This window comes from Microcebus murinus, chromosome 2 (assembly GCF_040939455.1).
Source record: "Microcebus murinus isolate Inina chromosome 2, M.murinus_Inina_mat1.0, whole genome shotgun sequence".
Classification (NCBI taxonomy): Eukaryota; Metazoa; Chordata; class Mammalia; order Primates; family Cheirogaleidae; genus Microcebus; species Microcebus murinus.
Window position 1 is genome coordinate 87,564,829 of NC_134105.1, and position 122,324 is coordinate 87,687,152.

The 122,324-nt window shown below is 40.4% G+C and overlaps 2 protein-coding genes and 1 long non-coding RNA gene across 5 annotated transcripts; 2 read left to right on the forward strand and 1 right to left on the reverse strand.

Moving 5' to 3' along the window:
• Positions 1-15,343: 15,343 nt before the first annotated feature.
• Positions 15,344-87,618, forward strand: EEIG2 (EEIG family member 2). The gene is made up of 11 exons (XM_075999926.1): positions 15,344-15,553; positions 54,455-54,575; positions 59,642-59,671; positions 65,656-65,772; positions 71,435-71,481; positions 77,511-77,614; positions 82,384-82,479; positions 82,611-82,800; positions 82,904-83,031; positions 83,790-83,859; positions 84,508-87,618. Exons 1-11 carry the CDS (start codon positions 15,414-15,416, stop codon positions 84,548-84,550), a joined length of 1,086 nt encoding a protein of 361 aa, XP_075856041.1. The 5' UTR covers positions 15,344-15,413; the 3' UTR covers positions 84,551-87,618.
• A 3,302-nt stretch (positions 87,619-90,920) lies between these two features.
• Positions 90,921-96,791, forward strand: LOC142868934 (uncharacterized). Its single transcript, XR_012917797.1, has 3 exons — positions 90,921-91,480; positions 91,612-91,732; positions 95,332-96,791. It is a non-coding gene; the product is annotated as an uncharacterized LOC142868934 (long non-coding RNA).
• Positions 96,792-100,564: 3,773 nt separating this feature from the next.
• Positions 100,565-115,091, reverse strand: HENMT1 (HEN methyltransferase 1). 3 transcript variants are annotated; one of them, XM_012751710.3, is made up of 8 exons: positions 114,645-115,091; positions 113,644-113,739; positions 111,859-111,972; positions 109,841-109,956; positions 108,721-108,855; positions 103,345-103,524; positions 102,180-102,357; positions 100,565-101,443 (listed from the first exon to the last, which is right to left on the reverse strand). In XM_012751710.3, exons 2-8 carry the CDS (start codon positions 113,662-113,664, stop codon positions 100,760-100,762), a joined length of 1,428 nt encoding a protein of 475 aa, XP_012607164.2. In that variant the 5' UTR covers positions 113,665-113,739; positions 114,645-115,091; the 3' UTR covers positions 100,565-100,759. The 3 variants fall into 3 exon arrangements, with proteins under 3 accessions (XP_012607164.2, XP_012607167.2, XP_075856042.1); XM_012751713.3 differs by lacking the exon at positions 103,345-103,524; XM_075999927.1 differs by lacking the exons at positions 103,345-103,524; positions 114,645-115,091 and having other exon boundaries at positions 113,644-114,096.
• Between the last annotated feature and the right edge of the window lie 7,233 nt (positions 115,092-122,324).

Sequence of the window (122,324 nt, forward strand, 5' to 3'; positions counted from 1 at the left end):
GGCCAACTAATATATATTTAGAAAAAATTAGCCGGGCATGGTGGCGCATGCCTGTAGTCCCAGCTATTGGGGAGGCTGAGGCAGTAGGATCGCTTGAGTCCAGGAGATTGAGGTTGCTGTGAGCTAGGCTGACTCCACGGCACTCACTCTAGCCTGGGCAACAAAGTGAGACTCTGTCTCAAAAAAAATAAATAAATAAAGACTGTCTTACCTACCAACATGGAAGCTTCATGAGTGCAGGAATTTTGTTTGCCTTGTCCTTTGCTGTTTCTTGAGTGCATAGCAGGTGGGTGCCAATGAGTGGAAACTCAATATGTATTTGTTGAATAAATTAATGGATTCTAAACAAGTGAGCATGAAGCCTTCCAAGTTTGACTGGATTACAATTATGAACCTCATTTAAGAAACCCTGATCTAGGGGAGGGTTGGGAGAGTTGCTTAAGCTCCCTGTGCCTCTGTTTCTTCATTTTTGAAAGAAAATGAAAGAATAATATCATCTGTTTCATTGAGTAGTGTGAAGTACTGTGAAGTTGAAATAAATGAATACATGAAGTACTTAGATTAGAACAATGCCTACCTAGTACATGATGGGTACTTAATAAATGTTTGCTGATATTGTTATTACAGAAATCCAGATTTTCAGGGTTTAAATTGAGGAGGTAAAGGGACATTTTTCACATTATAAAGAAATTTTGAAAATCATAACCAATAAATATGTATTAGGATTTACAAAACAGCCTTAACTGCATGAGAGAAAAGAAGTAGCAGAGAAACTTAAAATGAAAGTCTCAAATTTTAATTGGCAGAGGCCAATTAAAAATCAATCAAAGATAAAGGAATTCTGAAAATATAATGTAGCTAATCAGATGTGATCCACAACTGAAAATATCAGTTCATGTACAACTTTTCAGGAACACATCCACAGGATAAATCAAACCACATCTGTATTCTTCAATACCAAATGCCACTCTCACCAGCAAAGACAGCTGGGGCTCCTTCCTCCTGCCTTGCCCCTTCTACACCACATAATCACTATGTCCCTCTCTTACTAGCAACTTCTATCTTGGAGACAGCAGCATGGTTCTTGCTCTGGCCCAGGTTTATCGTATTAGTGCAAGGTCAATATATTTGGCCGCAAGAAAAAGGGTTCCACAAATGAAGATGCTTGATTAGCTAAGATATAGGTTAAGAAATCAATTCTGCACTAAAAATAAAGCCAATAGTTGAAGCAAAACACTGGATAACTCTGATAAAACTTTGCTTTTAATTCAGTTGTTTGTACATTTACTTTGGCCTCTTTTCCTGCATGTCACTGGGAAAAAAAATTTTTTTGTTGTTTTCTTTATCATCTACTATTATTGTTCTGTTTTTTTTTTTGTTTGTTTATTTTGCTTCATATTAAAACTATCAGAGTGAGATTATACTACAATCTTCTTTGGCCACGTTGATTTACCAAGCATGTAGTAGTCTTTCTGTTCCCACATAGCAACCTCCCATCTTTTCTTAGTATTTTGAAGCAAGCCAAAAAGAGGAAATGATACTGGGTGTCTGAACATGCCTTAAGTCTAGACCCTCTTCTCTGTCAAACAAACTAACAAACCCAAAATAACTTTTTATAAAGATAGCTCTTAAGATTTAAAGGAGAATTAGAAATTAGTAAAGTTAAATATGGCATTATAAGTATCATACTGAATAGGCCTACTGCATATTCCCACTACAATTCTTTCCAGATTGAAAATGAGAAACCATAGATGTTGAGTATCTATGCTTAAGACATTTTTTGTTATAGATGGACTCACTTGTTGCAACAGATCTTCTCTATCCACCTATGGAGAAAGTACTCTAATAAAACAATCATTAACCCCCTAAAAATATATCTTAACCAATTCTACTAAAACCTGAGTATTCCTTAGAAAGATTGAATAAATAAAGATTATGCCTTCAAACTGAGAAATTATTATTTCATTTCATGTCAGTAACGTGGACTATTTATTTTAAATATATTAACCACATCAGATTTAATCTAGAAAGCCCCTCAAAGAGCATGTAAGCTAAAAGCATAAATCAAGTCCATCCATTGATGGAAACTTTTTGTTGTTGCTGTTGTTAGTGGTAAAGATCTTTTGTGCTATTTTAAGAATCTCCTTGGCTAAATAGAGTTCGAATACAATAAGGAAATCTATATACCTTAGACACTTGGCTAACCAGGAAGGTCAGGTTAAGGGTATAAGAAACATTTCTCCAGCTCATCAGTCTGAGAACATAAATATACTTAAGTAATAAAGGAAACAACATTGAATTTAAGTAACCTGGACACTCAGATTATTATCATAGTGCAAAAATTAAAGATGTCTCCTAGTTGCACTTTACATTTTCATCACTAGCATCAAAGTGAATTTATATGTATTTCCAGAAAGTGGTGTAAACATTTTTCCTTGCAGAGCATATTTTCTATATCAGTCTAAATCTGTTTTTCCTCCTGCATTCTTTAAATTTGCTTAAAGTACTACCATCCTCTCTGTCACAGAGATTTATAATACTGGAGTCATTTTTTACTTCTTCTTCCCCCGATTCCATTAGTATGTGCAGTAGGTTGCCAGGTCCTTTTTTTTTTTAATTTTTTCACATTTTTTTTACTTTATTTTCATTTTTTTATTTTCTTTTTTTATTTTTTGATCCCATTTTTTAAGTGTATGCCAGGTCCTCTTGATTCTAGCTTTACAATAACCTCCCATGAGTCCCTTTCTGCCTAATCCCCTGCTAGTATTCTAATTCAGAGCGTCATAACCTATGGCCTGCACTGCTGTAATAGCTAGCCTTTAACTGGTCCCTGCCTTTAGCCTCTTCCCACCCTCAAAGTATCTTAAATTCTCCTGCCAAATTAATTTCCTAATGAATTACTCTGATTTTTTCATTCCCTTGTTCAAATGTCTTACAATCTATAAAATAAAGTCTAAACTCCCCAGCCCAGCATTTAAAACCTGGATCTGGAAACAATCCATGTTTTCAGTCTGTTTTTCCTCTACTTTTTCACAGCTGGTTTTCCCTTTGTTTTAAATCAGATTCTTCTCCTCCCTAACTTGGAGCTTTCCTGCCTCGGAAATGGCCTTTCCTTCCTTCTCTGCCTTTGTAGATCCTATACTTCCTGTAAGGATCAAGGTCTAGCTCAATGCCACATCCTCCACAAAGCCATTTCTTAATGTCTCATCTGGAAGTGATTGCTTCCTCCTCTGAAGTATTCTGGAGGTCATTATGTAAATACATCTTTTTTCGACTTTCTTCTATTTCTTATTTTTCCCTACCATTAACTCCTGGAGAAGATCCAACTCTTATTTACTTTTGTATTCTCTAAGTGAATAGCACAGTAACATTTGCATACTGGCCATCTAAATAGATAATAGTTGAAGAAATAAATACGTATATATCCAATAAATAAGGCAACATCACATTAGTTTTATGATCTAATGCATAGAAAAATACTGGACTTGATACCATAGCTAGACACCAGCAAAAAAGAAAAAAGTACATTGAAAGGGAATGTAGGTAACAATATAAAAGAATCTTTTCTAAGAAATCTCTCCTCAAAATATTTATTCTAACCAATATATTCAGTTGCAAAGCTTGTGTGTAGTTTTTAATGGATAAACATGCTTAATTCTTCCATTTCCACTTTCTTTATTAACACTAGGCAATGCTGCTGATTTGGCTCTAGGTAGTTGGAATAACATTTGAAACAACATCAATTCTAAATATGGCCAAAATGAACCCAGCACCTGGTAATTCATTTCCTGAAAATGACAGTTAAAGTCTGTTTCAGTACAAACCTTTGAGATCGCCTTTCAGACATCATCAGATTCATTTTTTTCATGTGTGCGTAGCAAAGTACTTTATATAGAGAAACACTAAACATTGAATCAACCAATCAATCAACAAAATAAAGAGCGCTGATAGTACTTGTTAGCTACTATCTGAGTGGTAATCTGGTACCAAGCAATAGAGCCGATAAAGAGCTGGACAGAAAATAGGTGCTCAGTAAATATTTGTTGAGTTTTATTCATATAATTTTAGAGCTGGAGAAGGCCTTAGAGATGCTACACCTTAGAGAGCCTGACTTCTTTGGGGAGAATACAGCTTTTAACACAGGCTCATGATTTCATTAGCAATAACAGTCCCTCAAAAAATGAATATAATTTTAGAGCTGGAGAGGGCCTTAGAGATGTTATTGTTCCTTTCTCTGTGAGTACACGGTATTTTTTGAATATGCTTATTAAAGCACATGTATCAGCAAGTACTTCATTTTCTCCATGCTAATTCCTTGAGGGCAAAGACATTGTGGTGACCCACCTTCCCCATGGAGCCCGATGGTTGGCAGATTGTAGGCACTCGAATGAGTGAGTGAGAGTCTATACGTCTGCTATCCAATATGGTAGCCATTAGCCACATGTGGCTATTTAAATTAATTACAATTAAATAAAATTTGAAATTCAGTTCCTTAGTCACGCCAGCCACATTTCAAGGGTTCAATCACCACATGTGGCTAGTGACTACCTTATTGGACAAAGTAGAGCATATTTCCATCATTGCAAAAAGTTCTATGGGACAGTGCTGGTCTAGCCTATTTCTCTCATTTTGCAGAACAGAATGAGCTTTGGGAAGTTGTCACTTGCTCAAAATCAAACTATCAGAAGCAGAACTGGGATTAAAACTGGGAACTCCTAAATCAATATGCATTGTTGTTAAGTCATACCTCTGATTCATTTCAGAGTTCTGATCAAATGTAGCATTAACTTAGAGCTCCAAAGATATTGTGGGAAACATGTTCTGTGTTTTATGATTGTCATAGAAGATATTTTATCCTTGTATTTTAATTGATCAATGTGCATGTTTTATATAATACAATATATTTAACAGGTAAAAAAATGTACCTGGAAGTTCTGAAACTTTGGTGTATAAGGAGAAATAATATTTATTTTAAAAATGCTTTCCAGATGTCTAGCTAAACAAAATGTTATAGTATTCTGGTTTTGTGCCAATTTAATTAGCAAATGCATAGAATAGGTTCTGGTTGAATGGGCACTTTTTGCTTTGGTTTCTTTAATGCATTCCTCTTTGGTTTACTAATTTGTGAAATTTATTTGTATCTAAATCAACAATTATTATTGTTTTGCAGAAAACAAAAGTGATTTTTTTTATTAGAAAAGGAGCTTTTTTTTTTTTTTTTTTTTTTTTTTTAGAGACAAGGTCTCTCTCTGTCACCCAGGCTGGAATAGAGTGGCCTGATCCCGATCACAGCTCCCTGCAACCTTGATCTACTGGGTTCAAGTGATCCTCCCATCTCAGCCTCCCAAGTAACTGGGACCACAGGCCTGTGCCACAATGCCTGGCTAATTTTTTAATTTTTTGTAGAGATGGAGTCTCGCTGTGTTGCCCAAGCTAGTCTTGATCTCCTGGCCTCAAGCAATCCTCCTGCCTTGGTCTCCCAGAGTGCTGGGATTACAGATATAAACCACTGTGCCTGGCTCAAAGGCCGTATTTTAATACATCACCAGATATGAGAATGCATACCAAAGAACTGTAAGAAATTGATCTTAAAAAAGAAAAAAGTTTTATCCTGGATAGAGCTGGAGCCCATTCTACTAAGTGAAGTATCACAAGAATGGATAAACAAGCACCACATGTACTGACCATCAAATTGGTATTAATTGATCAAGACTTACGTGCACATATAGTAGTAACATTCATCGGCTGTCGGGCGGGGGCGGGGGAAGGGGATGGGTATATTCACACCTAATGGGTGCGCACTGTCTGGAGGATGGACATGTTTGAAGCTCTGACTCGGGCCGGGCAAAGATGATATATGTAACCTAAACATTTGTACCTCCATAATAGGCTGAAATAAAAATTTTTTTTTAAAAAGCATGATAATAGAAAACATGATATACCACACCTCTAAGGAGCCTGCAAGCAGACTAATTGGAAATATACACACACTTCCTATCAATTCCACATATGTACAGGGTATATAAGCAAAGTAAATCAACAAATTATTAAGATTTGTTCAATGTGGAATTTAAAGTTGGTTGGGTTTGAATACTTAAAAGATTTTCTCAGCTTTTTTAGAGAGCATTAGTATTTTCTAAAATGCTCTCAGAGAAAGAGCCTGATTTTCTACAACTTGCATAATGTATTTGTTAATGAAATTAGTATTTGTTATCTCTGGCAAGAGAAATGCAGCTGTGCCCAACAGGACAGGCATAGTTATAGAGAGGTGAGGGAGAGATCATTGCCAATAGCCTCCCTAACATTAGACTCCGAAGGAGGCAGGGAAAGGAGGATCACATCAGAGTTTAAGGATCCTCACAGGCTATCACTCTAGGGCATTTAGGGCTATCACAGTTACTTAGCTAAAGAGCACATCTTGGCTGGGCGCGGTGGCTCACGCCTGTAATCCTAGCACTCTGGGAGGCCGAGGCGGGAGGATTGCTCGAGGTCAGGAGTTCAAAACCAGCCTGAGCAAGAGTGAGACCCCGTCTCTACTATATAGAAAGAAATTAATCAGCCAACTAATATATATAGAAAAAATTAGCAGGGCATGGTGGCGCATGCCTATAGTCCCAGCTACTTGGGAGGCTGAGGCAGTAGGATTGCTTGAGCCCAGGAGTTTGAGGTTGCTGTGAGCTAGGCTGATGCCACGGCACTCACTCTAGCCTGGGCAACAAATAGAGACTCTGTCTCAAAAACATAAAAAATTAAAAAAAATTAAAAAAATTAAAAAAATAAAGAGCACATCTTGATCCACTCTAGTTATGTCCTGACTGAAAAGAAGTTATTGAATAAACATTGTAGGATTCTTAACCAGGGGTTATTTTGTCTTCTGGGAGATATTAAGCAGTGTCTGGAGACATTTTTGATTGACACATCTAGGAGTGAGGGGGATGCTACTGGCACCTAGTGAGTAGAGGCCAGGGAGGCTGCTAAACATTGTGCAATACACAGGACAGCCCACACACAAAGAATTGTCTGTTCCAATGTTTCAGTATTGCCAAGGGTGAGAAACTCTACTGTGACCTGTGAACTAATAAGATATCTTCCCCTGCTCACACCCAATATTTAATGATGGAGCAAATTATTACAGTAAATACTTCCACTTGGAAAAGAGGAAAAGGGAGACACTGCCCTACAACAAAAATGAAATTCTGCAGAGAGGCACTGTCATGGCCCTGAACTGGCAGGGCAGGATGCTCCCAGGCTATACCCTGTTTCCAGTCCCTGCAAGGAATCCCCTTTTCCATTGTCCTCTATAGTCACTGGCTCTGCCTACTGGAAGTTTTTCTTGTAAGCCCACATTCAAAGTGAGTGAGTGTTGAGGAACATTCTCTTCTTTGGGGAGAATACAGCTTTTAACACAGGCTCTGTGTTAAATTTCTTTAGCAATACAGCCCCTCAAAACTGAAGAGCCTTCTGATCTATCTGCTTCCAGTCAGTTCCATATGCCAGTAACACTAAGGTTTCCTGGAGATAATTCTCAATCCTGATTTATTTCTTTGCTTCGTCGCCCCTATGCCTCTCCTCACCTCAATGTAAGGTGGCTACTGTGAGGCATCAGACTTAAATGTGAAGGTCATACCCTAAATATTATCTTTGCTTTATGGCCAAGTCTTAGTGGGCCCTTGTTGCTCAAAAGGTTTTTCAATCTTATTTCCTATTCTTTGAAGTATAGAGCAGTTAATTTTTCCAACCCCTTGAGGCTCCAAAGTTCTGTACTCTCTCTATTCCTTTTTATTTATGCTTGCAAACCACTAATTATTATATGAGCTTGTGTCGTGTTTCTATCAATAATCACTTGCTAAATGCAGCCAGTAAATATAACCTATTAGCATTCCATCTTCCAACTTCTTCTAGAGCTATCGGGTTTATAGGCACCTTATTTTCCTTCCAAATTATCGTAGGTATGGGGTCAATAGTAAAGCTTCCCTCTGCCTTCTGAAGGTTCACTGAAATGACTGACAATAGATTAACAGGAGAAAAGGCGTACAAATTTATTAGCATGCACACGGACAAGGGAGTCCTGCAATATGAGACTCAAAGAAGAGCCAGATGGCCAAGGCTTAAGCATCCTCCTCACAGGGAAGAAGGAAATGAAGAATGTAGGCAATTTTGAGTAGTAAATGATTTTCAGGGGATTTGAATGAATCCAGAGAGTAGATAATAGTTTGTGAATTATTCTCTTTGGAAGCTGAATGGGACAAGTTACAGGTAGGTATGGGGCAGAACAGCCCTGCAAACAAAGGTTGTCTTATTATGCAGTTGGAGTTTCCCAGGTAATCTCTCAGAGCTGCTGTCAGAAGAATAGGTGAAAAATCTATCTGGGCAGTGACAGATTTTAGTCTTTTCTCTTCGCCAGTGGTTAATCTTTCCTGATTATTTAATGAGATTCCTAGGGAGAGAGTCTTAAGACAATGGCATTTCTTTTGGAAGAAGTTTTCTTCTCAGTCAAATAAAGGAACTTCCAGAGAGAGCCCAGAGAAAAAAAGAGATTAGAAAGTTCTTGGTTCTGAGGTAGATTCTACGACCTTCCCATTCCTTAAATCCAAAAGTATTCAGCTTACTAAAGCACCATCTTTGGGGTATCATTCTCTGAGCCCCAACACAGGCAACTGTTTTACCAAATTTCTTGCCATGGGTCCATTTTTCAGCTTCCAGTAATAGAAGTCGACTTGATGTCGACTACCTGCCTGACTAGTTTGAGGTTTTTATAAGAGCATCCTGCTTCTGTAATCATTTTTGTGTTAGTTAGGGTAAAGCTAGCTGTGTGGCAAAAATACCTCAAAAGGTCAGAATGAAAGTTTGTTTCTTGCTCACAAAACAGTTCAGTGTAAGTGTTCCTGGCTTACCCTTTACCACAGGATCACCTAGGGATCCAGGATTATGGAGGCTCTGTCATCTTCAACATGTAACTTCCAAAATTTCCCTCGGCATTAAAATCTGACCAGCAGATTCCAAGTGAAAGGAGGATCATGTGCGGGAGATTTCTATGGGCTAGTCCTGGAATTGGTTCCTTCACTTCTGTTCACATTCCACTCACCAATGGGGTTTAAGTAAATGTAGGGTGTGTACCTTCCAGGGAGTGTTTTTGAAGGGAGGGAGCATGCCTTTCTTCCATCTTCTTGTTGACTGAAATGAAGAAATACTATAAATGATGACTAGATTTGGACTCTGCTCCCAGTACAAAAAAAAAAAGAAGAAAGAAGGAAGGAAGGAAGGAAGGAAGGAAGGAAGGAAGGAAGGAAGGAAGGAAGGAAGGAAGGAAGGAAGGAAGGAAGGAAGGAAGGAAGGAAGGAAGGAAGGAGAGAGAGAAAGAAAGAGAGAGAGAGAAAGAAAGAGAGAAAGAGAGAAAGAGAGAAAGAAAGAAAGAAAGAAAGAAAGAAAGAAAGAAAGAAAGAAAGAAAGAAAGAAAGAAAGAAAGAAAGAAAGAGGAAGGAAGGAAGGAAGGAAGGAAGGAAGGAAGGAAGGAAGGAAGGAAGGAAGGAAAGGAAAGAAAGAAAGGAAAGAAAGAAAGAAAGAAAGAAAGAAAGAAAGAAAGAAAGAAAGAAAGAAAGAAAGAAAGAAAGAAAGAAAGAAAGAAAGAAAGAAAGAAAGAAAGAAAGAAAGAGTGGCTGGAGCTTCAGCAGTAGTCCAGTAGTCATCTTAAACCATGGGGTGAAAACCACATATTAAGGGTGATGGAGCAACAGAGGTTGAGTCTCTGATGCTCATGGAGCTCCCATACCAGCTCTGGATTGCTTACCCTCTGACTTTAAATAAAAAAGAAATGAGCTCTTGTCATATTTAAGCCACTATTATTTTGAGTTTTCTTTTATTAGCAGCTGAACCTGATTTTAACTTACATTATTATTCTTAATTGTTTGGTATGGTTACTTTTTCTTCTGCTCATCCTCTCCTCTTTTACTGGGGATCTCTACTACTCTCTTCTCATAGTAGAGGGTACTGTAAGAACTTACTGCCGGCCAGGAACAGTGGCTCACGCCTGTAATCCTAGCACTCTGGGAGGCCGAGGCAGGAGGATAGCTCGAGGTCAGGAGTTTGAGACCAGCCTGAGCAATAGCAAGACCCGGTCTCTACTAAAAATAGAAAGAAATTAGATGAGCAACTAAAAATATATAGGAAAAAATTAGCCGGGCATGGTGGCTCATGCCTGTAGTCCCAGCTACTGGGAGGCTGAGGCAGTAGGATTGCTTGAACCCAGGAGTTTGAGGTTGCTGTGAGCTAAGCTGATGCCATGGCACTCTACCCTGGGCAACAGAGTGAGACTCTGTTTCCAAAAACAAAACAAAACAAAAAAGAAGAACTTATTGTCAAATCTCTGGCAGCAGGTAGTCTTAGCACATGTCTAGCAGCTCTGTTGTTTTACCTGAGAGGTAAAACACTCAGGATTGGTCTATAAATCCAGATCATTTCAAGAAGTATTTATTGAATATCTGGCTACTAGGTACTGGGCCAGATAGAAAAGATATGAAGATAATTAGCAAACCACCCCTGCCTTTGAGAAACTTGCATTATAGGCAGTGGAGTAGACGCTTAGAGCTGCTACCTCAACTTCCATTCCACCATCCTCCTATTTAAAGAAGTTGGAAAGCTGAACATTACATTTCTCTGACTCTCTTGCCACTCAATTTCTGGGTGCAAATAAGGAGAGCCAAATACAGGTACTTATGAAAAAACAGGTGCAAGTGAAATGGAGGCTATCTTCCTGCTGCTATGTCACTTGAAAGCAAAGTGTGATGACATGTATGTGGCATTCAGACTCCTCATAGTTTTCAGGGGCATGAGAGCCAGCAGTGGTGGCAGCAGCAGTAGCAGTGTCCTATTGTCAGCTTCCCAGTCCAGCTACATTATATATATTTTTTTTATTTCGGCATATTATGGGGGTACAGATTTTAAGGTTTCAATAAATGCCCTTTCCCCTCCTCCTCCCACAAGTCTGAGTTTCCAGCATGACCATCCCCCAGATGGTGCACATGTCACTCATTATATATGCATATACCCGCCCCCCGCCCCCCTCCCCCCTACCCAATACCCTATTACTGTAGTACCTATGTGTCCACTTAGGTGCTACTCAGTTAATACCAGTTTGCTGGTGAATATATGTGGTGCTTGTTTTTCCCTACATTATATTTTTGTCAAAATAAGCTACCATGATGTTGTAGTAACAAGCAGTCCCCAAGATCTCAGTGGCTTACTACAATAAAACTTTCTCATGGACAAAATATTCACAGCAGGTGTGGGCAATTGCTCTCCAGATGCTGACTCAGATCTGGGCTGCTTCAATCTTGTGGCTACTACATCTTAACTCAAAGTCTCCTCCATGACTATTGTAGCAGGGAAGAGAGATTCCAGAAAACTGTTCAAAGGCTTTTTACTGTCTCATTCTGGAAGTGACACATTACTTCTTCTCACATGTTATTGGCTAAAACGCGTCACCAGGCCCCACTTAACTGCAAGGGGATTGAGAAATCAGGACCAGATATCAGTGACCACTAGTAACGTTTACCACATGTGATGTGACTTTGAATTCAACAGTCTGCTGACTTCTACCCCTCCAGCCCTTCCAAGGACTTCAGAAGCACCGAATTGCCTGGATGAAATCCCTTTGTTTTTGAAATATCTAGAGTGGTTTCAGCTTCGTGCAGTGAACCCTGACTGAATCAGTGTGTGCTGGTAACTTTCCGTCCCTTTACCTCTATCCATTCTCCACCCTTCAGTGCCCTACTTTGTGCCCGACTCTGTCCTCTATGAACTATATCTCCCAGGCTCCTTTGCCCTCTGTCTTGGGTTGGTTTTGAATCATGGGAGGCATCAGCAGGAGATCAGAAAGTAGGAGGTGAGAGAAATCAGGATATTATCTGCTCTCCCTTTCAACCTCCCACCAGACTGTGGGTCCCTGGCCCTGCCCCCAACTCTGTAAAGAGTCCTTTCATTAAACTTTCCTCATTTAAAAACTTTTGAGTATGACATCTGTTTCCTGCCTTGACCCTGACTCATACAAGATGTTTAATTATCAAACCATGAATGTAAAAAAAAGAGTAGCAGGCTGTCTCCCACCTTCCAGTTTTACTACAGCTGGAGTTCTTTACAAAATGCAAATCTGAATATATCATTCCTCTGCTTTAAAACTTAAGTGGCTCCCTGTTATACCCTTGTCACCACACCCCACTCTCAGTTGCAGCCAGACAGAACTAATTTCAGTTCCCTCTGCAACATGGTCTTTCTTCCTCTGAGCCTTTCCACACACACTGCCTTCTTCCTGGAAATTGCTCCCCACCCCCCACCTTCATCTTTCAGGCCTCAGCTTAAATGTCACTTACCCAAGAAAGCCTTCCATAACCTACTCAGCCTGGTTAGATGTCATTATATTCTCCCACAGCAGCCTCTATTCCCCATCATATATAACCAGCACTCAGTGTTTCATTGTACTGCACCTGCCTGCTGCCTTCTCTGTGTCCTCCAACAGACTGTATCTCAGATCTATAGGAACTATTAAGGTTCATGGCACATAATAGGCATTCAATAAATATTGGATAGTCCTGAATATTATTGAAAATGCTTGAACCCTCCTCCTCAGGCTACCCTCCTCTTTCTTTTCATTCACTGACAAAAATCAGAAAAAATAATTTTTATTTTTTATTTTTTATTATTTTTTTTTTGAGGCAAAGACCTCACTGGCAAGAAAAAATAATTTTTAGTCACCTAAAAATTATTAGTCATTACAGCCTTCCATTCGCTTCTAGATCATTTTAATGTTACTTCACCACTATCTTTTACGGATACTTCTCTTGCCAAGATCACCAAAGACCTCCTAGATCTTCAATTCAGTAGCTTCTTTCTAGTCCTGAACCTCTGGGATTGCTCTGTAACACTTTCCAGAAACTCTGTCCTCAGCCCTCCATGGATCATGGACCTCTTTCTCTCTTTTTCTAACATTTTAATTGTTCTCTTGCTTATCTATGTTTTCCTCCTTTCATTTGTAAGCCTTATATGTCTTATTCTTTTGTGTCTCTAGTCCCCAGCATAATGCCTGGCACACAGTAAGTCAATAACAATGACTGTTCAATGATTAAAATGCTCTCTCTTGGCTTCCAGGCTGTCTCTCTTTCCTAATCTTCTCTTCCTCTGATTGCTCCTTCGCAGGGGTCTTCACAATCTCTTTCTCCATCTACCCATGAAATACTCTTCGGAGTAATTCATTCTTATCTATCTTTTGGACTTCAGCCATCAACAAATACCCCAGTTCCCAAATGCACATTTTCAATTCTTAATGCATATTTCATGAGCTAAGGCTGCCCCTCTCTCCCTAAATGTATTGCAAGCAGTTCAAAGACTCATTATCTCTTCCATTCCCAACCTGGCCTCTTCCTGCTTCCAACGTGCAATCAATGGAATCATCGATTCAGTTGTTCAATCATCCATCCAGTTGTTCAAACTACAAACCAGGAAGTGCCCTAACTCTTCCCACTATCTTTGACTCCCGTCCTGAAGGGCAGCAAGCTCCATCCACTACCAAATCCCTATCCCTAAACTTCTAAACCCTGCCTCTGGGTCTTTATTCTCCTATTTCTTTCACCTGGAACACCTCCCGCCCTCCTCCCCCATTTTGTGGCAAACTCTCTTCATTCTTTGAAATACAGAAAATTTGTTAACCTCAAGTAATTGCTTCCTCCTCTAAGTTCTACTTAGCTTGATGCTAGGTTTTGTTTTGTTTTGTTTTGAGACAGAGTCTCACTCTGTTGCCTGGGTTAGAGTGCCGTGGCATCAGCCTCGCTCACAGCAACCTGAAACTCCTGGGCTCAAGCGATCCTCCTGCCTCAGCCTCCCGAGTAGCTGGGACTACAGGTATGCGCCACCATGCCCGGCTCATTTTTTCTATATATTTTTAGTTGGCCAATTAATTTGTTTCTATTTTTAGTAGAGACGGGGTCGCGCTCTTGCTCAGGCTGGTCTCGAACTCCTGACCCTGAGCAATACCGCCCACCTCGGCCTCCCAGAGTGCTAGGATTACAGGTGTGAGCCACCACACCCGGCCTATGTTTTTTTCTAAATGACATCTAAACATGTCTCCCTCACTAGATTGTAAAATTCTTGAGGGCAGCTATTGTTTTTGGATCACTGGGTCTAGCCAGTGACTAACCTTTTAGGCAATTAAAAAAATATTTTTATGTGAATGAATGAATACATAGGTAAACTGGAAAAGATAATTTTTTTTCTATTTCACACTTTCAGAGATTACCTCAAGAGAACTTTTGAGTTAAAAGGACAATAACTCAGTTTAAAAAGACCAACAATATGTAACCAAGTCGACAACATATATTGTAACAGCATATACATGCTTATGGAAGGCAGGTCATTGTTTTTCATCCAGGGAGATATTTTTAAAGCCTACCCTGCAGAATTTGATTTTAAGCATTTCAGTTCTCAGTAGGGACAGGCCAATTTTAAAAGGGAAGGTATGTTATCTTAACTCCTTCTGTCTATCTTTTGTGCTGGGTAACAGGAGTTAGATAAGGCATAAACAAGAGAAAACGCCGGCAGCAGGACAGTGTGTGGGCGCTTGGTAGGCCCTCAACACAGCCTTTTCCTTTTTCCTACCTCACCTTCGTCTTATATTTGAAGGCTCGTGAATTTTAGAGCACTTAAAGGAAATTTTAGTTTTAGAATTTAAATTTGACCAAAACAACGTCGTGGAGATTCTGACTGGCCCCTATTAACCCATGACTCTCAAACCCAAAGGAAAGAAATCCCTAGTGGGGGAGGGGGAAAAAGGAGGCGGTGCAAAAACCCGAAAAGGAAGGCGGAGAGGAAGCTGCAGAAGGAAGCCTTTCTCGTTGGGTTTGTCTTTTTTTAACCCCGGAGAGGCGTGACGTGCTAACTGCCGTCGCGGGTTAGTTTCCCCAGAGAGGCGCCCGCCCGCCGCGAATTTCCCCGCCGCCCCTCCGGCTTCCGCCCTGCGGTGCGCTGCTGGCCAGCGGCCGCTGGGGGCGCCCGGAGCCCCGAGGCGGCTGCGGCGGCCGTTCTCCGAGCCGAGCCTCTCCCGGCTCTCTGACGGGCGGCGGCGGCGGCGGCGGCGGCGACGGCGAGCTGCGCACCAAGAGGGCGCCCACCCGCAGGGCGAGCTGCAGCACGACCGCTCCCCGCGGGCGGCCGGGGTCCGCGCCGCAGCCGCCGCCGAGCTCTGGCCCGAGCTGCCGCGAGAGGCGGCGGCGGCGGCGGCCCCGGCCCCGGCCGGCCCGCGGCGCCCCCCGGCCGCGCCCCCGCGCGCCGCTCGCGGCCCCGGCCATGGGGCTGGGCGGATCCGGGGCTCGGCCGAGCTGAGGCTGCGGCGCCCGCCCGCGCGCCCCGCTCGCAGGCGCCTGGCTCTCATGATGATGAAGAAAAAGAAGTTTAAGTTTAAGGTGGACTTCGAGCTCGAGGAGCTCTCCTCGGTGCCCTTCGTCAATGGGGTCCTCTTCTGCAAGATGCGGCTGCTGGACGGCGGCAGCTTCACGGCCGAGTCCTCCAGGTAACTCGCCCTCCGCGCCGCCCGCTGCTCGCCAGCCGCCGGGCCCCGCCTGCGCCGCCGGGGCGTGCTTGCCGGGCAGCATCTCTTCCCTCGGCCCGCTTGCTCCAGCAGGGCGGCCAGCCTGTGAGCTCGCCTTTCTCTAGGGACGCGTTTGACACCGGTTGGGAATTTATCGATCTGCAAAGCGTTTCGCAAAAGGGTTCATCTCGGCTGGCTTTGGCTCTTGCGCACCTAACTCCAGATGGTCCCCGGTATCTGCTCTCTCCTCTCGAATTGTCTAGGAATGGGGACGAAGGCCAGAGGGAGAGATTGCTGCTTCTGGTTTCTCTTAAGACATTTTCATATCTGGGAAATGCACGGTGGAACTTGAGCTGTTCCACCCAAACTGCTTGGGTTCCGAGAGCGCCCGTTCTGAACTGAAACCTGTGCTTAGCGTAACTCCTTCTCCCTTGTGGGTTGCGCGGGGACTTGGACGCCTAGTCTGAGGCTGGGGTGGGCCTGGTCAGTTTTGACTTGAGTCAAGTGTTCCTGGCAGACGAGTCAACAGTCCATGCCACATCACAGGGCTGCGTCTCGAGTTACTCGCTAGTAGTCAGTGAATTACCCGTCTTGAAGTGGCCACTAGTGGGTCTCTGCATGGGGGACTTAGAACCAGAGGGGAGCCCAGGCCCTGCCCACGTTTTGAAGTAAGCCCCTGGGAACTTCCAGGGAGAGGCTTTAGCAGGTTATGCTGGGTGTGGCAGTGCTCCTTGAGCAATTCCAAAGCTATTCACAGGTTGACAGATTACGCTAAGGTGTTTTTGTTTTCAAGAAAATAGAAAAGAATTTTTTAAATAAACTTTTGGATTCCTGAGATCAAGGAGAAGGGTTAATGGTTATGTTTGTTTTGCCTCTTTATATGCTAGTCATAGACTTTATATTTGCCCTAAAAATATTCAGCTTTCCTTTTATTCGTCACCCCATTAATAATGTAAAGGAAATAATGTCAATGGGTTGGGGAATTGGGGCCAGAAGATTGTCCATTGTGGTAATATTGAAGCCTATGGAAGCCAGAAAATGCCCAGTTGGCTCAACCAAAGGATATGTAAAGCACTATTGATTCTCGAAATTAAAAAATAGTCCGCTGAGGGTAGTTTTTAAAATTAAACTGTGATGACACATCTATAGCTATTCAGCTAATTAATTGTACTACAATAATTTTTTACACATTGCCCTATAAGAGAACAGCGTAACCTAGAATGGTGCAAAATATATTAGACTGGCTCTTAAGATACTGAAAAGCCAAAGCCAACTCGTGAATGTCCTGTAGGTGCAGGTGCCAGTGCTACCCTGAGGCCTAGACTGGTTTGCTGCAGGGATCCACCCCCATGGCGGGCAGTTAGACGTGCTCTCCTGAGCCAGTGGTGACACCTGGTGGTGAGGGCGCTTGTCTACTACCTGCTTTTTCAGAATATCGATTTGGCTTACCTTCTCACAAATCAGTTATTCTGTCCTTGCAGGCAGTTATTTATTCAGCAAACATGTGCCGGCTGGGCCTTTTAAACATATTATCTTTTGAATTTTCACAGCAAGTCTATGAGATAAGGGTCCCTCTTTTGTGGGTAAATAAACTGAGGCTCCTAAAGCATAATAATTTTCCCAAACTGGTAAGTGCAATGCCAAGATGTTGATACAAGTCTGTCCGACTTCAAACAGGCTTATGCCTGGAAAAAGCTGTGTGCAGTACAGAAGAGTTTCTGAGTAGGGAGCTTCCTAATGGTTTTAGCAAGCAAGGGATATAATTCGATTTGTATTCTGCAGGACTTGGAAGTGAAAAAGTTGAATATCCTGGGTTGCACTTAACCCCTCTGTTTCAATTAAAATCTTACTTTAGTCAAGACAAATAAGGTAAAGGGCAGTGCTCTGTATTGTCAAACAAAAAAGCCACATAGTTTAAGAGAAATGATTCATAATAAAGAGCCTGTGCCTTTGAAGTTAGGTAGAGATAGTTGGCATAAAGCTAAGTAAGAGCAAGGGTTTGGAATGAGGCGAGTCCAAGCTAAAATCCCAGTTCCACTGTGGTAGAACTGGATGGGTTACTTGGCCTCTCAAAGCTTCCATCTGTAATGTAGGAACCATCACTGACATATCAGGTTGTTGTGAGGATTTAGTAGGATGATGTATGTAAAACAGCAAATAGTGTTTTGGCACCAAGAGGCAGGGAACTTGTCCTAGAATGCCCTTTTGCTTTAGATACTGTACTTAATTCCTTTCTCCTGACAACCACAAAAGTGTTGGTTTAAGAAAGATAGCTCATTTTGCAAGAAATGAGCTATCTCCAGAAAAAGAACTGGAAATACCCAAAGAAGTGAATTACTTCAAAATTACATAACTTTTAATTAGGGGGTACCAATCTAGGCAGTATATCTCTAATTAAATGCTAGATTTTAATTTTGTTTAAGTCACTTTATGTGCCTGTTATAAATAAGGTATGGTTAACCCTGTAACATTTCTTCCATAAAAATACGAAATGAATTACATAGAAAAGAGGTAACAGGCCCAGGACTGCTATGCTCAGAAAGGCCTGCTTACAAGGTTGGCCTTTGGCTGCCATGTGGGAATTTGAATGATAAATGCTTCCAAATATGATATAAAACTTTACCTAAATAATAAGAGTGGCTCACTGTTCCTAGACTGTACAAACTGTGGTTTATGCTAAACACCTTCTGAAAATCTGAAATTTTGGCCCATGCTCAGCAGAGAATGCCTATATGACCAGCCCTAGTAAAAACCTTGGGCGCTGGGTTTCTAAGAAGTTTCCCTGGTAGACAATACATGTTATCCAATTTGATGCTGGAGAAATTAAATGTGTGCTGATTGTGTTTTGTATCCTCTTGCTGTAATAAATCTTAGCCATGAGGATAATTATATGCTGAGTCCTGTGGGTTCTCCTAATAAATCAGCAAAGCTGGGTGTGGCCTTGAAGACCACCCCTCCCCAATGCATGAACCTATATAAAATAATATTCATTTTGTTAGAGACAAGCCTTAGAGGTACATAGAAATTTATATACATATATATGGCAATATATATGGCTATATACATATATATTTGGCTTTGTACAAAAATTAAACATGCAGATCATTTGTTGTTCACCAAATATTAATTGGGCCTTTACCAGGTTTCTACCTGTTTGGAGCTGTGAGAAGTACAACAAATATAAGGGTCCACAAGGAAATTACATCTATTTAATGAAATTAGATCATAGATATATAATTACTTGACAGTAGGAGACAGTATGACTAGTGCTTAATCAGTAGATCGACAATATGTGAGTGTTGTTGAAATTCGAAAGGAAAAGTGTTTATTTACAGTTGTAATGGTTACTGAAAACCATAATGGTTATTGAAAACCATATTAGCATTTTAGTTGAGTGTACTGGGAACATGAATTTGCATTGACAAGAAAGGGTGGGAAGACAGCTTGAGCAAGTCATTAATAGGAATTGGTGATAGATTGCAAAGAGTTCACACTGAGCAGAAGCAGAAGATAAGATTAGAAGAAGGCTTTGAAGGCTATTATAAAGAGTTTACTTTCCACTGCTCATAGTATAAAATTTAATCAAAGATTCTTCAGCTGAGCTGTAATGTGATTAAAGTGGTATTTAAGCAGGCTAGCAGGCTGATGCTATTTGGATTCAAGTGGGGATAGATTAGAGATGGGGAGACAAATTAGGAGGCTGTTAAACCCAGGCAGGAGCAAATGAGAACCTGAACTCTGAGGACATTTGCTCCTGTGTAAGTGACTGATAAATGATAATGCTATGGCAGATAACTTTGATGCCATTATGGAAATGAGAAAGTCCAAAAAAGCCTTTGTTTTGTTTGAGGGGAATATTGTATATGTTGGTAGAGGATATGAAGAGTTAAGTTGTAAGCTTGGCATAAGGTGACAATGGGCCTGATAAGCAGTTGAAGACATTTACTGTGGTATGTGGATTTCTTATTAATAGATTTCCATCTGTTGGAGCCATATAAGCCTGCTTACTGAACTTCCCACTTAGAATCTCTTTATACTGTTTTGCCCTTTTAAAGATTATTAGTGAAAATTGATTTTAGAAGGATCCAGTTTTTCCTGGGAGGGCTTATTCAGTAATGAGGTTAGAAAAAAATATTATAAAAAGACTAAGATGTGTTTATTTGTAATAAATGTTATTCAGGTGGTTAAGGTAAATGGTCAGATGTTACATACCATAATTAATAAAACATTCAGGAAATATATTGTACATTTATAGTGGTCTACTCAAGTGAAGCCAAATTGTTATCTAATAAAATACAGTCTTTTTTTTTTTTTTTTTTGAGACAGAGTCTCACTTTGTTGTCCAGGCTAGAGTGAGTGCCATGGTGTCAGCCTAGCTCACAGCAACCTCAATGTCCTGGGCTCAAGCAATCCTGCTGCCTCAGCCTGCCGAGTAGCTGGGACTACAGGCATGCGCCACCATGCCCAGCTCATTTTTTCTATATATATTAGTTGGCCAATTAATTTCTTTCTATTTATAGTAGAGACGGGGTCTTGCTCTTGCTCAGGCTGGTTTCGAACTCCTGACCTCGAGCAATCCTCCCGCCTCGGCCTCCCAGAGTGCTAGGATTACAGGTGTGAGCCACCGCGCCCGACCTAAAATACAGTCTTGTATGACTTAAGGATGGAGATATGTTCTGAGAAATGCATCATTAGGTGATTACGTCATTGTGTGATCATAGAGTGTACTTGTACAACCCTAGATGGTAAGGCCTACCATATGCTTAGGCTATATGGTGTAGCCCAGGGGTGGGGAACCTTTTCCTGTTGGAAGGCCGCGTTAATTTAGCTGTAATTGAATAAGGCCGCATTCAAGAAACTTAAATTAGATTTACTTAAAAATGCACATTATTAGCCGGGCGCGGTGGCTCACGCCTGTAATCCTAGCACTCTGGGAGGCTGAGGCGGGCGGATTGCTCGAGGTCAGGAGTTCGAAACCAGCCTGAGCAAGAGCAAGACCCCGTCTCTACTATAAATAGAAAGAAATTAATTGGCCAACTAATGTATATATATATAAAATTAGCCGGGCATGGTGGTGCATGCCTGTAGTCCCAGCTACTCGGGAGGCTGAGGCAGCAGGATTGCTTGAGCCCAGGAGTTTGAGGTTGCTGTGAGCTAGGCTGACGCCAGGGCACTCACTCTAGCCTGGGCAACAAGCGAGACTCTGTCTCAAAAAAAAAAAAAAAAAAAAAAAAAAAAATGCACATTATTTTGTAAAAACCTAACTATCAATACTGTGTGCTTAATAATTTCAAAAATTATTTGTTAATTTTAAAGGTAACTAACCTTTTAATGACTTTGAGTCTGCTTTTTTTTTGGAAAGCATTTGAATATTTGGTTACAGCATGGAGGTCTGCAATTCCAGTTGATCCTCTAGATGGGTGTCAGTCATTTGTGACCTTAAGGGCATCTTGATTTGGGTTAAGTAGGAGAACGTAGATTTGCAGCAATAAGTGGTTGAAAAACAAGAAAGCATTTTTTGGGTATGTTGCTGAAGGCATGGGTATTCTGCATTTTTCCATATTTCAATTGGATCTTTCTTAACATCAGACAATGACTTTAAAATGTCATCTACTGAGAACTCAATTAGTTCCATCTGTAGTTTTTTTAGGTGCCTTGGTGATAACAAGTAGGTGAGGCTGAAATGCTAATCTGAATGTGATGTCATGATTCTCAAAGTCAGTGAACCTTTCATTGTATTGTCCAATTAATAGGCCTATAACAGCTGCATATTCTTCTCATCAATGACCTTTGCTAACTGGGGAAAATCTCATCTGAAGTTTCCTTTTGAAGAAGTAGTGTTTTGAAAAAAGATAGCTTTTTTCAAAATGCTTGGATTTTTGCCACATACGACTTAGTTTTACCTTGCAAAGAAATATTCAAGTCGTTTTGATTGGACATGATACCACACAGAAGTGCTGCATTCCTATAGAAATCCTCTTTCCATAATTCACATTGCTGATTCTGTTCTTCATAAAATTTAACTGTTCTCACAGAAATAAAATTTTGGCTAACACCTGTCCCTGCAATAGCCAATACCCTTTAGAATGATATGGCAAATCCACACTTAATACATCATAGTTCAACTTTAGCATGTTATGAAACTGACAATGCTGTGTTGCATTTTTACAAATATAGTTAACAATACTTATAACTTGTTGCAAAATGTCACATAAAATAGCTTTAGAACAGAGATTTTGCTGGTGCAAGGTACAAGGAAAAGAAATGAGAGCATCTGGATCTGTTTAATACTTTTTAAAATCTGTGCAATAAATCTTTCATGTTTTCCTATTATGGAAGGTGTACTATCTATACATATACTCAGTAAATTTACCAAAGTCAGTCCAGCTTCACAACATTTATCTTGAAAGTTGTTGAAGATATCGATTCCTCAGGTTCTGTTCACAAGAGAACCCAAAGTAAGTAACTCCTTGTAGGAAAGAAAATCTTCTGTTAGGACCTGAATAAAGTATAAAACCTATGCCAAGTTAGTAGTATCAGTTCATCCAAAGCAATTGAATACTATATATTTTCCTTTTGAACTATTGCAGAAGTTGTTCTGTTAAGTTGAAGGTTATAATGCTGCCAATCAATTATGGTTCTCCTTGAAAGAGACAGTTTGTACTTTGAAATGTTATCCCGGTCCAAGTATCCTACAACTTTGACAGTGCATTTTTTCACAATTTCTTCATCACTGAATGGCTTCCCTTTTATCCTGAGTATATAAGCTACTTTATAAGTTGCTTCAGTGGCATCATTTCCAGGTCTTATTGTGCTTGAAAGAATTCTCTTTGTTTTTGCTTTTCATTTTTTAATTTCTGCAGTACCTTTCACACCTTTCCCTCTAATTTAAAATATCTGTTATCTTTATGAGTGTTATAATGCTGATGAGCATTGAATTTCTTTAATGTTGATAATTGCAGTATCACAAAGCAATCAAATCATCTTATCTTTAGCAGAAACAAGATAATATTGCAATTTCCAGTCCTCATTTAAAATCTGTTTTCTTCCTTCAGCATCCTCTTGGTCTTTGACATCATGAGCTGTTAAGCAGATAGAATTTAGAAATACTGTCTAGCCGCGCAGCTATTCACAAATTCCACTTCAAACAGAAACACAGTGCACTGCTGATAAAAGCTGATAACAGACTGGCGTACTCCACCTCCACAAACTCTTGTCAACCAGCCTTGCCACAATAGCAGTGCCAGTCTGGCGAGGGAAGTTAGGACTAACTCATGAGGGTAAGCACCCGTCAGTTTAGCCCTTATGGCTTGCTTACTAATGTTCTGATTGTGCCGGTCAATCTGGGAGGTTTATTTATTTCATTGAAACTTATTTTATTCTTTGGTACTTTAAATATGTTAATTTTAAAAATAAAAATATAAAAGACAAACAAAAATATGTGAATAGAAATAAAAGGATTTGTTCTGTAAAATTTGGGTTCAGTCAAAAGGTTGTACTTAAGGACCTAGAAGGCCACCTAGAAGGTTCCCCACCCCTGGTATAGCTTGTTGCTCCAACAACTGCCCATTGTATATGCAATCCCTCATGACCAGAAGACCTTTCAAAAAGATAGACTATTGTTTAAATCTTTTCAGAGATTTGTAATAGCATTAAATCACTTCTGAAATTATTAAGACTATCAGAACAGGTTTAATTGTGGTCTACTTAAATGAATAATAGCAAGAAATATTTTTCTGTATTTTTTTTTCAGATTCCTCAGTTTTTCTTATTTTGTTCATCTTTTTTGTGCTGTTAGCTAAATAATTTTATAAGTTTCACATGAGCCTGTGACAAAAACACATGTGAATTCGGGTGTGTCCAGGAAGCTAATGTGAGCACATCTGTGTTTTGGATCTTTTACTTAGTAAATAAGCAGAAAGGATTTCATTTGGGGGGTGGGGTGAGATAGTACATCTTTATGTTTTCAAGATTTTCACTGCACATTGTGTACTTCTTTTTATCTTTTTCTCATTGCCAAAGTATTATAAATGATTCATGTGAAAAACTTAGAAAATAGAAAGGCAAAAAGAACTGAACAAAAATTATGCGGGGCACAGTGCCTCATGCCTGGAATCCCAGCACTTTTGGAGGCTGAGGATCCCTTGAGACCAGGATTTTGAGATCAGCCTGGTCAACATAACAAGGCCACATCTCTACAAAAAAATGAAGAAATTAGCCAGGTGTGGTAGCATGTACCTATAGTCGTAGCTACTTGGGTAGCTACTTGGCTGAGGCAAGAGAATCACTTGAGCCCAAGAGTTCCAGGCTGCAGTGAGCTATGGTCATGCCCCCTGCACTCCAGACTGGGCAACAGAGCAAGATCTTGTCTCTTAAAAAACAATTGCTAGTGCACAAACCACCTAGAAATAAACACTGTTACAAATATTTTGGTATATAGGAGCCTTTATTGATCCATACAACATACATACACACCCATCCACCCCCACACAATTATCACTTATCTTTTTTAAACCAAAATGAGATCATGCTATACTTAATACTTATTTTCACTCAATATATCTTCCCATAATCATGAAGTATTCAATTACAAAATTATTTTTAATAGATGCATATCATTGTATTATATGGATTTCTTTGATTTATTGAACTAAGCCACTTTTCAAAGTCTTTCTTCTTTCCTATTCTTATTAATACTTTTATAAATAAACTACAGTCAGCATCCTATAGCCAAATTTAGGGTACATCCATTATTATGTATTTAGGATTAACACATACAAATGGAATTACTAAGTTGCAGATTTTTAGGGACTTTGATTTTTATCACCAACTTGCCCTTCAGTGCATCAAATTGATTTAATATGAAAAATCACTAACAAGTAGCAAATATCAAAAATAACCAGCATTAGAAAATGCTGTTTGGGCCAGCATGGTGGCTCACGCCTGTCATCCTAGCACTCTGGGAGGCCGAGGCAGGCAGATCGTTTGAGCTCAGGAATTCGAGCTTAAGCAAGAGCAAGAGCAGCCTGAGCAAGAGCAAGACCCCGTCTCTACTAAAAATAGAAAGAAATTAGCCAAACAACTAAAAATAGAAAAAGAATTAGCCAGACATGGTGGCGCGTGCCTGTAGTCCCAGCTACCCGGGAGGCTGAGGCAAGAGGATCCCTTAAGCCCAGAAGTTTGAGGTTGCTGTGAGCTAAGCTGATGCCATGGCACTCTAACTCGGGCAAGAGAGTGAGACTTTGTCTCAAAAAAAAAAAAAAAAAATGCTGTTTGACCATACAGCACAGAATTCTTTATTCTCTGGCTCCAGCAATCTCACTTCTGGGTATATATCCAGAGAAATTGAAATCAGTATGTTGCAGAGATATCTGTACTCTCAATTCATAGCAGCATTATTCACAATAGCCAAGAACACAACCTAAGTGTCCATAAGTGGATGAACGGATAAAGAAAATGTAGTATATAAAATGTAATGCTATTCAGCCTTAAAAAAGAAGGAAATCCTGTCATTTGCAACCACATGGATGAACCTGAAGGACATTATGCTAAGTGAAATAAGCCAGACATAAAAAGACAAATACTGCATGATCCCAGTTATATGTGGAATATTAGAAAGGTATATTCGTAGAAGCAGAGAATAGAATTCCGGCTGGGGGGGAAGGGGGTGGTGGGGAGCGGGGATGGGGAAATACTGGTCAAAGGGTACAAAGTTTCAGTTAGGATGAGTAAATTCAGGAGATCTGCTGTACAACATGGTGACTATAGTTACTAATAGTGTATACTTGAAAATTCCTAAGAGAGTAGATCCTTCAACAAAAAATAAGCCTGTAGCTGAGTGTGGTAGCCTGAGCCTGTAGTCCCAGCAACTCATGAAGCTGAGGCAGGGAGATCCCATGAGCCCAGGAGTTCAATTCCAGCCTGGGCAACATAGTGAGACCCTGTCTCTATTAAAGGAAAAAAGTATGTTAATTGATCGGTATGTTAATTAGCTTGGTTTAACTATTTCACAATGTATGCATATATCAAAACATCACCTTGTACGCCATAAATATATACAATTTTTATTTGTCAACTATATCTTAATATAGATAAATAAAGAAAAATTTAAAAAGTAAAATACAATTCTGTATACCCTGACCAGAAATGGGGTCATCAATTCACATTATTATAATAGCTGTAATAATAGTAGCCAGACTTTACATGAGCACTTTCCCAGTGCACCATGAACTTTTCTAAACCTTTACATTTAATCTTCAAAATAATTTTATGAGGAAGGTACTGTTATTGCATCAGTACTATTACAGTTATCATTACCCTTATTACTCTCATTTTATACCTGGGAAATAAGAGCATAAAGAGATGCTGAAAGTTACTCAGCTAGTAAGTGGCAAAGCTAGGAGGCACTCTGGCTCTCACGACCAATTTAATCAATAAACTCTACTGTCTTTCAGGCTTTATGTAGTATGCTTTCTCATTTTTATGTTTTAGAAAAATAGTAGGTAAATATATATATATATATATATATATATATTATAACTTTTTCTGAATACCAGTCTTAGAAAACTTGTTCCAATATGTGATACCATTAAACAAGTTATTAGACCTAGCCTCTTTAGATTTGTCTAAGGCAATTGTATATGAAAGATAAGAAACTCATGTATATACTTACTTTTTTTTTCCAAGGTGTAGCTTTCCAATACTAAGTCTGCAAAATTTAGTCACATTACAGGATAGTTATATCCTGTAAAATTATTGTTAATGTCATTTTATACCAGTAAGTTAATATTCATTGTATCACTAAGCCTTGCACAGTAGGCATTTTATAAATATTTAGTGAAAGAATGCAGGTATTTAGAGAAAGGATCTATTATAGCTTTGCTCTGTGTATTTGACAAATACACAGAGATCTCCAAATTAAATGTATGAGGAAATATGGAGAAATATATGCTATCCTATGTACATAGCTTATAAAGATTTATGCTTAGTTTGGAGTGTCCACCTTTGAGGGATATTATCAAATAGAGATCCACGGAGGATATTGGGATTCTGAGGCATCTTGAATTATGTTACTAACAGGATACTGGGATTAGTCTCAAGAGAGAAGATGATGGGGCTGGGCCCAGTGGCTCACACCTAGAATCCCAGCACTTTGGGAGGCCCAGGTGAGGATCGCTTGAGGCCAGGAGTTCAAGACCTGCCTGGGCAAAATAGCAAGACCCTGTCTCTACAAAAAGAGAGAGAAAGAGGGAGAATATGATCTTAAAATACTAAAAAATTAACTTGTATATAGGTATACTTTACATTCCTAGTTTTATTGAATTTTTATAAAACTCCTTTAATAGGAGTGGGAAACTATCGTTACCTTCTTTTGGGTTAGGATATATGTCAAGTGCTATAACACAGATACTTTTTTAAGTAACAGGTGGCTTAAACAAGATGTAATTTTATTTCTCTCTCATAGAAACTCCAAGTTGGAGTGGTAGCTCCGCCCTATCAAGTTGTCAGGGGCCTGGACTCTTTTTATCTTGTTGTTCTCAGGGTATTGTTCTCATCCACAGAGACTAACTTGGCTCACCCCACATCCGAATTCCAGCCACTGGGAAGGAGGAAAGGGGAAAGGGAGGTCACTTCTGCTCACAGTCCATTGACCAGAATTTAAGCACAATGCCACCTCCAGTGCAAGGAAGGTTGAGAAATGTAGCCTTTGTTGGGTGTCCGTGTTAAAAAATTCAATAATGATAAAGGGAGGGGAGAACAGATATCAGGGGACAATTAGCCTCTGCCACACCTCTCTTTTAGAGATGAGAACGTTGACCCTTAGAAAATAATTTGTTCAAGGTCACACATCAATTAATGAAAGCTATTTGAAAGACTATCCTATGAAGCTGTGGTCCCCAACCTTCAGGCCATGGGCTGGTCCACAGCCTGATAGGAATTGGGCCTTGCTTCACTGCCTGAGCTCTGAGGTGGGTGTACTAGAAGATTCTTAAGGCTCTTTCTAACTCCAGGATTCTATGGTTAAGCTTTCAGTTTTATCTCTTGCTACTTTTCCTAAACCTTTCATTTTAGCTAGGACTGGTCACTTATACTAGCCAAATGTGCATGCATGTCTGTCTTTGATATTCTTTCCTTTTCCTACCTCTTCTTCACCCACCTCTTCTTCTTAGTTGATCCAAATTGCAACCATTCCTTAAGATCTAGATCAAATGTCATAAGTTTCACCCATACCTGTCCCAACCTATAATCCACCTACAACTTCTCTCCAACTTACTATACATACTGTGTCCTTAATAAATGTTGGTTATTTATTGAATGAATGAAAATTTTCCTCACCATCCCACTATGATTTCACCTCTCATTCAATTCTTAAAAGTTCTTGTTTTTACCAGTCATTTCACACCAAATTTGTTCTTTTAATTGCCTTTATGAAAACTTACCATGCAGTATAAAGTTTGCAGTAATAAAAATAAATCCAGGAAAAGTAGAATGGAGAAAGTGTTTGGGGATGTAGGGGAAAGTCACAGAAGTGTCTTGGAAGAAAATTCCCTAGCAAGGTTTTTTGAAAAGTCTAGCTGCAGGAGAAATAATGATAGAAGAAACAGTATACACAGTGGCATGGAACAGCATGATGTGCTCAGGGTACTATGAGTATAGTGGTATATTACTGCTGCCACATAAAGACAGAGACAGGGAGTGGTCATTTCAGTGAGTCTAGAATTGCTTCTGCCTGTAGTCCAGGGAGCCAGAAGTAGGGGAGTGACTTATGCAAAGTTAGCGGGTTGGCTTAGGGCTAGAATAGAGAATTCTCATCAGATGACCTTAGCTTTCTCAATAGCAACCAAGAAAGGTAGAGTAAAGGACATGAGAATAATGATACAAGATTAGAAAATCTTCCACAAGGAATGGGAGAGGAAGTTGACCAAAGACAAGTCTAAAAGGGCCAACTGAGATTTGAAAACATGAATTTTAGTGATGGCAATATATATGTTCATGCAGTTTTCTCTAGCAGTGCACATAGGTTAGGTATGGGAGGAAACAGATGGTAGGATCGATTCAGGTTTAGAAATTTATAGGTATGTGGAAAGGCCAAGGAGGCAAGGGAGTTAAGTGTTGTTGAGAAGGAATTTAATTAAGCAGTCATGGGGTCGAGATTGCATAAGGAGAAAAACCTGGCCAGAAAGATGAATCAGGAAAATATAGAATGATTAGAAGATGAAGACCTCTGTGATATCAAAGGAAGGTATGTATGGAAGGAATGACGCTGGACAGAGTTGGGATGGGAGGTAGGGTTTGTGCTCAGAGAGTGGGATATTAATGCTTGAGATTACTTCAGTAGAGCAGTCTAGAAAGTTGGCAAGGGTGTGGGTTTTGTAGAAATGGTGTGAAAAATGGTTGGTGCAAAGAACTCTGAGTCTAGAGTGTTAGGTTGTTTGCGTGGCATTAATATAGCCAGTATGAGTGTTGGGGTGAAGAGAGAAAGATTACAAAACAGGTACTTCCCTGTGACCTCAGCCAGGAGGGGAAGAACATGATATAGCCAGATGTCATGTGCCTCATGCTTTTAAGCCTTAAGCTTGACAATAGAAGAGTCACAGCCTGCAGGTGACAATGAGGAGTTAGGAAAGCTCTGGTCCTGCCTCCTGGATTGTGGAAGATAAGGGTGGAAAACAAAGATCACCTGCCCTGTAGGAGTACAATGCAAGTAGTATCCTCATAAGATAGCCAGGTTCCAGTTAGGCAATGAGTGGAGCGTTAATGCGAAGAGATTGAGAATGTTAGAGTTTATTTAACCGTAGAATAAGGTTTCAGGTGTTACAATAGGATAAGCTGGGAAAGAGAATAGCAACAGGAGAATGAAACAGAGTGAGGAAGGATGGAATAGCAGGACAGAACAGGCTGGAGGGAGAGAGGTAGCAGGCCTTTCATTCTAGCCTTTTCCTATGCATTATAGGACTTAAGATTTAAGTCCTGGACTTAAGATTTCCAGTATGGATATGAAATAATTTTGTGTTATATCTAAGACCTGGGTGATATAAGGCAGTTTCTCCAGCTGCTCCTTCTATGAGTGCAAGAATGAGGTCACATTTGGTCTTGCCATCCACTTCTTAGGAGGTCTTGCCTCCTATTGTCTGTGTCTTTCTCTCTGTCTCACACCCCTCCACCCTCAGCCTCACCAATCTTTTAACTCTCATTTCAGAGGATGAACTATTCTTTGTCCTGTTCCTCGCCATTTCCCTGTATCTTTGATCTCATCCCCATCTAACTTCTCTCTCTCTCTCTCTCTCTCTCTCTCTCTCTCTCTCTCTCTCTCTCTCTCTCTCTCTCTCTCTCTCTCTCGGTTTGTTTGTTTGTTTGTTTGTTTGTTTTTAAGACAGAGTCTTGCTCTGATGCTGGGGCTAGAGTGCAGTGGCTTCATCATAGTTCACTGCAACCTCCAATCCTGGGCTCAAGAAATCCTCTTGCCTCAGCATCCCAAGTAGCTGGGACTACAGGTGCACGCCACCATGTCAGGCTGATTTTTCTATTTTTTGTAGTGTCTCAGTCTCACTCTTGCAGAGGCTGGCTTGGAACTCCTGACCTTAAGCAGTCCTCCCCCCTGAGCCTCCCAGAGTGCTAAGATTGCAAGCTTGAGCCACCACACCAGCCTTTCCCTCTCTTTCTATACAATTCTGATGGCAAACCTCATGAAATAATAATCTACATTTCCTCTCTGAAGCACTCCTCCTCTCCCCTCAATCCTGTATTCTGATTTCAACCCCTCCACGCAACTAAAACTGTCTTTGCTGGTACCTTCAGTCATCTCTAATTGCTGTATCTAGTCAATACTTTCTCATTTGTACCTTGTGCTCTTTTTAAAACTCTCTTTTTAATTACCTGTTTCTTCAAACTTGACTATCTTGGCTTCTATAACTTGCTTCTCTGATCCTTCCCTAAATTCTCTGAGAGCACCACTTCTGCCCATCTTTTTTTTTTTTTTTTTCTACCAGATTTTATTTTTAGAGCAAAATTAAGTGGAAAGTACAGAGAGTTCCCAAGCCCCCACATCCCCCACGATCAACATCCTGTACCACAGTGGTACTTTTGTTACAATGGAGAAATTACACTGACACATTTTTACCACCTGTAGTTCATAGTTTGCATTAGGGTTCATTCTGAGAGTTGTATATTTTATGGGTTTTGACAAATGTGTAATGACATGTATCCACCATCCTAGTATCCTACAGAATAGTTTCACTGCCCTAAAATCCTCAGTGCTCTGCCTGTTTGTTTGTCTCTCTCTCTCTCTCCTCTAACTGCTGATCTTTCTACTGTCTCCATAGTTTTACCAAACTAATATGATTTAGTGAAATATAGACATATAGGCTTTTATAGTAATTTGTTTTTATTTAGCAGTTTTAGGAAAGTCCCTCTGTCATATGATAACTATTTAATATCTAAGGAATTGCCAGGTAGTTTTTAGAAAAGGCTGTACTATAAAATGCTTTCTTGATGAAGATTGATGTACAACTCTTTAACACATTGACTGCCACACCAGAAAAAAAAATTTTTTCCTTGGGGCCACAGTTTTTCTATTTTATTACGAAATTCTATTTTATTACGAAAATAGAATTAACTTGAAATTCAATTAACTTGAAAAACAAAATGATCCTTTCTAATTTAATGAAAACTTTGGTATTTTTTATTGTTTTCTGTACATGAGTCATATGCAACTTGACAATTCTCGTGGCTTCCAAGGTTAAGGGACATGTGAGTTACATATGCTTCATGAGGGCCCAGGCTCAAAATTATCATGAGTTAAGTTACCATGAGTTAAATACAACTCACACAGCACTTAATACATTAATATGGCTTTTGTTTTTGTTTGTTTGAGACAGAGTCTTGTTCTGTTGCCCAGGCTAGAGTGAGTGCTGTGGCATCAGCCCAGCTCACAGCAACCTCAAACTCCTGGGCTCAAGCAATCCTGCTGCCTCAGCCTCCCGAGTAGCTGGGATTACAGGCATGCACCACCATGCCTGGCTAATTTTTTCTATTTATATTTTTAGTTGTCCAGCTAATTTCTTTCTTTCTTTCTTTTTTTTTAGTAGAGATGGGGTCTCACTCTTGCTCAGGCTGGTCTTGGAACTCCTGAGCTCAAACGATCCACCCGCCTCGGCCTCCTAGAGTGCTAGGATTATAGGCATGAGCCACGGGATTACAGGCATGCGCCACCATGCCTGGCTAAATTTTTTCTATATATATTAGTTGGCCAATTAAATTCTTTCTATTTATAGTAGAGACAGGGTCTCACTCTTGCTCAGGCTGGTTTCGAACTCCTGACCTCGAGCAATCCGCCCACCTCGGCCTCCCAAAGTGCTAGGATTATAGGCGTGAGCCACCGCGCCCGGCCTAAAATAGTTTTTTAACAATAAACACAAGTCAAAACTTTATTAGAGTCACAAATCTGACATTATATCATCCCATTCTCCCCTTACTAGTTAAATCCTACTAGTCCTTCAGAGCTTAGCTCATGTGCCATTTCTTCTAAGGATTTTTCCCTAATTTCTCAGCCAGAATTAATTGCTCTTTTCCTTGTTTGAACTTTGAAAGATTAGTAGGATTTAACCAGAAAGGACAGTTACCATATGACTCTGCAATTCCATTTTTACATGGAATGAAATTCTATACTCAAAAGAATATATAATGTCCATGCATAAACTTGTGCGTGAATTTTCATAGCAGCATAATCATAATAGCCAAAAAGTTGAAACAACACAATGGCCATCAGCTGATGAATGGATAAATAAAATGTGGTGTGTCCATAGAATGGAATATTGTTTGGTAGTGAAAAGAAATGAAGTACTGATAAATGCTACAGCATGGATGAAACTTGAAAACATCATGCTAAGTAGAGAAGGCAGTCACAAAAGACAACATATTATATGATTCAATTTATATGAACTGTCTTGAATAAGCAAAATCTATAGATACAGAAAGTAGACTAATGGTTACCTGAGGCTGAGGGATTGGAGGGAAATGGGAAGTGACTGCCAATGAGTATGAGGTTTCTTTTAGAGGTGATGAAAATGTTCTAAAATTGGTTGTGGTGGTTTTACACATTGAATATACTAAAAACCATTGAATTGGACACTTTAAATGGGTAGATTATATGTGAGTTATAGCTCAATAAAGCTGTTTTTAGGAAAGTGTTTTCTGACAGAATTCCACTAAGCCTATCTAATTCCTGGGCAAATCTGTTCTTTCATTTAACAAATACTTGTTGGGTCTACTATGTGCTAGGCACTATAGGAATAGCTCATTTTAATGTGCCTTGGTTCATCGCATTGTGCAGATGTTTTTTTGTGTGTGTTTTTTTTTTTTACAAATTTAAGCGTTGTGACAACCCTAATTTAAGCAAATCTATCAGTGCCATTTTTCAACAGCATGTGCTCACTTAGTGTTTCTGTGTCACATTTTGGTAATTTTCACCTATGTCAAACTTTTCCATTATATCTGTTATGGTGCTCTATGATCAATGGTCTCTGACATTACTATTATAATGGTTTTGGAGTGCTGTGAACCGTGACCATACAAGATGGCAAACTTCATTGATAAACGTTGCATATCTTCTAACTGCTCCATCAACCAGCTGTTTCCCATCTCCTCCTCTAGCCTCGGGCCTCCCTATTCCCTGAGATACAACAGTATTGAAATTAATTAGGCCAGTTAATAACCCTACAGTCGCCTCTAAGTGTTTAAGTGAAAGGAAGAGTCATAAGTCTCTCACTTTAAATCAAAAGCTAGAAATGATTAAGCTTAGTGAGGAAAGCATCTTGAAAGCCAAAATGGACCAAAACCTAGGCCTCTTGTACCACACAGTTAGCCAAGTTGTTGAATGCAAAGGAAAAGTTCTAGAAGGAATTAAAAGTGCTACTCCAGTGAACATGTGGATGAGAAGAAAGAGAACAGAGAACAGCTTATTGCTGAGATGGAGGAAATTTTGGAGAGTCAAGATCAAACCAGTAACAACATTCCCTTAAGCCAAAGCCTAATCCAGAGCAAGGCCCTAACTTTTCAGTTCTGTGATTGCTGAGAGAGGCGAGGAAGCTTCAGAAGAAAAGTTTGAAGCTAGCAGAGGTTGATTCATGAAGATTAAGGAAAGAAACCATGTCCATAACCTAAAAGTGCAAGGTGAAGCGGCAAGTGCTGATGGAGAAGCTGCAGCATATTATCCAGAAGATCTAGCTAAAATAATTAACGGAGGTGGCTACACTAAACAACAGATTTTCAGTAGAGGCCAAATAGCCTTCTATTGGAAGAAGATGGCATCTAGGACTTTCATAGCTAGAGAGGATAAGTAAATGCTTGGCTTCAAAGCTTTAAAAGACAGGCTGACACTCTTGTTAGGGGATAATGCAGCTATTGACTTTCAGTTGAAGCCAAAACTCATTTACCATTTCAAAAATCGTAGGGCCCTTAAGAATTATGCTACATCTACTCTGCCTGTGCTCTATGACTGGAACAACAAAGCCTGGATGACAACACATCTGTTTAAAGTGTGGTTTACCAAATATTTTAAGCCCACTCCTGAGACTTACTGCTTAGAAAGAAAGATTCCTTTTAAAATACTACTGCTCATTGACAATGCACCTAGTCACCAAAGAGCTCTGATAAAGATGGAGGAGGAGGTTAATGTTGTTGTCATGCTGATAATACAATGTCCATTCTGCAGCCCATGGATCAAGGAGTAATTTTGACTTTCAAGTCCTGTTATTTAACAAATACATTTTGTAAGGCTATAGCTGCCATAGATAGCAATTCCTCTGATGTATCTGGGCAAAGTCAATTGAAAATCTTCTGGAAAGGATTCACCACTCTAGATGCCATTAAGAACATTCATGATTCATGGGAGGAGGCCAAAATATCAGCATTAACAAGAGTTTGGAAGAAGTTGATTCCAGCTCTCATGATGACTTTGAGGGGTTCAAGATTTCAGTGGAGGAAGCAACTGCAGAATGTGATGGAAATAGCAAGAGAACTAAAATTGTAAGTGGAGCCCAAAGATATGACTGAATTGCTGCAATCTCATAATAAAATTTGAATGAATGAATTGTTCCTTATAGATGAGCAAAGAAAGTCTTACCACTTTCTTAAGATGGAAACTACTTGTGAGGAAGATGTTGTGAACATTGTTGAAATGACAAAAAAGAATTTAGAATAATATATAAACTTAGTTGATAAAGCAGCGGCAGGGTTTGAGAGGATTGACTCCAATTTTGAAAGAAGTTCTGTGGGTAAAATGCTATCAAGCAGTATTGCATGCTACAGAGAAGTTATTCGTGAAAGGAAGAGTCAAACAATGTGGCAAACTTCATTATAGTCTTATTTTAAGAAATTGCCACAGCCACCGAACCTTCAGCAACCGCCACCCTGATGAGTCAGCAGCCACCAACATCAAAGTAAGACCTTCTACCAGCAGAAAGATTATGACTCATTGACGACTCAGATGATCATTGGCATTTTTAGCAATAAAGTATTTTTAAGGTACATACGTTATGTTTTTTAGACACAATGCTATTGCACATTTAATAGACTGCAATATAGTGAAACATAACTTTTATATGCCCTGAGAAACCCAAAAATTTGTGTGATTCGCTTTATTGTGATATTTGGTTTATCTTGGTAGTCTGGAACCAAACCTGCAATATCTATATCTATATTGAGCTATAACTATTTTCTAGGCAATTGAACTATTTTCATTTCTCTTCACTTCAATTTTTTATATTATTAAATTTATTTATTTGGCATTTATTCTCTTGTCTGCACAAACTGTAAAGATTATAATATCTGGCCTGTCGTAGTTGCTTGCACCTATATTCCCAACACTTTGGGAGGCTAAGGCAGGAGGATCACTTGAGGCCAGGAGTTCGAAACCAGCCTGGATAACAGAGCAAGACCCTGTCTCAATAAATAAATAGGATCTATCCTAAATTGCATTAGTCTGCCAAAATCTGCATAGTCACTATTATTTTTATTAAATTAAAATTTCAGGATCAGATTTTACATACCTAAATTCTGTTAAGAATTCTTAATTTTTTCAAACCAATTTCTCATGGTCATTCATATAAAAAAGAATAGAGAGATTTATAAAAAGATTTAAAAATAAAAATTATATATATAAAAAAGAATTCTTAATTTTTGTGGCAATTTATAGTCAAGAGCAAACATCATCATGTATTTCTTTGTTTATTTGTTTTTGAGACAGAGTCTCTCTTGCTCTGTCGCCCAGGCTGGAGTATCCTGACACTATTTAATAGTTCACTGTAGCCTCCAACTCACGGGCACAAGCAGTCCTCCTGCCTCAGTTTCCCAAATAGCTGGTACTACAGGCATGCACCACTATGCCCAGCTAATTTTCTTTTTTTAGTGATGGGGTCTCACTATGTTGCCTAGGCTGGTCTTGAACTCCTGGCCTCAAGTGATCCTCCTGTCTCCGCCTCCCAAAGTGCAGGGCTTACAGGTGTGAGGCACTGTGCCCTGCTCTTGTGTCATTTTAGCCAGTGAGTTTTATGTTTATTATTGCTCCCAATAATGTTCATTATGGATTGGACAAAAGACAGAATTTTCTTAGCTAATCCAAGAGAGAATTTTAAACATTGTCTTAAAGCTCTGTATTAGGGTTTGGGGAGAAAATATCTTTAGGGTTGAAATGTCCTGCTTTGGGGACAGACAGGATGAGCACATGGACAAAACCATAAAAGTATACGTTGTAGAGAAGAGGTGGCTAGGGAGGGAACACAACAGAGAATGCCTGGGGGATGATGTAGTGAAGGACAAGACTGGAAAGGTGCATTGGGGCCAGAATTTGGCAGGCGTTGGATGCCCTCACATGAAGATTGGATTTTATTCTGTAAGCAATGTGATCTTGAGCCCCATTTTTCCCAATTCTAAAATTAATACAAGATCAATATAGAAAATTTGGAAAATACATAAAATTACAAAGAAAAAAATGTTACCCATCAGAGGTAATCACGGGTAACATTTTGGAATATAGCTTTCCAGTTTCTTCCAGTTTGTCTTTTGCAAAATTGAAACCAAATTACATACACAATTTTTTATCCTGCTTTTTTTGTTTTTCTGCTCATTGTAATACAAGTATTATATTTTCTGTGGTATTAGAAACTTTAGTATATGTTATTTTGATAATGCCATACATAATAGTCTTTCACTAATAGAGTGTAAATTAAGTAACAGTTCTTCTGTTTTGAATATTACTGTTGTTTCCAATATATTCCCTTTATTCCTGATACCTTTGAACATTTGAATGTGACGGTACAAGCAAGGTCTGTGATGATGTGTGGTAGGTGGCTGAGAGTTTATGTCTGAAACTGAGCAGAGTAGTCAGGATTGCAGACCTAGATTTTAAAATATCCATATCAACAAGATAACAAAGTCAGGGATGGCATACAGAACAAAATGCAAGGGTGAGAGGAGAGACCCTTGGTAGAAAAAGACCTGATTGAGGAAAATCAGACCACAACATTATAGAGGAGTGTGATATCACAGAAGCTAACTGGGGAAAGAGCTTTAGAGGAGAGGGTATTCAGTTCTGCCATAGTATGGTGAGTGGGCCTGAGAGCTGCTCTCTTTTTTGACAATCAGCAGGTGAAGTGGAGAGAGAAATTTCATAGAAGTCGTAGGAGCAGGTTTCAAGGGGCTAGGGAGCGAGCAGGTGGTGCAGCAGCAAAAGTGTGGAGTGTACTTCTTTGGGGAGGTTTGTTAATCAAGAGAAAAGTGGAATTAAGTAAAGAGGGAAGACAGGAACAAACAAATTTTATTTTATGTGTTTATTTTTAGGATAGGAACTGGAACATGACTATAGGCTGGAACAAAGGAATAGTGTAAGAGAAAATAGAAATACAAATATTAAAAAAGCAAACTGATGATTGAAAGTCTATCTACTATTTTAAAATTTTTTCTGTCTTAAAACTTGATTACCAATTTCAGAACAAATTCTCAGACTTTTTCTAATCAAATGATATTTCCAAGCATTGTGGCTTAGAAACTGGCTTATGCCCAAGACTTATTTTATCCTAATGAAATGAGGAACTGCCCATAGTATTGATTTTGGACTTTGCATGTTTGCTTTGTTTTATTTAAGTGAATCATCACTAGCATAGCATTAGAATAAACTCATTTAGTGATATTTTCTTTCTAGTTAAAATTTTATATATTTCCTTGTTCACAGACTGTAACTATATTTCAGTAGCAGTTTGGGGAATTCTATAGTGCTGGTGTCATAACATAAAGTTATTAATATTTTATATTCTATTATTACCTTTTTGAAGCCAGTTTAGGGTCCTAGAAGCTTTTGTATTTTTTAAAATATCACCTCTGTATACCATTCTAGGTATTTCAGTCATTCCTTATGGTTAAGGAATGACTTCCAGAAATCTTGCATAAATATCTTACTTGGACAGTCCTGTAGACACCATTATTTCCTTTGTATACAAGGCAGAAAACAGTTTTAGAAATAACAGCCTGTGAAAGTGGTTAGAAAAGATTGTTCATCGTCCTTGCAAAAAAAGATAATTGGTTTCAAAATTTTGCTTTAGGCTAAATTAATAAAGAACCTTTCATAAGCAACCATAAATTACCTTTATAATTTCTATTAATAGAAAGATTAACTTAATCATCAAGCTAGTAATACAGATAATATGCATTTGTAATTATATACAGTTGAGAACTGCAAACTCTTTCATTATACTAATAATGTATAAGCCTTCCTGAAGCAACCAGGAACTCAGGTAAATATTAGCATTTACCATTTCCTGATTTGAGAAACTGTAAATTAATACCAACAGGTAGTAAGAGTGAATTTGAGAGCTATTTTTGCTAAGGTAACTCGTGTAAACCCTAGCTGCCACGTAACTCTCTGTGGTATTGTATTGCCTTCAGAGAAACACCAATCCAGCTTTCAGAATAATTAAACTATTTTTAAATGTTTATTACAATTTCTCTAACTCACCTACCGTCTCCCTCTGGGGTTTCCTTCTATGTGAGGAGTGGTGTCAGACAGGTCAAATAATGCAATGTGATGCATGAACATGAAGTTTATTTACATTGACCGGGATCAGTGACAGCAGGTCTGTGTCACTCAAGAAAAATCCCAATGTGTATGCTCAATACAGTTCAGTCTTTTTCTATACAACCTCCTTGTAATCTCTTCCTCTCACTGATGCATAGATCCCTTCCAATCTGCTCCTCCAGCCTTCCTTCAAAATAGAGCTAGCTAGACTGTGTTGCTGTGCGTCTGATCATAATTTACTTCCTCTGCATGAGTGTTCATCATCGTAATACCATATTATAAGGATAACCAGAATAGAGCCTCCACAGTACAGTTTATAATATGCTTTGTGCTGTTTTGTCATGTTCCAACTATGTCCTTGGCTTATTTTACCCTTGATCTCAAGAATTCTGTAATCTTCTCCTTATCAATGTCTCCAAGTATGTCTTGGTGACCTGTACATGTTTTTTTTTTTAATTCACTACTTAATATCCCTGTATCAGAAAACCCTGATAAATGTTCCTCTTCTGATATTATAGATTTTCCTTTTGATAATTATACTTGTGAAAATACCAATGGAGGATTACTTTTATAATACATAGCAAAATTTCATTAAACTTCTGTTTCCCTTGATGTCAGTATCTTTCTGAGTCTAAAATTCATCACCTTTTCTTTATATTACGTGAGTGAGATTGGACAGTAGGAAAGGGGTAGGAAGCATCTGGAGGGCATCCTAAAGGGAGGGAACATCTTGAAGGCAGACATGCGGGTGCATAGTGCCAAGGTAGAGAACAGTGGATAATTTAGTTTAGTGAAGAGTCATTGAATTATAGTAGATTAGTGATGAATCAGAGGGGATCAAATCTGAGAGGTCAAGGGCAGAAGATGGAGGGTTGAATGCTTAGCTTAAGAGTTTGGCAATTAGTCTGTATAAAATAAGGAGCCATAAATTTCTTGATCTGGAAACTGAGTGGATTTGTGATTGATAAACTGTTTACAGCTATTCTTTTCCCATGTCTTTTTAGAATATTCAGAAAGGACAAAAAAGTCCTTTTGTTGAAAAGTAAAGTATTTTAAAAGAACAAGTAACCTACTGACTTGGTTTCTTGCCTTTTCTTGATTCTTAAAATGTAACTTTTTATTCATTTTTCATGTTCTCATACATTTCTTCAAGTATCTTATTTAGAAGGGGAACCTGGGTGACAGTTTTTTGCTTTGTTTTCTTTTGGGTTTTTTGCCTCTCTAAGAGATAACTTTCTTTTTTCCTTCATACACAGTACCTAGTTAGGGCCAGCTATAGAATCCATAGTTCACATCAACTAATGTTCCATAAAGTTATTTCCTTATCCCTTTGTTTTTAAGAGTTATAGAGAACATGCTTTCATTCCTATGTGCATATCTGAATTTGTCAATAAACTTTATTTTTTAGAGCAGTCTTGGCGTCACAGCAAAATTGAGCAGAAGGTACAGAAATGTCTCGTGTTCCCCCCACCCCCACATACACACAGCGTCCTGCATTGTTAACATCCCTCATCAAAGTGGTACGTTTATTATAGTCAGTGAACCTGCATTGATACAGCATCATCCATCACCCAAAGTGCATAGTTTACATGAGGGTTCACAGTTGGTGTTGTACATTCTATGGGCTTTACAAGTGTACAATGACATGCATTCATCATTATAGTATGATACAGAACAGTTTCACTGTTCTAAAAATCCTTTGTGCTCCACCTGCTCATCCCTCCCTCCCCCAACTGATCCTTTTACTATCTGCATAGTAAATTTTCCAGAATGCTATAGTTCATAAGCTGACTTTAATTTCCTATATCCTTGCAGGATTTTTACCTTATTGACATTGGGAAGTTTTATGTAGTTTTCATTAAATTTTCCCAGACTATGATGTGTATTCTCAAATTTACAGTATTAGCTATTTCCTAATAGCTAACAGTATTAGCTATTAATCCTTTCTAGATTAATCTAGAAATGATTTTTTCCTATTCATTTTTATTATGTCTTCTGCATCTGTATTGTTCTTTCTAGGAAGTGGAGGAGTGATGGTATGTGGAATTTGTGTAGTTACAGCAAAATATATTAATTTTCTTAAATGAGTTTGACTTTTTTAGATTTCACATATAAGTGAGATTGTGTAGCATATTTGTTTTTCTGTGTCTGCATTATTTCACCTAGCATAATGTCCTCAAGGTTCATGCATGTTACCACAAATGGCAGGATTTCCTTTTTTTTTTACGGCTGAATAATATTTCATTGTATAAATATATACATCACACATCAGCTGATGGACACCTATGTTTCCACATTTTGGCTATTGTGAATAATACTAAAATGAACATGGGGGGTGCAGATACCTCTTTGAACTACTGATTTCATTTTCTTTGGATATATACCTAGAAGTGGAAGTGCTAGATCATATGGTGGATCTATTCTTATTTATTTTATTTTATTTATATTTTTAGAGTTGGGTTCTTGCTCTGTTGCCCAGGCTGATGTGCAGTGGTGTGATCTTACCTCACTGTAGCCTCAAACTCCTGGGGTCAAGTGATCCTGTCACATCAGCCTCCTGAGTAGCAGGGAATACAGGCGTGCACCACTACACCCAGCTATTTTTTTTTTTTTTTTTTTTTTTTTAGAAACAGAGTCTTGCTATGTTGCTCAGGCTGGTCTTGAACTCCTGACCTCAAGCTGTCCTCCACCTTGGCCTCCCAAAGTGCTGGGATTACAGGCATAAGCCACTGCGCCAGCCTCTATTATTAATTTTCGAGGAACGTCCATACTGTTTTCCACAATGGCTGTACCAATTTACATTCTTACCAACAGTGTACAAGGGTTCCCTTTTCTCCATACCCTCACCAACACTTGTTACCTTTTTGTCTTTTTGGTAATAGCCAGTTTAACTGACCTAAGGTGTTATCTCATTGTGGTTTTGATTTGCATTTATCTGATGATTAATGATGTTGAGCCCCTCCTCATATACCTGTTGGCCTTTTGTATGTCTTTTTTATTGTAAATTGACAGTTTATAATTGTATAAATTTATGAATACATTGTGGAATAATTAAATCAAGCTAGTTAACGTATCTATCACCTCAAATGCTTAAAGTTTTTTGTGGTGAGAACATTTGAAATTTATTTTGTTAGTGTATGTCTTCTTTTGAGAAATATTTATTCAGGTCCTTAGTCCATTTTTTAATTGGGTTATTTGGGGTTTTTTTTTTTCCTATTGAGTTATTTGAGTTCCTTATATCTTTTAGATATTAACCTATCATTAGATATATGGTTTATAAATATTTTCTCCCCTTCTGTAGGAACATGCTTTTTTTTTAATGAAATTTCTCATTAGGACATCTGTCAGTCACTGAATAAAAGTCTTTCTTACATGAAGCTATGAAGACTTTTTATATAAATACAACAGGTTATAAACAAGCGAGTATTCAACAAAGATTTATTTGGGCCCTGTTGTGTGCCAAATTAATGCTGTGGTTTTTGTACGAAATTTCTCATTTCAACAGTTGTGGGCCGTGAACAGTTGTCTGCTGACAAACTTGCCTTCACCAGAGCTCACTGTTTCCTTTTTCCCTCCTCATGATGGAAGAGGAACCTCTTCTTCTGTCCCAGGCCAGTCCCTCCAGCTATCTATCATCCGATCCCGCCCTCTCTGACATTCTCGGGGTCGGATCTCCTCTGGCACCATTATTTATGCGCTCTCAAATCTTCAACTCCTCCTCTGCAGTAAAAGGTGGGATGGAAGCCAGATTACTTTGGGGAGTGGAGACGGAGAACACAGACAGCTCATTTCAAGTATTTTAGTAATAAAGTGGAGAAAATCAGGATGGCGGCCAGATGGACATGCGGCATAAAGGGAAGATTTCATCTTAGCATGCAAGCAGAGACTTCAGCATGCTTTAGTGCTGATAGGAAAGAACCAGTGTTATCAGTGACTTCTTTGTTGCCAAATCCAGTGGAATTCTTTTTAGTCTTTATCTTACCTGACCTCTGTGCCACATTTGATATTGTCGAGCAATTCTTTCTTTAAAATATCACCCCTTGGTTTTGGGAATAACATAATCTCCTTTGCTTCTCCCTCTGTTGGCATTTTCATCTCCTTTGCCTGCCTCCCTTCTTCTTCTCTACCCTAAGTGTTTGTGTTCCCTGGAGTTCCAGACTCTGCCATCTTCCCTTCCTCCTCTGCCCACTGTCCCTGAATGGCCTCATCCATTCCACAGCTTCATGGCCATTTACATGCTGAGACCTTTTACATTTCCATTTCAGCCTTGGCGTTTTCTTTGAGTTCTAGGTCTATATATCTATCTGCCTCGTAGATATTTCCAAGTGAGGGACTCACAGGCTCCTCAACTTCAAAATGTACAAAATTGGGTTATCATTTCCCTCACTCTCATCCCCACTAGCAAAATGAATGAATGAAAAACTAAGTAAATAAATTTAAAGAGCAAAATCTCACGTCCAGTTTTTCCCAATGAATAATTTTTCTGTCCACCATTTATTCAAGCCAAAACTATCTCTGGAATGTGAGAGATTTATTTATCCTTAGTGTTGTAACTTAGAGTCACAATTTTATAAGTATAACTTATCCTCAATCTTAAAATATTTGTTTTTGTCTCCGTTTCCAAAGGTGGCTTTTTTCTCAAGAATCTGTATCTTTTTAAAAAATAAAAATCTTCATTAATATTGAAGAGGAAAATTCTCTACTTATAAATTTACCATTATTTTACTCTGGTGGGCGCATTTAGGTGGACTTAGTACTACACATATCTTGATAATAACAACTTCTAACACTTATTATTGAGATAAACAGTAAGCCAGGCACTGTTATAAACACTGTGTGTGATAATTCATTTGGTTTCCCAGAACTCTCATGAGGAATAGGTACTGTTTCCATCCCTGTTTCACAGAGAAGAAAATGGAAATGCAGACAGGTTAGGGAACATGTCCATTCTGACAGTTGGCACGTAGCAGAGGCCAGATTGGAACTCAAGCAGCCCTACTCTGGATATAAGCCCTTAACCTCCTTGCAGTACTATCTGGCAAACTGCTTGTATTCTAGCCCTTAACCCCCATGCAATACTATCTGGAAAACAGCTTGCATTCTAGCCCTTAACCCCCACGCAATACTATCTGGCAAACTGCTTGCATTCTAGCCCTTAACCCCCATGCAATACTATCTGGCAAACAGCTTGCATTCTTCATAGCAGTTTCTTATCACTGTTTTTTAAAAAGTTAAAAAAAAAAAAAAAGGCCGGGCATGGTGGCTCACACCTGTAATCCTAGCACTCTGGGAGGCTGAGGCGGGCGGATTGCTTGAGGTCGGGAGTTCAAAACCAGGCTGAGTGAGACCCCGTCTCTACCAAAAATAGAAAGAAATTAATTGACCAACTAAAAGTATATATACAAAAAATTAGCGGGGCATGGTGGTGCATGCCTGTAGTCCCAGCTACTCGGGAGGCTGAGGCAGGAGGATCGCTTGAGCCCAGGAGTTTGAGGTTGCTGTGAGCTAGGCTGATGCCACGGAACTCACTCTAGCCTGGGCAACAAAAGTGAGACTCTGTCTCAAAAAAAAAAAAAAAAAACCACTTTGTTGGCCTGGTGCAGTGGCTCACGCCTGTAATCCTAGCACTCTGGGCAGGCGGATCTTTTGAGCTCAGGAGTTCAAGACCAGTCTGAGCAAGAGTGAGACCCTGTCTATACTAAAAAATAGAAAAAAATTAGCTGGGCATGGTGGCACATGCCTGTAGTCCCAGCTACTTGAGAGGCTGAGGCAGGAGGATGGCTTGAACTCAGGAGTTTGAGGTTGCTGTGAACTAGGCTGACACCACGGCACTCTAGCCCAGGCAACAGAGTGAGACTCTGTCTCAAAAAAAAACAACACTTTGAATTACCAATGCATAGCCTAATTTTAAATGTGTACCCACATTATACATATGCAAGTTATTCCAAGGATAAGGAGAATACAGTTTGCTGCTACAGTAACTAAATAGTCACAAAAAAATGGATCCATAGTTTTCATTTTATTTTATATTTATTTTTTAAAGACTTTCCATTTCAAAATATTACGGGGGTACAAATGTTTTTGGCTACATGGGTCGCTTTAGTAATGTTTGAGTCATGGCTGTGTCCATCACCCAGATAGTGTTCACTATACCTGTTAGGTAGCTTTTTGCCCATCCCCTTCTCCCCACTCCCGCCTTGATTTCCACTGTGCACATGTTTGCTCACTGGACAGTTGCAAAAAGAAAAAAATACCATTGAGAGAGAGAAAATATGAGTTATACAGTGGAAGATGTTTGCAATAGACATACACATATTTGACAAAGAATTCATATCCAGAATACATTAGGAACTCTTACAAAAATCAGTAATAAATAAGACAGCCAACAAAAATGAATAAAATGATTTTAATTGTTAATTCTTAAAAGAGGGTACCCCAGTGTCCAAATAACATGAAAGAATGTTCAGTATCATTAGTCACATAGGAACTACACATTAGAACCACAATGACATTTTATCACATACCTATCGGAGCAACTGAAAATTTAAAACCAACCCTACTAACTGTTGGCAAAGATACGGAGCAAGGGAACTCATATATAGCCCTCAGGAGTGTAAATTGGTACAGTTACTTTAGAAAATGGTTTAGTTATATCTATAAAGCTAATCGTGTGCATACTTCATGAGCCATCAATTCAATTTCTAGTTACATAACCCCCCCAAATGCATACTACATTCATCGAAAGACATGTAGAGCATAGACTAGATCAATAAATTACAGTAGTTCATACAACGGAAAACCAGACAGCAATGAAACCAACTGCTTCACACAATAAGGATGAATCTCACAAATATAAGATCAAGAAGATGAACCCAACACTAAAGATTATATACTGTAGGATTCCACTTATGTAAATTTAAAAAAGGAAAAATGCATGTCGGTAGAAATCAAAACAATGCTTGGTTCCACTTGGTAGAGACTTAGAAGAAGGATAAAGATAGCTTGTGGGTTGTGGTCAGTGTTCTGTATCTTGATCTGGGTATGATTACAAGAGTTTCTTTCATTTGTAAAAATTCACCAAACTGCTTATGATTTGTTCACTTCTCTGTGTGAATATTATTCATTAATTAGAAGGCTTTTCTTTCTTTTCTTTTTTTTTTTTTTCTTCAGACAGTCTCGCCCTGTGGCCAGGGCTAGAGTGCCATAGCGTCCACCTAGCTCACAGCAACCTCAAACTCCTGGGCTCAAGCAATCCTTCTGCCTCTGCCTCCTGAGTAGCTGGGACTACAGGCATGCGCCACCATGCCCAGCTAATTTTTTCTATTTTTGGTAGAGATGGGGTCTTGCTCTTGTTCAGGCTGGTCTTGAACTCTTGAGCTCAAACGATCTGCCCAGGCCTCCCAAAGTGCTAGGATTACAGACAAGAAGGTTTTTTAAAAAATAACATTGTTAATATTACTTCCAGTGCTAAATAGCATTGACGTAAATTGGTCTTTAAAATATCAAAGATGAAAATAGGCCGGGCGCGGTGGCTCACGCCTGTAATCCTAGCTCTCTGGGAGGCCGAGGCGGGCGGATTGCTCGAGGTCGGGAGTTCAAAACCAGCCTGAGCAAGAGCGAGACCCCGTCTCTACTATAAATAGAAAGAAACTAATTGGCCAACTGATATATATAGAAAAAATTAGCCGGGCATGGTGGCGCATGCCTGTAGTCCCAGCTACTTGGGAGGCTGAGACAGAAGGATCGCTTGAGCCCAGGAGTCTGAGGTTGCTGTGAGCTAGGCTGACGCCACGGCACTCACTCTAGCCTGGGCAACAAAGCGAGACTCTGTCTCAAAAAAAAAAAAAAAAAAAAAAAAAAAAAAAAAAAAAGATGAAAATAAATTTTACTAAAAATAAATATTTTAATAACCCTTTAAATTTTTTTTTATTTTTAAAGAATTTTCTGAATAAACATGTTTGAAATAGAGAAAAAAACTTTCTAGATTTTCTTTGACTCATTTGAAGCATAAACAATAGCCATAGCAACATTATCGTCTTCTGAGTCTTCTGCTTATTTTATGTCACTTTCAGCAGCTTTATCATTTCATCTTAGACATACTTGGCTTTCCACACAGCATCCACACAAATCCTGTTCTGTTGCTTTGTTTCTTGAAAGTGGTTAAACAACTATATAAAACTCATAGGAAATTAATGACTCACATAACGGAAAGCATTTACAAATGTGACTTTTGTCTCAGTTGCCAAGTACTCTGAGTTTGTTCCCATGGTAACCCATCAGTATAACAAACTGTCACAAACTAGCTTTGCCACTTTTTTTTTTTGTTATTTGTTTAGTTTGAACAGCTTTCTGACTGCTCTGTGTGTGTATGTGTATAAACCAAAGATTATCATAAAAATTCTGAGTAATAGCCTAAATGCACAAACAAAACCGTTTTTATTTAGAGAGATTGGTTAAGAATTCAAAGCTGCTATTTTGATGTTGTAAAACTGAAAAGATTTACATTAACATATCTATTTCTACTTCAGTTCCTATGAAGAGAGCACATTAAAAAAAAAAAAAAAACCCTTCTATCTGAGCCCATTAGAAAGGAAAAAAAGGACATAGTTAGCAATTTTTTAAGACTATACATTTTTTTAAGAGACAAGGTCTCACTCTGTTGCCCAGGCTGGAGTGCAGTAGTGTGATCCTAGTTCACTGTAACCTTAAATTCCTGAAGCCTATACATTTTAAAAATTCATCTACAATATTTGTTCATATATAACCATAGGAGAGTCTGCCAGAAACAAGACAGGGAAATAGGATATTAGGATATTCCCCTGTCTCCGGGGATGAAGACTGAGGGAATGAAGGAGGAAGCCGACTCAGCCAGCTCTTCCCACCCCCTTCCCCGGGTGACAGTGCTCTGGGACAGGGAAGGAAGGACACTGGGAAGGGAACCAAGGCAGACCTGGTTATGTGGGACACCCGGCTTTCACCTGAGGCTGAACTGGGGAAAGATTTCTAGAGGAGGTAATGACTAAGCTAAATGAGTTAGAATTAAACTGGTGAATGTGGGGAGAGAAGGGGAAGTAGATGGCACAAGGGAAAGAAAGCATCATGACGAAGGCTTATGAGTGAGAAATGGTGTGACATAGACAAGTTTGTTTGGGAACAACAAATAGTACGAGACAAAACTAAAGACAGGCAGCGGCTTACTCATGGAGATACCCTGTTAAGGAGGTTGGACCAGATCCTATGAGATACGGGGAAGCAGTGAAGGATTTTAAACAGAGGAATGACACTTTTATAATTTAAAAGGAGCTCTCTGGTAGTAATAACGAAGGTTGCTTTGAGCAAGGACTGTTATGGGGGCTGTCGTCATATTTCACGGGAAGAGATATTGGAAGTCTGAATGAGGGTAATAATCCTAGACCCAGTAACAGACTTGATTTAGGAATAGTTAGGAAGTAAAGCAGGCAAAGATTGGCAGAGCTGGGAGCAGTCATGTATAGTGTTGTCCCAAAATAAGTGACTGGGGCAAAAATCTCAGTCAATGGAGGTTTATTAAACCAAAGTTGAAGACACACCTGGGAAAAACATGTCTATTTCTACTTCAGATGTAGGAGTGCCTGTTTTTCCAAAGGGGAATTTGAAAGTTTCAGCATTTAAGGTATACAGAAAGAAAAAAAGGCAGGGGAGGGTGATAGGGAGACAAAATAGTTACATTCTTCTGCGACCCAGGAAAATCTACATTTTACATAAGATAGGAATGTTAGAAGATAAAAAGGGAGTGACGGGAAGCATCAATTATATAGATTTCCCTGGGTAGGTAGAAGAATATCTGATTCTGTCTTGTCCCTTCTTCACCTGTGAAGATAAACTTGTAATTCGTTATTAGTATAAAATTGAGCAGACTTTAGATTTAGGGGCTATACTAGCCTACAGACCTAAAGCTACAGTTTGCCTGTCCTTGCTTATGGGAGGCCAGCAAGGAATTTCTCTACTGATCTGTGGGGCCAGTTCTTCACAGGTTTCTGAGGCCTTTATTTTTTCTTTTGCATAAGGAGTTGGTGGGGCAGGGTCCTGAGAGTTTTATTTTCTTATTACGGTAGCCCATGCATTCAGTCATGGTCAGTTATTCATTCAGTCAACAAATATTTATTGTTTATTGTGATTGGCAGACTGTTGTTCATAGTGTTATGCTGAACGCTTTGTTTTCTGCCTTCATCATTTCTGGGTTTCTTCTCCAGTAAAGATTCTTTGTTATGCACCTCATGAGGTGATTAATAGAGAAGTATGCTCTTCTCAGCTCTAGTTCATCCCGACCTGATCTCCCGTCAGGGATTGTGAGATGTTTTACTCACATAAGAACCTGTTTCAGAGTCCTAGCACATATGTCAGTCTGCTGCTTGGGAGGGCAGTATTCATGTGTTTGGAAAGAGTCTTTATCCACTGGAAGTGGACCTGAGTTTATCTGTGGCTTCATTGGGTTGGGCTCTACAGGTCATGAAAAATGCATACCCTAGGTTCCAGAGTGTTCTATCCATGCAGTAGTCTTAAGCGAGGGAAGCAGGGCTCTGGGATTCCTGGAGCACCTATCACAGCTTTGACTATTTGGGGATAGTCAGACCTAGTCTGTGTCAGCTACGTATGACAAAAACCAATAAGCATTTTAAATAATGAGATTTACGAAATTTAGAGGGAGATAGTCCAGAGTGACATGTTTACTGGGGACCCATCTTCCTTCTATCTGTGCATCACCGTCACGCAGCTTTTCCTGAAGGTAGCCTCATGGTCCAAGATGGCTGTTGACACTCTAACCATCATCATGACAGTTTTCCAGGCAGAGGAAGGAAGAAATGCTAAAAGGATACATCTCAACTATCCCCCTTTTACTGTTTCTTTTCAGAAGTTACACCCAGTAACCTCCTTTATATCTCATTAGCTTGTACTCAATCCCATGCCTACCCTTAGCTGCAAAGGAGAATGGGGAGATGCAGTCTTTTAACTGAGCACATTGCTATTCTGAATAAAATCAGAGTTCTGTTTTTAAGGAAGGGGAGAGAAAGGATATTAAATAAACAACTGGCAGTTTCTGCCACATGTGCTCCTAGGCACCATTTGACTAGTTTAACTAGTCAGGTTGGTGGTGAGTATCATCATAGATGTCAGAAGCCTAAAGTCTTACCTAATCCCCAGGAGTACTAGGTGGGAGTGCCAGTTAACAGGTAGATAAATGAATCTAAAAACTGAAGAAGAGGACTTAGATTTATAAATTCTCAGTATATGTGTAAAAATTAAGACTGCCAGAGTAAAAAGAAAAGAAAGCCAAGGATAGAAGCTTGGTGGACACTGACACTTTAAGGAGACAGAGGAATAAGAAACTGCAAAGGAATAGTTATAGAAATGGAAAGGGACAAGAATATTTCAAGACTTTATAACAAGGGTCAAATACAGTACTTTACATGTATTAATCTTAACATACTCATTTAATCCTCAAAACAACTCTATGAGGAGGGTCCTGTTGGCTCCATTTCATAGATAAAGAACTAAGATCAAATAAATTAAGTGACTTGTCTAAGATCATTCAGCTAGAAAGGGTTGGAACTGGAATTTGAAGAACTGTCCACAGTGCAGAAATTTTCCATTTCCTCACCTCCCAGTTACTTTTCAATCCTCCCTAATCAGACTTTCACCCCCACCACTCCATTGAAACTGAACAACTAACTGCCAATGGGCTCTTTTTTTTTTTTTTTTTTTAAATCATTGGAGTGCAGTGGCATGATCACAGCTCACTGCAGCCTCAAACTTCTGGGCTCAAGTGATCCTCCTGCCTTGGCCTCCCAAAGTGCTGGGATTACAAGTGAGAGCCACTGTGGCCAGCCATATAAGGTATTTTAAACTAGATAAAAATCTAAGATATATTTTTGTAATTAGTATTGACATGGAATTAGTTATTTCTCAAAACAAATGAAGAGTGGCAGAGTCCACTACAAGGTTTTAGGGCTTTGTAGTAAATTTTAAGGGCTTATCAGGGGTGGAAATTATGACATCATTCCTAGAATAAATTGGCTTAATAACATTTTAAGATACCACCCAATTTTCATATATTAGATAGTAAAGGTTCTTAGTGGTGTATATAAGCAATTAGAAAAAAATGGCTTATACTATTATATACTTTTGTTCTCATTTTCAGATTATTCAGTATTTTACTATGTTTTTGAATTTATTAATTTGGTTTTTATTTTAATAAAGTCATAGATGCACATAGTTTAGAGTCTAAGTGCTACAGGCGTATTGTAGAAAACCGCAGTCCCCAGCCACCTACTTATTTTTCACATGGCCTAATAGAGAAGGAGCCAGAAAAATAAATATAATGACTTCTCTCTCCTGGCCCCATCCTGCTGGTGTTTGTCGATTTTGCACAATCAGAAATAGAGGGCAGGGAGTGTGGTACATGTATAACAGTTCCTAAGACCAGCCTCCTAGGCCACAGAGGAGGGTAGAGTGGATCTGGAATGACAAACAAAATATCAAGCCCAATAGTTTTGATTTCTGTGAGTACTTTTTAGTTCTCTGTATGTTCTTTTTTTTAATAGCATCCTATTCCTGTATGGTGGATGCAGTTTCTTTTTTTATCTCTCTCAGAATTTTTTTTCTTCTTCCAGTGTAGGCTCTGTTTTGTTCAAGTTGCTTTTTTTGTATTCATTTTGGTCTCTGTCTTTCATATTAAGAGACTTTCCTCATTTATCTGTTCATATTTGACTGAGGCACTAAAAGTTGATTAAAAGCTTTGTGCACATGGACAGTGCTTGTTGTCATCTCAGATTTTTGCTGTAGATTGAGCTGGCTGGGCTGTTTTGTTGGGAGCCATCAACATTCATCTCCTTAAATCTTTTCTTTGAGGCTGGTTGCATACCCCAGAGAATATTCTTCCTACCACTTGAAGAATAGATGCCTAATTCTAGTGTGGTGTGAGAAGCCAGGTTCGGGGAAGAAGGCTGGAAGTCCAGGCACTAAGTCATCTCTCATTACCCACACCTACCCACATGCCATTGTGCTCTTTCCAATACCTGCCCTCAAGTCAGGCAGTCCAGAGATCCTTCTCTGTTACCTGTCTGGAGAATAAATATCAGCCTTCTGTAGAAGTCAGGGAGATATCTGCAGCTTAACTATTTCTAAAATTTTTTCAGTCAGTCTTTCTGTCTTTCATCCCTCCTTCATTCTACTTCAAGACAAATTTACAATTCTTGCTCTTGGCTTTCACCATTACCAGCATAAGGTTCAGATTTCTTCAATATGCTAAGTCAGATATCACTAATCTGTCTGTCCTTGGCCACTTATTTTTGTCTCTCTTCAGTTCTCTCTGTCCTTGTGAAATGTTGCCTTTACTTTTTTTAAGTTAGTGGATTTGGGGGAGGGAGCAGAGGCTAATACATATATTCCACCTGCCATCTTAAACTAGAAGTTTATGTATAATTTTATAAAAAAAGTAAAATGGTTTTATTTTAAATGTTGTTTCTTGATCCCTGATCACACATCAGTGGTCTCAGTGATGGGAATAACCAAGTGCCTTGAAGCTCAGAGCACTCCTGAAGGGTCCGGCACATCAGTGAATCTATCTGCATACCCTTTTGGGGAGCTCCAGAGACCATAGCTGATGCCTCTAGCAAGTCTTGAGGTTAAGAGATGTTGGGAGAGAAGCAACAATTTTAAAAATGTGGTTTTACTTTTTCTTGCTTGTTATTTTTATTGTTATTCTCTGATTTTCTAAAAAGTCACTTGTTTTTGAATATACATGTTAGCTACAGCTCTTCTTACAGGAGATTCCTCAGGTTGCCTGACAGGTACCTCCAGATCTATGCTTTGTCAAGTAACTCTCATCCTGCCTGTGTTGTGACTGTACCAATAAATTGCACCTCTCCTGGACTTCAAGGGAAACTCATTCCTATGAATATGTACACATACACTTCATATTATAATTCATTAAATCACTTAAGAGTTCCTTTCGAGACCAGCGTGAGCAAGAGCAAGACCCCGTCCCCATCTCTACTAAAAATAGAAAAATAAGCTTGGTGTGGTGGTGCACACCTGTAGTCCCAGCTACTCAGGAGGCTGAGGCAGGAGGATCACTTAAGCCCAAGAGTTTGAGGTTGCTGTGAGCTAGCCTGATGCTACTGCACTCTAGCCAGGGTAGACAGAGTGAGACTCTGTCTCAAAAAAAAAAAAAAGAGTTCCTAATGGAAAAAAATTAAATGGCCAAAGTTAGCATAGTGAAACCTATGATAAAATGCATGCTCTCCTCTCCTATTTGTGTGTCTTTATGATATATATATACACACACACACACATATATACATATAAACACACATGCATATACTACACACAAACATATAATTGGTTTTTAAATTACATTTGTTTTTTATAATTCCTCATCTTGGATTTTTGTGTATTGATGGAGAAATTAATGAAACAAAACTGATTGGTCCTGATATGAATTTATCTTATTCACTGATGCAACTACAAGTTGACTCCGAATCACATCCCCTACACCAGTTTTCCTGTCTTTAAGCTTTTATCTAAATTTTCCACTCACCCATCAGTTCCTATCACTCCATAGAACTGACTTTTTACTTTCTTAAGAAACTCAAAACTGTTCAGCCTGAGCTCTCTTGCCTTTCTCTTTTGCTTTCTCTAATTTCCTCTTTATTTTCACCTGTTTTATTTCTTTTCTTCCTATGGTAGAGGAATAATTAAGACTGAGTCCCAGGTACCTACACAGAATAGCAGGGAGAACAGCATGTACAAAAGCCTGGACATTTGAAAGATCAAAGTTGTTGGAAAGATACAGATTTTCCTTTGCGGACAAATGGGCTTTAGAGTTAAACAGGCCTGGTTTATATGACAGTTCTGCTGCTTCCTGACTAAATGACCTTGAGTTAGCTTCTCTCCTTGTGCTTCATTTTCCTTATCTATATAAAGTGAGGAAAATGCCAGCTACCTCGTAGGGTTGTTGGGAGATGAAGTGGCATGTGGTAAGCTCTCAATATAAATGGTCGCTGTTATTGCTGTTATGGCTGGAGTTAAACTGTGACAGTAGTTCATCTTAGAATGAGTATTTGTATATACCTAGAATAAGTATTTGTTTATATTTCTGCCTTCTGCATTAACTATAAACATAAGCCCTACAAGTTAGAAACTCTGTCCCCTTTTTTTTTTTTGAGACAGAGTCTCACGCTGTTGCCCTGAGTAGAGTACCATGGCCTCAACCTAGCTCACAGCAACCTCAAACTCATGGGCTCAAGTGATCCTCCTGCCTCAGCCTCCCAAGTAGCTAGGACTACAGGCATGTGCCACAACGCCTGGCTAATTTTTCTATTTTTAGTAGAGACAGGGTCTCGCTCTTGCTCAGGCTTGTCTGGAACTCCTGACCTCAAGCAGCCCTCCCGCCTCGGCCTCCCAGAGTGCTAGGATTACAGCCGTGCACCATTACGCCCGGCCTGTCCTCATTTTTATATTTTAAACATCTACCACGTGCCCAGCACATAAATGCTCATTGTGTATTGAATGAATGAATAGTGAAACATCAATTTATATTGATTAAATTGATAGGTAAACTCACTTTTTTCAGTTTCCTGTGGATAGTTATCAATAAAACTTTCCAAAGATGTTTCAGATCACATTGTTAGGAATTTGTTTTCTTACTGTTCCACTATTTACAAATACTGGCTTTTAATAGATCACTTTGGTATTATAGACTTGAGTGAAAGCGTGGGTGTGCTTTTAACATGTCATCGATAATAATTAATTGGCTCTTTTTTTCTTTTTTTCAGGGAGGTGGTGCAAGCAAACTGTGTTCACTGGAGAAAGAAGTTCTCATTTATGTGCAAAATGAGTGCAAGTGCCACCACAGGCATCCTAGATCCTTGCATCTACAGAGTATCTGTGAGGAAGGTACAAAAATAGCCTATTACTTTTCCCCTTTCAGAAACCATAATTAGTTCCATAGTCAGTGACTCACTTTATTTAGCTCTGCTTTATCTTTATCATTAGAATGATTATAGCATATGCAATTTCACTTCACACTTGCAGCAGTAATTTAAATTACCATGGCAAATATGAGGAAGAATCTGAAGTTATAAATTAAAATATTATTCAAGAACCTTCATCTCACTATCATTCTACATAATAGCCTTATTTTTGTTAGTTTGGGGACTGTATATTTCCATATCCTACTGTTCATTAAATTCCTATTTTTTGTTATGCATTGCTCTGGGAACTTTACATATATTATGCCTAAGAACAACCCTAAAATTAGGTATTATTTTCTCCATTTTCAGGAAAACCAAGGCTCAGAGAGGTTAAGTTACTTGCCCAAATTTACATAGCTAATAAATGGTGACATAAGGACTCAAACACAGATTTTTCTGATTCCAAGTCCATGTTTTCTTTTCTCTATATTTCCTTTCTACATACTAGGTTGAAGCATATTACCAATAATCTACAAAAATAGTAATTTCATATGGTTCTACTTAATATATATGAAAGGATGTATATGTTTTACTTTATATTTTACATTTTATATACATGTTTAAATTGCCAAAGTAATACATATAATGGTTAAAAATAAAATAGAGAAGGGTTTAGAATGAAGAGCGAGCATCCTTGGCCTTGCTCCTTTCCACTCTAGTCCTGCATCCTTCTGTGTCAGATAAAAAGTTTTTTTACACTGTTAACTTTCTTATTCTGCATTTTGGATGAACCGATAACACTATGATATGTGTGACTGTACTTTAAATTCTCTTAAATTGCTTAATATATTCAGTTAAAAATGATACAAATGCATAGACACATAAAATGATTGTGCAGGTATTAAACCTTTGTGGAAATAGACTCTAAAATAGTCATCTTTGAAGCTGCAGTCATTGAGCTGGCTCCCATAAAGGCAGTATGGTACAGCGAAAGCATATATGGTGTCACACTGACCGGGGTTTGAACCACAGATATGCTACCCATGAACTGTAAGACCTGAGGCAATTCTTCTTTTTAGAATCTGTCTTTTCATCCAAATAAGAAAATGATTTTAATACTTACTTCCTCGTGGGGTTGCCACGATTAGCTGACAAATAAGCACCCTACCTTCTTTCCTTTGTACCTTGACTGCTGCTACTCTTTCATTGAAACATTTTTTGTTGTTGTTGTTGTGACACAGTCTCACTTAGTTGTTGCCCAGGCTAGAGTGAGTGCCATGGCGTCAGCCTAGCTCACAGCAACCTCAAACTCCTGGGCTCAAGCAATCCTCCTGCCTCAGCCTCCCGAGTAGTCGGGACTACAGGCATTCGCCACCATGCCTGGATAATTTTTTCTTTTATCTATTTTTAGTTGGCCAATTAATTTCTTTCTATTTTTAGTAGAGACGGGGGTCTCACTCTTGCTCAGGCTGGTTTTGAACTCCTGACCTTGAACGATCCGCCCACCTCAGCCTCCCAGAGTACTAGGATTACAGGTGTGAGCCACTGCACCCAGCCAAAACCTTTTCTAAATGGAATTCTAGTCATGATTTGTCAAAGATGACCTGTCAGTATTTGAATTATAAGAAAAATAAAATATATAGCAAGTTTGGAGTGAAGTATAACTACAGATTAAAGAAACTCAAGATCTACTTTTTTAAAAAAACAAAAAATAAAAACTAATAGTGGCATTTAAGTGGCAGGACTTGTTCATCTGAGATAAACAAACTCCTCAGATTATGAGGATTTGGTGTATTACTTAGGGCATCTATAATAAGCTACTGAAACACAGAGACAAATAGGCAATGGCTTAAACAGGATAGAAGTTTATGTCTCTCTTGGGTAACAGTCAAGGGATCCAGGACTGGTAGAGCAGCTCTGACGTCTTCATCATCTGGTGTCCAACTTTAGATCCAAGGGAGGTGCTCCAATCTTGTCTTCCAACCAATGAGAAAGGAGAAAAAGCCACATAAGAACAAATTCATTCTCCTGCCTCAGCCTCCCGAGTAGCTGGGACTACAGGCATGCACCACCATGCCTGGCTAATTTTTTGTATATATTTTTAGTTGGCCAATTAATTTCTTTCCATTTATAGTAGAGACGGGGTCTTGCTCTTGCTCAGGCTGATTTCAAACTCCTGACCTCGAGCAATCCTCCTGCCTCGGCCTCCCAGAGAGCTAGGACTACAGGCGTGAGCCACCGCGCCCGGCCAGAACAAATTCATTTCTTTTTAGAGCCTGACTCAAAAGCGGTGCACATGGCTTTTGCCCATATCCCACTCCCACTGGTCAGAACTTAGTCACATGGCCACACCAAACTAGAAGAAAGGATGTAAGTAGAATCTCTAGCTGGGTGGCCAACAAGTTCTAACCTTAGAGAAGGGGGAACTGGATGTTGGTGAACCCCTAGCACTAGCAGTATCTACCATGCTTGGCTAGATGGAGGTATTTACTGAGTTCACTCTACCTAATCCTTCCCAAGTATTATATAAAGGAAGCCATAAAAGAAAAACTGGTAAACTCAAGTCTATAAACATTTCCGGCATTACAAAATATACTGTAAGCAAAATTGCAAATTAGGGAAAAATACTTACAAATCACGTCAAAGGACTAATTTCTTTAGAAAGAGCACCTTCATATAAATCAATAAGAAAAAGATCAATAACCCTAGAAAATTATAGGCAAGGGACAGAATATACATTTCACAAAAGAGAAAGTATAAATAGCTTTTAAACATATAAAAATATACTCAATCTCACTCATACAAATTTGAGTGATACCATTTTTTACGTGTAAAATCAACAAAGATCAAAAAATTTGATAATGTACTCTATTACCTAGGACACAGGGAAGCGATTAGCCACCAGTCAACAAGTATGTGAGTGCCTGCAGTTCCAGGTACTATTCTAGGCACTGGGAGGAGAATGGTGGACTGGAATGAGTTCCTACCCTCAGGACTTTACTTTCTGGTTGGACTTGGGAGAGGAGTGATAGGAAAGACAGACAGTATACAGTGTAGCCAACTCAAAAGAAAAAGAAAAAGAAAAAATTTCAAAATTAAAAAAAAAAAAACAGACAGTAAATGTATACATGTAACCAAATAAGATTGTTTCAGATAAGTCTTATCCATAAAATACATTGAGATAATAGAGAATAACTTGGGGAAAGGAGATTATTTTAGAAAACCGGACAGAAATCAGTGAAGACTTCTCTGAAAGGTAACACATGAAGAGGAGGCACCCATGTAAAGATCGAGGGAAAAATCATTCTAAAGGAGTAGGACCTGGGCCGGGTGTGGTGGCTCATGCCTATAATCCTAGCACTCTAGGAGGCCAAGGCAGGCGGATCACTCAAGGTCAGGAGTTCCAAACCAGCCTGAGCAAGAGCGAGACCCTATCTCTACTAAAAATAGAAAGAAATTAATTGGCCAACTAAAAATACATAGAAAAAATTAGGCAGGCATGGTGGCGCATGCCTGTAGTCCCAGCTACTTGAGAGGCTGAGGCAGTAAGATCACTTGAGTCCAGGAGTTGGAGGTTGCTGTGAGCTAGGCTGACACCACAGCACTCTAGCTGGGGCAACAGAGTGAGACTCTGTCTCTAAATAAAATAAATAAAATAAAATAAAATAAAATAAAATAAAATAAAATAAAATAAAGGAGTAGGACCTGAAAGTAAAAAGACCCAGTATTTTCCTAGGGCTGCTATAACAAAATACCACATGCTGGGCAGCATAAAACAACAGAAATTCATTTTGGCCAAACACAGTGGCTCATGCCTATAATCCCCGCACTTTGGGAGGTCGAGGTAGGAGGATCACTCAAGGTCAGGAGTTTGAGACCAGCCTGGGCAACATAGTAAGACCCTGTGTCTACAAAAAATTTAAAAGTTAGCTGGGTATGATGGTGCACACCTGTAGTCCCAGCTACTCAAGAGGCTGAGGCATCAGGATTGCTCAAGCCCAGGATTGCTCAAGCCCATTGCTCAAGCCCAGGTGCAGTGTTGCACCACTGCACTCCAACCTGGGTAACAAAGCCAGACCCTGTCTCTAAAAAAAATTTAAAAAACAAAAAAACCAGAAACTAATTGTCTCAGTTCTGGAGGCCTGAAATCCAAAATCAAGGAATCACCAGGGCCATGCTCCCTCTGGAGATGCTAGGGAAAAAACTGTTTTATACCTCTCTTAGCTTCTAGCAGCCTCAGGCATTCCTTGACTTAGAGACACAGTTCTCTACTTACATGACTATCTTCTCCCTTTGTGTCTTCACATCATCTTCCCTCTGTACATAGGTGACCTTGAGTCTGCAGGTTTCCCACCCCCAGTGCGGGGAAGAGTTTGGCCCTAATAATATTGGTAAACACATATATACACACACATACTGTGTGCTTGGCATTGTTCTAAGTGTTTTACACTTAATTCTCACAGCTATGTGATATTCTAAATCTAAAGATTTGATAAATCTATATATATTATTATTTTAAGTTAAAATGTTAAACATTTATATATTTTTGTTTATTATTTTTTACTTTTGCCAGTATTGTTCATATTAGATAAGATGGTTTATACTATACTGCATGTATGCTTCTATATACATAGAGCATCTTTTGAATGATTCATAAAAACTGGTTGTCTCTGGGGTGGGATTTCAACTCTTAATGAAATTTTTTACAATGTATTAATATGCTTAACTAACTAAGTAATTTAACCCTTCTTGGGTTATTAAGATTTTTGCAATGAGCCCAGGACACTTTTTAACTATTTCTTCTTCAGCAAATAGATAGAATATTAGCTTGTCTTCTCACCATTTGTCTCATTTCAATTAAAGTTAAATGCTAAATAAAAATACTGGTCATTTGGGGGGATTGTGGGAGCCCAAATAGTTGGATTTAAGATCATTGGAATTTTACTATTTATATTTGCCAGCATTTAAATATCTACTCAGAATTATTTGACATATATTTAATTTTAAGTGTTTATATGAAATCCTTATAGTGTTTTCTACCTTTGGCAGGAGTTAAAAGGTGGAAAAACTTATGCAAAGGTAAGTAGATGTTCTTTAATTCTTTTGGAACATGTAATATTGCTTATTGCTATTTATAGCTTTAAAAATTAAACACTTTACAATCCTAATTGCTATTCAAGCTTGACTCTTTTTAAATAATGCAACTTGGAGATTAAACAGGTGGATCCAACAATAAATTATAGGCATATTCTTTCTAAATGCTAGTTATGGGATGTTATTCTTTAGTTTCAGCTTCCCTGCTAAAGGATGATCTCTGGTTTGCAGTAAGCCATAGCAACTGATAGTTCAAACAGTCTCACCTGGGAGTATTCCCAGGCCTGTGGAATGGAAGAGTACCCCTCCTCTGTGCTCTCTTAGCGCTCTGTATATACATGATCACTATTGTCCTTTGTCACTTTTACTGTATGAAATTACTAATGAAGGTGCTCACCTTTTTTGCTGAATAGAAGGAATTAGTAATGAATAACACTACTAGAAACCCACATACTCCTCTTTATTTCCAGTCTCTGTGAATGGTATCTCCATTAGTCCAGTCATCTGAGCCAATTGCCTGTACACTAATTTTAACCACCAAATCTACCTAACTCCCTAAATCTGGCTAGTTGCAATGTCAGGATGTTCTTTGCTATAGGTAACAGAAAACCCTCTTCAACTAGAAATTGTTTTGTTTTAATTTTTTTTTTCTTTTTTTTTGAGAAAGAGTCTCGCTTTGTTGCCCAGGCTAGTGAGTGCCGTGGCATCAGCCTAGCTCACAGCAACCTCAGACTCCTGGGCTCAAGCAATCCTCCTGCCTCAGCCTCCCGAGTAGCTGGGACTACAGGCATGCGCCACCATGCCCAGCTAATTTTTTCTATATATATTAGTTGGCCAATTAATTTCTTTCTATTTATGGTAGAGACGGGGTCTCGCTCTTGCTCAGGCTGGTTTCGAACTCCTGACCTCAAGCAATCCTCCCGCCTCCGCCTCCCAGAGTGCCAGGATTACAGGCGTGAGCCACTGTGCCCAGCCAAAATGTTTTTGATGTCACAAAACAAGTAGATGTGAGGTAGAGCTGCTCCAGACCTGGTTAATCCACTGACTGGAGAACATCATCAAGAACCCATATTATTTTTCTCTTTCCATTCTGCCATTCTCTGTGATGACTTTGTTCTTGGCTAGCTCCCTCCATGAACACCAGGTGGCTGGCTGCTCACATATGACAAAATCCAGCTTCCTTTCTCCATGTATTACTTTTTTTCAGTGAGAAAACTTTTCCTAGATGGCTCTCAGAGCATTTCCCCTTACTTTTCATTGATGAGAACTAGATTCTATGCCCACCACTAAACCAGTTGTGGGCAATAGGAATGGATTCCCTTGGTTAGCTTCCATGGGTCCTCAAACTACGGCCCACGGGCCACATGCAGCCCGCCGAGGACATTTATCTGGCCTGCTGGGTGTTTCTGCTGCCGCTGCCTGTCCTGCTTAGCAGCCAACTCATCCCGGGCCCACAGTGCGCATGTGTGGAACGTGTGTCGCACTCTCCAATGGCCCTCCAACGGTCTGAGGGACAGTGAACTGGCCCCCTGTTTAAAAAGTTTGAGGACCCCTGGAATCACAGTTTAACAATGAACTAGGGGTTGGGTTACCTCCCTGTGTCCATGGACGAACTGAGAGAGGGAACACCTGAATAAAATCAGGCTTAGCTGGCAAGGAGTAGCAGGGTGTTGCAGGTGGGGCAGGCAAACAACAAGGTCTGTTGTAGTTGACAGATCCTCTTGATTTTTCTCTTCTAAAGAGCTCTTGAAACCTTGCCTTCTCTGGCATTCCCAAGGCCACTGCCTTAGGTTATGCCTTTATTGTTTCTTACTTATTGACCAGTCTGCATTAGCCCTCTGTCTCATCTCCCCCTTCCTCTGTTATCTCCCTCCATCCTCCATGTTACCACCAGAGTGCTCTGTCTAAGATTAAAACAGGGTCATGCCATTCTCTCACTTTTGGTCCTTCAGTGGCTATTCATTGCTTATAAAGTAAAATGAAAATTTCTTAACCTAGGATGTAAGGCCCATCTTGGTTTGTCATCTCTTCTTTTTTTTTGAGACAGAGTCTCACTCTGTTACCCGGGCTAGAGTGCTGTGGTGTCAGCCTAGCTCACAGCAACCTCAAACTCCTGGGCTCAAGAGATCCTCCTGCCTCAGCCTCCCAAGTAGCTGGGATTATAGGCATGCACCCCCATGCCCCGGCTAATTTTTTGTTTCATTTTTAGTTGACTGGCTAATTTTTTCTATTTTTAGTAGAGACGGTGTCTCGCTCTTGCTCAGGCTGGTCTCGAACTCCTGAGCTCGAGCAATCCACACGCCTCTGCTTCCCAGAGCTAGGATTACAGGCGTGAGCCACCACACCTGGACTGTCATCTCTTCTATATATCATCTGTGCACATGAACACACACACTCATACACTCCTCCATATGCTTCAGACACAGCCTCATGGGCTTTTTGGAGGATCCCATGCTATTTTAGCCTCTGCCTTGTGACTTCATATTTTCCCTGCCATGCCTGTATTTCTTCCTCTGCTTGTCCTGTCAGCTTATATATCATTAAAGGCTCAACTTAGTCATTCCTCTCCACTGAGAAACTTTTCTTTTCCTCTCTTTCTTGTAATTGTGTCTTTCTCTGTCACAGCATTTATCATCCTGTTTTATGGGAATTTGTTTTCTTTTCTACCTTCTCCTTTTAAACTCTAAAAGTAGGAATGATTCCACAATCCCAATGCTTAATTCCCTAGAATATAGATACTGAAAAGCATTTTCTGAATGAATTAATACCTGCCAGAAATACAGGTAGTATTTATGTATTATATGTATGCCATTTCATGAGACAATTATCTCAGTACAGGAAACATGGACTCTCTGGTACCTTGCTAGAATGTTAGCTCTTTAAAGGCAGAATATTTGTCCTGTTCATCACTGTCATCCTGTGTCTAGAACAGGGCCTGGCACATGAAAGGTACTTGATATAATAAATGTTGGTCTCACTCATCAGTAACCTTCATCCTAAAAGATCACATTGACCTATGCTACCTTTTAATGTACTTTCTTAATAGGAACTGTCTTGGTTTGGTTTACTATAACAAATTATTGTAGACTGGGTGACTCAAACAACAGAAATTTATTTCTCACAGTTCTGGTGGCTGAGAAGTCCAAGATCAACATGCTGGCAGATCCAATGTCTGATAAGGGCCCACTTTCTGGTTTGCAGATTGGCTGTCTTCTCATTGTATCCTTAGTGGCAGAAAGCAGAGAAAGCGGAAGCAAGCTCTGTCATTTTTAAAGGGCATTAATTCATTCATGAGGGCTCCATTCTGAATTTTTCCTGGTACTATTCAATTTTTTTTGTTTTTTTAAGACAGAGTTTCGCCTTGTTGCCCAGGCTAGAATGAGTGCCGTGGCGTCAGCCTAGCTCACAGCAACCTCAAACTCCTGGGCTCAAGCAATCCTGCTGCCTCAGCCTCCCGAGTAACTAGACTACAGGCATGTGCCACCATGCCCGGTTAATTTTTTTTATATATATTAGTTGGCCAATTAATTTCTTTCTATTTATAGTAGAGATGGGGTCTTGCTCTTGCTCAGGCTGGTTTCAAACTCCTGACCTCAAGCAATCCACCTGCCTCGGCCTCCCAGAGTGCTAGGATTACAGGCAGCCACCGCGCCTGGCCCTATTCTAAATACTAGAGATACAGCTATGAGCAAAACAGACAAAACCCCCTGCCTTTGTGGAGCGTACATTCTAATAGGGGTTTGGAGGGACAGACTGCAAACAAAATAACCATGAAATATGTATGTACATGTTATGATGATAATAGTAGGAGAAAAGTAGAGCAGGTAAGGAGTAGCAGATGACAACCACTACAGGGTACGGGAGGGAAGAGAGGCATGTTGTAGGATGGTCAGGGTAGGCTCCTTTAGAGACATGCCATTTGAACATTGACCTGAAAGGAGTGAAGGAGAAATCCATAAGAAGACCTAAGCGAGAACATTTCAGGCAGAAGAACAGTAAGTATTAAAGGCCTTGAAGTGATCTTGGCATTTTCAAGAAATAGGACAGTTGCAATAAGTAGGGTAAATGAAGAGGAGAGGGGGCAATGAAGATGACCAGGTGGCCAGGGACAGAGGAATCAGAGACAGCACAGACAGCCCTTTCAAGGAGTTTTGCTTTAAAGGGGGGGGTGTCATAAAAATGGATCAGTAGCCTCAAAAGAGGTGTGGAGTGAGGTTTGGTTTGTTGTGGGTTTTTTTTATTTTTTCCATTTATTCATTAAGATAGAAAACCCAGCATATTTGTATGCTGATGGGAATCATCCAGCAGAGAAGAAGAATTTTAGAATGCAAGAGAGCAGAAAGAATTGCTAAAATGATGAACTCCAGTAGGCAAGAGGAGAGTGGTTGGCCTCAGATAGGAGCACAGCCAGTCCATGCATAGCACTGTAAGTGGGAAGGCAAATGTGTGGGCACAGGTGCAGGTAGGTGAGTGGGTGCAGCTGGCAATAAGAGCTTGTGGAAATAAAGTGCTCTTTTGATTGCTTTTATTTTCTCAGTGAAATAGGAAGCAAGGTCATCAGCAGAGCAGAATGGGAAGGAGATGTTCACAGAGAAAGGATAATGTATGAAATGCGTGGATAATGTGTAATCAAATAGTCACATGACTTCACATGCTCAGCTGGATGTGGCTTTGCCCTAAACATATCCAGGCTTTTTCTGCTGATCTGTTGGCTCCCTAAAAGAGGCAGAAAGACCAGAGTAAGCATGGAAAATTAGGTAGCTGTTACCTGTAGCTTGATATGTGTCTGACTTTATTGCATTTGGGGCTTGTGGCCCTTCAACTGCTCTCTAAGTTTTTATTCTTCATTCTTTTTGTTCTCATTAAAAGCCACTAAAATAATGCTCCAGCCTGCAATTAAAATCTTCATCTCGAATGCCATTTATATGTGCCCACTATGTGTTTTAAAACCATAAAGCAAACAACTTAAAATCACAGCAGCATGTTTGAAATGTATACTTTTTATTATATATTCATGGAGATGTGCTTAATTCATTGCAAGCTCAATTCATTTTTTGTTAATAAAAGACTCTATACACCAGCATGTAAAGTAGACTTAGTTTGTTCAAAAATACTGGTGTAAGAGGGTTGATTTGTTGTATCACTTGGAAATGAGAAGCAGGGTTGAGCAACATCATAGGAAAGATTATAGAGGCAACCGTGGTAGCTACAGAAAATGGGGACCAGACCTGGGTAGTAATAAGGGGGAGGAACAGGTTTGAGCTGAACTTCTGTTAGCAGCAGAGAGGATTGGTGTGGGGCAGAGCTCTGGGAAAGGGAGGAAGTAGGTTCCATAAAGAGAAATTCAGCTCAAGGATGATCAGCAAGGCAAGTGTTGTAGGAGTTGGTGAAAGAGAATGGTCCTATACCAAAGAAAGTGTGTGATCCACTTAAATCATTCTAGTTCTCACATGAAGAGAGAAAACTTAATAACCTGTAAGTATCTGCAGTCACCAGTGGTTAACTCAGCATAGAGCCAGAACCAGGATAGAGAAGAGAATCTGATCATTCCTCTCTGTGTATATGCAAATGATCATGACTAGATTGCTAGTGTTTCTCATGGTGTGGTGTGAATACCACTGCTACTTGCAATGATTTTAGTTGTTTCATATGCATTATGTTTACTTTAGTAATAATATATTTATTTCAGTGTATACAGAAAAAATATATTTAGCACATCATATCTATGATTTCAAAGATCTTTTTTGCTTCAGACAATAGTAAAGTAGGTAATAAATTTTTATAAAAATGAACCGATTTAAAGACACATATAAAACAAATAATAGAACAGGTATTAAGATGGCAAAAATTGCAAATAACTAAAGTTTGAGAAAACTTGTCTAGGGTATGGGTTGAATGTTTACTTTTAATGGGAATATGACAGAAGCCTACTAGATATTCTATTAATGTAATAATCTTTCTTTTCATAGCTGGGCTTTGCAGATCTAAACTTGGCAGAGTTTGCTGGATCAGGAAATACCACTCGTCGCTGTTTACTGGAAGGCTATGACACCAAAAATACAAGACAGGATAATTCCATTCTTAAAGTAAGCATGTTTCAAGGTTTACATGTCAACAAATGAGATTTCTGCCTTCAAATAAGCATAGGTATATGCTGTCAAGGATAAGATTCGTGAATCAATACTGAGATCATAAGCTGACCCCACCACTGAAATGTTCACCACCTAGGGAAAAAACCTGTCCTAATTACAGAAGCAGTGAAAATAATGGGTTCACCTTCATGGTCCTAATGCATTTCTCTTTGGTGGTGCAAACATTCAGAGAAGAATACACATACCACTATAATATAAGAGCTCGTTGGGAGGAAGGAGCATGATGAATGAACGAATACATTAAAATGTTTGTAACTCTTTAAAGGTGATTTCCAAAGCCACTGTGCTGGGTACATAGAAATCACTGAGTTCTCTTGTAACTAGTGAAGTGACAGGTGGAACCCACTTCTGGGCATCTGCCCTATTATTTCCAGTACCATCAGGAGCCATGTATTCTAGTAATCCGAGAGAATATATACTTCATAGCGTTGGTGGGCATGTTAAATGACATCAGTTGAGAAAATGCTTGTAAAGTACTTTGCACCTAGTAAAACTCACTGTATAAACCTTTTGCTGTATTTAGTTGACGCCATGATGGTAAGTTATTGTCTTAGTCTGTTTGCATTGCTTTAAACAAATACGTGAGGCTGCGTAATTTGTAAAGAAAAGAGGTTTCTTTGGCTCATGGTTCAGCAGGCTGTACAGGATGCACGGTCCCAACACCTACTTCTAATGAGGGATTCAGGGAGCTTCCACTCGTGGTGGAAGGCTAAAGGGGAGCAGGTGTGCCACACAGTCAGAGAACACAAGAGGAAGGGAGCACAAGAGAAAAAGGAGATGTCAGGCCCTTTTAAACAACCAGCTCTCACATGAACTAATGGAGGGAGAACGCACTCATTACCACAAAAAGGGCACCAGGCCATTCACAAGGGATCCACCCCCGTGACCCAAACACCCCCAGTAGGCCCCACCTCCAACACTGGGGACCAGATTTCAACGTGAGATTTGGAAGGGACAAATATCCAAACTATCAGTTATCTAATAAGAAGAAAGTAAAATAATTCTGAATAAAAACTGGATGATCAAGTTAGTGGAGCAAAGAATTACCTTACACCTACAGTTTTCAAACTTTGTTTTCAGTAAACATTAAGCTGTAAAGATATGAAAATGCCTTAAATGGTTATAATAGCCAGTCTGTCCCTGGCACAAAGTTAGCAGCAGTAAAGAAAGGTGAGATGGGTGGTTGATATGGGGAGGGAAATGGCGAAAGAAGACAAGGAAGAAAGAAAAGTGTCATGGTGTAAACTTCTGTGTGCATCATGTTGATTTTATAGTTTTATGGTCATATAACTGAAAATCATTCAAAGCACTTGCCCATACCTCTATGAGTTAGAGAGGGTTAGATGGATGGGGATAGATTGTTATTCCAGTTTATAGATGAAGAAGCTGAGACTCAGAAGATTAAGTATCTCACAAAAGTAGCCAGTGGCAGGCTGGGTATGGTGGCTTGCACCTGTAATCCCAGTGCTTTGGGAGGCCAAGGCAGGAGGATTGCTTGAGGCTGGGCATAGGAGACTAGCCTGGGCAACATAGCAAGACCCTGTCTCTACAAAAAATTTTAAAAATAAGCCAGGAGTGATGGTGTGTGCCTGTAATCCCAGCTACTCAGTAGACTGAGGTAGGAAAATCGCCTGAGCTCAGGAGTCAGAGGCTGCAGTGAGCTATGATCAGGCCACTGTACTCCAGCCTGGGTGACAGAGTGAGACCCTGTTTCTAAAAAGAAAAAAAAAAAGGTAATCAGGCCAGGCGCAGTGGTTCATGCCTGTAATCCTAGCACTTTGGGAGGCTGAGGTGGGAGGATTGCTTGAGCTCAGGAGTTGGAGACCAGCCTAAGCTAGAGTGAGACCCCCGTCTCTACTATAAATAGAAAGAAACTAGCCAAACAACTAAAAATAGAAAAAATTAGCTGGGCGCAGTGGCGCATGCTTGTAGTCCCAGCTACTCGGGAGGCTGAGGCAGGAGGATCACTTGAACCCAGGAGTTTGAGGTTGCTATGAGCTAGGCTGACGCCACGGCACCCTAGCCCAGGCAACAGAGTAAGACTCTGTTTAAAAAAAGATGCGAGTGCGATGGCTCACACCTATAATCCTAGCACTCTGGGAGGCCAATGCGGGAGGATTGCTCAAGGTCAGGAGTTCGAAACCAGCCTGACCAAGAGCGAGACCCCGTCTCTACTATAAATAGAAAGTAATTAACTGACCAATTAATATATATAGAAAAAATTAGCCGGGCATGGTGGCACATGCCTGTAGTCCCAGCTACCTGGGAGGCTGAGGCTGCAGGATTGCTTGAGCCCAGGAGTTTGAGGTTGCTGTGAGCTAGGCTGATGCCACGGCACTCACTCTAGCCTGGGCAACAAAGCGAGACTCTGTCTCAAAAAATAAATAAAATAAAAAAATGGTAATCAGTGGCAGAACTGAGAAAATGCATATCTTCTATTGCCTGGTCAATGGTCTTATTTCTTCTTATTTCTTATTTAAGAAGATGGATAATCCTTCTCTGAATTATAGTGTTTTCATTGGAAATTGAAATAACTTTTTAATTTTAGACCCTTACATTCCTCAGGGCCAGCTCATGGAGTGGTTTCCTTCTGGCTGCCCATTAGTTCTTCCACACCATTTCTCCCACTTTGTCCTGCAAAAGGCATATGCTTTTGATGATCACACCATTTAACTGTAATACCCTCTACCTTCCTGATCTCTGTTATCTCCTGGCCACCTAGTCACTCCTCTCTCCTGTTCATTGATGACTTAGCTTCTGGCTCACAGTCACCTCCAAAGTTTCAGTTTAAAGTTTTCTTCCCTCCTATTGCTATCTTATGTTTCTAGCCCTCTTGATCTACTAGTCACTTAGGTATCTTTAACCTTTCCCCTGTCTCACTGTCCATCAGCCCCCACTTGCTTCCACTTTCACTTAGATTCCATGATTATCGTCCCCTTAAAAATACCCCTGGTCCTTTTTCCCCATCTCCCCCATTGCTCTCCCCTGAATAACTCCCAGCCCTAAATTGCATTCACTTGACCATCCTGCTTGCCGAGCATGGCTGGAGACCACACAGCCAGACTAGCTGGCATTACTGAACCCCTGCTCGCTGCCAGCAAGTGTAACCTACTGTCTTTTTAAGCTTCCTTTTTACATTTTAGATAGTCGATTTCATACCTTCTTTCTCCTGTATCCCCACACACTACCCTTGCTCTCGGCTAATGGCTTTGCCTTATCCTTTATTGAGAAAATAGAAGCCATTAAACTAAATTCCCTCATTTTCCCATCACAGAATTTACCTGTCTCTCCAGCCTTGTTATCTTTTTGCCAGGTTGGTCTCGGACTCCTGAGCTCAAATGATCCACCCACTTCAGCCTCCAGAGTGCTGGGATTACAGGCGTGAGCCACCGCGCCCAGCCTCCCATATTTTTTGCCTTCCTCTTGGGTTCCAGAATCCAAAGCTGGCCTAATCAAGAGCTTTGCCCTTGGATTATCACCTCTTCTAGTCATCTCTCCTGCTAGTGGTCCAACCTCATCAACATATAAAGAAACAGCTATGGTGTCTCCATATTTTTTTTTTTTTTTTTTTTTGAGAAAGAGTCTCACTCTGTTGCCCTGGCTAGAGTGCCGTGGCGTCAACCTAGCTCACAGCAACCTCAGACTCCTGGGCTCAAGCGATCCTGCTGCCTCAGCCTCCCAAGTAGCTGGGACTACAGGCATGTGCCACCATGCCTGGCTAATTTTTCTATATATTTTTAGTTGTCCAGCTAATTTCTTTCTGTTTTTAATAGAGATGGTGTCTCGCTTTTGCTCAGGTTGGTCTCGGACTCCTGAGCTCAAATGATCCACCCACTTCGGCCTCCAGAATGCTGGGATTACAGGCATGAGCCACCTCGCCCAGCCTCCCATATTTTTTTTAAAAAGGCAAAAAATAACTTATCTCCTCTAACTGCTGTTCCACTTCACTACAGGATTTCTTCTTTTTTTTTTGAGACAGTCTCGCTCTGTTGCCCAGGATAAAGTACCGTGGCATCAGCCTAGCTCACAGCAACCTCAAACTCCTGGACTCAAGCGATCCTACTGCCTCAGCCTCCCAAGTAGCTGGGACTACAGGCATGCGCCACCATGCCTGGCTAATTTTTCTATATATTTTTTTAGTTGTCTGGCTAATTCCTTTCTATTTTTAGTAGAGACAGGGTCTCGCTCTTGCTCAGGCTGGTCTCGAACTCGTGACCTCAAGCGATCCTCCCGCCTCGGCTTCCCAGAGTGCTAGGATTATAGGCATGAGGCACCACACCCAACCACACTACAGAATCTCTTAAAAGCTGTATGTGCCATCTCCATCTCCTTTCTGAGACATTCAGTATATTCAAGTGTGCTATTTTGTTGGAGTTGGAAAGCAAACTATAGGGTTCTACAAAAGAAGAGGTGATGAGGAAACCACAGCAGATAGGTATGGTATTTAAGAAAAAAAGATCAAGACCAGCCTGAGCAAGAGCGAGACTCTGTCTCTACTAAAATAGAAAGAAATTAGCTGGAAAACTAAAATATATAGAAAAAATTAGCCAGGCATGGTGGCGCGTGTAGTCCCAGCTACTCGGGAGACTGAGGCAGGAGGATCGCTTGAGCCCAGGAGTTTGAGGTTGCTGTGAGCTAGGTGATGCCATGGCACTCTAGCCCAGGCAACAGAGTGAGACTCTGTCTCAAAAAAGAAAAAAGAAAAAGAATAGTCATGGTGGCACTGAGATGAAGAGATATGAATTAAATAAGGTTATATAAGATACATCTTAGCCTTTCACTGGAAAACATGCAGTAATATACATATTCTGTTATTCATTAAGACCATGAATTTTGGTATATGAAGTGCTGGGTTTGGACTCAGCTCTGCCCTTCACTAGCTGTCTGATTTTGACAATATCCCTTATTCTCCTTGGCCTTAATGAAAGTGTTGCTCTCACATAGGAGTATTAAAGATTAAATGAAATAATACGTACAAAACATTTAGCTTATGCCTGGCACATAGTGAATTCTCAAATCATGATTGTTGTTAATGTTGTATTATTACTGTTATCGTTATTATTCCCATAAGAACATAAAAAGATCCTATGACTGCTTGTTAAAAGGTAGTCAGCAACTAGAGAATGGCAGCAGCTCAAAAACTATTACAAAACTTTTATGTCCTGATTTAAAACTAGAACAAAGGCCACAAGTTTTTTACTCATAGAATTCACTAGCAGGCATCTCTTGAACACGGCCAGTTGGAGGGAAACATTATCAGACACCTAAACACCACAGGAATCTGAGAGCAAAGACAGATAAACTAAATTAGCACAGCCACACACTCAAGGATCATTACTAGTGAATTATTATGACTTTTTGTTTTCATCATTTCCACTCCTATTTGTACAATTACAAGGTTTTGAATGGTAAATATTATCTTTAATCTATATGAAGTGGGAATTTAATATTGGATATAACCTAATATAATGATAATTTAATGCTTTCTAAATAGAAGATACTGGGCTGGGTGCTGTGGAGGAAGTATAGGTTACCAGAACATGGCCTCTACTCTCAAGAAATCTTTTATAATCATATTTCTTATTCTTATGTTTAGGTTTTGATCAGTATGCAACTGATGTCTGGTGACCCATGTTTTAAAACGTAAGTTGATGCCCAGTAAATGGATTATCTATCTGAAAGTATAGTGAAGATTTATTTGTTTAAATGTTTATATTAATATTGTGTAGTGCTAACAGACAAATACCAGTGTAGGAATAGTTCCTTTCTTGGGAGACTGGCCTGACCCACAGAAGTTACTATTACCTATTATGAAATGAGCTCTCCACACTCTAAATTACTTAAGCCATAGGTCTTTTGTCATCTTCTGATTTGGAGTAAAATTATACAAATTAAAATTTTTAATATGGCTCTGTGAACATATTCATTTCTTCAATAAGCACCCATTAAGTGCCTTACTGTGTGTTAGGCCCTATTCTAGATACTAGAGAAACAGCAGTGAACAAAATAGATTAAGTCACTGGCATCTTGGACCTTATATTCTACAAGGAAAACAAACAATAGACTAGCAAGGAAATGCATAATATAGTGATGGTGATAAGTGCTTTGGAGAAAAATAAAGAAGGGTAGCAGGGCCATGGTGGAGAGAAATGTTGCTATGTTGTATATAGTAGTCAGGGAAGGCCTCCCTAGAAAAGATGATATTTGAGTAAAAACCTGAAGGAGGTGGGAAGCAAGCCATGCAGACATCTGGGGAAAGAGCATGTGAGGTAGAGGGAACAAGGACAAAGGCCTTGAGGGAGGAGTGTTCTTGGCCTGTTGACGTAACTCCCAGGAAACCAGTATGTCTAGAGCAGAGTGGAGAGCAGGGTAATGGAGATGGGGTCAGATGATAAGAAGTCTTGTAGGCCATTATAATAAGGACTGCCTCTTACACTGTAAATGGAATAAACAGACAACAAGGTTTAGAGCAGAGGTGTAAAAGTATATGACTTATGGCTGCTAGGTTGGGAATAGACAATTTGTGGCAGCAATGAAGGGGACAAGGACAGAAATAGGTAGATGAGGCTGTTCCAGTAACCCAGTCAAGGGGCCTGAGTAACTGGAAGAATGATGTATTCATTTCCTGAGATGAGCGACAACGTGAGGAACAAGTTGGGAGGCTGAGTGTGAGACGTGTTAAATTTAGGGGCCCTATTAATATCCACCTGGCCACGTCAGGAGGCGGGTGGACGCATCAACCGCAGAGCTCAGTGGGGAGACCCAGGCTGGAGATGTGCTTTGGAAATCATGACATCATCAGCATAGATCGCAATCAAAGCCTTGAGGCTTGATTAAATGACTGGAGGTAATAAGCATTAAAAAAAAAAAAAAAAAAAAAGCAAGGACCACAGACTGAGGTTGGGGCACTCCAGTGTGTTGGAGATGGGGACAGACAAGTAAAGGAACAACCAGTGAGGCAGGAGGGAGGAAACAAAGAAAAGTATGTCCTGAAAAACAAGTGAGACCCTGTCTCCAAAAGAAAAAGAAAAGAAAAGATTACTTCCCTATATATCAATGTCATTTTTTGTTGTTTTTGACAGAGTCTCGCTCTGTTGTCCAGGCTACAGTGCTGTGGTGTCAGCCTAGCTCACAGCAACCTCAAACTCCTGGGCTCAGGCAATCCTCCTGCCTCAGCCTCCCAAGTAGCTGGGACTACAGGCATGGGCCACCATGCCCAGCTAATTTTTTCTAGATATTTTTAGTTGGTCAATTAATTTCTTTCTATTTTTAGTAGAGATGGGGTCTCGCTCTTGTTTCAGGCTGGTTTCGAACTCCTGACCTTGAATGATCTACCCGCCTCAGCCTCCCAGAGTGCTAGGATTACAGGTGTGAGCAACCACGCCCAGCCTCTCAATGTCAGGTTTTTAATAGTTCTTGCTGTAACTTAGAAAGCAATGTCCATATAGTTTTCTGTTTACATACTATTTTGTAGAAAGATGTATTTTAATACAAATCAACCCTTGATTAAAACTGTACATTTTCCTGTCACTTAGCCTTCCTTTGCTGCCTTGTTATAAACCAGAATTTCATGGCTCTTTTATTTGCTGCTCTCTTGGGACTAAACAGTTTTTGCTATACTATTTTTGATCTTTCAGGTAACTGTTTTTCTAGTGGAATCAGCTTAGGGTAAAATAAGAAAAGGAGCAGCAAAACTTAGTAGAAGAAAATAAATTCACTATTCCTTTTCATGAACTTTCTATGCACACTCCCTTACTGGCCCTTTCACTACCCTTTTATTTATGAAACTCACATATTGAAGAGCTTGAAATAAATAATCTAATGTTTTTATATTATCGTCACAAATGTGATTCTGGCAATCTAGAATTTATATTTACAGAGAAAACTTTTTGTAATTCCTAAGAATAAACAGACATTACCTAATTCCAAATACATAAAAGTATTTTTCAAAAGAATCAAACCCTCAATAGTTTTTCTTTTCCTCTTTGGATATCTGAAATTGTGCAAATGTCAGTGAAAAAAAGGGGAACTCTAACACACCCATGCACTGGCACAGACTGAGTATATATTGAATAGAAAAACATTTGAAGTACTGAAATGTAAAAAGCAAATTATTTTTATCAGGTTATATTTAAATATATCTCACTAGCTTGTAAAAACAAACAGTAGTAAAAAGAAAATAAATAAATATATCTCAAATATGTAAAATCACATTATTTTAGAGCTGAAAAGAATGTTAGAAGTTGTCTAGTCCAGTGATTTTTTTTTCAGAATATTTAGCCACAAAATCCTTTGCTCAAATATGTTATGAATCCTAGTATATAAAATTTTTGTATCGAATACTCTCTGCTAGCTACTTTCAGAGGTTACAAAGGGAGTTTCATGGAGCTAGCTTAAAAAGAAAGTATTGGTATAATCCAAGCTCTTATTTTACAGATGAGGAAAGTAAGTCACAGAACACCCGAGTGACTTGACTATCTCCTTGTAGAACAAAGATGTTAATAACTGCTGGAGGGCCTCATTTGACCATTCTCTCTGCTTTTGTCTATCTTTGAATTTTTCGTGATGTAAATTAAATTTACTAAAAACTAGTACATTTAAATTAGAAAAACAGGAGTATAACAGATCTTTAGCATTCTCAGATTTAAATTCTAGTTTTAATATTTTATGAGCAAAAGATGTTGACATAGATTATATAATTTTTCTGACACACAAATTTTATATTGTAAGGCCAGTGTGTATGAAGAAGACAGCTGGTAGGTCAACCTGGAACCACCTACCAGCAACTCCGTTTTGTAGCTGTACAACTCATCAAGCAGCCACTAACTCTTGTGAAAGAATGAGACTGACTCTGAGAAGTGCTGATGAAGAAAAAGAATATTTTGAGAGAAAAATTGTTTACCATACTGGCGTTTGATAATCTGGTAGTAAAGCAGATCTAAGGACGATGTAACTCTCTTGAATAATAAGGTTCTAAAGCATTCAAGTTTTAGAAGGAAAGAAATTACTATTTATCAAAATACTTTCATAAATGTTACTGTCTCCCAACTTAATTCTTGAAACAACAGATCTAAGTATTATCCGTATTTTTGAGTGAGGACATTGAGACTCACAGGTTAGGGAACTACTTTTTCCAGGGTCCAGGACTCATTCAGTACATGTGTGTTGATTGCCTGCCACATACCCACATTTACCAAGCTAAATAAGACCAGCGCCTGCTCCGAAGAGATTCACTGTTTATGTGCAGGAACACACAACACAGGATGTTATTAAGACATAGAGGACAGGATCCCTACCACTGTTCCTTGAAAGTCAAATCTTCACTGAGAGGGTGACACTGAACTAAGTTTTAAAGGATGAATAGGATTTTTCAAAGCACAGAAGGTGGGTAGGGACATTCCAGGAAGAGAAAGCAGTTTGCACAAGTTTATGGCATTATGATATGGCATGCAATGTCAAGTAGGTAGTATTGTCATTTTAGGAGGCCATTTTTCACATATTCCTAACATTCCTGTAAAATTAAAGTAACCCTATCTCACTCTATAATGAGCTATTTTAACCAATTTCTCCTAAGAAATATAAAAACATTTTCGGAACAAAGGGGATAATAGAACGAAAACTGGCACATGCATGACAAGCCCTCAGTCATTATTACTCAACAAGACTGAGATGTCTGGGGAGACAAGAGAGCTGCCAAGGCCCAGCTAAGATTTTAGATTCTAAGTTTCCTATATTCTCAATCCCCATATCGGTTAATTTTCTTCCTAATGTTCCAGTATTGGAGCAGTTAGTACAGATGGCTGGCGTTATCAAGGGTTGAAGTTCTTCAGGTTTTTTGAGACAGCAGAGAAGGTGCTAAATGGAAGAAATTGCTTACAGTGTATGGCCATGGAGCTGAAGGGGGACTGATGGGAGGAAAGAGGGAAGGAGCCAGAGTGTGGGCCTTCTCAAGGGTTGAAAAGCAGCTCTGAGAGGTTAAAGGGATGGAGACACTGTAATTAGGCCACCTGTGAAAGGAAAAACAAAGGAATTGGCATTAGAAAGACCTGCCTGCATGAGTCAGCCTTCAATAATTAATGATTGTAACTATAGACTCCATTCTCATGTGTTTCTTTTTACATAGTAGCTTTTCCTATGAAATATTAAATGCAAGTTGGTTTTTTTAAACCAAGCAATTTTATGTCATTTCAAAATATAGTTGGTAATTAAATAGGCATGTCTAGGCCAGACTGCAAAGGTCCTTGTATGCCATTCTAAGGAGTTTAAGCTTTATCCTGAAGCAGCTATTGAAAGGTTTTAAATTAGAGATCAACATGTTAGAGGCACACTTCAGAAAGACCACGGTGACAGCATAGAGTACAAGTCAGCAGACCAGCCAGGAGACTTGCAGTCAGCCAGAAGAAAGGTCCAAAGGCCAAAACTCAAGTAGTTAGTGGAGATGGAGAAGAGATGTTGAATAGGAAAAATATTGCGAGAGAATCTTTGGGATTTGGAAATCGATTCGATGCGGGGAAATGTGAGTAGGAAGGAGGCAGAGGTAATATCTAGGATTCTAGTTTTGGTGATGCCGTGGATCGTGATGGCATTCACAAAAAGAGAATACAAGAAGAAAACAGGTTTGGGGAAAGATGAGGTAAGAAGGCTGTCTAGTGAGTTTGATGTACTTGCAGGACAAATACTTGAAATGTCCCAATAGGATATATAAGTCTAGACTGTAGGAAATCCTGGGCCGGAAATAGTCTATAAATTCAGATTTATATATTTACAGATAGATTTAATGGTACTCTTAAACATCTGTATCCCAAAGAACCCAAATAGCCTGAGGATTCCATTGAGATAATATGGTAAGAATTTAAGATTGCCATACAGCAGGTAAGCATCATGTTCCCGTCAGCCACCTTCCTATTTTATCTCAGGTCACCAAGGGATAGTTTCTAGGAAGATGTGGATTTCCTCTGGATCAACCTCAAAAAGTTAGGGATGTTTTATAATAAAACTCCTTATGTTAAAAAGAAAAAAAGTGTTAGAACTGAAACTTGCCCCTCCTTGCTTCACAGCTGCCACTTGGAATATAGGTCAGGAGCTTTGAATTGGCCAATGAAAATAGATCCATTACCTCCCAGAGCATTCAGTCCAAAAGGCAGGTCTAAATAACTAGGACTTTCTAGAGACTCTCCCTGGGCAGGTGAGCTGTTTACAGAGGAGAAGGCAGAAGATAAAACTATGGATACTATTTAAGAAGTTAGTGGGGCCAGCAAGAGAGTTAAGGTCTGAAGCAGGAGGCATGAGGTATTCTCCCAACCTCAGGGGCAAAGGTGCTTCCTTGCCCAATTCAGAGATTGCCTCTGCCTCGTCTGAGTTGAGTGGACAGGTAAAGTACCCCTCTGTTCATCAGTGTTGGGTCCTCTCTTTGCAGGACTCGATGGAGGCAGTGTCCTTTCTTGTCTCACCTGTTTTGTTGTATAAAAAACCTTCTTCCCCTCAAGAATTTTATTCAACTTTTGAAAAGATGCTCATACATTATTTGTTGATTTTTATTACTTTCACCCTCAAAGGGATAACATTAGTAGGCAGCTTAAATTAAGGCTAAGCTTACCAATCGCTAACAGTATTTCAAACGTTCAGGCTCACCCATAAGTCAAGTTCTGATCCTTAGAAATGTTTATTTACAGGCCTCCCTCTACATCGACATCTATACCAATTGCTGGTGAGTCTGAATCTCTGCAAGAAGACAGAAAAGGTGGAGAGACTCTCAAAGTGCATCTTGGAATAGCAGGTATGGATGTGTAGCCTACTGTTTTTTTAATTCTTGAGAAACAGCACCACTTAATGTCCTAAAAGATTCTCAAAGCCCTCCCAAATTTAAAATTTTATGGGCATATGACTTGAATTGGGCCAGGAAGTATCAGCAGAGTTTTTATTGTACAGTCCTTGGTTAATTCAGTGCTTTATTTTGTCTAAAGTACTGTGCTCTTACAGATTAAAAGCTAGATGTTACAATGGCTCACACCCCCGCTGTCTGCACCTACTCCCCATAGATAGAACAGGATGCTACAGGGTTTTTCCCATTCAACATACCCAACAATCACTGCCAGTCAGCTCTTGGTCGTTGCTTCTGTTCCATGGATCGCTTTCCCTCTGTCAGTGGTTCTTAAGCTGAAGCGTGCATCAGCGCCACCTAGAGGGCGTGTTAAAACACAGATGGCTCAACCTCTGTGGAAAGCAATATGGAGATACCTTAAAGTGATACAAGTGAATCTACCATTTGATCCAGCAATCCCATTGCTGGGCATCTACCCAAAAGATCCAATGACACTCTACAAAAAAGACACCTGCACTCGAATGTTTATAGCAGCACAATTCATAATTGCAAGGCTGTGGAAACAGCCCAAGTGCCCATCAATCCAAGAATGGATTAATAAAATGTGATATATGTATACCATGGAGTACTATTCAGCTCTAAGAAACAATGGTGACATAGCACATCTTATATTTTCCTGGTTAGAGCTGGAACCCATACTATTAAGTGAAGTTTCCCAAGAATGGAAAAACAAGCACCACATATACTCACCAGCAAACTGGTATTAACGGAACAGCACCTAAGTGGTCACATAGGTACTACAGTAATAGGGTATTGGGCAGGTGGGGGGGGCGGGTGTATACATATATAAAGAGTGAGATGTGCACCATCTGGGGGATGGTCATGCTGGAGACTCAGACTTGTGGGGGAAGGGGGGAAATGGGCATTTATTGAAACCTTAAAATCTGTACCCCCATAATATACTGAAATAAAAAAAATTAAAAAATAAAAAAAACCACAGATGGGTGGCACCAGCTGCCAGAGATCTTGATTCAGTAGATCTGGGTTGGCGCCTGACATTTTGCATTGCTGGTGCATTCCCAGGTGATGCTGATGGTCCCCAACCACACCTTGAGCCCCACTTTGGGCAAACATCCATCAACAGTCATAATCTGCTCTAGGACTTAAAACAGGGTAGGGAAAATGTCAAGTCAGATGGAGAAAAAGGACTTGGAGTCTTCCTTCTATTTCCCATGTTAACAGGGTATATTTTTTTAATGGAAAGAAAGGTAAAGTTATATAATTCATACTTTCACCACCTTTTCAAATATGCAAATATGTGGTTTCTTATAAATAATGGTTACTATGAAATTTCCTGATTTAGGATCAGTGAATCCTTTGGATACTTTTAACCATTCCATTAGCTTCTTCCCTTCAGCATTTAACTAATGTGAATTCTTTCTCATATTGAAAAAATAAATAAAAACCAAAAACTCATTACCCCTAAATCCTTCTCTATCTGCTGCTCTTCTGTAGGCTTTAGCAGGCAGGCCCCTCCCCCCGCCCACCTTCCCTATGTATAGATACATTTCTGTGTGTGGGGGTGTATATGTGTGTGTGTGTGTGTGTGTGTGTGTGTGTGTGTGTGTGTGAAGAGAGAGAGCATCAGGAGATGATATATATACCATACACTTTTTATAGCCAAACTTCTAGAAAGAATATACTGCCCATTTATTCTTAAACACATTTGCAATCTGGCTTCTATCTTCTGCCCTCTCTTGATGATATCTCCAGTTACATGAATGTCAAATCCTGTAGACTGTTTTCCTGTTCTCGTCTAACTTGGCCTCTTATTCTTTCTCGAAGCTTTCTCTTCCTTGGCTCGCACCTCTCTGACCTTTCCTTTTCTAGCTTCTCGGAGGCTTCTTCATCTGCGTCCACCTTCCTCTTAAATATTGATGTTCCACAAGGTTTGTTCCCCTCTACTTACTTTCCTAAGCAGTGTCATCTGTACCCTTGGATTTAACTGTCACATAAATGTAACTATGATCTTGTAAATATAAGTTAAATAATTTCAATTCACAAATTTATATTGCCTCTGGACCTCTCTCCTGAACTCCAGGTATATATACCCATATGCTTTTGGGAAATGTCCACTTCATAGCAAATGTTATACTGAAATCCATCTGTTTATCTTTCCCCCAAGCCACACTCTAAGTTCTTCCTGATCAGGTCTTACTTGTTTTTGTGTCCCCAGCATAATGCCAGGGACAGAGTAGAAGTTCGATGACTGTTGATTAGGCATGCTCAGGTGTCTCAAATTCCACATATCCAACCCAATTCTTCCTAACTCTTTATTATTTTCTATCTCAGTTATCCTAACACACACTTCTACCTAATAATTGAGTCCTATTATTTGTGCCTGCTAACCATCTCTCACTCTCAGCTGGATTATTATGAGAACTTTCACTCTTTTACCCCAGTTCATCCTATTGCCGGGGTGATCTTCCCAAAATGTAGATCTGGTCATGTCACACCCTTGCTGGAAGCCACTGAATTGTTTCCTTCTTTAAACTCATAGAAGGCCCTTCCTCAGCAGACACCTACACATCTCTCCAGCTTCTTTCCCCTAGTCATCCACACCTGCAGACCCCGACCCCTGGTACAGGTACGCAGCCTATTAGAAACCAGGCTACACAGCAGGAGGTGAGCAGCCAGAAAGCCAGTGAAGCTTCATCTGTATTTACAGCTGCTTCCATGGCATTAGATTATCATAGGAGTGTGAACCCTACTGTAAACTGAGGGATCTAGGTTGTGCGCCTTATGAGAATCTGGTGCCTCATGATCTGAGTTGGAGCTGAGGCGGTGATGCTAGCACTAGGGCCCTGCTGCAAATACAGATTATCACTAGCAGAGAGGTTTGACTTCATAATAAATGTAATGTGCTTGAATCTTCCTGAAGCCACCCCTGACCCTGGTCCATGTAAAAGTTGTTTTCCATGAAACTGGTCCCTGGTGCCAAAAAGTTTAGGGATCTTTTGGCCAAGCTACACCACTACCCTGCATGCTAACCTGTCTGCTTCTCTGCAAACAAGGTGTGCTCTTCCCTGTGCCTTTCCACACTGATCTGGCTGAAGAGTTCCTATGCCTTGTTAAAGTCCTGATGTTAGCTGCTCTTTCCCTCCATTGCCAGGTTGTGTTAGATGCACTGTTCTTCAGAGCTCTTAATAGCTTCTTCCTGGTGCTTGTATTTTAATACTTGCCACATTGTATTATAACTTTTGCTTCTACCTCTGAACTCTGAGCATGTATTTTGTCTTCTTCATTTTGTACTTTCTATGCTACAAACAGTATTGAGCACAATTGACTTGGCAAAAGCTTAATAAATATTTATTGTTTGAATAGATTCTGAAAACAAGAAGACAAGTGGATGATTTAAGATCCGAGCCAACCCCGGGAGTAAAGGGTTAGCTCTTGATATGAACCAACTCTTTGAGTTCAGACTTTGTTGGCGCTAACTTTGGGTTTGGAACCACTGCAGAGATGCTCGGGATACTTACAGCCTGTCCAGAAATGAGAAACCTTTGCAGAGGGCCAGGTGGCTCCAGTAGCTTACTTGTTTGGCAGCATTTGTTGGTCCCACTACATTCAATGTCATTTATAGCACTGCTGCTATAATAACTGTATTACTCAATTGCTTTCTTTCTGCTTCTAAGTTGAAAACAGTTCTAGCTTCCAAATATTTCACCCTAAGGAAAATGGCTACTGTTCCTCATTCTGTGGAAGAAGCCTGGCTCTGGAAATATATAATTGGCACCTGGAATATGCACGTGATCAGGGACCTCCTAGAAGTGGCCTTGACACTGCATTTTGTACATGTACTTTGAAACCGAATACTATAATCAGTTTCTTGAGAACTTTTATTCTCAGTGCCACATTCCATGCTGTGTTGATTTAAGCCACAGACATTGCCCAAATTATAGCCTAGCACTAGCAACACTAACGTTAAAGCAATAAAGTGCTGTTTAGATTGCTGCTGTGGTGGGTTTTTGAGGAAGCAATATTTCCTCAGAAATCACACTAAAACCTAGCAATTTTGTGAGAATTTATAAGAATACACCTGGCTCATTTTTATTGGAGAAATGCTGAATACAAAAACTGTAATAAGCCGGGCGCAGTGGCTCACGCCTGTAATCCTAGCACTCTGGGAGGCTGAGGCAGGCGGATTGCTCGAGGTCAGGAGTTCAAAACCAGCCTGAGCAAGACCCCGTCTCTACTATAAAGAGAAAGAAATTAATTGGCCAACTAATATATATATAAAATTAGCCGGGCATGGTGGCACATGCCTGTAGTCCCAGCTACTCGGGAGGCTGAGGCAGAAGGATTGCTTGAGCCCAGGAGTTTGAGGTTGCTGTGAGCTAGGCTGACGCCACGGCACTCACTCTAACCTGGTCAACAAGCGAGACTCTGTCTCAAAAAAAAAAAAAAAAAACTGTAATAATTTTACGACAGAGTGCTTTTAAATGTTGTGAAAAACATAATGCATCAGTAAACTAAGGTATATAATAAGTACTTTGTATTTTTTGCAAAAACAGTTGTTTCCATTGTATTGATTTAAAGGGATGTCTTTCACTTTGTAACGTATTTTTCTTGATAATGAACTTAGAGAGTTTAGAAAATCCACAGATTAATTGACCATTAAGTTGTTGGCAGTAATAGTAACATCATGTTATACCATACTGCAGATCTTTCAGCAAAGAGCGCCTCTGTTCCAGATGAACTTGGTGCCTGTGGACATTCCAGAACATCAAGCTATGCAAGCCAGCAGTCAAAAGTATCAGGTAGAGGCTAAAGTGAAGTTGAATTTCTTATCGTTCTAAAGGGATTTGAACCTCCTGTGGTGTGGGAGAAGGCTATTAAATTGCACTGTGTTTGATATTGGTACTATATCCAAAGTGATTTTCTCTGACAGGGTATAGCACATGTCACTCCAGGTCATCTAGTTTCTCTGAGCTCTGCCATAGGAGAAATACCTCAGTAGGAAGTACATCAACAGGAGTTGAAAGTATTCTAGAGCCATGTGATGAAATTGAGCAAAAAATAGATGAACCAAATCTTGATACAGCTGAGAAAGAAGATTCAACGTCAGAAAAACTCAACAGGTTTGCTTTTAGTTTAAAAGAAAAATTTAAATTTAAAAAAAACCTTTGTTTTCATGAAATAATAGAAAGGAGGGAAACAAAAGTATTTTAATTCTTTTCAAAGATGTCCAGTGAAACAAGATTCTGTAGAGTCTCAGCTGAAGCGAGTTGATGACACCAGAGTGGATGCAGATGATATAGTGGAGAAGATATTACAAAGTCAAGACTTCAGCCTAGATTCCAGTGCGGAAGGTGTGTAGATTACTGTTAAGTATAGATGTCTATAGTCCAGTTCTGTGACCCAGGTCAGCAGTAAAGAGGTCAGCCAGAACATCATGGCACTAAGGCATACATGTAAAACAAATTTCATGCCCTGTAGCTCATTTATTTTTAAGAATGAATATTGAATTTGGAAAAACAACAAACTTTAGTTAAAAGAGTTCAATTTTAAAGAAGGCTTTTATTGTATTTTTAACTATACATCCATGTCACCCATGTTCATATACCTTATAATAGGTATTAATGCCTGCTCTATCCTAAGGACTTCAAGCCGCTCTTATAATCTGGAGGGTTGGGGGTTGTGGTCTTAAAACCATAGTAAATAACAGAATTCGTCATTCCTTGCTTAGTAGTTTCACTGAAACTGAAAATTTATATGCCACCAGTTTGAAAGGTATAATTACTCATGTTGGTGTGAATAGCACTTAACAATGGACTTGGGTTCATTATGTAACTGGTTGTAAAGAGAAATAATTAAACTTTAGTTGTGAAAATTTGTAGGAAGAGCTGTCTTCCTTACTCATTTAAAAGAAAAAGAGCTTAAGGAAGGTTGATGAGAAATGACTGTTAGGATATCTTTTAAATTGCCTATTTTAAAACATGTATGTAACTTTGTTTTTTAGGTTTTTTATTTAATGAAATGAAATGTAAATTATGAATTATGACGACATATTATTTGACAGTAGTCTAAGAATTGTACATGTAACAAACATTTTCAATGTGTATTGCAGAAGAAGGACTGAGGTTGTTTGTAGGTCCTGGGGGAAGTACAACCTTTGGCAGTCATCATCTTCCAAATAGGTATGTAGTACGAATAGTATCTTATTAAAATACAGACTGTTTAAAAAAAAACAAAACCGGCCGGGCGCGGGTGGCTCACGCCTGTAATCCTAGCACTCTGGGAGGCCGAGGGGGGCGGATTGCTCGAGGTCAGGAGTTCAAAACCAGCCTGAGCAAGAGCGAGACCCCGTCTCTACTATAAATAGAAAGAAATTAATTGGCCAACTAATATATATAGAAAAAATTAGCCGGGCATGGTGGCGAATGCCTGTAGTCCCAGCTACTTAGGAGGCTGAGGCAGCAGGATTGCTTAAGCCCAGGAGTTTGAGGTTGCTGTGAGCTAGGCTGACGCCATGGCAGTCATTCTAGCCTGGGCAACAAAGCGAGACTCTGTCTCAAAAAAAAAAAAGAATTGGGAAATGTTACTAGATTATTATGGATTAATAAGTGTGAGAGGTTCATAGACTAATTCAATGTATTAATTATAAACATTTACTATTTCAAGTCTTTTCTATCTGTGATACCGTAAACCTTGTGGAAATCAAACCTAATAGAAAAATGCCTAATGCACCATCTGTGGGGGAGGGGACGGCCAAGGTTACTTAGAACAATTGCAAACACTACGGGCTCAAACTTTTGACGTTTTTTTTTTTTTCCCCTGCTGTTTAGGGTGGGATCTGGAGCTTATGAACAAGTGGTGATCAAACGCTAGAAGTCGAGCTGGTGCACCGAAGTTGCCCTGTGGATTTAAGATGTGGATAATTGATGTATCAATGCATTTTATTCAAGCACTTTAATAGAAAAGAAAATGAACCTATTTAAAAAATGAAGTTCATCTAACAAGAGGAAAGGCAAAGCTGATTTCCTCTGTGGAAGTGCCCACCACCATCCTTCCCCACCCGCCGAAAGGGAGCACCTGAGTGGCAGTTTCAAGGCACTGTGCGGTGTGTGCCTTGGAAGTCCATGGCCTCAGGAGTTGCTGCACGGGTAACGAAAAGCCTTTTTCTTTCAAAACACTCCAGTGGGGTCAACAGCATTATACACCTCGGAGTATAATTTTAGTATTCAAGTGTAAAGTCTGTGATAAAGGTGCTCAACAGATTGGGGCTATATGGGGTGTTTGTAAATTTTATGTTTGAGAGACAATAAGGGAATATCATTTATATCCTATAAACCTATAAATTCTGTCAAGATAATTATAATTCCTGTTAAAGAAATCTTCCGTATTATACTACCTACAGTATTGTACCAAGTTGATTAACTCTCTTTGATATAATAATTGATAAAGTGTGGGTGTTCATGCTTTGGGAAAATGTTAGACTACAATTTCAACATGTAAAATGCTTAATAATTGTAAATGTATCAGTCATAAATCAAATGCTAAGTGCGTTTAAGTCTGAGATACATGAATGGATGTAATGCCATTATTATGCAATATATCAATGTATATTGTTACTTGTTAATATTAGATGAGCTGCAGAGTCCCCATTAGCACTACATAAAGGATTCAAAATAAGTTTAATATTCAATATGTTAGGCTACTTTAAGGCACTCTTACAGAAGAGCTGTTTTAACTCACTGAATATTATTAGATCTGCTGGTTTTAGGGGTCAAAAAGTTTAGAACAAGAGGAAAATTGTGATATGATCAGAAACAGAGAAGCCTTTTCTATGTAAATTCAGACTTATCTGAAACTAAAAATTATTCCAGAGAGGTAGTGAGTATCAGACAGGACAGCTGCTCCACACAACACCTCTAAGGCAGACAGTGGTTTTCTATTTTAGCACCCCATGATCAGATACTGTGTTCTCTTCTTTATCAGAAGGTAGTTGTTTTAAGGCAAAAATAGAATATAACATACATAAAATATAGCTTTTAAAATAAGAATATCTATTCTGGATCCAGTTTAACAGCACAGCAGATAAAAAACCTTAGAGTTTTCCTGGTCTTACATGACAATTGCCATGTGGAAAGATCTAAACTTTCTAGGAATCACTCAGTCAATGAAGAAAAATGTAGATTCTGTAGAACCAGCAATTCCCCAATTCTTTCTTTCAAAATCATCTCCAAAAAAGATAATATGTCAGAATAGAATTACTTTGATCTAGGAATTTTCACATTGGCAAAATAGGGGAGAAATTATTTTAATATCCAAATTTAGAGGTATAGAAAAATTTGAATAGTTAACGTTAGAACATTTGTTTATTTTTTAAAATATTTCAGAGACTCTACGTTAATCCTATTTTAACAAATAGATTCTTAAAATTTTTTAAAGATTACACTATTTTATAATATTTTGAATATCGAGAGGGTTTTCTGAGTTATTAGATACTTTTTATTTTTTAAGATTTATTTTTAAGAAAAAAGCATTGATCTGAACATTTTGGTGTAACCAAGGAAAATGTTATCACAAGTGGTAAAGATTTGCTGTCTATCTTCATATGAACTGATCCATTCATTATATATTATGGAAAAAAATCAAAGAAAGGTTTTTATAGAGATAGGAAGATACTGTTTAGAGAGATATTTATTATGACTTTTTTTAAAATATATTTTTCTATCTTCAAAATATTATTTCTAGGCTATATTTTTTATTGTCACTTCTGCAAATGATTTGCAGTTTTGGAAACGATTAAATTAGATTGTGAGTGGGGTTCAGCAAGGACATTCATCAGACATATAAGAGGTGCTGTAATCAGAGCAGTACCCTCCCTGTCTTACTCATCCTTAGCTGTCCTTGGCCCTATACCTTTATATAAGACTGGTTCTCGATATTTAAAATGGTACAGAATTTTTTTTTTAATGTGGAGAGATTTTGAAATGCATAAAAATCATGCCTTTATAATTTTAGCAGCCACCAAACACATCTTGATTTATGTACTAGTAAATATAGCAAATATTTTAATAAATAGAAACATTGATTAGGAAGAAGAAAGCACTCATAGCTATATCCTTTGTAGTCAGTGAAAGTCTGGGTTCATTTTATTCTATTTTGTGTTCCATTGGCACACTTTGCATTCAAATTTCAGTACAGTCCTTTCAAAATATTTGTTAATGGTTTCGTAAGTGTCTGCCTGCCTTTCTAGTGCTTAGAACATACATTGTTAACATCTTAACCACATAGCTATTGAAAAAATCTACTTATTAAATAAAATCCACTTTTGATTCTGAGTTTAGACAATTGGATTTGAAAAATTAGATTCTCAAGACATTGATTTTTAAACATTAACATCAAATTTCAAATCAACCAGTCTTAGCAAATTTGTAGATGTATATAATACTTTTTCTAATTCTATCCTAGAGAAAAAGACTCATGGTGTTTTAAAACTCTGTATTTGTAATGAGATAAGAAATAGTCTTAAATACCTTGTTTGGGAGAATGCACAGGCTAGTCCGGAGACCACTGCCTGTGGGCTGAGCTGGTGATTGAGACCAGACAGGATGTGAAGGGGACTGATGGCAGAGAAGGCTTGGCCATCAGTTCACGCTTGAATGGTTGACTCCTGGTGATTTTGAAAGCTTCTTTTTACAAATAACTAATGTGGATTAGTACTTATGATCTGAGCAAGTCTTAACCAATAATCCTAAACTCCAGCATCCCATTCCAGCATAATAATATCTAGACTAGATTAATAATCCAGAATAATATCCAGACTAGATTCTTTTATATATGTTTTTTTGTACAAAACTATAAGCCACAGAGGTTGACCACTTAGCCCATTTGCTTGCTAAAAGAGGGAAAAAAAAATCTTCAACTAACCTCCAGTCAAAACATATTCAAATTCAGGCAGCAATGAGTTTTAATAAATTAAAACATCCAGAAGTGATTTTAGACTTTTAGTTTTCCATAACTGGACCACTTTACAAGCTCAAGCTGACAGTATTATTAAGAACTTCACTGAAGTACATACTCTGAAGTATTAGGCTCCCAGAATATATAACAATGCTCTGAGACAAACTGGGCTCACGTGATGGGGTTGCATTTTATTTTCTTAACAGGTCTTTAACTTGGTCAGCTCACTTAGATGGTACGTCATGTGAATATAATCAAGTACTGTAGTTGAAATTGTGTTATACCACTACTTACATGTTGGCTTAGGTACTATGCATAATGTTAATAGCTGAAATGTTAAAGAATATGAAGTCTAAACTATAAAGGATGAAGTATACCTATATTAAGCCTGTTTTAAGACTGCTCGGGAAATAAAGGCCTTATTCCCTTATATATGCGATTTTCATAATGTATACATAGTATATTCTAAGTGTTCATGTGGGTGGTCTGTGTACTCCCCATACAACAAAGTTGACAGATTTTTTAATTTACACAATGTATTCTGCATTTTTCAAATATTTATCTTGTGTACATTACAAAATTCTCACATTAATATTCATTGACCAAATCCCATGCAGGGGAAGACATTTAGAGTACATTCAATTTGGCTGTTTTTGAAAATATACCTTATTTTGGGGATCACTTTTCTCTCATGTGTGTGATTTTTTAGAAGTTGGTACAGTGTGTGGGTGACCATACAAATGTTTATGAAAATGTTATTGAAGTGATTCCGTCAGTATTTTGTTTTAATACTTGGAGAATGACCTTCATATTTATATATTACATTTCTTTGTTTCAAGTATACAGTGATAAATCCAGGAAGTGTTTCCTTTTTTTAACAATAATTTGTAAAGTGTTTATAATAATGTAAAGGTGAATCTTATATATGTTCAATAAAAATCATATCTTAAAAGTTTAGATGTTCTTTATTTTTTTATTTATTTATTTTTTGACACAGAGTCTCACTTTGTTGCCCAGGCTAGAGTGAGTGCCATGGCATCAGCCCAGTTCACAGCAACCTCAATCTCCTGGGCTCAAGCGATCTTCCTGCCTCAGCCTCCCGAGTAGCTGGGACTACAGGCATGCACCACCATGCCCGGCTCATTTTTTATATAGATATTAGTTGGCCAATTAATTTCTTTCTGTTTATAGTAGAGACGGGGTCTCGCTCTTACTCAGGCTGGTTTCGAACTCCTGAGCTCGAGCAATCCGCCCGCCTCGGCCTCCCAGAGTGCTAGGATTACAGGCATGAGCCACCGCCAGGTCTCCTCAACCATTTCTTAAGAAATCGATTTCACAGCAGATCTTAAACCATTTCCACAGTGATTTTCCTGAGAGTATGCATTACAGAAAACTTCGAACCTCTGCAGAAAATTGGCATACCTAAGATTTTTTGCATCCTACATTTGGCAGTCCTCAAAGCAAGTAAGCACGTGCAGTTACTTTAACCACCTCGGTACAGCGCTCACCAGCCCACAGCGGGCACTCATAGTCCACACGATAGTTTGTGCAGTGCATTGACGACAGATCCGTTTTGCTGTTGTGTGATGAGGAAAGCTTGAAAGCGCTGAAAAACTTGTTTTACTTTACAGGCAGCTTTACTTGTAATGCAAATCAGAATAGGTAACATATACGTAGATGTTTTCATTATGTTATTTTTAAATGTTCACAATTTTATTTTTTTATTTATTTTTTTTTTTGAGACAGAGTCTCACTTTATTGCCCAGGCTAGAGTGAGTGCCGTGGCGTCAGTCTAGCTCACAGCAACCTCAAACTCCTGGGCTCAAGCAATCCTCCTGCCTCAGCCTCCCAAGTAGCTGGGACTACAGGCATTCGCCACCGCGCCCGGCTAATTTTTTTTGTATATATATATTAGTTGGCCAATTAATTTCTTTCTATTTATAGTAGAGACGGGGTCTCACTCTTGCTCAGGCTGGTTTCGAACTCCTGATCTCGAGCAATCGGCCCGCCTCGGCCTCCCAGAGAGCTAGGATTACAGGCGTGAGCCACCGCGCCCGGCCCACAATTTTATTTTGATAAATGAAAAATTAGAAAAGTCATATCACGGCTGTTGGCTAAAGTCGCTGTGCATGTTCATCTGTAGCTATCAACTATAGTCAATGCTGGTCCCGAAGTGGTTAAATAGGAAAAGTATGTGCAGATAGGATTTTGCTCTGCCCCCCAGGCTAGAGTGCAGTGGCATCATCATAGCTCACTACAGCCTCAAACTCCTGGGCTCAAGCAATCCTACTGCCTCAGCCTCGTGAGTAGCTAGGATTACAGGCATGCACTGCACCCATCTACTTTGTTTAAATTATTTTTTTTTTTGAAGTGGTGTCTGACTATATTGCCCAGCCTAATTTTGAACTCCTAACCTCAAGCAATCCTCTCACCTCGGCCTCCCAAAGTGCTAGGATTACAGGCATGAGCCATGGCACCCAGTTCTTCAGTGATAATTTTAAATAATTTGAACCATTATTTAAAAGATTGCAAGCCAGGTGCAGTGGCTCATGCCTCTATTCCCAGCTACTCAGGAGGCTGAGGGGGGAGGATCATCTGAGTCCAGGAGTTCGAGATTCCAGTGAGCTATGATGACACCACTGCACTCTAGGCCAGGGTGACAGAGCAAGACTCTGTCTCAAAAAGAAAAAAGATCTTGAAACATTGCATACTTTGCTTACATAAGGTAAAATTGTTCCCTTTGCTGTAGGATTAATGAAAGATTCTGTGTAAATGTAGTTCCATGAGGATTTCTACCATAAAGCCCTGGGAGGGCAGCATGATAAAGGGCAGACAGACAGGGACAGGCCTGGACAAAGACACAGCAGTGGGAAAACACAGGGCCCACTCATTGAAAGCTTAGGCTCTGATGGGTCAAGGGTGAGGTGTGGGAGGAGGGAGTGTTTCGGGGAAAGACAATAAAATAAGCACAGCTTTTTTTTTTTTTTTGAGCAGAGTCTCACTTTGTTATCCAGGCTAGAGTGAGTGGCATGGCATCAGCCTAGCTCACAGCAACCTCAAACTCTGGGCTCAAGCAATCCTCCTGCCTCAGTCTCCCAAGTAGCTGGAACTACAGGCATGTACCACCATGCCTGGCTAATATATATATATATAGCCAACTATTATATATATATAATTATATATATATAATAGTTGGCTAATTAATTTCTTTATAGTAGAGACGGGGGTCTGGCTCTTGCTCAGGCTGGTTTTGAACTCCTGACCTCGAGCAATCCGCCCGCCTCGGCCTCCCAGAGGGCTAGGATTACAGGCGTGAGCCACCGCGTCCAACCTAAAATAAGCACAGCTTAATTTGACTAATTCTAGCTTGACTCATAGCATACAGGATGAAATGGAACAGGTAGAAACAAGAGATAATTGCAGCCATGAAGGCAAAAAAAAGTGCAAAGAGTACATATAATTTGGCAGGAACATTAGAACCCAACAGATAAAGAGGGCATAAATTGTTAATTTTCAAGATAAAAGGTAGGTAACGGGCATGCTGCTGGCTTCAAAACCCTGTACACATTCTGTACAACATTTACTGTACACATTCCTGACTTCTAGGTCCTACCAGCTTGTTTGCTAGACCTCAGCTATGTTCCTAAGTGTTTTTCTAGATATTCCCAAGGATGTGCATCATATATAATGATAAATCATGTTTTCTGCAGTTAACGCCTATCATCCTCCATGAAGGCAGAAATCCATTTTTCTCAAAGTCTTCAAAAGATTCCACACTGCTACTGCCGACAGTGCTGTCCCAGACTGCCAACTGCTCAACACAGTCTCCATGGGACCAAGTATACGGAGGTAAAGATTTTTTATTGTTCAAACCAGGTTGCTAAAAAAAAAAAAAAAAAAAGGTTTTTTTTTTATGTTTTTGGCACCCAAACTCTAATTGAGGGGCTTGCGTTTATTTAGATTTATTCCTTGATAACCAGGGGCAGAATTGAGGGCTGAGGACAACACTTTGGAAGACCTAAACTACTGGGCCTGAGGAAGGTCGGAAATCAGAGAAGAGAGGAGCAGAAAGGGTAGAGGTTGGAGAAAAGCCAGGAAAAGGTGAGCTGGGTCCTGCTGCTGCCTGAGGAAAAGCCCAAGTGGGGCACGTTTGGGGAGCACTGAAGGAGCTGCATTTCGCATCTCAAAAGTGCATGTCGCTGGGCGGGGTGGCTCACGCCTGTAATCCTAGCACTCTGGGAGGCTGAGGCGGGCAGATTGCTCAAGGTCAGGAGTTCAAAACCAGCCTGAGCAAGAGCGAGACCCTGTCTCTACTATAAATAGAAAGAAATTAATTGGCCAACTAATATATATACAAAAAATTAGCCAGGCATGGTGGCGCATGCCTGTAGTCCCAGCTACTCGGGAGGCTGAGGCAGTAGGATCGCTTGAGCCCAGGAGTTTGAGGTTGCTGTGAGCTAGGCTGACGCCATGGCACTCACTCTAGCCCCGGCAACAGAGTGAGACTCTGTCTCAAAAAAAAAAAAAAAAAAACAGTGCATGTCAAAAACTGATGAAACTACCAGCCTGAGCAAGAGCGAGACCCCGTCTCTACTATAAATAGAAAGAAATTAATTGGCCAACTGATATATATATAAAAAATTAGCCGGGCATGGTGGCGCATGCCTGTAGTCCCAGCTACCCGGGAGGCTGAGGCAGAAGGATCACTCGAGCCCAGGAGTGTGAGGTTGCTGTGAGCTAGGCTGACGCCACGGCACTCACTCTAGCCTGGGCAACAAAGCGAGACTCTGTCTCAAAAAAAAAAAAAAAAAAACTGATGAAACTATGCCACGTGCAGTGGCTCACACCTGTAATCCTAGCACTCTGGGAGGCCGAGGTGGGAGGATCGTTTGAGTTTAGGAGTTTGAGACCAGCCTGAGCAAGAGTGAAACCCCATCTCTACTAAAAGAAATACAAATAAATTAGCTGGACAACTAAAAAATATATACATTAAAAAAAAATTAGCGGGCATGGTGGCACATGCCTGCAGTCCCAGCTACTCAGGAGGCTGAGGCAGGAGGGTCCTTTGACCCAAGGAGTTTGAGGTTGCTGTGAGCTAAGCTGATGCCACAGCACTCTAGCCCAGGCAACAGAGTAAGACCCTGTCTCAAAAAAAAAAACCTCTTAATGTATATCACATCTAGTCTGGGGCAGGGGTCTCCTAAAGAAAACTGCCTGTCAAACCACATTTTTTGTTGCTATACAGTGCAGTTTAATTCTCTGGAGCAAAGACATCTTAAGGTTTTCTTTTTGAGGCCTCTACTTTGTATTTGCAAACTATGTGGCCCATTCAAGTAGTTTTCCTAGAAAAAAGAAACAGTCTATCCCCAAGAAGGCCACAGGTTCTTACAAAATGGGAATCCACTTGTAGTTAATTGGGAAGAAAAATAAGAAACCTTTGATGGCTTATAAGCGATTTGAATTTTAGCATGAAGTTTATGCACTACTATTAATGTAAGACCACATGTAATCAATAAAGAATGGAGTACATTTAGATGTAGTTATAAAATACCTTGTTAAAGATAAAGGAAGTTATATCAAAAATATATAGTAAATACCATTTGCGTGAAATAATTGTAATCAAAAAAGGACACTTAGGCTCATTGTAGTGGTTCATGCCTATAAACCCAGCACTTTGGGAAGTAGAGGTGGGGCAATTGCTTGAGGCCAGGGGTTCAAGACCAGCCTGGGAAAACAGTAAGACCCGCATCTCTACAAAAATTAAAAACTTTTGAAGTACTTTTTATTTTTTTTTAATTTTTTTTTTTTTTTTGAGACAAAGTCTTGCTTTGTTGCCCAGGCTAGAGTGAGTGCCATGGCATCAGCCTAGCTCACAGCAACCTCAATCTCCTGGGCTCAAGCAATCCTCCTGCCTCAGCCTCCCAAGTAGCTGGGACTACAGGTATGGGCCACCATGCCCAGCTCATTTTTTGTATATATATTAGTTGGCCAATTAATTTCTTTATATTTATAGTAGAGATGGAGTCTCGCTCTTGCTCAGGCTGGTTTCGAACTCCTGACCTCGAGCAATCTGCCCGCCTCGGCCTCCCAGAGTACTAGGATTACAGGCGTGAGCCACTGTGCCCGGCCTAAAGTACTTTTTTAAAAGGACAGTTTGTCCACGGGAATTCTATGAGGAATGGTGGGCAGGAATGTTCCCTTCAAGAGAAGGAGTGAATTTGAGAGTCTTCGAGTTCCCAAAAGGGTGTGGGAGGGTAGATATTAAGGATAAACAATTTACTTAAAGTCTTTAAATTCTATATAGTTCTATGGTTAAAAAAAAAGTGAAAATATTTTTAAAATAAATATTTCTGAGTTGTCTTTATCTTTTGCTTTTGTAATTTAAAAATTAAGGTTATTATAGAAAAACTTTGCAATTTACTTTTTTTTTTGAGATGGGGTCTCACTGTGTTCCCCTGGCTAGAGTGCAGTAGTGTTATCCTAGCTCACAGCAACCTCAAATTCCTGGGCTCAAACCATCCTATTTGAGCCTCCCAAGTAGCTAGGACTACAGGCACACACTACCACACCTGGCTAATTTTTATATTTTTTGTAGAAACGGGGGTCTGTGTGGCTCAGGCTGGTCTCAAACTCCTGGGCTCAAGCGATTCTCCCATCTTGGCTTCCCAAAGTGCTGGGACTACAGGCATGAGCCACCACACCAGGCCTGCAGGGTTTTTTTTGTTTGTTTGTTTGAGACAGAGTTTCACTCTGTTGCCTGGGCTACAGTGCCAGGCCATTAGCCTAGCTTAGAGCAACCTCAAACTCCTGGGCTCAAGCAATCCTGTTGCCTCAGCCTCCTGAGTAGCTGGGACTACAGGCATGTGCCACCATGCCTGGCTAATTTTTTCTATATATATTAATTGGCCAATTAATTTCTATTTTTTTAGTAGAGACGGGGGTCTCGCTCTTGCTCAGGCTGGTTTGGAACTCCTGATCTTGAGCGATCCTCCCGCCTCAGCCTCCCAGAGTGCCAGGATTACAGGCATGAGCCATCACACCTGGCCTTCAAGCAGAATTTAAGTTTGACAATAGAATATTTCCCCTCCAATAGTCTGCAACAAGAAGCTTCTCAAACCACATGTTCTAAAATTAATACTTAGCTCTGGGATTATGGTAGCAGCAAATATGCCTTACTCCAGATATATGGTATAATATATAATCAGTAGGAGTTCCCTATCAAGAAAGCAAACACGGCCAGTCACGGTGATTCAGGCCTGTAATCCCAACATTTTGGGAGGCCAAGGCAGGAAAATCACTTGAGGCCAGGAGTTTGAAACCAGCCTGGGCAATATAGTTGAGACTCTGACTCTACAAAAATTTTAAAAATTAGCCAGGCATGGTGACACTAGCCTATAGTCCCAGCTATTCACAAGACTGAAGCAGGAAGATGGCTAGAGCCCAGGAGTTCAAGGTTGCAATAAGCTATGATCATGCCACTGCACCCCAGCCTGGGCAACAAGACCCCATCTCTTGGGGTCTTGCAAAAAAGCAAAGGCAAGAAAATTAAAGTTATTATATGAAAACTTCCCCAAATAAAGGGGGCCTAAGAAAAAGCCCACTTAAACCATATGATTGTGAAATTTCAGAAGTGAAAATAGCATAAACACTTGAAGACATGAAGAGCTCAGTTTCTTTCCAATCCCCTCTTTCTTACAAAGCTCCAAGAAAATTATTCTCACAACTGAAAAGAGTGGAAAAGAGGAATTGCCATCCAGCACTGCACACTGGGATGCCCTCAGAGGTGGGTAAAGGGAGAGCAGATGACCAGACTGAACAGAGGCAGTAACTGGAAAAGGATAACACTTCATTTCAGCAGGTTCCCACATTCTGCAGATGCCTGAGAGGTACCAGAGATCTGGGTAGGAGGTACATACAACTCTTTCTATATAAAGCAGAGGGGATTCTACACATAGAGTGTAGGGTTGCCACTGTTCTGCTTCTTTCCATAAACCTGTGGTGTATTTGACCATTCTGTTCTAGAAACAATCTTGCAGAGGAATGTTAATCTTCACTCTCTAGGTCTACAATATGCGCTGCTGTGAAAACTGGCTGCCTGGATATAAGAATGAACCCTGCAAGAATGGATAGTGAGGCCGGGCGCGGTGGCTCACGCCTGTAATCCTAGCTCTCTGGGAGGCCGAGCCGGGCGGATCGTTTGAGTTCAGGAGTTCGAAACCAACCTGAGCAAGAGCGAGACCCTGTCTCTACTATAAATAGAAAAATTAATTGGCCAACTAATATATATAGAAAAAATTAGCCGGGCATGGTGGTGCATGCCTGTAGTCCCAGCTACTCGGGAGGCTGAGGCAGGAGGATTGCTTGAGCCCAGGAGTTTGAGGTTGCTGTGAGCTAGGCTGATGCCATGGCACTCACTCTAGCCTGGGCAACAAAGCGAGACTCTGTCTCAAAAAAAAAAAAAAAAAAAAAGAATGGATAGTGAGATTCTCTAACAATACTCCTAAGATCAACATGGTTACCTCAGATAGAACACATACCTTGTGCCAGGCATTATACCCTTAGCACTTACAAGAACCTTGTGCCAGGCATTATACCCTTAGCACTTACAAGAACCTTTACACGTCAGGTAAAAACTTCCTTAGCAAACCTGACTTTGGTTGCTTCTGCATTTATAGCCTCAGGAATTTATGGCAGTAGGGAATTAGATCTGTAATTGATTTTTTTCCCCTTTAGAAAGAATACCATTTCTGTGCTACTAAAAGGTAAATGGTGTTTGACTTTGTTTAGAATAAGGGTCTGCAAACTATGGACAAAATCTGGCAGCTGCCTTTTTAGTAAATGTTTTAGTGAACACAGGCACACCCACATTTTTACATATTATCTAAGGCTGCTTATACTCAACCCAAGCAGAGTTGAGTAGTTGTGAGAGAGACCAGATGACCTGGAAAAGATTTACTATCTAACCCTACAAAAATGTTTGCCAACCTCTGGCTTCAAAGTATTTGAGCCTTTCAATGTGCAAAGAAAGGCCTGTATCAAGGTAGAGCGGTAAAGATATAAACTTCAAGAATGTTGATACAGAAGCTGCAGAAAGACTAGGAGGGCCAAGAGAAAAGAGTAGCTTCAGCCCCATTTCTGTCATGAGTACTTAAAAGTTTTCCAGGCCGGGCGCTGTGGCTCACGCCTGTAATCCTAGCTCTTGGGAGGCCGAGGCGGGCGGATTGCTTAAGGTCAGGAGTTCGAAGCCAGCCTGAGCAAGAGCGAGACCCCGTCTCTACTATAAATAGAAAGGAATTAATTGGCCAACTGATATATATATAAAAAAATTAGCCGGGCATGGTGGCGCATGCCTGTAGTCCCAGCTACCCGGGAGGCTGAGGCAGAAGGATCACTCGAGCCCAGGAGTTTGAGGTTGCTGTGAGCTAGGCTGACGCCATGGCACTCACTCTAGCCTGGGCAACAAAGTGAGACTCTGTCTCAAAAAAAAAAAAAAAAAAGTTTTCCAGGTGAGGCCAGGTGCGGTGGCTCACGCCTGTAATCCTGGCACTCTGGGAGGCTGAGGAGGGGGGTGGCTCAAGAGACCAGCCTGAGCAAGAGGGAGACCCTATCTCTACTAAAAATAGAAAGAAATTAATTGGCCAGCTAAAAATATATAGAAAAAATTAGCCGGGCATGGTGGTGCATGCCTGTAGTCCCAGCTACTTGGGAGGCTGAGGCAGGAGGATGGCTTGAGCCCAGGAGTTTGAGGTTGCTGTGAGCTAGGCTGATGCCACAGCACTCTAGCCCGGGCAACAGAGTGAGACTCTGTCTCAAAAATAAATAAATAATTCCAGGTGAGGGTTCCAGCGATTAGGTTTGGATAAAGTTAATCAACTAACTTTGGAGAAAGAGAAAGGACTGACCTTGGCTAGAAACCTTGGCTCTAATACAAAAGGGCAATGATGAGAAGGGACCCCTAGGGTGAAAACTGCAGAGGCCTAAAAGGTGAGGACAAGAGGGCCTTAGAGAATGGGTGAGGCAGGGCAGGAGTACAAATCTCTAGATCACATGCCCATGTGACACTCCAGTGGAAGGGGAAATCGGTGTAGATACATGGGAAGTCCAACAGAGCCGTTTATGAAATTCATGGAAAAAACAGCCGATTTAGCAGTGTTTATGTGATTAAAAAACTATTCTCTTCCTTGGCCGGGTGAGGTGGCTCACACCTGTAATCCTAGCACTCTGGGAGGCCAAGGCGGATGGATTGCTCAAGGTCAGGAGTTTGAAACCAGCCTGAGCAGGAGCGAGACCCCGTCTCTACTAGAAAGAAATTAATTGGACAACTAAAAATATATATACAAAAAATTAGCCGGGCGTGGTGGTGCATGCCTGTGGTCCCAGCTACTCGGGAGGCTGAGGCAGGAGGATCACTTGAGCCCAGGAGTTTGAGGTTGCTGTGAGCTAGGCTGAAGCCACGGCACTCACTCTAGCCTGGGCAACAAAGCGAGACTCTGTCTCAAAAAAAAAAAAAAAAACTATTCTCTTCCAGAATCCCTTCATCCTCTCCCATCTAATCAAATCCTCTTTCCATTGACTTTTTTCAGACAGGGTATCAATCTGTTGCCCAAGGTGGAATGTAGTGGCATCGTAGCAGCTCACTATTGTAGCCTCAAACTCCTGGGCTGAAGGATCCTGCCACCTCAGCTCTCTGAGTAGATGAGACACTGGCATGAGCCACGAGCACCCAGCCTCATCTACTTAATAATTAAGGTTCAAACTTGAGAATAACTGTCCCCAGGCAGCTTTTCCCAGGAACTGACTCTGCACCAGCATTGCCATTCAGATTAGGATATTCCAGTTGTGCCACAAACGGGTTGCTTGCCACAATGTCCCTTTTCCTCTTGTTCTTTGGCAGACCACCAAGTAGGCACATGGCCTACCTGGATAAGATTACACTTTCAGGCTTCCCTTGCTGCTATGTGTGCCCCTAAGATTTCATTCTGGTCAATAGCAAGAAACAGGAAGTGCCAAGAACAACTTGCAGCAAACATTACCAGACAGCTGCCACATGCCCTTTGTCCCACTTTTCCTTTATGTTTTAGAATATGCAAGTGGTAGCTAAAGCTCAAACCTCTTTGTCCCAAGATGCATGCTAAGTATGCCACAATAAGTGACACTTGACATCTAGGTCCCTAAGATGGCAGAGCCAATATGCCTGTCAGTTTACCTCTGGACATTTCTCCCATTTGTACTACCATTCCAACTGCAACCAGAAAGCTCCTGGATAAGAAGTCACTCAAAAAAAAAACATAAGGCCGGGCGCGGTGGCTCACGCCTGTAATCCTAGCTCTCTGGGAGGCCGAGGCGGGCGGATTGCTCAAGGTCAGGAGTTCAAAACCAGCCTGAGCAAGAGCGAGACCCCGTCTCTACTATAAAAATAGAAATAAATTAATTGGCCAACTGATATGTATATAAAAAATTAGCCGGGCATGGTGGCGCATGCCTGTAGTCCCAGCTACTCGGGAGGCTGAGGCAGAAGGATCGCTCGAGCCCAGGAGTGTGAGGTTGCTGTGAGCTAGGCTGACGCCACGGCACTCACTCTAGCCTGGACAACAAAGCGAGACTCTGTCTCAAAAAAAAAAAAAAAAAAAAAACATAGACTGAGGCCGGGCACGGTGGCTCATGCCTGTAATCCTAGCACTCTGGGAGGCCGAGGTGGGCGGATTGCTCAAGGTCAGGAGTTCGAAACCAGCCTGAGCAAGAGCCAGACCCTGTCTCTACTATAAATAGAAAGAAATCAATTGGCCAATTAATATATATAGAAAAAATTAGCCGGGCATGGTGGCACATCCCTGTAGTCCCAGCTACTTGGAAGGCTGAGGCAGGAGGATTGCTTGAGGAGTTTGGGGTTGCAGTGAGCTAGGCTGAAGGAAGCCATGGTACTCACTCTAGTCTGGGCAACAAAGCGAGACTCTGTCTCCAAAAACAAAACAAAAACAAAAAACGTAGACTGCCCAGGAGCAGTGGCTCATGCATAATCCTAGCACCCTGGGAGGCCAAGGCGGGAGGATCCTGAGACCAGCCTGAGCAAGAGTGAGACCCCATCTCTACTAAAAAAAAATAGAGGCCGGGCGCTGTGGCTCACGCCTGTAATCCTAGCTCTTGGGAGGCCGAGGCGGGCGGATTGCTCAAGGTCAGGAGTTCGAAACCAGCCTGAGCAAGAGCGAGACCCCGTCTCTACTATAAATAGAAAGAAATTAATTGGCCAACTGATATATATATAAAAAATTAGCCGGGCATGGTGGCACATGCCTGTAGTCCCAGCTACCCAGGAGGCTGAGGCAGAAGGATCACTCGAGCCCAGGAGTTTGAGGTTGCTGTGAGCTAGGCTGACGCCACGGCACTCACTCTAGTCTGGGCAACAAAGCGAGACTCTGTCTCAAAAAAAAAAAAAAAATAGAAATTAGCTGGACAACTAAAAAATATACATATATTTAAAAAAATTAGCCGGGCATGGTGGCACATTCTTCTAGTGCAGAGGCTGAGGCAGGAGGATTGCTTGAGCCCAGGAGTTTGAGGTTGCTGTGAGCTAGGCTGATGCCACAGCACTCTAGCCCAGGCAACAGACTGAGACTCTGACTCAAAAAAAAAAAGTGGACAGTAGTTACATCATGAAGAGGTCTCTATGCCCTGCAAACACCTGCATCCCTGTTTGGTGTGATGTTTTAGGTTAAGTATTGCCTGGAACAGAATTTGGCCCAAAGGAGATACAAAATCCTAGAAAGATTTTTTAAAGCTACTTCTACCCCCTTGGTAAAGACTTTAAACAGCATATTTCATAACTCTTAATAATGTCACACCCAAGTAATGGCTCTAATAAAAATAAGTTCAAAATTAAGACATTACCGTATCCAATTACTTTATTCTTGGAAAAAAATCAAAGAAAATGTCCAGTTTCAAAAAAAAGCACACCCTTGTTGAACCCTCGTATCTTTCTCAGGGCTTACAGCAGTCTGTCTGTAAGCCAAGATTTGTCCACCAGCTTTAAACTTGGACATGCATACTAAAACTTTAAAAACATTACTTGAACTACAACTACATAAGAAGTTCAAACGAAATTCTGAGCCCAAATATCAAAGATCCTGAATCTCAGGATATAAGGATAGCTCCGGGCTCATCTCCAGGCTCATCTCCGGGCTCATCTCCGGGATGATAATCACAATCAGGATAATCATCACCGTCAGGATAATCATCACCACCATCAGGATAATCATCACCACCATCAGGATAATCATCACCACCATCAGGATAATCAACATCACCATCAGGATAATCATCACCATCAGGATAATCATCACCATCAGGATAATCATCACCATCAGGATAATCGTCACCATCAGGATAATCATCGGAATAATCATCGGGTTCAGGAGGATCGTGCAGGTCAATCGCCACTGCAGAACCATCGCTGCTCAAAGTTCCGGAGTCAGCAAGGACTGACCTAATTCTTTCTTCGCTAACACCTAAGTGGTGCAGCCTGACATAAGCAGGGAGCCTTTGCAGGGGCACATAGAACTTATCTTTAACACTGAAGGGCTTAGCAGACGCCTCTATCCTAGCTTTTTCAGCTTCTGTATAGAGTTGTCCCTCCCATAGCATGGGGGCCAATAAGCGAGGGTCTGACTCGTTACTCGGTTCCCTGCCCTCCTCCTGTTCCTTCAGCCCACGCAGATATTCCATTCGCATGATTTTCACTTGTTTGCACACTTCACTAACCACCGTGGTCTTGAAGTATTTTTCCTGCTGCAGACTTGGGAATGAGATTGTAACAACCTAAAGGGGGGAAAAACAAAACACTTACAACAGGAGAATTTTCAAAGCCATCACTAACTCTAACATAAGAAATTGACTAAATATACATATTAGACACATGTCAGATTCCTACCATTTACTATCGTCAATTCCTCAGTTGTAATGGGAATCCAACAACTGATGTGTGGACATTAGCTATCTGATTTGCTAATTCTAATAATGTCCACCATCTCCCAGCCAGGTTTCTACTAATTCACACTAACCCAACATTCCTACTTATCACAGGAAAAACGGAGAAAAAAAGAAAAATGGTTCAGTTAAAAGGAAAAAGATCTTTTTCATGACACTTCTTGAAACCAAAAGGATCTGAAATGTTTGAAGGCTCAAGTCTAATAGTCATTCCCTGAGACTTCGCTGGGGAAGAAGTCTTGCTGGCATTCCTCCTTAGTGCTGATAAACCTAACAGATTACAAAGAGGTTGCTGCAGTACTGCTTTGAAGTCTTCTGAGACAACTCCAGCAGATCATTCCTGAAACATTCTTTGAGGCAGGGCAAAGGATAGGTGGTCTCAAAAGGATGCCGTAGACCAACCCTGCCAACAGTCATGGGGCCTGAAGGATTCTCCTTGGTGGAGCCACAAAACATAAGGTCATTTATACTCATCTCTACTTTGGGGACTTTTACCCAAAAAGAGTTCACCATCCTAATAAATGCACTTCCTGCCCCGATAGCTGCCTCACAGAGAAAGAACACTCACAGGCTTATAAACATGCTGTTCACGCTGCTCTGAAGCACACGACTCGGCTGCCTTTGCCCCGTTTTTCCGAAAGATGCCAATCTGGGTACAGAATCCAACACTCTCAGCTCCAGCTGGTGGTTCTCCCACACCAGTAAACTCCACAGAGTAACTATAGGTCTCTGCCACGCGTAAAGCCCTGGAATCAAAAACAAGGAGAGAAATCTTAGAGCTATTTGTTAAATAAACAATGATTTCTGGTCAGCTGTACAGTATAAGATGAAAAACACAATGAACTAAAATGCTCATAAAGTTACAAATTTCAACACCACCATATCATGGCGTTTGCTGTATTTATTTCTGTGAAAGAGTTCAGGCAATGATATAGTGTCAGTTTCCAAGTTACCACAAGAGTATGGGAGAAAAGGAAAGTTATAGGGAAGGGTGTAGGTTAGGGGTGGACAAGGAGACTACAAGGGCTACAACCCAACTACTTATTTGGGTTCGCAATGACACCAGACAGAAAAAATGACCGGCCCTCAGGAGATATCCCTGGGCAGGGGCATGAGGCTCTTTCTCAGCCCCAAACCTTCCTCCTTGTCCATCTCTGTGCCAACACTACAGTACCTTCACATAAAAGGTACCTGGTGGCCACACCCCTTTTCCATACCTGTCCCAAATGTGATGGTTCCTTATGACCTCACTACATGCTAAGTCACGCATTAAAAAATCAATTTTTTTTTTTTTTTAGACAGAGTCTTGCTTTGTTGCCCAGGTTAGAGTGAGTGCCATGGCATCAGCCTAGCTCACAGCAACCTCAGACTCCTGGGCTCAAGCGATCCTCCTGCCTCCACATCCCAAGTAGCTGGGACTACAGGCATGCACCACCATGCCCGGCTCATTTTTTCTATATATATTAGTTAGCCAATTAATTTCTTTCTATTTATGAGACAGGGTCTCGCTCTTGCTCAGGCTGGTTTCGAACTCCTGACCTTGAGCAATCTGCCTGCCTCAGCCTCCCAGAGTGCTAGGATTACAGGCGTGAACCACTGCGCCCAGCCTGGTAATCAATTTTATTGGAAAAATTATATATATTAAATATACACATGAAGATTTGCTTCCTAGGATTTTAAACTCTAGTAAGATCCCTCCCCCCCAAAAAAAATAAAATCCCTAATGAACTTACCAACTCTGGAATTCCTTCCTACTCCACTCAAATTTATGATCAAAGTCTCTTACAGTCACTACTTCAAATAGGGGATTGAAGTCAGAGTTTGGTGTGCTGATGACAACCATGGATGGAGACAGGTACCCAAATACCACTTCAGGAAATTTGGCCAGATCGTCTGGATTCAAATGTTCTATTCTAAAATAGTCAAATGGGAAGAGTATAAAATCCAGTTTCACTTGCACCCATTTTTCTAATTGACTTAAAACAATCTCCAACTCTACATAAGAGCTTAAATGGCCTAAGAACAATTACTCATACATTCTCATCCTTTCCAACCCCCAACTCCACCCATCCCTTATCCAGCTAAGGTCCATTTCCGTACTCTATGGTCTTATTATCAATAGTGCCAAAAGGTACCTGAGCTTCTACCTCCCAACAACACTTTTATGGTATTCTTGTCAAAAATGCATACCCTAAGTCTAATAATGAGTTAGCAGACAAACCCATAAGGGAGGGGGTGGGGCACTCTACAAGACAATTAGCATGTATTCTTCAGAAATCAAGGGCAAAGAAGAGAAAGCAGAAAGATTGAGCAAACCTGCTTCAGATTAAGGGAGCCCAAACCACCACTGACAACTGATTGTCACTGCTATCCTGAACCATTTTAAACTATAGCTAAATTTAAATAGCTGTAGAGGCCAGGTGAAGTGGCTCACACCTATAATCCTAGCACTCTGAGAGGCCGAAGAGGGCGGATTGCTCAAAGTCAGGAGTTCGAAACCAGTCTGAGCAAGAAATTAATTGGCCAACTAAAAATATCTAGAAAAAATTAGCCGGGCATGGTGGCACATGCCTGTAGTCCCAGCTACTTGGGAGGCTGAGGCAGTAGGATTGCTTGAGCCCAGGAGTTTGAGGTTGCTGTGAGGTAGGCTGACGCCATGGCACTCTAGCCCGGGTAACAGAGTGAGATTCTGTCTCAAAATAAATAAATAAATAAAAATATAAAAAATAAATAAACAGCTGTAGAAAAACATTACTGGAATTAATGATTTTTGAGTATGGACTATAGATTAGGTAATAGTGCTGTATCAAAGTTAAATTTCCTAATGTGGCCGGGCACGGTGGCTCATGCCTGTCCGGAGGCAGAGGCAGCAGGATTGCTTGAGCCCAGGAGTTTGAGGTTGCTGTGAGCCAGGCTGACACCACAGCACTCACTCTAGCCTGGGCAACAAAGCAAGACTCTGCCTCAAATAAATAAATAAATAAATAACCTAATGTACTGGGGTTATGGTAATAAGTCTTTGTTCTAGAAAATATATACTGAGGTATTTGGGGATAAAGGGACACAATGTCTTCAACCTGCTCTCAGATGGTTCAGATGAACAATAATGTAAAAAATTATATTTAAAAAAAATAAATGGGGTCAAATGGTGAATCTGAGTGAACAACATGTGAGAATCTCTTGTACCATTAAATTATATAAAAACTAAATGCCGGCTGGTCACGGTAGCTCACGCCTGTAATCCTAGCACTCTGGGAGGCCGAGGCGGGAGGATCGCTCGAGGTCAGGAATTCGAAACCAACCTGAGCAAGAGCCAGACCCCGTCTCTACTATAAATAGAAAAGAAATTGATTGGCCAACTAATATATAGAGAAAAAATTAGCCAGGCATGATGGCGCATGCCTGTAGTCCCAGCTACTCGGAAGGCTGAGGCAGCAGGATTGCTTGAGCACAGGAGTTTGAGGTTGCTGTGAGCTAGGCTGGCACTCACTTCTAGCCTGGGCTACAAAGTGAGACTCTGTCTCAAAAAAAAAAAAAAAACTAAATGTCAAAGGCTAGGTGCGATGGCTCACGCCTATGATCCTAGCACTCTGGGAACCGAGACGGGTGGATTGCTCAAGGTCAGGAGTTCAAAACCAGCCTGAGCAAGAGCGAGACTCCGTCTCTACTATAAATAGAAAGAAATTAATTGGCCAACTAAAAATATATAGAAAAAAAATAACGGGGGTTGGAGGGGTGTGGTCACAATGGGGTAGTAAAAAACAGATATTTGAGATGGTGGAAATGTTCTGTTCCCTGGCTGAGGTAAAGGTTATATTAAACTATGTTAAAATTCATAGACATATAGCCTCCATATAATATTAATTTCACTGTATTTTCAATGGATTTTAAAAATAAAGTCAAAAAACACAGTTGGGGGAAATGTCTGCTCTTATAGTCACAAGACTCATTCTAACATAAGAAAGCATATAGGCCAGTGGCTCACATATAGAAAGCATATAGGGCAGTGGCTCAACCGGTAAACCTAGCATTCTGTGAGGCCAGAGGATTCCTTGAGTTCAGGAGTTCAAGACCCGCCAGAGCAAGAATGAGACCCCATCTCTACTGAGAAAATAGAAATTAGGACGGGTGTGGTGGCTAACTCCTATAATCCTAGCACTCTGGTAGGCTGAGGCGGGTGGATCGCTTGAGGTCAGGAGTTTGAGACCAGCCTGAGCAAGAGCAAGACCCTGGCTGTACTAAAAAAAAAAAACAAAATAGAAAGAAATTAATTGGACAACTAAAAATACATAGAAAAAATTATCAGGGCATGGTGGCACATGCCTGTAGTCCCAGCTACTCGAGAAGCTGAGGCAGAAGGATCGCTTGAGCCCAGGAGTTTGAGGTTGCTGTGACCTAGGCTGACGCCACAGCACTCTAGCCTGGGCAACAGAGTGCGACACTGTCTCATAAAAACATCATAAAAAAAAAAAAATGGTAAAGAAGTTGAAAATATAGTTAAGTTATAGGACAAGTACTACGAGACTGATTAGACTTAAATAATTCACGTAATAACACACCAAATGCTCAAAAGGACTTATCTGGACATAAATAAACATAATGACCTAGGATGGAGTAGGGTTCCCTGGCATGAAACTCGGTTTAAATGAAAATCACCAGGGCTGGCAGAGTAGTGTAAGGTAGAATACTGTGAAAAAGATTAGCTACAATGAATTATGTGCTAAACAGGAGATGCAGAACAAGTTTCAGGATTTAAACACAACTGATGAAAAAAAGATATCATACATGGTACAAAAAATACAATTTGGAAAAAATTTTATTAGATGATTTCTCATTTAATAAGACTATAGAGGAATGGGAGAAAATATTTGTAAATCATAAATCTTATAAGGGATTAATATCTGGAAAATATCAAGAACCCCTAAAATTCAACAATAAAAAACTTAATTTAAAAAGGGCAGAAGGATTTTTTTTTTTTTTTTGAGACAGTCTCACTTTGTTGCCCATGCTAGAGCGAGTGCCGTGGTGTCAGCCTATCTTGCAGCAACCTCAAACTCCTGGGCTCAAGTGATCCTTCTGCCTCAGCCTCCCAAGTAGCTGGGACTACAGGCATGAGCCACGATGCCTGGCTGATTTTTTTGTATATATATTAGTTGGCCAATTAATTTCTTTCTATTTATAGTAGAGACGGTGTCTCGCTCTTGCTCAGGCTGGTTTCGAACTCCTGAACTTGAGCAATCCACCCGCTTGGGCCTCCCAGAGTGCTAGGATTACAGGCGAGAGCCACCATGCCCGGCCGGGCAGAGGGATTTTTATTAATTTTTTTTTTTTTTTTTTTTTTTTGAGATGTGAGGAATGAGAAAAGGGCAGAAGGATTTTGATAGACATTTCTCCAAGTAAGATACACAAATTGCCATTAGGCATATGAAAAGATGGTCATTACCATGATCATTAAGGAAATGCAAATGAAAATCATAATAAGATACTATATCTCAAACCTATCAGGTAGGCTACTATGAAAATGGAAAATAGTAAGTGCTGGTGAGACTAGAGACTTGAATGTACGTGTTTTCCCATAATGGCTAATTCACATTCTCAACAGTTTATAAAAGTTTTTCTCCACATCCTTGCCAGAATTTGTCACTTGTCTTTTTAATAACCACCATCCTAATTGGGGTGAGATAATCTCACTGTGGTTTTGATTTGCATTTCCCTTATGATTAGCAATTCTGAGTATTTTTTCATAACCCTGTTGGCCATTGGTATATCCTCTTTTGAGAAGTATCTATTCCAATCCTTTGCCCATTTATTAGTTTTACTATTGAGTTCTTTATATATTCTGGACATTAGTTCCTTAAAGATGAATACTTTGCAAACATTTTATGTTGTTATTTCAAGCCCTTAGTTTCCTTTCTAAAAAACTAAGCAAAAGCTTTAGTTTTACATAGTCCCGTTTTCTCTTTTTTGTTGCCTGTTTTTTCTGTAATCTTACCATAAAATCTTTGCCTAGATCAGTGTCCTAAATAAAGCATTTCCCTATGTTTTCTAATAGTTTTATAGTTTCTGGTCTTATATTTATGTCTTTAATCCATTGAGTTTATTTTTGTATATGTTGAGAGATAGTGGTCTAGTTTCATTCTTCTGCATAGCTATCCAGTTTTTCCAACACCATTTACAGAAGAGGGTATCCTTTCCCCAATTTATGTTCTTGATGCCTTTGGCTGTGAAGATGTGGATTTCTGGGGTTTCTATGCTGTTCCATCGGTCTATGTGTCTGTTTTTACACCAATACCATCTTCTTTAGTTGCTACCACTTTGTAGTATATCTTGAAGTCAGGAAGTGCAATGCCTCCAGGTTTTAAATTGAATTGTTTTAATGGGTGCAAAGGGCCATATGTATAACCTACCCTTAATTGGCTCAGGAAAAACTGAAAGGAGGGAAAAGGGGAGAAGAGAAGGTAAAATGAGGGAGAAGGGTACACATGTACAAATGATAAAGGAAATGGGGTATCTGGCTAAAGGATATATGGGTGTCCTTGGAAATAATATATATATATATATATATTATATATATATATATTTTTTTTTTAAGACAGAATCTCGCTTTGTTGCCCAGACTAGAGTGCCGTGGCGTCAGCCTAGCTCATGGCAACCTCAAACTCCAGAGCTCAAGCAATCCCACTGCCTCAGCCTCTCTAGTAGCTGGGACTACAGGCATGCGCCACCATGCCCAGCTAATTTTTTCTATATATATTAGTTGGCCAATTAATTTCTTTCTATTTATAATAGAGACGGGGTCTCGCTCTTGCTCAGGCTGGTTTCGAACTCCTGATCTCAAGCAATCCGCCCGCCTCGGCCTCCCAGAGTGCTAGGATTACAGGTATGAGCCACCTCGCCCAGCCAGAACTATATATTTTTTGCAATTCATCTGTATAATTGAAATTGCCACGTAAAATGTTGAAATGGGAAAGTAAAATGATATTCCAAACTGATGAGCAATTTTCTTTACAAATATCATGACAAAGACCTAAGTATTAACACTAAGATTATTGAGTCTTAATTCTTTCAGATTTTCCAAATTATATAGCATAAGTCACTTTAAAACTTACAATTCAATGCATGTTATCATGTCGAATCCAAGCAAACGAGAGTCTCTCTCCACAACAGACCCTTGATACAATATAATAGTCAATTCCAGCTCTCGGGGGAACAAGCGTTGTGTGATGTAGGGTCGCAGATAATACCTGCAAATGAATTTTTACAAAAGAGCCATTGTGAACACAGCCTATTTAGAAATTCTCAATAGCTATAGAAATCAGATACCCCATACAATTATATTCTACCTACACTGATGTGATCTGACATTACTTGTTTTCCTTGTCTTGATGTATTAAAAACCAGGATCAGGTGGAGCATGGTGGCTCACACCTATAATCCTAGCACTCTTGGGAGGCCAAGGCGAGTGGATCATTTGAGCTCAGGAGTTAGAGACCAGCCTGAGCAAGAGCAAGACCTTCGACTCTACTAAAAATAGAAAAAATTAGCAGGACATGGTGGTACATGCCTGTAGTCCCAGCTACTTAGCAGGCTGAAGCAGAAGGATCACTTGAGCCCAGGAGTCTGAGGTTGCTGTGAGCTTTTAGCCCAGGCAACAGAGTGAGACTCTCAAAAAAAACAAAAACAAAACAGGATCAGTGATTTTCAGATTGTTCTTAAGAAGAAAAACATTCCTGAAACAATCAGAAATCAAATATATATACTGTATATACAAGATAGAGGAGAAATGCTCTGCTTCAACACAGAATAGGAGATAAGTGTGTTCTGGGGCATTTTAATACCTGTTATAAATTATTGTGCCTTTTGCTGTGAGCTAGGCATTCCAGGGTACTCTAGCCCAGGCAACCAAGCAAAGACTGTCTCAAAACAAAAACAAACCCAAAAGTTGTGTCTGGCATTAAAGTGACAAGATTTTGCCATCTTAAATTGACTTTGAATTGCTTTGACTATGGACTTAATTGAGGCTTTAAGTTGGAACAAACAAAATACAGGCACTATACATGCAGTATACAACCAATTAGTGCTAAGGCAAAGCCTGATTATTCAGTGAGCTGGGAGAATCCAATAGCCCCACTCTTTTAAAATATGTTTTATAAAATCAACTTTCTCTAAGTGTAATTAATAATGCCACTAGTTTAAGACTAATGCATTAATTCAGAAACTAGATATTACCCATCCATTTCTAAATTGTGCTCATCCTTGATATCCACTCCAACAAGCAATTCAATGCATGACAATTTTTTCAACTGCCTTAAGAGTGAAGCATCACCACATCCCAGGTCTGCAACCTGTATGAGACAAAATGTTATTTCAAAGACATTTGTAGCCAGAGAAGTATAATCAAAAACTTTGGAGGGGGAGAGAAGTGAATATTGGTCATAAAACGCTTACATAGGACATTTTTGGTGAACCAGTGTACATAAAAACAAATGAGATGCTGGGCCCAGTGGCTCATGCCTGTGAATCCTAGCACTCTGGGAGGCTGAGAAAGGAGCATTGCTTGAGCTCAGGAGTTTCAGACCAGCCTGAGCAAGAGCAAGACCCCCACCTCTACTAAAAATAGGAAGAAATTAATTGACCAACTAAAAATATATAGAAAACATTAGCCGGGGCCAGGCATGGTGGCTCACACCTGTAATCCTAGCACTCTGGGAGTCCGAGGTGGGTGGATCGCTCAAGGTCAGGAGTTTGAAACCAGGCTGAGCAAGAGCGAAACCCTGTCTCTACTAAAAATAGAAAGAATATTAATTAGCCAACTAAAATATATAGAAAAAATTAGTTGGGCATGGTGGCGCATGCCTGTAGTCCCAGCTACTCGGGAGGCTGAGGCAGAAGGATTGCTTGAGCCCAGGAGTCTGAGGTAGCAGTGAGCTAGGCTGATGCCATGGCACTCTAGCCTGGGCAGAGTGAGACTATCTAAAACAAAAAAAGGGAAAAAAAAATTTGAGACTTAATAAGCCTGTGGGAAAATAGGTATTTCTATTTGATCAAAGGAAAATAGAAAAAAAACAGTATTCCAGAATAATTGTTATTGTCTGTATTGGCCTAATGAGAATTTGGTACACAAATTGTGTTTTCCCATTCAGAATCAGAACTTAAGTCTTAAATATTCTAAGCATCATATTTTAGAAAAAGCAAAGCTTTCTAAAACTCTGCTTTCATTCAATTCTCACACATAGAAGACAGTCATTTCTTATTTGATGAATCCATTACATCAAGCCATATGAAATTCCATATTGAACTCTGCACTGCCACAAAAGCAATTTTTAAGTGAATTCAGGAGCCTAGTTAGCTACAAATATGTAAACAAACACCTCCACCTTTGTGTGCAAGTATATAAATAGTAGTGGTGCAGTTAAAATAAAGGAAGCCTTCACACACAGGAATCTTCAAAGTTTTCAACACTAAGCAGAAAAACAAACCTTTCATCTAGAAATTCAGCTTATCAGCATCTGGTCTACCTCCAGATCCATCCATTAGTATGGTAACCAGGTCTGTATGGATATTATATGAAAGCATGACTTGCCTCTGAAGTTGGCTGAGTAGGTCCATCCCGTAATCTAAAAAGAGCCCATGGCTACAATACCCAGCTTGCCTGATAATCTAATTCTAGGAAAGTGGAACCTACAAGATCACATCCAACTGAAAAATAAATCAAGATTTCCTTCTTCACATTTGAATCTGGCAACACTAAATTCTATCTGAGCTGGGCTACAAGAGTCTACCTGCTTTGGGATCCAGGAAAGGGCTCACTGCAAAGAACCACCCTGCCCCATAAGACTCAGATAAGATTCCTTGTGTTGCCATTCCTTGCCTCAAATGATTACCACAACTACTTGTCCCCACTGATTACTAGGAAGAAAATTCCCTTTTTAATCATACTTTAAGAAAACTTTCCTTTCTTCCCCAGGCCTTTGAACTTTGGCCCAAGGAAACAAACGGCACCTCTTTCAGGTCCCCCAGAATATTCTACCATCTTTCTATTCCACTCTTTCATCCCACTTCCTCACTACTTTCTAGCTTTGTTCAATTCTCTGGTAAAAGAAAAACCTTTTTTATTGAACTCTTGAGATACTTGTGATCTTATAGCCTATTGCAAAAATCCCTTTGAAAAAGACTCTATTGCTGCATTTCACAAACCACTTCATGAGACAGTCTCAGTAATTAATTGTTTGGAAAGGAATACGTACCTTCTTGGGTTCATAACGATACACTAAATCTTCAACAAACCGGTACCGCTGTTTGTATAATTGAGGGTAAAACTGAATTACTGGCACGCTGGGAATTTCAACTTCACTTTCGCACTGGAAGATCAAACAAAAAGGGGTCCTAAATCATGCCTGACTTAAGAAATTTAAAAAGGCCGGGCACCATGGCTCATGCCTATAATCTTAGCACCCTAGGAGGCCGAGGCAGGCGAATCACTCAACCTCAGGAGTTCCAAACCAGCCTGAGCAAGAGTAAGACCCCCGTCTTCTCTACTATAAATAAAAAGAAATTTGGCCGGGCGCGGTGGCTCACGCCTGTAATCCTAGCACTCTGGGAGGCCGAGGCGGGCGGATTGCTCGAGGTCAGGAGTTCGAAACCAGCTCTGAGCAAGAGTGAGACCTCGTCTCTACTATAAATAGAAAGAAATTAATTGGCCAACTAATACATATATAGAAAAAATTAGCCGGGCATGGTGGCACATGCCTGTAGTCCCAGCTACTTGGGAGGCTGAGGCAGGAGGATTGCTTGAACCCAGGAGTTTGAGGTTGCTGTGAGCTAGGCTGACGCCACGGCACTCACTCTAGCCTGGGCAACAAAGTGAGACTCTATCAGGAAAGGAAAGGAAAGGAAAAGGAAAAGGAAAAGGAAAAGGAAAGGAAAAAGAAAGGAAAGGAAAAGGAAAGGAAAGGAAAGGGAAAAGGAAAAGAAAAGAAATTAGTTGGCAAACTAAAAATATATAGCAAAAATTAGCCAGGCCTGGTTGGGAGGCTGAAGCAGGAAGATTGCTTGAGCCCAAGAGTTTGAGGTTGCTGTGAGCTAGGCAGATGACATAGCATCTCTACACCAGGCAACAGAGTTAGTCTGTCTCAAAATTAAAAAAAAAAAAATTTAATTATAATATAAAATATATATTCACATGCTCAAGTTACTCCAAACAATTTTCTCAATAATGAAACTGAATATCCATTTTAAAATTAAAAAATTAAGTTAGGCCGGGCGAGGTGGCTCAAGCCTGTAATCCTAGCACTCTGGGAGGCCGAGGGGGGCGGATTGCTCGAGGTCAGGAGTTCGAAACCAGCCTGAGCAAGAGCAAGACCCCGTCTCTACTATAAATAGAAAGAAATTAATTGGCCAACTAATGTGTATATATATATATATATATATATATATATATATAAATTAGCCGGGCATGGTGGTGCATGCCTGTAGTCCCAGCTACTCGGGAGGCTGAGGCAGCAGGATTGCTTGAGCCCAGGAGTTTGAGGTTGCTGTGAGCTAGGCTGACGCCACGGCACTCACTCTAGCCTGGGCAACAAGCGAGACTCTGTCTCAAAAAAAAAAAATTAAGTTAAAATTTAATGTTTCAGTTTCATTATGTTTCAAGTGCCCAATTGCCACGTGTACCTTCTGGAAAGGAAGAATCTACCACCTAGGTACTCCACATGTGGCTTACAACCCAGTGCCCTCTTCACCTGGAAACTTCACAGAAACAAAATCTTGGGTCTCACCCTGAAACCTTCAAACTCAATATGCAGTTTAACAAAGCCCCCCTGGCGATCCATATGCACTTTTACATTGGACAAACACTAAGTGGAGTAGTTTTAAAGTAGATTTTGCTACTTTAACAAGTCATTATAATAAAACTGTTCTTTATATGCACCAAATGTGGTTATTTCTGTATATCCTTGATTAGCTCAACCAACACCTCAGCAAATGCTAGCATCTAAATGTGATGACTCCTAAGAAGTTGAAATGAATGCCATTACCTGTGTTTTTTTTTCTTCCATTTTGTTGCCAAGTTTGGTTGAAAGAAATTTGCAGATTTATCCTCCAAGCTCTATTTGAAATCAGTAGCGACCAGTCTGTAAATATAAAACATCTGTTTTGTAAAGAAGAGAGACACCTGGAGGAATTAGCTTCCTAGTTCAGTAGGGAAGAGAAAGAACAGGCTTTCTCCCTTCCCTTTACAAAATGTTATCATTTAACTCACAGAATTTATCCAGACATTAGTAAACAGGCTCAGAAAGCATAACTTTTCAGTATGTCAAACTCAGCTAAGTACAGTAACACCCATCCTTTCATTTCACTATTAGTTCAAGTTGATACAAATCGAACAATATAAGGGGTTCTGCTTATTAAATTGCTAAGACCCTCAACCTCATTCAAATTGCTTTCAGTAACTTTCACACATCATCAAAATAAAATTGCCAGGGGAAAATTGTCCTTAATACTTGATAAACTGGCCAGGCACAGTGGCTCACGCCTGTAATCCTAGCACTCCGGAAGGCCAAGGCGGGAGAATTGCCGGAGCTCAGGAGTTTCAGACCAGCCTGAGCAAGAGGGAGACCCTGTCTCTACTAAAAATAGAAAAATTAGCCAGGTGTGGTGGCGCGTGCCTGTGGTCCCAGCTACTTGGGAGGCTGAATCAGGAGAATCGGTTCAGCCCAGGAGTTTGAGGTTTCTGTGAGCTACGCTGACGCCACAGCACTCTTAGCCCGGGCGACAGACCCAGACTGTCACGAAAACATAAGAAAAAAAAAAAAAAGCAAAATACTTGCTAAGCTAAAGATGCTCCAACACATTGAATTCACTCACAGACTTGAATTTAAATTTAGTTTCCCTAATGCACACTTGTCTCTATCAACTACAATTGAGTCTGAAATCTAGGCAACACGTCCATCACCTAACGTCTAGCTCGCATTAAGAAATGCTGCTCACTGGAACCAACGTGTCCATCTACACAAGCCCGAGCCGTAGCGCACATCACCTGCGAGTAGGAAGCAGGTCGAAGCGGGAAAAGCGAAGCGCCGCGTAGACAGCCGTGCCGGTGCAGCAGCTGTATTTAACCCCGGGCCCCGCCCCGAAGCCCGCGGCCGCACCTGCCGGCCCACACCTGCGCCTCGGCTTGCCCGCAGGCGCGCCCGGCTCGAGCGCCCTCAGGGTCCGGCCTTGGCGCCTGGAGCCCCGCCGAGCGCCCCGCTCCATGCTCGCAGGCTCCGGGCTCCCAGGCGTCGGTTTTGCGCCTCCTAACGGCCGCGGTGGCGCATGCCCCCGGGCCATTTTCTAGGTTTTCGTCCGAACCTCGGCGAGGACCGCCACGCCCGCCCCGCCACATTCGGGCTGGCGCGCGGCCGCCACTCGGCCTGGCCCGGCGCTGCGACGATCGCGCGCAGGCGGCGCCGCTCCGAGCGCGTCCTCGGGCCGCGAGCCTGGGGTTCCTGGCGCTCCCGGTGCGCGGCGAAGGGCGACAACGGTCCCGGCCGATGGGAGGCGGCGGGACAAACAGCCGCGCTCAGCGCGAGCTGAGCCCACTAGCGGCTGCTGTCCGAATCGGCCGCCACCCGGATGCCAAACAATCCCCAAGGGCCTTAAGGGACTCTAGGCTGGGTAGAGTTGGGCCGGTGACACCCCAGCTCAGAAAAACGTTCTTTCAGCTCCCAGCCCTGCCCCCCCCCACTTGTTCACCCGGGAGTGCAGTGGATGAAACTGTCATCTCTTACAAAAGTTACTGTGTCCTGCCCTTACGTTTGGAGATTCTCCTTGACACTGTCTATCTAAATGTGTGCTTTCGTTCCTGTATGTGATGGGAGAGTGCAAGCAGGGTAGGGGGAGCGGCCCAGCTGCCTCCTTAGGGGAAAAAATGTCGCCCCATTTTTCTATTTTAAAAGGTTCTAGAGCTGGATTAACTTCTGGGTCTGTACTCAAAAAAGAATTGAAGGCCCGGCATGGTGGCTCACACCTGTCATCCTAGCCCTCTGGGAGGCCAAGGTGGGAGGATGGTTTGAGCTCAGGTGTTCAAGACCAGCCTGACCAAGAGGGAGACCCGGTTTCTACTAAAAATAGAAAGAACTTAATTGGCCAACTAAAAATATATAGAAAAAAATTAGCCGGGCATGGTGGCACATGCCTGTAGTCCCAGCTACTCAGGAGACTGAGGCAGGAGGACTGCTTGAGCCCAGGAGTTTGAGGTTTCTGTGAGCTAGGCTGATGCCACAGCACTCTAGCCTGGTGAACAGAGTGAGACTCTGTCTGAAAGGAAAAAAAAAAAAAAAAGAATTGAAACCTGGGACTTGTAGATGTGTTTATACACTAAAGTTCATAGCAATATTACTCACAGTAGCCAAAAGGCAGAAACAATCCAAGTGTCCATGAGTGGATGAATGATAAACGAAACACAGTGTGGACATACAATGGAATATTCAGCTTTTAAAAAGAGTGAAATTCTGACATTTGCTACAACACGGATGAACTTTGATGACATATGCTGAGTGATATAATCAATCACAAAAGGACAAATATTGTGAGTCCACTTATATGAGGGACCTAGAGTAGTCAAATTCATAGACAAAAACTAGAGTGGTAATTGCTGGGGCTGGAGGGAGGAGGGAACTGAGAGTTGATGTTTCATGGTGGTACAGAGTCTCAGTTTGGGATGATGTAAAAGTTCAGTAGATGGACATTGGTGATGGTTGCACAATATGAATGTTCTCTTAATGCCACTGAACTTAAAGATGGTTTACAATGGTAAGTTTTATGTATATCTACAATTTTTTTAATTTAAAGGAAATTTTAAACTTAATAAATGATATATACAGGATTCCTGGATCTAGAGGTTTTGCCTCACCTGTAAGTTGACCCATTTATGACCTTCACCTCTTCATGACCAGTTCCCTCTCCAAATTTGCCTTTTTCATCATTCTTCTTGTCTCCTACTCTCAGAGCCAGAAAAATCATCTTTGGCTGTACCCACTTCTGCCCTTCCCACATTTGGACGGTCCCCAAACCTAGACCTCTTCAAGCTGTCAGCGGCATCTGTTCCTTCCCACAGACAATACCTTAGCTTAGACTTTTTATTTTTTGAGACAGAGTCTCACTCTGTTGCCCACGCTAGAGTGTCCTGGCATCAGCCTAGCTCACAGCAACCTCAAAGTCCTAGGCTAAGGCCATCCTCCTGCCTCAACTTCTCGAGTAGCTGGGACTCCAGGCATGTGCCACCTTGCCCGGCTAATTTTTTCTATATATTCTTAGTTGGTCAATTATTTTGTTTCTATTTTTAGTAGCGATGGGGTCTCGCTCTTGCTCATGCTGGTTTGGAACTCCAGACCTTGAGCGATCCTCCCACCTCGGCCTCCACGAGTGCTAGGATTACAAGCATGAGCCACCGTGCCCGGCTCTTACTATTACTCCTTAACCTTTGGAAGTTTACTTATCCTTTCTGTTAAGTTTGTTAGCCCTCTGCTCCCCACTGAAAAATGAAAATTAAATGAGATTACTTATTTGGCAAGTTATCAATCAGGCACCAAAGATCCTGGTAATCAAAAGTTATCTAAAGCCAGGCCCGGTGGCTCACACCTGTAATCCTAGCACTCTGGGAGGCCGAGGCAGGTGGATAACTCAAGGTCATGAGTTGGAAACCAGCCTGAGCAACAGCGAGACCCTGTCTCTACTAAAAATAGAAATAAATTAATTGGCCGACTAAACATATATAGAAAACATTAGCCGAGCTGTAGTCCCAGCTACTTGGGAGGCTGAGGCAGGAGGATGGCTTGAGCCCAGGAGTTGAGGTTGCTGTGAGCTAGGCTGACGCCAGGGTACTCTAGCCCAGGCAACACATTGACACTCTGTCTCAAAAAAGAAACAAAAAAGTTATCCACGTTATCAATATTCTACAAGTTAACCTGTAACTTTTCATGATTTTTAAGCTCTCTCACTTGTATCTAGTAACTCAGAGAAAGTTACAATTCCCAAGAGAGTCAAATGTCTGTGAGACTTGCTTAATGCTCTGGCATGACATTAAAATGTCATGAAAAGATTTTCAAGGTTTAGATATTTTTTCTGCATATTAGTGAAGTTATTGCTGGCTGTTGTGGTACAAGAATGGTCACTCCGCTGGGCATGGTGGTGGCACACGTGTAGTGCCAGCTTTTTGGGAGGCTAAGGCAGGAGGATTGCTTGAGGCCAGGAGTTTCAGGCTCCAGTCAGCTGAGATCAGGCCATTGCAACAGTGTGTGATCCTGCCTCAAAAGAAAAAAAGAAGAATGGCTACCAGACTGCCTAATATCCTGATAGGGAAAGTACAGGGCCAGAAGTTGAACCACACTGTAAGCATGTCCTGTGGCCTATGTGGGTAGTGTAGAAAAAATAAATTTAAGGCCGGGCGTGGTGGCTCGCACCTGTAATCCTAGCCCTCTGGGAGGCCCAGGTGGGCAGATTGCTCAAGGTTAGGAGTTCACAACCAGTCTGAGCTAGACCCCGTCTCTACTAAAAATAGAAAGAAATTAATTGGCCAACTAATAGATATAGAAAAAATTAGCCGGGCAAGGTGGCACATGCCTGTAGTCCCAGCTACTCGGGAGGCTGAGGCAGCAGGATTGCTTGAGCCCAAGATATTGAGGTTGCTGTGAGCTAGGCTGATGCCAGGGCACTCACTCTAGCCTGGGCAACAAAGTAAGACTCTGTCTCAAAAAAAAAAAAAAAAAAGAAAGAAAGAAAAAGAAAAATTAAGATTTGAAATGTATAATTCCAAAAGAGTCTGGAAAATTATTCCAGCTGTCAGACATACAAAATGAAAATTTTGTATCCACAGTTTTTTTTGTTGTTGTTGTTGTTTTTTTTTTTGAGACAGAGTCTCTGTTGCCCAGGCTAGAGTGAGTGCCGTGGCGTCAGCCTAGCTCACAGCAACCTCAAACTCCTGGGCTCAAGCAATCCTGCTGCCTCAGCCTCCCAAGTAGCTGGGACTACAGGCATGCACCACCTTCCCCGGCTAATTTTTTTCTATATCTATTAGTTGGCCAATTAATTTCTTTCTATTTATAGTAGAGATGGGGTCTCGATCTTGCTCAGGCTGGTTTCGAACTCCTTATCTTGAGCGATCCGCCCGCCTCGGCCTCCCAGAGTCTTTATCCACAGTTTTTTATGCTTTTTCTTAAAGAAGTCCCACATATTGCATAAGCTTCAGACCCCACAAAGCCTGAATGTGCCCTGCCAGGATCAGGACCTAGAGGAAGACAAGTACCATGGATGTGCCGGGAAAATAAAGAAAAAAGAAAAAGTAAGAATAAGTAAAAGAGAAAGGAAAAAAAAAGGATCTAGAGGAAAACTGTTTCTATAACAGCACAACTAATGTATCATCACTTTATCAGTCAGGGTTCTCCAGAGAAACAGGACCAACAAGATGTGTAAATCTATAGAGAGAGAGATTTATATATATAAATCTATATGTAGATTTATTTGAAGACGTTTGCTCACACAATTATACTAAGGTGCAAGTCCAAGATCTACAGAGCAGATAGGCAGTCTAGAGACTCAAAGAAAATTCCAAACTCAAGTTCAAGTCCTAAGTCAGTTGGCTGGAAGAATTCCCTCTTCCTGGGTGGGGAGTAGGGAGGAGGTAGAGTGGGAAGGTGTCAGTCTTTGCTCTAATGAGGACTTCAGCTGATTGGATGAAGCCCAGTCATTATGGGGATAATCTGCTTTACTCAAATCTACTGACTTAAATGTTAATCTCATCAAAAAAAAAACATCCTCACAGAAACATTCAGAATAACATTTGACCTGCCAAGTTGGCTCAGGAAATGCTCTGGAGAACAAAGGAGAGGCTCAACATTTTAAAGAAAAAAAAGGACAAATCAGGAGAGGAGGGCCATTACAATACCGTGTTTCCCCCAAAATAAGACAAGGTCTTATATTTATTTTTCCTCAAGAAGACACCCTAGGGCTTATTTTCAGGTCATGTATTTTTTTTTTTTTTTTTTTTTTTGAGACAGAGTCTCACTTTGTTGCCCAGGCTAGAGTGAGTGCCACGGCGTCAGCCTCGCTCACAGCAACCTCAAACTCCTGGGCTCAAGTGATCCTACTGCCTCAGCCTCCCAAGTAGCTGGGACTACAGGCATGCGCCACCATGCCCGGCTAATTTTTTGTACATATATTTTTAGTTGGTCAATTAATTTCTTTCTATTTTTAGTAGAGACAGGGTCTTGCTCAGGCTGGTTTCGAACTCCTGACCTTGAGCAATCCACCTGCCTTGGCCTCCCAGAGTGCAAGGATTACAGGCATGAGCCACCACACCCAGCTGATGTGTTTTTTTTTTTTTTAAGTATGGTACAACAATCCACATTTATTCAAATGTAGTTAAGTCGTCTTCTTCTGGAACATCATCGTAACTCTCCAAACCCCAAATTCCATCCTGAATTTCTTGCGACTCTATTTCCTTTAGGACCATTGGCCCCAATCTCTCATGTCAAGCTCTCATGTAGCAGACGAGAAGGGCTTTTACCGATCCGAGACGAAATGCATGGGTTGTACAGATATGCTGCATAGCCACGCCCATCACTAGGTCTTATTTTTGGGGTAGACCTTGTATTGTGCAAATGTTTAGAAATCCTGCTAGGGCTTATTTTACAGGTAGGTCTTATTTTCTGGGAAACATGGTAGTTGTTTGTCAGGAATTCTCATTGATTTACAGAAATAAAATTCATGAGTGATTGGTTATACATTGTTGAACTAGAGGGTATGAGTTACATTGTCCAGTGTATGACATTGTAAGATTAATTTATGGCTACTGGTGGTGACACTCAGTCTAGAGTCCATGTTGCAGGCAGATAAGTGAGCTCCAGGGGGAGGGTGTAGGACATGACCTGCTGTCACATTTCAATGCCTCTCTGAGCCTGATAACTCAGGCTTGAATTCCTCAGATAAGTTTCTTTTCTTTCTCATACTGGACTGATCCTCCTGGCTCAGCCTCTTGAGTAGTTGGGACTATAGGTGCATGCCCAGTGCCATGATTCCATTTTACAGATAAGAAACTGCGACTTATGATTACTCGAGATTATAAATTCCATAAGCAGCACAGCTGGACCGAAAGAGCAGGTCAATATGGCTCTCACTATGCTCTGTTTGGAGCTGGGGACTGGTATTTGCTCCCTTGGTGAGAAAATATCCTACAACAGCTTCACAGTTTATCTAGAGGAGTGCAAAAAGCTGTGGGGGCTTCAGGTTACCTCATCTGACCCTCGCAATCTACACCTCTGCTACTTTTTACTTATACTTTCTCTTCCTTTAAACCTCTTTATAAGAAGGAAGAGTGAATAATTAAATACAGTCAGTTGGCCCTCCATATCTGCCAGCTCTGCATCTTGGGATCCAACCAACAGTGAGTCAAAAATATGTGGAAAAAAATAACAATACAACAATAAAAAATAATGGAAGTAAAAAAATACAGTATGACAACTATTTACATAGCATTACATTGTGTTAGACATTATAAGTGATCTAGAGATGACTGAAAATATACCGGAGGATAAAGGATATTTGCATAGGTTTTTGCAAATATTATACCATTTTACTTAAGGGACTTAAGCAACAGCAAATTTGGGTATCCCTGGGGGTCCTGGAGCCAATCTCCAGAGAATACGAAGGAAAAACTGTACATAAATGTTCCTGGCCTTTCACAAATCCGTTCTTGCCCATTTTGTTGCTGTAATAGGTTTTAACAATGATGTCTTGGGCCTGACATTGCCAGCAGGCTTTGGTTATTGTTGCCATGGTCACATGACTTTCTGGCCTAAGGAAAGGGAGCCTCCTTTTCCAAAATAAACGGATCCCCCCCCTTTTTTTTTTTCCCCAGAACTGGCATCTCTCACTCTAGCCACTGTTGGAGTGCAGTGGAGCAATCATAGTTCAATATAGCCTTGAACTCCTAGGCTTAAGCAATCCGACTACCTCAGACTCCCAAGTAGTTGGGACTCCAGGTACACCACTATGTCCCCCTAAACAACAGATCCTTTCAGCCTATTTTGAGTATGCCAGATATTGGGTGCTTGAGGGGGCCTGAATTCAGAATCAACTGATAGGTAACTCAGAAAAATGGAGATAACAATTAAAATATCATCTTTGTTACGGACAAAAGCTGGATCAGAGGTGTTAAAAATTATCAAGCCTTAGAAATAAAGCAGGAGGATGACTGCATGTCCTTTCAATGTCAAAAAAATTTGAAGGCCAAGTGCGGTGTCTCAGACCTGTAATCCTAGCACTCTAGGAGGCTGAGGTGGGAGGATTGCTTGAGCTCAGGACTTCAAGACCAGCTTGGGTTAGAGCAAGATCCTATCTCTACTAGAAATAGTCCCAGCTATTCGGGAGGCAGAGGCAGGAGTATCATTTGAGTCCAGGAGTGTGAAGTTGGAGTGAGCTATGATTATACCACTGCACTCTACCCAGGGTAACAGCAAAACTTGTTAGGTTTAAAGGATTCACCTCCCAAATTTACATCCAAACCTCCTATTGAACCCGCTCCTTTCTGCTTCCTAGCAGTGTATTAAGCACATACCCTTTGCCAGGCCCCTAGGGAGATAAGGGAATGAAATGCAAGAGGGAAACTTACTTTCCTTATCACTCCCAGTTGTTTGAAAAGAATTTATTTACTCCTCCCAGAAAAACCCTCTTTAAACCC

Coding starts and splice junctions, on each gene's coding strand:
- EEIG2 (XM_075999926.1), top strand. CDS start 15,414: ATGATGATGAAGAAAAAGAAGTTTAAGTTTAAGGTGGACTTCGAGCTC. Junction 59,672..65,655: donor GTGGAAAAACTTATGCAAAG/GTAAGTAGATGT, acceptor TTCTTTTCATAG/CTGGGCTTTGCAGATCTAAA. Junction 77,615..82,383: donor AGTGCATCTTGGAATAGCAG/GTATGGATGTGT, acceptor ACCATACTGCAG/ATCTTTCAGCAAAGAGCGCC.
- HENMT1 (XM_012751710.3), bottom strand. CDS start 113,664: ATGGAAGAAAAAAAAACACAG. Junction 111,973..113,643: donor TGGAAGAAAAAAAAACACAG/GTAATGGCATTC, acceptor TTGATCTTCCAG/TGCGAAAGTGAAGTTGAAAT. Junction 102,358..103,344: donor AGGAAGGAATTCCAGAGTTG/GTAAGTTCATTA, acceptor TTTTGATTCCAG/GGCTTTACGCGTGGCAGAGA.